At 43.3% G+C, this 137,832-nt stretch overlaps 1 protein-coding gene across 2 annotated transcripts; it reads right to left on the bottom strand.

Annotated features, from left to right (window-relative positions):
* Positions 1-16,662: 16,662 nt before the first annotated feature.
* On the bottom strand, positions 16,663-130,625 carry POLK (DNA polymerase kappa). 2 transcript variants are annotated; one of them, XM_075838451.1, is made up of 15 exons: positions 130,530-130,625; positions 71,627-71,793; positions 70,260-70,379; positions 67,102-67,254; positions 66,236-66,367; positions 64,217-64,382; positions 63,155-63,397; positions 49,564-49,688; positions 47,100-47,266; positions 44,631-44,663; positions 40,360-40,456; positions 37,393-37,564; positions 26,137-27,048; positions 22,231-22,282; positions 16,663-18,071 (listed from the first exon to the last, which is right to left on the bottom strand). In XM_075838451.1, exons 2-15 carry the CDS (start codon positions 71,762-71,764, stop codon positions 17,987-17,989), a joined length of 2,595 nt encoding a protein of 864 aa, XP_075694566.1. In that variant the 5' UTR covers positions 71,765-71,793; positions 130,530-130,625; the 3' UTR covers positions 16,663-17,986. The 2 variants fall into 2 exon arrangements, with proteins under 2 accessions (XP_075694566.1, XP_075694575.1); XM_075838460.1 differs by having other exon boundaries at positions 66,248-66,367.
* Positions 130,626-137,832: the final 7,207 nt, after the last annotated feature.

Below are 137,832 nucleotides of genomic sequence, written 5' to 3'. Positions count from 1 at the left end.
GGTGGAAGGGGGGGCAGCGGGACCAACCTGTGTCCCTATGCCCAGCCAGAGTTCCAGAGTGATTGCAGGTAGGTCCCGGTGGGGTGGAAGGGGGTCAGCGGGAGCAACTTGCATCCCCATGCCCAGCCAGAGTTCCAGGGTGATTGCAGGTAGGTCCCGGTGGGGTGGAAGGGGGGGCAGCGGGACCAACCTGTGTCCCTATGCCCAGCCAGAGTTCCAGAGTGATTGCAGGTAGGTCCCGGTGGGGTGGAAGGGGGTCAGCGGGAGCAAACCGCATCCCCATGCCCAGCCAGAGTTCCAGGGTGATTGCAGGTAGGTCCCGGTGGGGTGGAAGGGGGGGCAGCGGGACCAACCTGTGTCCCTATGCCCAGCCAGAGTTCCAGAGTGATTGCAGGTAGGTCCCGGTGGGGTGGAAGGGGGTCAGCGGGAGCAACTTGCATCCCCATGCCCAGCCAGAGTTCCAGGGTGATTGCAGGTAGGTCCCGGTGGGGTGGAAGGGGGGGGCAGCGGGACCAACCTGTGTCCCTATGCCCAGCCAGAGTTCCAGAGTGATTGCAGGTAGGTCCCGGTGGGGTGGAAGGGGGTCAGCGGGAGCAAACCGCATCCCCATGCCCAGCCAGAGTTCCAGGGTGATTGCAGGTAGGTCCCGGTGGGGTGGAAGGGGGGGCAGCGGGACCACGGGACCAACCTGTGTCCCTATGCCCAGCCAGAGTTCCAGAGTGATTGCAGGTAGGTCCCGGTGGGGTGGAAGGGGGTCAGCGGGAGCAACTTGCATCCCCATGCCCAGCCAGAGTTCCAGGGTGATTGCAGGTAGGTCCCGGTGGGGTGGAAGGGGGGGCAGCGGGACCAACCTGTGTCCCTATGCCCAGCCAGAGTTCCAGAGTGATTGCAGGTAGGTCCCGGTGGGGTGGAAGGGGGTCAGCGGGAGCAACTTGCATCCCCATGCCCAGCCAGAGTTCCAGGGTGATTGCAGGTAGGTCCCGGTGGGGTGGAAGGGGGGGGCAGCGGGACCAACCTGTGTCCCTATGCCCAGCCAGAGTTCCAGGGTGATTGCAGGTAGGTCCCGGTGGGGTGGAAGGGGGGGGCAGCGGGACCAACCTGTGTCCCTATGCCCAGCCAGAGTTCCAGAGTGATTGCAGGTAGGTCCCGGTGGGGTGGAAGGGGGTCAGCGGGAGCAACTTGCATCCCCATGCCCAGCCAGAGTTCCAGGGTGATTGCAGGTAGGTCCCGGTGGGGTGAAAGGGGGGGGCAGCGGGACCAACCTGTGTCCCTATGCCCAGCCAGAGTTCCAGAGTGATTGCAGGTAGGTCCCGGTGGGGTGGAAGGGGGTCAGCGGGAGCAAACCGCATCCCCATGCCCAGCCAGAGTTCCAGGGTGATTGCAGGTAGGTCCCGGTGGGGTGGAAGGGGGGGCAGCGGGACCAACCTGTGTCCCTATGCCCAGCCAGAGTTCCAGAGTGATTGCAGGTAGGTCCCGGTGGGGTGGAAGGGGGTCAGCGGGAGCAACTTGCATCCCCATGCCCAGCCAGAGTTCCAGGGTGATTGCAGGTAGGTCCCGGTGGGGTGGAAGGGGGTCAGCTGGAGCAAACCGCATCCCCATGCCCAGCCAGAGTTCCAGGGTGATTGCAGGTAGGTCCCGGTGGGGTGGAAGGGGGGGCAGCGGGACCAACCTGTGTCCCTATGCCCAGCCAGAGTTCCAGAGTGATTGCAGGTAGGTCCCGGTGGGGTGGAAGGGGGTCAGCGGGAGCAACTTGCATCCCCATGCCCAGCCAGAGAACCAGGGTGATTGCTGGTAGGTAAGGAGATCCATTTGGTGAACAAACAGCAGTGAAAATAAAAAGGCCCAAATGTCAAAGAATGACACTTTTAATACTGAAAGTGAAACATTTAAAATCAAGTTAAAGTGGGGTATGTTCAGAAATGTCAGAGACGGTAATGAGCAGCAGAGGCAGGCCGGGGCAGAGTTCCAGGGCCAGGGGTGTCACGGCAGGCAGCGTAGGCCGGGGCAGAGTTCCAGGGCGGTGGGGAGAGGACTAGGCCTCAAATCCAAGGAGATCCATTTGGTGACTAAACAGCAGTGACAATAAAAAGGCCCAAATGCCAAAGAATGACACTTTTAATACTGAAAGTGAAACATTTAAAATCAAGTTAAAGTGGGGTATGTTCAGAAATGTCAGAGACGGTAATGAGCAGCAGAGGCAGGCCGGGGCAGAGTTCCAGGGCCAGGGGTGTGACGGCAGGCAGCGTAGGCCGGGGCAGAGTTCCAGGGCGGTGGGGAGAGGACTAGGCCTCAATCCAAGGAGATCCATTTGGTGACCAAGCAGCAGTGAAAATAAAAAGGCCCAAATGTCAAAGAATGCCATTTCTGCTACTGAAAGTGAAACATTTGAAAGTGAAACATTTAAAATCAAGTTAAAGTGGGGTATGTTCAAAAATGTCAGAGGCGGTGGTGAACAGCAAGGGCAGGCCGGGGCAGAGTTCCAGGGCCAGCGGTGTGACGGCAGGCAGCGTAGGCCGGGGCAGAGTTCCAGGGCGGTGGGGAGAGGACTAGGCCTCAATCCAAGGAGATCCATTTGGTGACCAAGCAGCAGTGAAAATGAAAAGGCCCAAATGTCAAAGAATGCCATTTCTGCAACTGAAAGTGAAACATTTGAAAGTGACACATTTAAAATCAAGTTAATGTGGGGTATGTTCAAAAATGTCAGAGGCGGTAGTGAACAGCAGAGGTAGGCCGGGGCAGAGTTCCAGGGCCAGGGGTGTGACGGCAGGCAGCGTAGGCCTGCGCAGAGTTCCAGGGCGGTGGGGAGAGGACTAGGCCTCAATCCAAGGAGATCCATTTGGTGACCAAGCAGCAGTGAAAATGAAAAAGGCCCAAATGTCAAAGAATGACATTTCTGCTACTGAAAGTGAAACATTTGAAAGTGAAACATTTAAAATCAAGTTAATGTGGGGTATGTTCAAAAATGTCAGAGGCGGTAGTGAACAGCAGAGGTAGGCCGGGGCAGAGTTCCAGGGCCAGGGGTGTGACGGCAGGCAGCGTAGGCCTGCGCAGAGTTCCAGGGCGGTGGGGAGAGGACTAGGCCTCAATCCAAGGAGATCCATTTGGTGACCAAGCAGCAGTGAAAATGAAAAGGCCCAAATGTCAAAGAATGCCATTTCTGCAACTGAAAGTGAAACATTTGAAAGTGACACATTTAAAATCAAGTTAAAGTGGGGTATGTTAAAAAATGTCAGAGGCGGTAGTGAACAGCAGAGGTAGGCCGGGGCAGAGTTCCAGGGCCAGGGGTGTGACGGCAGGCAGCGTAGGCCTGCGCAGAGTTCCAGGGCGGTGGGGAGAGGACTAGGCCTCAATCCAAGGAGATCCATTTGGTGACCAAGCAGCAGTGAAAATGAAAAGGCCCAAATGTCAAAGAATGACATTTCTGCTACTGAAAGTGAAACATTTGAAAGTGAAACATTTAAAATCAAGTTAATGTGGGGTATGTTCAAAAATGTCAGAGGCGGTAGTGAACAGCAGAGGTAGGCCGGGGCAGAGTTCCAGGGCCAGGGGTGTGACGGCAGGCAGCGTAGGCCTGCGCAGAGTTCCAGGGCGGTGGGGAGAGGACTAGGCCTCAATCCAAGGAGATCCATTTGGTGACCAAGCAGCAGTGAAAATGAAAAGGCCCAAATGTCAAAGAATGCCATTTCTGCAACTGAAAGTGAAACATTTGAAAGTGACACATTTAAAATCAAGTTAAAGTGGGGTATGTTAAAAAATGTCAGAGGCGGTAGTGAACAGCAGAGGTAGGCCGGGGCAGAGTTCCAGGGCCAGGGGTGTGACGGCAGGCAGCGTAGGCCGGGGCAGAGTTCCAGGGCGGTGGGGAGAGGACTAGGCCTCAATCCAAGGAGATCCATTTGGTGACCAAGCAGCAGTGAAAATGAAAAGGCCCAAATGTCAAAGAATGACATTTCTGCTACTGAAAGTGAAACATTTGAAAGTGAAACATTTAAAATCAAGTTAATGTGGGGTATGTTCAAAAATGTCAGAGGCGGTAGTGAACAGCAGAGGTAGGCCGGGGCAGAGTTCCAGGGCCAGGGGTGTGACGGCAGGCAGCGTAGGCCTGCGCAGAGTTCCAGGGCGGTGGGGAGAGGACTAGGCCTCAATCCAAGGAGATCCATTTGGTGACCAAGCAGCAGTGAAAATAAAAAGGCCCAAATGTCAAAGAATGCCATTTCTGCTACTGAAAGTGAAACATTTGAAAGTGAAACATTTAAAATCAAGTTAAAGTGGGGTATGTTCAAAAATGTCAGAGGCGGTGGTGAACAGCAAGGGCAGGCCGGGGCAGAGTTCCAGGGCCAGCGGTGTGACGGCAGGCAGCGTAGGCCGGGGCAGAGTTCCAGGGCGGTGGGGAGAGGACTAGGCCTCAATCCAAGGAGATCCATTTGGTGACCAAGCAGCAGTGAAAATGAAAAGGCCCAAATGTCAAAGAATGCCATTTCTGCAACTGAAAGTGAAACATTTGAAAGTGACACATTTAAAATCAAGTTAATGTGGGGTATGTTCAAAAATGTCAGAGGCGGTAGTGAACAGCAGAGGTAGGCCGGGGCAGAGTTCCAGGGCCAGGGGTGTGACGGCAGGCAGCGTAGGCCTGCGCAGAGTTCCAGGGCGGTGGGGAGAGGACTAGGCCTCAATCCAAGGAGATCCATTTGGTGACCAAGCAGCAGTGAAAATGAAAAAGGCCCAAATGTCAAAGAATGACATTTCTGCTACTGAAAGTGAAACATTTGAAAGTGAAACATTTAAAATCAAGTTAATGTGGGGTATGTTCAAAAATGTCAGAGGCGGTAGTGAACAGCAGAGGTAGGCCGGGGCAGAGTTCCAGGGCCAGGGGTGTGACGGCAGGCAGCGTAGGCCTGCGCAGAGTTCCAGGGCGGTGGGGAGAGGACTAGGCCTCAATCCAAGGAGATCCATTTGGTGACCAAGCAGCAGTGAAAATGAAAAGGCCCAAATGTCAAAGAATGCCATTTCTGCAACTGAAAGTGAAACATTTGAAAGTGACACATTTAAAATCAAGTTAAAGTGGGGTATGTTAAAAAATGTCAGAGGCGGTAGTGAACAGCAGAGGTAGGCCGGGGCAGAGTTCCAGGGCCAGGGGTGTGACGGCAGGCAGCGTAGGCCTGCGCAGAGTTCCAGGGCGGTGGGGAGAGGACTAGGCCTCAATCCAAGGAGATCCATTTGGTGACCAAGCAGCAGTGAAAATGAAAAGGCCCAAATGTCAAAGAATGACATTTCTGCTACTGAAAGTGAAACATTTGAAAGTGAAACATTTAAAATCAAGTTAATGTGGGGTATGTTCAAAAATGTCAGAGGCGGTAGTGAACAGCAGAGGTAGGCCGGGGCAGAGTTCCAGGGCCAGGGGTGTGACGGCAGGCAGCGTAGGCCTGCGCAGAGTTCCAGGGCGGTGGGGAGAGGACTAGGCCTCAATCCAAGGAGATCCATTTGGTGACCAAGCAGCAGTGAAAATGAAAAGGCCCAAATGTCAAAGAATGCCATTTCTGCAACTGAAAGTGAAACATTTGAAAGTGACACATTTAAAATCAAGTTAAAGTGGGGTATGTTAAAAAATGTCAGAGGCGGTAGTGAACAGCAGAGGTAGGCCGGGGCAGAGTTCCAGGGCCAGGGGTGTGACGGCAGGCAGCGTAGGCCGGGGCAGAGTTCCAGGGCGGTGGGGAGAGGACTAGGCCTCAATCCAAGGAGATCCATTTGGTGACCAAGCAGCAGTGAAAATGAAAAGGCCCAAATGTCAAAGAATGACATTTCTGCTACTGAAAGTGAAACATTTGAAAGTGAAACATTTAAAATCAAGTTAATGTGGGGTATGTTCAAAAATGTCAGAGGCGGTAGTGAACAGCAGAGGTAGGCCGGGGCAGAGTTCCAGGGCCAGGGGTGTGACGGCAGGCAGCGTAGGCCTGCGCAGAGTTCCAGGGCGGTGGGGAGAGGACTAGGCCTCAATCCAAGGAGATCCATTTGGTGACCAAGCAGCAGTGAAAATAAAAAGGCCCAAATGTCAAAGAATGCCATTTCTGCTACTGAAAGTGAAACATTTGAAAGTGAAACATTTAAAATCAAGTTAAAGTGGGGTATGTTCACAAATGTCAGAGGCGGTGGTGAGCAGCAGAGGCAGGCCGGGGCAGAGTTCCAGGGCCAGGGGGTGACGGCAGGCAGCGTAGGCCGGGGCAGAGTTCCAGGGCGGTGGGGAGAGGACTAGGCCTCAATCCAAGGAGATCCATTTGGTGACCAAGCAGCAGTGAAACTGAAAAGGCCCAAATGTCAAAGAATTGCATTTCTGCTACTGAAAGTGAAACATTTGAAAGTGAAACATTTAAAATCAAGTTAAAGTGGGGTATGTTCACAAATGTCAGAGGCGGTGGTGAGCAGCAGAGGCAGGCCGGGGCAGAGTTCCAGGGCCAGGGGTGTGACGGCAGGCAGCGTAGGCCGGGGCAGAGTTCCAGGGCGGTGGGGAGAGGACTAGGCCTCAATCCAAGGAGATCCATTTGGTGACCAAGCAGCAGTGAAAATAAAAAGGCCCAAATGTCAAAGAATGCCATTTCTGCTACTGAAAGTGAAACATTTGAAAGTGAAACATTTAAAATCAAGTTAAAGTGGGGTATGTTCACAAATGTCAGAGGCGGTAGTGAACAGCAGAGGCAGACCGTGGCACAGTTCCAGGGCCAGAGTGTGACACTGTCCGCCGATAGATAACCCTTTGCACATTATCGTCATCATCATTATCAGCAGCAGTTGCTGTCAGCCAGCTCCAGAGTGTATGAGCGGGGTGTGCTGCCCATTGCAGCCCGGGGCAGAGGAGCCGTATGCAAGCTGTGCATGCCCGGTGGCAACAGTGTATGAGCTCCACAGCGCCAGCGGGGGGGGGGTCCCACTATGTCCCAAGCCGCCTGACATGTACTTCCGGTCGGCTAGGAGGTGGCATGTCACCTGGGCTGTCAGCCAGCCCCAGAGTGTATGAGCGGCGTGTGCCTGCACCCGTGGGGGGGATACAGGAGCCATGGGGAAGCTGTGCAAGACCGGGGGCAGCCGTGTAGGTGCTCTGCAGTGCCCGCTGTGGACTTCCAGGGCAAGAGCGGTAGGAGCGGCCAACTCATGCCGACCTCCTGGAACTCCCCGTCGGCTTCGCTCGCGGGTCGGTCCCGCTGATTTTTCTACCTTCATAATAAAAAAATCTTTTTTTTTTTATGGCATTTTCGGAAGCCTCAAGCCCACCTGGAGTTGCACGAGCAAGGCCACGTCGGCGTCTCCTTCCGAAAGCGGCCGGGAGCCAGTTCCGAGTATGAGCGGCGTGTGCCTGCCTTTTGCACCCGTGGGGGGATAGAGGGGCCCCTGGGGAGCTTGTACATGCCGGCAGCTTCCTTGTGGGAGCTCCACAGCGCCCGCGGCGAGTCCCGTTGTGTCCAGCCGGCTGACAAGCACTTCCGGTCCGCGAAGGATGCATGTCAGCGGCGGTGTGCCCGCTCCGGGTGTGAGCGGCGTGTGCCTGCCTATGGCATCCTGGGGGGGATAGAGGAGCCATGGGGAAGCCGTGCCAGCCCGGTTGCAGCCGTGTACGAGCTCCTCAGCGCCAGCGTCGGAGTTTGAGGGCAAGAGCGGTAGGAGCGGCCAACTCATGCCGACCTCCTGGAACTCCCCGTCGGCTTCGCTCGCGGGTCGGTCCCGCTGATTTTTCTACCTTCATAATAAAAAAATCTTTTTTTTTTTATGGCATTTTCGGAAGCCTCAAGCCCACCTGGAGTTGCACGAGCAAGGCCACGTCGGCGTCTCCTTCCGAAAGCGGCCGGGAGCCAGCTCCGAGTATGAGCGGTGTGTGCCTGCCTTTTGCACCCGTGGGGGAATAGAGGAGCCATGGGGAAGCTGTGCATGCCCAAGCTTCAAACTGTCACCATGTCAACAGACATGGTGACAGCGTCCCGATCGCAAAGCAGGATTCAAACAGGACCAATCAGAGTGGTCCCTGTGCCGGAAACGAGCTGTGATTGGTCAGTACTGACAGGCCAATCATAGCGCAGGAGCAGTGTTGCCTGCCTATTGCACCCGTGGGGGGAATAGAGGAGCCATGGGGAAGCTGTGCATGCCCAAGCTTCAAACTGTCACCATGTCAACAGACATGGTGACAGTGTCCCGATCGCAAAGCAGGATTCAAACAGGACCAATCAGAGTGGTCCCTGTGCCGGAAACGAGCTGTGATTGGTCAGTACTGACAGGCCAATCACAGCGCAGTAGCAGTGGTGCCTGCCTATTGCACCCATGGGGGGGATAGAGGAGCCATGGGGAAGCTGTGCATGCCCAAGCTTCAAACTGTCACCATGTCAACAGACATGGTGACAGCGTCCCGATCACAAAGCAGGATTCAAACAGGACCAATCAGAGTGGTCCCTGTGCCGGAAACGAGCTGTGATTGGTCAGTACTGACAGGCCAATCACAGCGCAGGAGCAGTGGTTTGCCGGCATCTCCGTCTCTGACAAGCTCTTTCCTGTCAGAGAGCTTGTGAGAGACGGAGACAGGAATAAATACAGTGCGTAAGTTCAAAAAAACCAGCGATCTGCCGCTTTTCTGCCCTTTTGTGCCCACTAACCTGTTTTTAGTTAGTTAGGTAGCACAAGTTTTTCAGTATGGCCAAAAGAGTCTTTTCAGCCGAGGAAGCATCTGCAATGCTGTGTTCCGACACGGACAGCGCAAGTGAAGGTGAGGAGCAGTTCGTGCTTCCATCTTCCTCTGCATCTAGTGACTCTGAATCTGCACCCCCCAGTCGGCGTAGAAGAGCCGTAGTTCCTGATCTGCCTGAGCTGACCTGGGAAGCTGCAGAGAATTATACCCCCCAGGTGCCTGAGTTTACAGCCCGCTCAGGCATTCAAATTGAAATGACGGGTTTCAGCCCCATTGATTATTTTAACCTTTTTTTTTCAGACTCCCTTTTAGCGTTAATGGTCCAGCAGACCAACATCTATGCGGAACAATTTATCGCCCAGAACCCTGACTCTTATTATGGGAGAAGCCAAAATTGGACCCCCACAAACCTAGTGGAATTGCGGAAGTTTTGGGGCATATTTTTAAGTTTTGGCCTAATAAAAAAGCCTAGGATTAGAGACTATTGGTCCCTTGATATTTTATATAACACCCCCATTTACCGCACAGTAATGCCAAGGAAGCGCTTCGAAGCCATCCTGAAATTCCTTCATTATAATGATAATAGCCAGTGCCCACCCCCACAGGCCCCAAATTTTGATAGGCTATATAAAATACGACCATTGATTGCCCACTACTCCCAAATTTTTTCCCACGTTTATACCCCCCAGCAAAATATTTCGGTAGATGAATCCCTAGTCAGCTTCAAGGGTAGACTGCACTTTAGGCAGTATCTACCCAATAAAAGAGCCCGGTACGGCATAAAGCTCTACAAGCTGTGCGAAAGTGCCACCGGTTACACCTACTCCTTTAGGGTCTATGAGGGAAAAGACTCTCATATAGATCCCCCAGAATGCCCCCCTTTCCTTGGAATTAGTGGAAATATCGTATGGGATCTTATCCATCCTTTACTTGGGAAAGGCTATCATCTTTATCTGGACAACTTTTATAACAGTGTCCCCTTAGTAAAAGTTCTCTTGTCCAGATCCACCTTGGCATGCGGAACAATCCGCAAAAATAAGAAGGGCCTCCCCAAAACATTGCTGGGTCAGATCCTAAAATTAGGAGAGAGCAAAGCTTTCTGCTGCGACAATCTGCTCCTCCTAAAGTATAAGGATAAAAGGGACGTCCTTATACTGACCAGCATACACGACAGCAGATGCAGCCTAGTCCCTGTACGTGGATCCACTTCCCAAGTCCCAAAACCATATTGTGTACAGGAGTACAACAAGTATATGGGTGGCGTTGACCTGTCCGACCAGGTTATAAAACCATACAACGCCATGCACAAGACCAGAGTATGGTATAAGAAGCTGTCTGTGCATCTTACACAGATGGCTTTATACAACGCCTTTGTCCTCTATAGATATGCCAGCAGTGGAGGTACGTTCCTGCAATTTCAGGAAAAGGTCATAAAGTCCCTGATGTTTGGTAACCAGGAAGGAGAGGGCAGTTCATCTGGCTCTTCCGTCAGTAGGATAATTCCCGGCCAGCATTTCCCCACAGAAATCCCCCCCACTGAAAAAAAAAAGAAGCCCCAAAAAAAATGCCGTGTGTGTGCCAAGCGAGGCATTCGTAAGGACACCACATACCATTGTGAGACATGTCCCACAAATCCCGGCCTGTGCATGAAACAATGTTTCAAAATTTATCATACCTCCTTGGATTTTTAATTTATTTATTCATTATTCACCTTTTCTGTCTCCCATACTGGCCATGACCAATTATTAATTTTTCTACTGACCAGCCCCATTTAAAATTTGATCATTTAAAAATTGTAAAAAAAACACCTAAAACAAAACTAAAAATTCTCACTATACCCCTAGATAATTTCCTCAATGGGTGTAGTTTCCGAAATGGGGTCACTTGTGGGGGGTTTTCACTGTTTTGTCCCCTCAGGGGCTTTGTAAATGTGACAAGGCCTCTCAAACCATTCCTGCTAAATGTGATCTCCCAAAGCCAAATGGCACTCCATCCCTTCTAAGCCCTGCCCTGTGTTCAAATATCCGTTTATTACCACATGTGGGGTATTGTTTTACTCGGGAGAAATTGCTTTACAAATTTTACGGTGCTTTTTCTCCTTCAGTCCTTGTGGAAATGAGAAAAAAATGGCTAAACCTAAATTTTCTTTGAATAAATGTTGATTTTAATTTTCACGGCCTACTTCCAATAAATTCTGTAAAAAACCTGTGCGGTCAAAATGCTCACCATACCCCTAGATAATTTCCTTGAGGTGTCTAGTTTCCCAGATGGGGTCACTTGTGGGGGGTTTCCACTGTTTTGTCCCCTCAGGGGCTTTGTAAATGTGACAAGGCCTCTCAAACCATTCCTGCTAAATGTGATCTCCCAAAGCCAAATGGCACTCCATCCCTTCTAAGCCCTGCCCTGTGTTCAAATATCCGTTTATTACCACATGTGGGGTATTGTTTTACTCGGGAGAAATTGCTTTACAAATTTTACGGTGCTTTTTCTCCTTCAGTCCTTGTGGAAATGAGAAAAAAATGGCTAAACCTAAATTTTCTTTGAATAAATGTTGATTTTAATTTTCACGGCCTACTTCCAATAAATTCTGTAAAAAACCTGTGCGGTCAAAATGCTCACCATACCCCTAGATAATTTCCTTGAGGTGTCTAGTTTCCCAGATGGGGTCACTTGTGGGGGGTTTCCACTGTTTTGTCCCCTCAGGGGCTTTGTAAATGTGACAAGGCCTCTCAAACCATTCCTGCTAAATGTGATCTCCCAAAGCCAAATGGCACTCCATCCCTTCTAAGCCCTGCCCTGTGTTCAAATATCCGTTTATTACCACATGTGGGGTATTGTTTTACTCGGGAGAAATTGCTTTACAAATTTTACGGTGCTTTTTCTCCTTCAGTCCTTGTGGAAATGAGAAAAAAATGGCTAAACCTAAATTTTCTTTGAATAAATGTTGATTTTAATTTTCACGGCCTACTTCCAATAAATTCTGTAAAAAACCTGTGCGGTCAAAATGCTCACCATACCCCTAGATAATTTCCTTGAGGTGTCTAGTTTCCCAGATGGGGTCACTTTTGGGTGATTTGTACTGTTTTGTCACTGCAAGAGCCCTTCTAACAAAATAAGGCCCCAAAATCCACTAGGTGTTCCTTTGCTTCTGAGGCCTGTGCTTCATTCCAGTAGCACGCTACGACCACATGTGGGATATTTCCTAAAACTGCAGAAACTGGGCAACAAATATTGAGTTGAATTTCTCTGCTAAAACCTTCTGTGTAATAAAAAAATAGTATTAAAAATTTATTTCTGCCAATAAATATGAAATTTGTAAATTCCACCTCTACTTTGCTTTAATTCCTGTGAAATGTGTAAAGGGTTAAGACATTTTCTAAATGCTGTTTTGAATACTTTGAGGGGTGAAGTTTTTAAAATGGGGTGACTTTTTGGGGGTTTCTAATATATAAGGCCCTCAAAGCCACTTCACAACTGAACTGGCCCCTGTAAAAATGGCCTTTTGGCATTTTCTTGAAAATGTGAGAAATTGCTGCTAAAGTTGTAAGCCTTGTGATGTCATAGAAAAATAAAAGGATGTTCAAAAAATGATGCCAATCTAAAGTAGACATATGGGTGATGTTAATTAGCAACCATTTTGTGTGGTATAACTGCCTGTCTTACAAGCAGATACATTTAAATTGAGAAAAATGCTAATTTTTGCAATTTTTCTCTAATTTTCGGTGTTTTTCACAATTAAATATAGAACATATCGAGCAAATTTTGCTAGTAACTTAAAGTGCAATGTGTCACGAGAAAACAATCTCAGAATCGCTTGGATAGGTGAAAGCATTCCAGAGTTATTACCACATAAAGTGAACATGTCAGATTTGAAAAATGAGGCTCTGTCAGGAAGGTCAAAAGTGGCTAGGGCGGGAAGGGGTTAAAGGGTTAAGAAACCTTCTAAATGCTGTTTCGAATACTACCAGGGGTGCAGTTTTTAAAATGGCGTGATTTATAGGGGTTTCTAATACATATAGACCCCTTAAAATCACTTCAGAACTAAACTTGTCGCTAAAAAAAGGCTTTTGAAATTTTCTTGAAAATGTGAGATTGCTGCGAAAGTTCTAAGCCTTGTAACGTTCCAGAAAAATAAAAGGATGTTCAAAAAACGATGCGAACATAAAAGTAAGCATATGGGATATGTAAACTAGTAACTATGGTGTGTGGTATAACGGTCTTACAAGAATATACATTTAGATTTAGAAAACGGCAAATATTTCCAAATTTTCTGTAAATTTTGCTATTTTTCAAAAACACATTGTAAATCGACCAAATTTTACCACTAACAAAGTAGAATGTGCCACAAGAAAACGGTCTCAGAATCGCTTTGATTAATAAAGGCATTCCAAAGTTATTACCACATAAGTGACACATCAGATTTGAAAAATGGGCTCTGAGCCTTAAGGCCCAAACTAGGCAGCATCATTAAGAGGTTAATTATAACCCTCAATGTCATTTGTAAGTAAATAATCTAGCCTTTTTTTAAATGAGGACATATCTGCCATTACTACCTCTTAGTAGGGCATCCCATAGTTTGACTACTCTAACTGTAAAGAACCCTTTCCTATGTTGAGGTCTGAAACATCTTTCTTTCACACGCAATAAATGTCCCCTGGTCCTTTGTAGAGTCCTTGGAAAGACAGATTATGTGCCAGTTCTTTGTATTGACCACTCATATTGACCATTTAACGTCTTCAAGCTCTTTCACCTGTTCAGTGTGAACCTGCTCTCATCTGAAGAGAACGAGGTTCCTATGGCAGACCTGTCAATTCTGGTGATCTTTGGCGATAACCAATTGAACCGCACAGTGCTGGCCTGTGAACACAGGTCCCACTGCAGGAAGTCGGGCCCTCATGGAGTTTGATCAGAAACATGCACACCAGTAGCCTGCTGGAGGTAATTTTCTAGGGCTCTGGCAGTGCTCCTCCAGGTCCTACTTACACAAAAGAGCAGATACCGGCCCAGTCCATCTCCCCTCGAGTAGCAGCACGTGTCCTGATATCTGCTGCATACTCTTGAGACTGTGCTGGGAGACCTGGTAAACCTTCTTGCGACAGCTTGTATGGATGTGCCATCCTGGAAGGGCTGGACTACCTGTGCAACTAGCAAAACCAGTTAGGAAGGATAAGAAGAAAGGAATGGTCTGTGGCCAGCACCGGCAAAATAATTTCCTTCGTGAGGGTAGTCTTGCTGATGCCTGTTATCAATTTAATTTGCCCCAAAGCAGGTAATATTGATTTACAATCGCTTATGCTTCCTAACTGGACAGATTGATATCCCTGAAGTTTAATTGACTTGGGGTTATATGGTGATTCTTAAGGCTAGGGCTACACAGTGACTTTGGCCATGACACAAGCCGCTCGGCAAAAGATTGCTATGTCGCCCTACCTGCATCGCAATGTGTCAATGAGGCTGTGATGTAACCAGTAAGTTTCTGCGACCACGGCAGCCACAAGAAAATCGGTCGTATCAAGGTCACAGCAACCTGCAGGTCGCAACGTGGCCACATTGACTTTCATTAAACGTTCGTGTATTATATTAAGGAATATTATTAATTCCTTAATATATTTTAAAATTATACAAACTGAAGCTTCATTTTTATGTAAAAATGTTCAATATTTCAGAAGTCTTCAACCCTCCACTTAGATCATAATGTTATTCTTTCTTTGAACAGTCCAATAAGGGAGTAATCACACTTCGTGATGCTTTCCAATGCTAATATTTATCACTATAAATAATGTTTATAATCCTCCTGCTGACTTGGCATTTCCTGATGCTGAAAGTCACGTACACGCTCAGTATTACATTTTAATAATATTTTTTTTATTTCTTTGAGCCAACACCAGCAAAGAATTAGACTTCTATAAGGCTGGGTTCTCACGTAGTGTAAACGCTGCAGAATTTTCGCAACAGAATTCTGTGTGGAAATTCCGCAGCATTTATAGTAGCAGCAAAGATAATGAGATTTAGAAAACCTCATGCCCACGGGGGAAAAAAAAAAGGCAAATGGGAAAAAACGTTCATAAATTGACCTGCAGTATGGATTTTAAATCTGCAGCATGTAAACTTTTGCTGCGTTTTCGTTGCTTTTCTGTTGCAGGTATTCCACATTAAATTCAATAGAGATGTAAAACCCGCAACAAATAGCCAAGTGTTGCGACTTTTGTAGCGGAAAAAAATTCTGACGCAAAAATCGCCAAAGACTCTTTCTTCTGTTCTTCTTCCAGTCCGGACTCCTGGGATGACATTTCATCTCATGTGACTCCTGCAGCGTTCACATGGGCTGCAGTGTCATCCCAGGAGCCCAGACAACAAAAGGACGTTTCGCCATGACTATGGCCCAGGTTCTTTTTTCAAGCGCTGCTTTCCGCAACGGAAATTCTGCTCAGAAAACTGCACCACCATGTGCTGCGGTTTTTCGGATGGAATTTGCTGCAGGTTATAGGTCTGACCCGTGGAAACCCGACCTAATAAGCACTGAGAAATCGATGATAAAATAGTAAGAGCAGATTCCGAGGACTTAGGCTGTGGAACTGTATCTCTTCCCGTGGTCCGGAGGAACAAGCCACTGCGCATGCGCCCAAGATGGAGCGAACAACAAACTGGGTAGACTGGGCAGCATTGAATCTTAATCCACTATTAGATCCGACACAGCGATCGCTCTAATTGGATCTTCTGACTTTTTATGGCACACCTGTGCCTCACCTCCCTAATGTTAGTATTTAAACCCCACCATTTTTTACCTAATCACCACCCCCAGACGAAGGCTTGAGACAAACGCGCGTCGGGAGGGCATCAGCCAGTGAACACAGTTTTTTTACTCATGGGTACGCAACTACGGATACATGTGTCAGCCCCTCACCTATAGGAGTGTATCACCCATACATTATTGGTAGTTACTTGTCTGATACAGGTTTTTACTCTATACTGTTTTGCTCCTGGTTTTAAACTTTTGTGGACTTTGGTCCCAATATTTCATTGTATGTATATACATTTCTATGTTAGGTCATTGTAACCTGTTTGACTGGTCTGGTCTATAACCGTGTGACCAATCTTTGTTTCATGATCATTTGGTGTACATGTATTTTAACCATTGAATAATAAAAACGTATACTTTTTCATTACATTGTGTATGATGCCATATCTGCTTAAATTTAGGTTTATATACTCTTAGTCAGGGTATGTTCACACGAGGTCATTACGTTGGTAATTGACGGACGTATTTCGGCCGCAAGTACCGGACCGAACACAGTGCAGGGAGCCGAGCTCCTAGCATCACAGTTCTGTACGACGCTAGTAGTCCCTGCCTCGCTGCCGGACAACTGTCCCGTACTGTAATCATGTTTTCAGTACGGGACAGTAGTTCCACAGAGAGGCAGGGACTCCTAGCGTCGTACAGAAGTATGATGCTAGGAGCCAGCTCCCTGCACTGTGTTCGGTCCGGTACTTGCGGCCGAAATACATCCGTCAATTACGGACGTAATGACCTCGTGTGAACATACCCTAAAGGTCTATTCACCCGGGTCTGCCGCCAGCTGAGGGTCCGAGATGAATACCAACAGTACGGCTATTTTCACACTGGTGTCAGACTTGCCATAGGCAACACATGGCTCTGTGGCCGATATCCAAGGCGTATCTGCCCCCTGTAGATAGTGCCACACATTGCTCTCTGTGGAAAGTGGCAAACAGTCACAAACTTGCCTATCCCCATTCCCACGCTGTGATGCATACCTGGCTTCTTCTGGCCATGCCTGCTTCATTTTTACGGCATTCACCATGTGGTAAAAACTACATGTGAACTTTTTTTCTGTGGGTCAATAAAATGACAGAGATACCAAATTTATATAGTTTTCTTTATGTTTCACCACTTTTAGCATTATGCCTTGTAGCCTTCGCCTAATGCCAAGCAAAAAAGTCAACAAGATAATACATATAGTGCAACATTTCTATTTAATATAAAAATAATAAATCGTACCATCAAATTAAAACAATTCATTTTTAAACTTACACTTGTTTTATTTTATAAATTAGAAATATAAATACACAGCTTTAAAAGTATTACGTGAAAATAAATAAAACATTTTAAGAAGGTCTTGATTTGGTAGGGTACTCTGTAAAGTGCATTGGAAAAAACAATGATAATCCAAGTTAAATCCAATAGATGTGTAACCTTGATATGTGTGTGTATAATAAAATATACAAATGATAGCCAAGAAATTACTTATGGTGGACCTGTCGGGCTGATCACGCGAGCAGCATATGATAGTGGAGGTGCTGCAGATAAGATTCATGTGGAGCTTTTTCCAAACCATGAATGCGCTTCTAAGCCCTAGTGAAATCCTGAGTCTGACCTCTCTGCCCACAGAGAATAGATTCCCCTGTATGAGCATTTATACAGGGGAAAGCTGTCGAAAGAGACATTCTGAAAATCAGTGGTGGTCTGAGAGGACAGATTTCAGCAAAGTGCTATACCATAGATCTGTGTGTGAATATATTTTCCTCCCCTTTAACTCAATGGACATATATTAAAGGGATTCCGTTATTTGAATAGATATTTCTTGTTAAAATTACATTTCTGGGATATTTGCGCTGTCTTCAGTCCCTTGCCATTTCCCACCTTTACTTGGCACAACCAGTATAGATGTGCATTTTAAACAGGACAACTGATAGGTAATGTACTAGTTGTAGACCTCTAACCTGCCCTGGTTGGTACTAGCCATCGCATTACACAACACTGTCAATTGACAGGCTTAATTATCTTTTAACAGAGGACAAAATCATTTGGAAGCAGCTTGGTACTCAACCCATGCCATTCACCAGTTTAGATGGCCCCATACATAAAATAAGAATTCCTTTGTACACTAATCTTTCTGAAATTATGGTAAACCCAAAGCTAAAAAGAGACTCTTGGGTCATATTCTGACTGTGTACACCCAAAAAACAAATACAAGTACTATAAAATATTTAAACTGGCTCTGGGAAATATTGCCAGTGTCAAAAGGTGCACATACAAATAAAAACTTGTCCATTTTCATTATTAAATAAACAATATCACAATCACACAACCTTTTACAATTAAAATAACTTAGACATTAAATAAACCAATATTGTCAACAAAATGGTTCCCACAATCTTGGTCAGTTAACAGTGGAATAGTCTGATCCTGAGTTAGGCAAACCATTTGATCTCCTCTAAATAAATAATATTAAAATTATCCAATATTACTTAATTGTTGTGCTGCCAAATCTCCCGTTGAATAATCGGAAGAGCTTTAATCTTAAGATATTATTTAAAAAAGGCGTCAATTGTAAGACTAGAGCGGTTTGTCTTGGCTTTCTTGGAACCTGGGTTCTGCTGTGCTGTTCCTGGCCTGTTGGAAGAGCAAAAAGATAAAATAAAAAGTGAGTGAGTAAAACATATACCCAAGGACGGAGCTACATAAAGACTACAGTCTCCAACATCTGCTGTAGTAAATGTCCATAGAAATGCATTTAAAGTGAATCTCTTCTTGAGACGGCTCCCCCAATGGTCATTGAAACTCCCAGAAAATATCTGTTATTACTAGGGGAAGCTGCTGACAGATCCACATTACCCCTGTAGTAATATTTCAGGGGAAATGTAGCATAACACAGCGCCCACTGGAGTCAGTGGGTGACCACATAATATGTGGTCATGCAAAGTCCTCCACAGGAAGAGCTACTCTTTGTAATGGGGACATACCTATATGCCATCTATACACTGTAGTAATAAACAACAACCCTTTTAAAAGCGTACCTAGTGTTACCAAAAAAAAAAATCTGCAGCCACTGATATACACTCCTCAACATTGAAATTGCAACACCAAGAAGGAAAAGTCTTGTAATTGAGGAAATCACAGGATCAATAGACATGTTAATGATATGCAAATGAAAAAAAAATATTCCAAACATCTCTATTTATTCAGTATGGAGTATGATCGCCACACGCAGAAATAAACGCACTTAAGGACCTTGGCATGCCATAAATGAGGTTATTAACGGTTGTCTGAGGAATGTTATGCCACGCTGAATGCACTTGGACACGCAAATCAAGATTGGCTGCTGGCAGCTCCCTTTGCAATTGCCGACCAATGACGTCTCAGATGTTCTTGATGGGAGACAAGTCTGGAGGCGCTGCAGGACATTCTAACAACTTTAGGCCACGCAGGCTGCTTACAGTAGCACAAGCAACATGCAGCCTGGCGTTGTCCTGTTGAAAAACGGCTTCTGGGACACTTTGGAGAAATGGTCGTACCACTGGTTCCACAACCAAATCAATGTAACACCGAGCTGTTAAGTGTACCTGAAATGAAGACTAGAGGGTCCGGCTACCATACATTATGCCACCCAACACCATAATCCCAGGAGTAGGACCGGTGTGACCATTCCTTGTGAAGGCCTCTTTATGGTGTTGCCCACGTTGTCTCCAGAACAATCTTCGGCTATAATTACATCCGAGACAAAAGTGTGACTCCTTCGCTGAAGAGGATAGACCTCCATTGCCATCTTGCCGTGCACCACGATAGCCTTTGAGAGCAGTGGAGTGTGGTCAATGGGACACAAGTAGCTGGATGTTTGGCTCGTAGCACAAGGTCATGCAAACACCTTCTGATGGTTTGTGTCAACACTGGTTGCCGCCCTAGGCTTGGGATGTGACGTCCAATTTCACTTGCAGTAAAGAATGGATCACTACGTGCCATTCTTCCAATCAGACGATCCGTCCATGCAGAGGTTCGCCTCCGCGCAACTCTTGCTTTCATTCCTGTTCGTTGTTGTTCTACCAACCTCCGGGACACACAAACAGGGCCGGCTCCAGGTTTATGTGGTCCCTTGGGCGACACAGACTTAGTAGGCCCCTTTGCGGGGGATCTCACAGCGGCAGTAAAATGGCAGAAAACATCACTTTGAGCCCCCGTATAGAAGTTAGGCCCCCAGTTTGTACCCCCATAAATTTAGTGCCACACAGCTCCCCTCCTCCCAGGAAGTGCCACACAGCACCCTCCTCACAGGTAGTGCCACACAGCCCCCCCTCCAACCAGGTAGTGCCACACAGCCCCCCTCAACCAGGTAGTGCTACACAGCCCCCCTTCCTGTAGGGCTCACTCTATTGGAATCTCCAGCCAGAGCATTGCCGATGCTCTGGCTGGGGATTCCGCTTCAGGAGAAGCCCCTGACTGTCCATATATGGACAGTGTTGTCAGGGGCATCCCCCGAGCCATAGTCCTGAGCAGAACACTACTAACACTCTGCCTGGGACTCCTGCTCTGCTCCCGACATCATTGTCCATATATGGATTGTGATGTCCGGAGCAGAGCTTAAGTCCCAGGCAGAGTGCTACTAAAGGCTCTGCTCTGGTATTCCAGCTCTGGGGAAGCCCTTGACATCACTGTACATATATGGACGGTGATATCAGGAGCAGTGTCCCAGGCAGAGTGCTAGAAGCGGCTCTGCTCCGGTACTATGGCTCTGGGGAAGCCCTTGATATCACTGTGCCTATATGGATAGTGATGTCAGGGGCAACCCCAGAGCCAAAGTCCTGGGCAGAGAGCTACTAGTACTCTGCCTGAGACACTGCTCTGCTCCTGACATCACTATCCATATATGGACAGTGATGTCAAGGGCTTCCTCAGAGCCGTGGGTCCCCTCATGAGGCGGGCCCTGTGGCAGCCGCTATGGCTGCTACAGTGGTATTTACGCCGCCTGCTAGACAGTGGCTCTCTCTAGAAGAACCCCCCCCAGCAAGACTCTGGCCGGGGATTCCAGTCTTGGAGGAGCCATCACGGCAGCGCACGCAAAGTTGAACAGTGCTGACATCTTGGCCTAGGCGTGTAGCGATCTGCCGGAGTGATAAACCAAGGTCTCTCTCAGTTAAAGAATTCTGTCCCTCTCAGTTTGTGACAAGTGGTGATAACTGACACATCAACGAACAAGAGGCATTGCACAATCATCCCACACCACTTGATCCGATTTTTGAGGTTTCATGTGTCTAAAAAAAAACCTTTGCTTTGAGTCTGGCTTTTATGTCCCTCCCACATGCCACAGATTGGAGCTAGGTGCTTAAAAATTTGATAATCTGCATATTTTAGCAACACCTGCTACTTCTTCGATTTGCATAAACCTAAGACTTGTCCTTGTTTGTGTTGCAATTTTAGCATTGAGAAGTGTATATTAAATGTATTGAAGAGATAAAAAGTGTGTTTAACCTGCATATTTTGGGTCTTGCCTCTGCTGGTTTCTGTGAACAGACATTTTCAATCACCATCAAAACCACAAAAAAGGCCATACTTACTAGGTAGGTGGGTGGGTGAAAACCCGTTCCCAGCAGGACGCAGACAGATCAAAAAATGCTGCAGAAGGAGTGTGCATTAAATAGTGATAGCCACTCCCACTAGTCTTGAGGGGAGTGGCGAACTAAGTGCTCAAAGGTGTGCGATAAATGAGTATCAGTGTTAATGTAGTGCTAGGGTGTGAATGTATGGTAAAAAAGAAATGTGTATGTATGAAAGTGTCAGAACTGTGTGATAATGTAATAAAAATAAATAAATGTGATGAATAGGGGTCAGTGCTGTGAATAGTACATGGGGTGTCAGTACTATGTGTAATACGTGGAGGGATAATGTGCTGGTCGTCAGGCATAGCATATCTTGCCGAATAACAGCCTATTTGTAACGCCGCTACTGTTAGCTAAAGCGGGCTGCTCTGCATGCCAAACCGAACGCCAGCACATCATGCCCTCCCAGCATATAAGACCCGGCCGCGTCCTGAAAAAAAGTAGTATACATAGTAAAAAATATATCCATGAAACATGGGGTATTAGTTGTTATTTTGGCCAAAATACGCAAAGCTCGCAACCCAACGTCAAGGGTCCCCAGTGCCTTGCGAGTCCCTAACTAGAACTTTTCGTTCCTAATTTTCAATCACCATGCTTGCTAAGCGGGTGGGCTCTCCCTGATAGCATGTAAGAGTTGTGCCTTGTGCTCGGAGCCAAATTCGAAATCTTCCCTGTTGCTCACCTACCCCTCATGCTGTTTCACTGAAACATTGAATGAGAAACTGCAGATGCGTCCCCCTCTTCCCTGTATTCTATTAGAATTTTTTTGGGTGACCGAGGAAATTGGTTCACACTAAACAAATCTGTTGAACACATTTCTACGATTAAAAAAAAAAAATCAGTCCTATATAGCTCAATGGTGTTTGTAAAAAAACGACATGCGCATGGCAGGAACAACCCCACTCAGGGTCCTTTTAAAGATCGCTGATCTGCAACACAGCATGTCGATCGACACTTGTTTGCTCCTTTCAAACAGAGCAGTGATTGGAATGTATGTTAATGAACGATTGTTAATATGAACATTCGTCCCCATACAATTTTCATCTAGTCAGCAGTAAATCAGGGACAGGGAGATGTGCTGCTAACAAGCGACCATTTTTCTGGCCGCATAAAAGATACAAACAGCCGACAAAACTTTTTTACATTCAGAAGCAGCAAAGTTATACATACAATAAACCTACCGTTTTGTTCGTGCAGTGGATTTCTTACCAGCATTACCTCGGACTGCGTTTCCTGTTGATAAGAAATGAGAACATCAGGCAAAAGATTTAGCTCGTAACAAAATAATTACCTATAATGTTTCAGCCCCATCAATGGAGACTTTTTCAAGAGAGACCTCTGTAAGATTGTAGATGGATGAATAAAGATCCACCTTTTGATTCTTTAAATTCGAGTGCTGCCATTCTTGGATTCTTGCTTATTACGGTGGGACCTTGGATTGAAGTCCCAGAGGCTTGCACCCAATTGTGTACATGTGCTACTTTCATTATTTTTAGATATCTATCTACATCAATAGATTTTAGATAATTAGAGCAGAACTAAATGATGATGGGGTATTAAATAATTAGGCCTCAGTCACACAATGCAGATACGTGGAATTTATAAATCAAAAGCAGGAATGGATGACACACATCTTCCAGCTAAATTTACCTCATAAGATTTATGAAAAACAATTGCTGCTCTACAAGGAAAAAATATACCTTGAAATGCATCTGTCTGCAAACAAAAGAACGAGGACTAAAATTGAGTAGTTCAAACAATTATTAGCCAAAACTCAGCGCCTCCAATTTACGGGAAGATAGGGATTAATGGCGGCAACAGGTTTAAGCATAAAGGTAGTGCTTTAAATTAATTTATTTCTTCTGACTCTGAACATCTCATTCATCCCTGTGCATATTTCTCAGGGGCATTGAATAAATCCGTAGTGACACTTCTTACAATGCAGTCGTGCAATTTACAGACGCAAAACGAAAAAAAAAAAAACAACACATAATAATGGAGGTTGTTAATATTGCTGCTATAATTAAAGAGCCTTAGAAAAAGGAGAGCTGCAATGAAACTGGTTGATAAGAGCAACACTCACACATTACGTCTCTACTAGTTTTATGGATGAGGCCCTTTGTGTGCATAACTTTATACGATTATACAATTATACAATAATGTCCATTGTAACAGGGTACAAGTAGTGCTCTTAATGGCTAATGCTGGACAGAACATTCCCCGGTTCCTGGTGACCCAGTTTTCCTCCCTCCATTCGGCGGGTTGTCTGGTTTCACCCATTGCTAAACGGGAAGCTGGATTCTGCAGCATACAGTAGGTGAGTACCGAGAATGATGGGGAAGGCTTGCGGTGGCTACTGGAGAAGTTTGGGGAGCTGCTGTGACTGAAATCTGTAAAGGAAAGTGGGGGACACAACTTTACTACTCATGGGGGGAAGGGGGCACTACTGTAACTACCAACTCTATTCGGTCTATGGGGGGGATGTAAAATCTTCAAGTGATGTGTAAGGCCCAGTTCTGGGGTCTAGCGCATGTGTTAGACAGCGAACACTTTCTTAGCCTGAAATTTCCCTAACCTTGGAGGGGGGGGGGAGATCAGCTGTTATCACTGGGGGGGAGGGAGGGGGCTCCATGTAGCTGCTTATTCGCCCTGCAAGGAAATTGTAGTATTACATGGTGCCTATTCAATTTAAAGGGGTTGGCCACTTTATCTTTATTCTTCCATACGTGCTGGAAACACTATTCGTAATTTACTCATATGATCTTATTAGAAGATCAGCGCTGATGTTTTAAAGTGTATAGTGTCACACCCGTGTTTATTCCAATCTTCTTCACTGACAATACGGCAAAACAGTTCCAACATGGCCGCTGACTGAGGGACATGTGACCAGACCCATACATCAGCGGCCTCTATTGAATAACACTGCACGTGGGCTAGTTTCCCTTGCCGTGCGCAGTGTTATTTAATGGAGACCGCTGATGTACAAGTCCGGTCACATGTCCCTGGCTCAGCAGGGACCATGTTGGGACCAGAGTGACAGTCTCCTGGTAAAGAAGATTGAAACAAGTGGGTGGCACTATACACTTAAAAATATCGTCGCTGATCTTCCGACAACATTATACGAGTAATGACTTTATGTGCGGTTTCCAGCACAGTTGAAGAAAAAAAGATAATGTGGCCAACCCTTTAACCTACTCTAAGTATTAAAAATAAAAAATGCATAATAACCCTGGAATTCATGATTTGACAACCTTGCCCTTTGTTGCCAAGGAGTTTGGAAGACTGTGTTCCCTTAAGGTAATTGGTGTGTCCAGCAGAGGCACTTGCTAAAATCTTTCATAAGGACTAATGATAAACCAGCTGGGACAAGGAAATAACATTCTACATAATACACCGAAAATAACTCTGTACTACTCGTGATTGCTTATTGTAAAACTTTCTAGCGGTAAACCTCCAGCAGCCAGTAAAAGTTGTATATAAAGAGAAAAGTCCTGGCAGGATTAGTTCTTTTTCCACAGGACTTTTGTCTATGTATTCTGGGCACCGTGCCATGCTTACCGATTGTGCGCCTACTGGCTCATTCACCTAGAGCAGGAAGGTGCAGCCAAAGGTCAGTGTCAGTTCCAGAGACATTCAGGATCTGCTCAAACAACCCATTATTGCTAGGACATCTGATGGTTGGGCGAAGCAAAAACCATGAGCAAGAGATGTGTAATGTGGACTAGAGAGATTATATGGAAGATGTACATTATAAAATGTTCATGCCAGAGAAGAACATTGAAAGCAATTCAATATTTGGGCCCACGATACATTGCTGTGCAGGATCCAACTACTAGCTGGCTGGTCAACCAACTTTGTAAGAGTTGGTTGTACTCCACCTATACTAGGTGAACTAAAGTCCTCTCCACAACTATCAATTGTGAATGTGTTTAGCCTGAACATATTCTACAATGCTGTACACATATATTAACCCCAGTGTCCCACAATCTAATCTACAGACACCATAGAGGCAATTTAATAATTGACTGTAGAAACCAAAGTAGTCCTCCTGCAGGTAACATCCAATTACAGGCAACTATCATCTACCGGTAGAGAAGCCAGACAGGAAAACAACACGCACTAAACTTATGATATATTAGCTGCAATACCGAGATAAAGTACAACGTAAATCACTTATTTTATAGCATTAATGGATAAGAAATATGAAACCCTCTTACACACTACAGTACAGTCTGCAAGGCAAGAGGTTTTTTTTTTACATATAAAATACAAATAAATTTCAAAGACATACAGCAGCCTGCACACGAGCATATTACAGAGGTGTACAACATCAAGTGCCCTACTGTACCTCTGCAAATCTCTGATTTCATACGGAATCAGACACAGAATTTATTTGTGTATTGTTAAATCAGATGCCATATTATGAAGAATCTCTCTGTACATACGGTGCTGTATAACTGCTAAAGTACACACACTAGAGACTTTGGGGAAAATCTAAAGAATGATGTACACCACTTTTCCAGTGTAGTAAAGTCACAATTTTTTTGCTTCGTTTTGCGCATTTTCACTCCTCTCGACACTTTTTAAATACGGCACGAAAAGTCAGCGGCGTTAAGGAGGAGGGGCAAGGTCATTGCTGGTTAGATGAATTTACTATAATTTATGACAGAAATTGGTGTATATTAAAATGCATTTAATTTCGGTCTTTTGGACAGCCAAAGATACACCAAATTTGGTGCGCCTCCTAATAAATTTGGCACGTTTTCTTCCAAAATCTGCCCCATTAGCCTCAGCTAAAAATTACTTATATATCACTCTACTAGTATTCAACAGTAATTAAGGACGCGTCAATTTTTTATAGACACTGGGGAAGAAAAAAAAAACGGTTTGTGAATTTACAGGCAATTATCGACCCTGCCTACTAGCTTCTTTGTAAACTTACTTAATTGCGAGCTCCAAGCGTTTTTGTTTTTTTTAGTGCATTACAATTGATAATAAGAAACCTAAGGAAGCACAAAAGATCCCTTTCGCATTGCGGCCCAGAAGCTGCAAGTTACGCCTCTGCCTATAATCTATTAGGCACTCACCGCTTGGAAAATCATTTTTGATTGTAGGTCTTGGATCCAGGTTGGCAGTATGTTCTTTGAGCTCTTCTAGAATACCTCTATTGAGGCAAACGTCAACATGTCTATTAAACACTGCTAAATCTGAGGTATCTTGCTGTAAGTTGCACACTGGACAGATAAATACGTTATCCCCATGATACTCTGACGACCTCTGTGTCGATGCATCTTTACGGTCATCATCCATATTAATTTCAACATAATTTTCTATAGCGTGATTTTCCACAGGGTTCTCACAAATAATTTCATCTTTGCAGGGGTCCATCTGCACCGCTTGGTCATGTATTGCACGTATTGTGTTTTTATCAATGACAAAATCATCCATGTCATCAGATGGTGTAACCGTCACCATCCTGTTTTTAAGATTCTTTATATGGACATCTTTCCGAAGGCCATCACAGCCTTCACCACTTTTTAGGGATTTATCACTACTTGTTCCAAGAAAGTTTTCACATTTTCTTATTTCAATGTTTTCAGGAGGAGGCGATTTACCCAAACATTGGTCAATATGTTTATTAAATGCCCCCAGATCCCAATCACCCTGTTTCATCATGCAAATAGGACATGTGAAATCAGGTTCTTGGCAAATCTGGTCAACCTCCGTTATGTCCTTTTGCTGTTCGCATGGCGCAAGTGTCACATTCTGCTCAATGCTCATAACTGCGTTGCTGGTTGACCCTTGCTCCAGACCAAGTTGTCTTGCTGCACGTTTCTGATTGAAGAAACTCTCTCTCTGAGGGGCCGGAGCTGCTTGGCCAGCTTTGACTGCCATTTCGGAGCATTTCGTCTTTGTAGGTTTGCTTACGCACAGGAAACTTATGATACTTTTCTGGTGTTTTCGGTCATCTTCTGATAGAAATCCAGAAATTTTTACACCTTTGAATGATCAAATAAAATGACAGTAGTTAGAGAAATAGAGCCATAGAGGAGTTTTGAAATCATATACAAAGCAGAACAGTAACACAATCTGGGGATCCAGGGGTGTCTTCTGGCAGGCCTGCAGACATTATAGGGAGTCATTTCTGATACAGGTTACCAGAAGGCCCTGGTGGATCAATTGATGTGAGGCTTAGGTGCTAGGGTGCGCACCCTAGCACCTAACGTCCTTCTAATGATACTATTAAGTCTGCAAAATAAAATAAAAATGGACAACATTTGGGGTTAGTATGTTTTACATTATGTATTGGTACAATTTGCTAAGTAAAGGCACAGAATTCAAGAGCTAGTAAACGTACAAATACAGTATATTAACCACTTATCACATCTTAACGTAAATGTATGTCGTGGATTGCCTTGTCTAAAGGCTCAATAACATAAACTTACCTCAGGTAGATCATACAGGCACAAAAACGGCGCCTGTGCGATCAACAGCGGGAACCCAACGGTTATTGACAGCCGGGTTATTGGCTGTTACGGCCAGGATCAGAGAAACTTCTGATCCTGGCTGTTTAACGCCCCATTGACTGCGACATCTATGAAGCTTGAAAAAGGGAGAGAACTCCCTTTGTCAACTCATAGGCACCCTGAGATGCGATCCCAGTCTGCCAGTGTTATACTGACCACATTCCAACATTAAGTAGGTGGTCAAATGATCACAGCTTTAAGTTCCCTAGTGGAACGATTTCAATAACCGCCTCCCCACAAAAAAATAAAGTAAAACCCCTTTGTTCATAAAAAAATAAATCCATATATATTGCATCAATTGTAACGACCTGCGGAATAAAGATAACATTAGTTTTGCCATGAAGTTTAAATAAATAAAAAAAAAAAAAAAGAAAAACACAACAAATTTGCTTCCCCCCCAAAAAAAAATAAATCTTATAAACGTTAATCAATACAATATATGTCACGAAAAATGGATGTATATGGCTTACTTATGGTGCAACATAATACCGGGTAAACCGAGTGCACTGGTTTGAGTCCATACCCAGATAAAATCTATAACTGCGTTATAAAAAATCACCGGCCCTCTAGGCACCCATAAAGTATATAGGACAATGTTTATTACCATAAAAATCTAATATAAATGATTTTAAAAAAACAAGATATATACCCGTATGTCTTTATAGTATATAGCTAACGGTCTAAATTATATAACAAGGATACCTCAAAATACTGCACTATGTTGGCTATACTAATACTTTATATACCTAAAAACATAAATAATTTGAATATGATAAACATAAAAGTAATATATCTCTATAACCATGTATAGAAACTGTATAATAAAGTACAGTAATATGAATAGACATAAAGGGATACACTGTTAATTGTTTTCTGTAATAGTTCACTCAAACACTGTAAATGATAAACTCGGTTCACTATACAGTATATGTACCGCAAATGGTACTAATAAAAGAAAACTACAGCTCGTCCAGCAAAAAAAAACAAAAACGATGGAAAAAATAATGGGCTTTTGGAATGCAGCGACACAAAAACAACTTTTTTCCATAAAACATGCTTTTATTGTACAAAAAGTATTAACCCCTTAATGACCAGCCTATTTTAGACCTTAATGACCAAGCCATTTTTTACGTTTTTCCATCGGCTCATTCAAAGAGCTATAGTTTTTTTATTTTTGCGTCGACATAGCTGTATAAGGTCTTGTTTTTTGTGGGACAAGTTGTCATTTTTAATAGCACCATTTTGGGGTACATAGAATTTATTGATCAACTTAAGAAATGTCAAATTAAGGAAAAAAAACCTGCAATTTCGCCACTTTTTTGCGCCCTAAATTTACGCGTTTACCGTGTGGTAATAACACAATAACTTTATTCAGCGGGTTGTTACGATTGCAACGATACCAAATTTATATATATTTTGTATGTTTTACATACTTTTTTTTACATTATTTTGTTTGTTAATAATAAAGCAGTTTTTCATAAATTTTTCACTTTCTATGAAACTTTTTTTTAAACTTTTTTTTTAGTAGTCCCACTAGGGGACTTCACTATGCGATTACATTTATAATACACTGCAATACTTCTGTATCGGAGACACAGGGTGTCAGTGGGATGAGAGGGAGCTCCCTCCCTCTCTCCAAAACCATTCAGATGCGGCGCTCGCTATTCAGCGCCGCATCTGAGGGGTTAAATGGGCGAGATTGATACTAATATCGATCTCACCCGTTTGAGAAGGGATGCCCCCAGCCCTCAGCTACCTCTGGTAGCTGAGAGCAGGGAGATTTGACAGCTCCCTGCTCTGTTTACTTATTCCGATGCAGCGCCGTAAAAAGGCTATTGCATCGGAATAAATCGCGTTTGTGGCCGCCGTAAAAACACTATGGGGCGGTCACTAACGGGTTAAAACATTAAAAAAAAGGATATAAATTTGCTATTACTGTATTCCTACTGACCCGTAAAATAAAAGGTTAACATGTTACTGAACAGTAAACCATGTATGTATGTATGTATGTATGTATATATATATATATATATATATATATATATATATATAATAAAAAAAGAAAAGGGGCAAATTGCTGTTTTTTCCCATTCTTCCCACAAAAAAAATGAATAAAAGTTATACAATAAATTATATGTACCCAAAAATGGCGGCAATAAAAAATTAAACTCGTCCTGTAAAAAAGACAATCCCCATACGGCTGTGTTGACAGGAAATGTAAAAAATGTATGGCTCCATAGAACGTGACTATGAAAAAAAAGACAAATAACATCACTTGGTCCTAAAGGCCCAAAATAGGCTGGTCCTTAAGGGCTTAATGCACACAGGATTATATATAAATGTTTTTGTCGTACCATTTGTGGCTGCTAAGTTTACATCAAGAGGTTAGGGCATTATGGGCAGTAGTCCTAAAATCTAAGCTAGTCCTGGAACGTGTAGATAAAGCATAGCGGAAGGAACGTCTTTTCTACCTACAGAAAACCATCTGTGGATCAAGACATTACCAGCCAGAGATATATAATGAAGTAGTGAAATTGTTCTGGTGAGTCCAGTTCTACAGTTCTGACACGGATACAGAGTTTCTGTAATGCCAATATATTTGTGCATAATATTTTCAGCAGTTAGGGAGCCATATGCAAGTGACTAGAATTTCACTGGTTATGGAATAGAGGCATAGACACTGAACAGCATCGGACTAGCCTACCAGATGATCCAAAAGACAACTCAGTTTGGGCCAATTACTAGCCACTAGTTTCTTTCTTATGGGTTGACTTACGATTAATCTTTTTCAGCTTGAAAAAAAGATTGATTACTTACCGGTAATCGGTTTTTCAAGAACCTATGACAGCACCCCTGGAGAGACGTCCCATCCGCTGGACAGGAAACCTGAGGATATAAAAAGGACACACCTCTCCACACACACCAGTCTTTATCAAGAACTCGGGATGAGAAATAGTTTATATTGTTGTGTTTTTTTTGCACCACCCTAGTGAAATTCCCTTACACCTTTATATATACAATATTTACAAAGAATTCCTTTGAATTTAGGTTAGCGATCTACCTAATGATGGCTCATTTGCCACAAACCATAGGGAGGGTAACAGCGGGGTGCTGTCATAGGTTCTTGAAAAACCGATTACCGGTAAGTAATCAATCTTTTACCCTTTCACCTATGACAGCACCCCTGGAGATGTAAAATAGAAATCAGTATTTAGGGTGGGACCACAGCTTGTAGCACATTTCTACCAAAGGCCAAGTCAGAGGCTGTATGCAGTTCTAATCGGTAGTGCTTGAAAAAGGTGTGAGGAGAACTCCATGTGGCCGCCTTGCATATCTGGTCTAGAGATGCCTCTGCTCTCTCTGCCCACGAAGTGGACACAGCCCTGGTGGAGTGAGCTCCAAAAAACTCTGGGGGCTTGAGCTTCTGATTTATGTAAGCTAAATTGTATGGCCTGCTTAATCCACCTCGCTATAGTGGCTTTACTGGCTGCCGAACGCTTGTTATGACCCTGAAACTGGACAGACAAAAAATTTCAAATGGTGTCTTTATCATAGCCTGGAGAATGAGATTTAAGTCCCAGGGAGGAACTGGGGATCTTATCTCGGGTTTGAGTCTGCAGGCAGCGGTTAGGAATCACTTGATCCAGGGGTGTTCTGCTAATTTAGAATTAAAGAAGGAATTTAAAGCAGAAATCTGAACCTTTAACGTAGTATCCCTAAGGTTTTTATTTAACCCTGCCTGGAGGAAATCCAATATTAAAAGGGATATCTGGTTTGGTTAAAGGATTAATATCCTTGCCTGCAAAATTCAAGAATGCTTTCCAGGACCTCAGATATATTTTTGAGGTAACCGGTTTGCTACTGGCTAGTAGGGTGGAAACGACGGATTCTGAGAATCCTCTTTGCCTAAGGATTATCCTTTCAGTTTCCAGGCTGTCAGATGGATTTTCTGAATGTTGGGGTGTATTACTGGGCCCTGATATAGGAGATCTGACATGTTAGGGAGAACCCATGGTTGGTCTGAAGCCATTTTCTTCAACCACGTGAACCATTGTCTCTTTGGCCAGAAAGGGGCTATTAATATCACACTGGCCTGGTCTTCTCTGACCTTTTTTATTACTCTTGGGAGGAGGTTCAGGGGGGGGGGGTGGAGGCGTATCCTCTCTCTTGACTTCAACCCTGGAAGAATGCGTCTATTGCTGTTGTGTGGTCTAAAGGGTTTAGGGAGAAGAATCTTTGGGTCTTTGTTTTCCTTGGATGCGAATAGATCTATTGATGGGGTCCCCCATTTAAAGATAATTTTCTGAAATACTGTTGTATTCAGGCACCATTCTAATTGGCGAAGCCTTTCTCGGCTTAGGAAGTCTGCCACCTGGTTGTCTTTTCCCTTCAGATGGACAGCTGATAGGGTCAATAGGTGGCGTTCTGCCAGGAAAAAGATCTGTGAGGATAAGTCCATCAGCGAGGCCGATCTTGTATCCCCCTGCCGATTTATATAAGACACCGTGGTCGTGTTGTCGGAATATATCTTTAAGTGTCGATCTGAAATTGCAGGTATGGATCTTTTCAAGGCCTGAAGAACTGCCGCCAGTTCCCTGAAGTTGGAGGATCCTTGAATGGTCTGTTGATCCCACTGACCCTGAAGAAAAGAGGAGTCTTAATGAGCTCCCCATCCCCAACGACTCACATCTGTGGTAATGTTGAGAGTAGGGGTTAACTTCCATGGAATACCCCGCATGAGGTTCCCTCTGTTCAACCACCATCTGAGAGACAGCCTTGTAGCGGATGAGATGTGTAGGGGCTGCTCCTGTCCCACTGATTTAAAATGTCCCACTGAAGGGCCCTGGATCTGAAGTGAGCCCATAGTACAGCTGGGATGCATGATGTCATGAGGCCCAGGACAGACATAGCTTTCCTGAAAGATGTCATATGGCCTAGGTAGATCTCTGATATCCTGTCTATCAGGGGACTGATTTTGTCTTCTGGAAGGAAGGACATCTGCTTGGAGGAGTCCAGCAGAGTTTCTAGGAATACACTTCTTTTTGATGGGTTTAGATTTGATTTTTTTAAATTTATGTTCCATCCTAGTTTTGCTAGTATAGCGCAAACTATTTGTATTTGTAGGGTCAAGGTTTGAGATGTTTCCTCAACCAACAAAAAGTCGTCCAGGTATGGGATCAGGAGGATGTCGTTCGTCCTGATGTAAGAGGTCATTTCCGCTATTAGTTTTGAAAATACCCTTGGGGCTTGTGAGACGCCAAAGGGGAGGGCTCTGTATTGTAGGTGAATTAAGGACCCGTTGATTGTCACTGCTACCCTCATATCTTTGATGACGAAGACATATGGGTACGCGGTAGTAAGCGCCTCCAGGTCTATTGAAGCCATCAGGCAATCCCTGGAGAGGAGATTTATAGTTGACGCAATGCTCTCCATGCAGATTTTTTTGTAGGTCAGATAAAGATTTAATCTTTTTAGGTTTATAATGATCGTGTTTTCCTCCTGGTTTACTCACGAGGAAGAGGGGAATAAAAGCCTTGACCTGTCTCTATGCTTGGAACCTGAATTAGGACTCCTTTTTTTAGGAGTGACAGGACTTCTAATTCTAGGATTTTTTGCTGCTCTGGGTCCCTTAAAACCCTTGTGGGAAAAAAATCTGTCTGGGGGAAAAGACCTGAACTCTAGCACGTACCCCGTTTTTATGATTCCTAGAATCCAAGGATTCGCTGATATCTTCTGCCAATCCTTGAAAAACAGGGAAAGACCCCCCACCATGGATTCTATGGCGTCATTGTTGGTCCCTATTTTTAGGGTCCTTTTGGGGCCTAAAGAGAAAGGACTTATTTTTCCTCGTAAATCTTGAGGATCTCAAGTTCTGTCCCCTAGGGTTAGGTCTTTTGTTATTAGGCCCTTTGGGACAAAAGGAATCTCTTGTTGGCCTTGCTTGTGCAGGGAACCCCTTCTTGCTATCAGACGCTTTATCCAGAAGGTTGTCAAACGGGGGCCCAAAGAAATAAGCTCCCGAGCAGGGAATAGCGAACAGCTTCCTTTTGGATCCGGTGTCTCCTTTCCAGGTTTTCAGCCAGATAGCTTGTCTAGCAGAATTTGACAGGGCTGCTGATCTGGTGGAAAGGCGTACAGAGTACTGAGGCATCTGCCAAGAAATCTGCGGCCTTGAAAAGTGCTGGAAGGGAGGATAAGATTTGATCCAGAGTGGTTTTGTCTTCTAGATGAAGCTTCAATTGTGCGAGCCAGATTTTCAGAGATCTGGCCACACAGGTGGCTGCAATGCCTGGTTTAAAGGCCCCCGTAGAAGCTTCCCAGGTCTTTTTTAGATAGAAGTCGGCCTTCCTATCCATAGGGTCTGACAAGGAGCCTAGATCTTCAAAGGGAAGGGAGTGTTTCCTTGTAATCTTAGCTACTGGAGCATCAAGTCTAGGGGTGTTATCCCAGTCTTTACATGCCTCGTCCTCAAAGGGATACTTCCTTTTGAGGAATTTCGGAATACCTGCTTTCCTATCAGGATTTTTCCATTCTTTTTTAATGAAGTTAGTTATGTTCCTATGGATGGGAAAGGTTTTATTCTTCTTAGGTCCTAGGCCTTGAAACATTATGTCCTGGATAGACCGAGGTTCCTTAGGATCATCTACGTTCATAGTAGCCCTTACCGGCTTAAGGAGTAGGTCTATGTCCTCTGTTGGGAACAAATTTCTTTCTCCCTCATCCTCACCTGAGGAATCTAAGGAGCTGTACTCCCCTTCTCCTAGTTGAGGTTCCTCCTCAGCTGAGGAATCGGAAACTATCCAGCTAGAGGAGGTAGATGGTGGATCTTTTTTCCTTTTAAGGGACTTTAGGGAGTTTCTAACTCCTGCCCTTACAATATCCTTGATACTTGTGGCTAAGTTTGTGGACTCTTCTGATATAATGTTGTCTAAACATTTCTGACAGAGCCTTTTGTTATAGGATGATGCTAGTTTCTTTTTACATATAGCACATTCCTTGTTATGGGCCTTATTCTGTTTTTTTCTAAGACAATCTCTGGCCTAAACATATGTACAAAAGAAAGGGGAACAGTATTTAGTAAGGAAGAGGTTTTTTTTTTTAAATCTTACCCCATATTCCTGGCGTCCTCAAGTACCGGACTGGAGAATTTGGCATCCGAGCGGTCAGTGCGTCCTGGTGATTCTCCTGGCGTTTCCATATTGGAAGAAGAAGACTCGAGACCGAAGCTCCTGCTGTTTCAGGCCTAAATAGGCCATGGATTGGCTGGGAGGCCCTCAGCTCCGGACGCTGGAGCACCTCCTCCCCGTATGGGTCACCGGAAATCACCGACCCCTGGCGTCACCGCGCCGGAAGTGAATGGGCCTGAAGCTGCCAACGCTGGGCATCGTCCAGCCGAGGGAGCCGAACATGACCCCGGGAAACCGCCAGAGGAAGGACCACAGAGTGGACCTTAAACCACCTCCGTTTTGACAGGGCTGGAGGAGGGAGGCGATAGACCGGGAGAGGAGGGAGTACCTGTACCAGGCTCAAGGTTGCTCCCTCCAAAGGAGACTTATACCTTCCAGAGCATCCCTAGTGGAATAAGGTAAGACCTTGCTAGGGGGTCTGCAACCCCAGGAGAAGTGTTTTTCCTCAGGACAATCCTTCCATCCGGAGGACAGGAAACCTGACTGGTGTGTGTGGAGAGGTGTGTCCTTTTTATATCCTCAGGTTTCCTATCCAGCGGATTGGACGTCTCTCCAAGGGTGCGGTCATAGGTGAAAGGGTAAAACAAAGATTACGATGGAATTAAAAATATACATGTTCTGTATAGATCGAGGTTGGGTCCTTAAAACTATTGCCCCTGGTAGGCCTAAGGAACCACAGTCCGATATTGACAGGGAATTACAGCCTGTATATTGCCTATAGGATGCAAATCATGAATGTAAAAATCTGTGACCTCCAACAGCAAAGAATGAACACAAAAAGCTACAACCTGGAAAAGGCAAAATTAAGGAACTTGTTAAAATATTGAACATATCTTCAAGAGTTTGTGTGTTATCTCTATAGACAGTAGGTGAAGTACACACACATTATATATATATATATATATATATATATATATATATATATATACACACACACATACACACATATGTACATACATACACACACACACACACACACTAGTCCTTCTCGATGAATTAGAATATCATCAAAAAGTTGATTTATTTCAGTAACTCAATACAAAAAGTGAAACTCTTATTATATAGATTCATTACACACAGAGTGATCTATTTCCAGCATTTTTTTCTTTTAATGTTTATGATTATGGCTAACCGTTAATGAAAACTCAAAATTTATAGTTTCAGAAAATTAGAATATTATATAAGCCCAATTTCAAAAATTATTTTTAATACAGAAATGTTGTCCTACTGAAATGTATGTACAGTAGACACACTCAATACTTGATCGGGGCTCCGACTCTGCATGAATTACTGCATCAATGCGGCGTAGCATGGAGGCGATCAGTCTGTGGCACTGCTAAGGTTATGGAAGCCCAGGTTGCTTTAATAGCGGCCTTCAGCTCGTCTGCATTGTTGGGTCTGGTGTATCTCATCTTCCTCTTGACAATACCCCATAGATTCTCTATGGGGTTTAGGTCAGGCGAGTTTGCTGGCCAATGAAGCACAGTGATACTGTGGGTATTAAACCAGGTATTGGTACTTTTGGCAGTGTGTAATATCAAGTCCAGAGTCAACGCAGCGTCTACCAGGAAATTTTCGAGCACTTCATGCCTCCCTATACTGACCAGCTTTATGGAGATGATGATTTAATTTTCCAGCAGGACTTGGCACCTGCCCACACTGCCAACAGTACCAATACCTGGTTTAAATAACCACAGTATCATTGCGCTTGATTGGCCAGCAAACTCGCCTGACCTAAACCCCATAGAGAATCTGTGGGGTATTGTCAAGAGGAAGATGAGACACCAGACCCAACAATGCAGATGAGCTGAAGGCCGCTATCAAAGCAACCTGGGCTTCCATAACACCTCAGCAGTGCCACAGGCTGATCGCCTCCATGCCATGCCGCATTGATGCAGTAACTAATGCAAAAGAAGCCCCGACCAAGTATTGAGGGCATATACTGTACATACAACTCAGTAGACCAACATTTCGATATTAAAAATATTCTAATTTTCTGAGAGACTACATTTTTGGTTTTCATTAACGGTTAGCCATAATAATCAACATTAGAAGAAAAAAATAACGCTGGAAATAGATCAGTGTGTGCAATGAATCTGTATAATACAGGAGTTTCACTTTTTGAATTGAATTACTGAAATAAAATAAAATTTTTGATCATATTCTAATTCATTGTGAAGGACTAGTGTGTATATCACAATCACACATGTAGTTTATATATATACACATACACACATACATACATACACACACTTTATACATACACGTAAAAAAAAAAAAAAGGAATAAGCAGCACTCTATGAGGATGTGTGGCAACTGCAACCGGATCGGAGGTTACAAATACTCCAAATAAATTAAAAGAAGTTGCAGCACTCCAGCGAAAATCAAGTGAAAATTTATCAGCTCATATTAGTGCAACATTTCAGTTCCACAATTGGACTGAAAAAGGTTTCATTGTGGGACTTGTTGCACTAATATGAGCTAAAAAAAAACCTTCACTTGTTTTTCAATGGAGTGCTGCAACTTCTTTTCATTTATTTGGAGTATAATTATTTATCTATCTATCTATATATATTTTAACATCTGTTAATCCTGAAGTGAGCTTCATAGTATCCAATTTTAGATTTACCCATCAGTCTGAGTCGCAGAGGTTCTGGCAAAGCCAAGTCAATTTCTGACTTGAGAATTTCTTTGGCAACAGAAAAAATTTCCTCCTCCGTGTACACTGCATAGGACATGGTAGATGTTCTGGTCTTGACTTCAAACGTGACATTTTTCAGTTTCAAGGTAACAGTTCTGCCCTATAATAAAGGAAGCAGAAGTCCAGTTACAACCCTATAAAGGCTCCAGTGTGTTGCTTTTGGCTGCAGAGAGAAAAAGTTCACAAAGAGGTTATGAAGTTACAGCCATTATGAAAACTGCCAGTTCCACCCATTGACTGAACTCTTACTGCTCCAAGCATACGCCACAATATTATTACTTAACTTTAATAAATGCTTAGAAAACATGAACCTCAAAATGCAAAGCAGGAAATAACCGGACAAGGACATCTATTAAAGAGGAAGTGTAAAGACAAGTAAAACAAACATAATCCTGGAGGAGAACCTGGGAAATATTCTCCTAGTGTGGAAACAAAAATAACTAGGATCTCTAGTAATGTCGAATTTCAAGGTCCAGTTTACCCACAAACATTTATTCGGATCTATTTTTGGAAATTTAAAACGGATGGAGGAATGGGCCGGATGCATGAGTAAATATTTATTAATCCCGGAGACAGCGCACAAAGTGAATTCTGCTAGACGTTTACCAAGAGAATGATTTTATTTATATAGCGCCAACATATTCTACAGCGAGGTACAGAGGTTGTCATCACTCACTGTCCCCAGTGGGGCTAACAATCTAAATTCCCTCATGGTTTGCTTTTGGAGCAGGAAAAATGGAGTACCAGCTTGAATCTGTGCTCAAGCTGCTATAACCGCAGAACTCTGTTAGCAAGTTTCCTCTACAGACACGCAAAAAAGTTGTAATTACGTGTTTGGATAAGATGGGCAGGTTATATTAGCTATACAAGTTATATTATTATCGGTCTCTTACTGCTCCTGCAGCAGGATATTGTTGTGTATTAAAAGAGGCATGGACTCGCGGGACAGGGATGTAATATTACCACTTTAAAGAAGCATTAGTGAGGCCTCATCTAGAATATGCAGTTCAGTTCTGGGCTCCAGTTCATAGAAAGGATGCCCTGGAGTTGGAAAAAATACAAAGAAGAGCAACGAAGCTAATAAGGGGCATGGAGAATTTAAGTTATGAGGAAAGATTAAAAGAATTAAACCTATTTAGCCTTGAGAAAAGACGACTAAGGGGGGACATGATTAACTTATATAAATATATTAATGGCACATACAAAAAATATGGTGAAATCCTGTTCCTTGTAAAACCCCCTCAAAAAACAAGGGGGCACTCCCTCCGTCTGGAGAAAAAAAGGTTCAACCTGCAGAGGCGACAAGGCTTCTTTACTGTGAGAACTGTGAATTTATGGAATAGCCTACCACAGGAGCTGGTCACAGCAGGGACAGTAGATGGCTTTAAAAAAGGCTTAGATAATTTCCTAGAACAAAAATATGTGTAGAAATTTTTCCTTCCCTTTTCCCGTCCCTTGGTTGAACTTGATGGACATGTGTCTTTTTTCAGCCGTACTAACTATGTAACTATGTAACAGCAGTGAGGGAGTAAAGGGCTGCAGTAATTCAAGTCACGTCCTAATCTGCCCCATGTTGAAATTAATGAAGTGTGCTGCCTGCAAGCGAAAGAAGCTACCAAACCGCATAGAACACTCATTTTTAATTATAGATTATATATATTTTTTTATAGGCACTGAATATACACTATATGGCCAAAAGTATGCAGACACCTGACCATCAAGGGTTTGTTAGACACCCCAGTCCAAAATCATGGAAGTTAATATGGAGTTGGGTCCCTAATGCAGCGATTAGCCTTTACTCTTCATGGAAGACTTTCCACAAGATTTTGCGAATTTTTGCCAATTTATCCAGAAGAGCATTTGTGAGGGCAGACATGAATGTTGGATGAGAGGGCCTGGCTCACAATCTCTGTTCTAGTTCATCCCATAGGTCTTCGATGAGCTTGAGGTCAGCGCTCTGTGCGGGCCAGTGAAGTTTTTCCACACCAAACTCACCCAACCATGACTTCATGGACTTTGCTTTGTGTACTGGGGCACAGTCAAGCTAGAGCAGAAAAGGGCCTTCCCCAAATTGTTCCCACAAAGTTGAAAGCAGGAAATTGTCCACAATGTTTTTGTATGCTGTGGGATTAACATTACCCTTCAGTGGAAATAAGAGGACAAGCCTAATCCCCGAAAAACTGCTCAAGACCATTATCCCTCCTCCACCAAAATTTACACTAGGAACTATACATTCCAGAATTCGTTCTCCTGCAACTGCTAAATCAAGATTCATCCAACCGATTTTCAGATAGTGAAATGTGATTCATCCCTCTAAAGAACACATTTCCACCGCTCTAGTGTCCAGTGGCGGAATGTTTTACACCACTCCAGCCAACCATTGACATTGTTATCTTAGGCTCGTGTGCAGCTGCTCGATTATAGAAACCCATTTCAGGAAGCTCCTGACACACAGTTTTTGTGCTGGTGTCACTTCCAGATGCAGTTTGGAAATCTAGTAAGTGATGCAACAAACGATAGGCAAATTTACACGCTACATGATTCAGCATTCGGTGGCCGCGCTCTGTAAATTTACATGGTCTACCGCTTCGCGGCTGTGATGTTGTAACATCTTGATGCTTCCACTTCACAAAAATATCAATTATAGTTGACGTGGCACATCTAGAGGATCAGAAATTTCACAAACTGACTTGTGGCAAATTAACCTCATTGGGCGAACATAGGAAGATATTCAGCAAGGCTTCCAACACGTGTCACATCCTTAACCCAGCATATACAATGTTCTCAATGTATGGCTATAATGGTTCACTGTAGAAAAGGATTTGATACATCTGTAACAATTCTTCAAGTCATCATATCAGAGAACCAAGGTTTCAGGGAAAAAACTTCACAAACCTTAAGTCCTTCCTTATTGAGGTCTTCTGCAAGGTCCTTGCAAAGCTCCCGACACAGCTCATACTGTTCCTCAGGGGAACTCATTTCACTAAAGGTCCTGAAAGAGGTAATAGTCTTATTCTGTATTAACTATAAAATTAACAAACGCAATCACAATATATATGTGTATTTTCTTCACTTGGTTTCTGTAAATGCACATTTTTACTCTCCATGCCTGATGTGTGCAACCTCTTTTTGTAACAGCTGTGCAATGTCTCCCCTTGCTGCTCTCCGACCCCTCTCACAGCTATTTTTTTATGCTTTATAATGTATCGTAAAAATAATATTAGTTTGATGCTACGAGTCATTACTAGTACGGGAATACCAAATATATAGATTTTTTATGTTTCACTACTTTTGCACAATGAAAGCTCTTTATATGAGCACAAATTAATTTTGTGTCATTGCATTCCTAGAGTCATAATTTTTTTTTTATTTTAGACGTATAAGGGGTTGTTTGCGAGAGGAGTTGTAGTTTTCATTGGTACCATTCTGGGGTTCATATAATTTTTTTAAACTTTTATTTGAAAAAACATTTTTGCAGTACATTCACCCCTTTTTTTTCTTTAAAGCTAAGCGAAGTACAGTATAAGGGTATGTACACAGAATTTTTTGGCACTGGTTTTGATGCATTTTCCCATGTCGCGGAAAACAGGTAAGATTTTTTTTTTTCAGCATGTAGAAAAACAAAGAAGAAGCATCCTGCTATAACTTAGGGTTGATTCTGCTCTTGACCGCCCATTAAAATCTATTGGAGGCAGAAAAACATCAACGCCACGCGGCTTGACGTGGTGTTTGAAGCTTTTGTCGTACACAAAAACCACGCTAGCGGATTTTAGAGAGTTATACGTTTCCCAACCAAAAAATGCCTTTAGGAAATATGGAGGCATATTTTTTCTGATGTGCATAAAACTCCATGGTCACCCTGCAGTGACCCTTAACCTGCACATCCCCAGGTACACAGAAACCCATTCCCCTTGTTCCTCCGTATCCCGTATTAACCCTTAGTGTATAGGGAAAGTTATTTTAGGAGGGAGTGGGACAGAGATAGTGAGCGTGTGAGAATTACAAGTAACTTATGTGTATTGTGTTGTAACGTTACTTCTGTGTATGTTTAGGTAACTGGGTGGCGGTATAATTAGGATTTTGATACCGTGTTTATACTGTACGGTGATTAGTTACTGTATTTTATGAGAGTGATTACTGTATGTTAATAAATATTACCTTTATTTACGATACGGTCTTATTCACTTGAGCAGCAGCGAAAGCAATTAGATAGACGTTAGTATAAGGAAAAGGTAGGGGGAACTAGGCATAACCTTAGTGACCCTGATTATAAAGGCGGTAGTAATAGTGGGTGTCACTAACCAGTGAATCCCGCTATTACCCCACACCCTTTAACAAAGGTCATGAAAATTTTACTTTTACCTCTATATAGAAAAATGTAGTAAAAATTAAAGCTCACACTTGCAATCCCCTTCTGCCGTGGGTACAGGGTTCCCGGCCAGTGCCTATTTACTTTGGTTGGATCCGTGACATGCCATAGTGACTGCTCCAATGGCCACTTGCTGTACTTACTGGGATCCCAACAGCGGCCCGTGTTTGGCTGGAGCATTTCATGTGTCAGAGCAGCATGTCACTGCTCCAGCCAATTTAAACTGAGACAGGCGGGGATCGTAGACTGGCACTGGAGTGGCAGGGGATTTAAAGGCGATAAGGAGAGTATGAGCTTTTTTTTTTACTACATTAAATGGTTGTCTAGTTTAGAAAACGTATGGCGCTCCATGCAAAATGATCTTTCGGCGCCCCACCCCATCATAAAAAAATGCCCCATATAAAAGTATATTGCCTCCTACAGTAAAATGCCCTATATGGTGCCCACACACAGTATACTGCCCCTTTATTGCCCCCCATAGAGTATAATATTTAATAGAATATATTCTAACCCCTTCAAAGATACAGTATTTTGTCCTCTAATTGTGCCCCCACAGTATTATGCTCCCTAAGCGCCACACACTATATTGCCCCCTGTAGTGCCCCTACACAATATAATGTCCGCTTAGTGGCCTCCAGACAGTATAATGCCCCCACCCCTGGCTGCCACACACAACCAACCCTTGTAGATAGTGCCTCCCTGTAGGCAGTGCCACACAGCCTCCCACCTCCCCCTTGCCGGCAGTGCCACGCGGGCCCCCCCCCCCTTGCCGGCAGTGCCACGCGGGCCCCCCCCCTTGCCGGCAGTGCCACGCGGGCCCCCCCCTTGCCGGCAGTGCCACGCGGGCCCCCCCCCTTGCCGGCAGTGCCACGCGGGCCCCCCCCCTTGCCGGCAGTGCCACGCGGGCCCCCCCCCTTGCCGGCAGTGCCACGCGGGCCCCCCCTTGCCGGCAGTGCCACGCGGCCCCCCCTTGCCGGCAGTGCCACGCGGCCCCCCCTTGCCGGCAGTGCCACGCGGCCCCCTTGTAGGGAGCACTCACCTTCCTGTACATAGTGCCACTGTAGCTTCCTGAAGGAGCGGAATCCCCCTGTGGCCGGACCGCTTGATGTCTCTGTTCATATATGGACAGTAGTGACATCAGGGGCAACTGATGTACATGGGCTGTACATGTGCTTAGGAGAAATTTTAGAAGCAGCAGCAGCTATACAGGTCAGCCGTGCAGACACAGTGAAGAAGCAGGGTGCTGCGGACCTGTACAGCTGCTGGGCAGTGAACTAGATCCAGAGCAGGACGCTGGGTAGGGGCTTCACACATCAGCAGTACAAGCTGAAGTAACAGCAGCCCAGCGTCCTGCTCTGCATATATTCTCCTGCTCCACCTGTCAGGTCCCAGCCAAGCTGCTCTCTGCTGTACTCCTTTCCCCCCTACTTTCTGGGTGACAGGAGGGCACTGCTATTAGTACACACCATATATAGTGCGCAGAGCCTGGGAAGGCTCACAAGGTACTTCATGAGGTCATCATGCAGCCTGCGTGTGACCCGGCTCATAATTCTCCTTCCTCTGATCAACGCACCTTGCACAGCACTTTGGACAAAAAGAAAAAAGGAACTACGGACACCTTTCTATTTATTCCGGACACAACAGACCGTTGCTAAAAGTCCTCTAATTTCACAGACTGACGTGAATTAACGGACGGTTAGCAACCCTGTTCTGAAACACAAGCAGGGGAGGGGAGCCAGCGCAGCACCCCCTTCCACCTGCTGGAGTGATGCGCTCCGTGCAATGGCACAGGTCGCACACTCCTAAGGCCGAGCCTGTTCTCATATACCCTGTTATGGAATGCACGGTTAAGAAATAGGGGTTCCCCAGATAAACCAGAGCGTGTCTCCCTCTAGAGGACCCAATACATACATTATTTCAATGAACACTGCGTAATCCTTTATTTCCATGTGGTGGCACTGCAGAGGAATTGAACACTACGGATTATGGCCGATCGCCAGTTTTCCAATCAGTTGGACTCCGTGTGATCAGTTTATTGTTGAATGACCCTTCTAACAAAAGGGAATTGACCAAAGCGGAAAACCCTTAATCATGTTGGCCCTCAAAGCAAAACACCCACATTCACAGCCCATAGGTTTGAGGAGTATAGGAAAATGTACCACTTTAAAAAGGTATTTTTCGGGCATTTTTAAAATAAATTTACTATTACCAGCAAATAGTTTAACCCGTTAAAGAGGTTAACCACAGACCAAAAATTGCTCGGGATTTATATTTTTATGTGAAAAAAGTCACTTACTAATGTACTTTCATTTTTAATTCTGTACTGAATTGTGCAGTTCAAACCTGGCGAATTGGTGCTGGAAGTCCTGTCGTTTTCCTAATATTGATGACGCGCTGACACAGCCCCACGTGACTGAGGGCTTGCTTCCTGTGCGGTTCGTCTCGGCATGTTATCAAGCGCATGACCGCAAGGGGCTGGAACATTGCCTATTGCTGGAGTCCCCAGCGCTCTGCAGAACTGCTCCCGATGTCTCAATCCATATATGTACAGTAACGTCAGGAGATCCCTTATCCCTGGAGTTCCCGAGCAGAACAACTGATGCTCTGCCCTGGACTCAAGCACCGATCCAGACGTCCCTTCCATATATGGACAGTGACGTCAGGAGTTTCCTATTGCTGGAGTCCCCGAGCAGAGCATCAGCTGATGCTCTGTTCGGGGACTCCAGCGATAGCCAATAAGCCAGCCCCTTGCGGTCATGCACTTGATAACACGGCGCAGTTTATACAGGAAACATACCTTTCTGTGCTCTTGCTTTTTCTTTCACCATCTCTGGGAAAAAAAACAAAAAACAACACACTTTAATGAATATTAATAATACAATCCGTTTTTTAAAGGGTTATTCCCATCTAAGACATTTATGGCATATCCAGAATCGGGCTCAGCCGACCCCTGTCCCACCTGGTGAGGTGGCCACAGAGAAGTGTGTCTCTCTCCAATGATTCCTATGGTAGTTACGGAAACAGCTGAGCGAGCAAGCTTGATTCTTTGCCTGGATGCTGTGGCCGGCGGATGCTTCACCAGGCAGGACGGAGATCAAGTGACCCCCGATCTGTGAGATAGGTGCTGAGAAATGGTACCTGCAAATCTCAGACACTTATGGTATATCCCATGGCTATGCCATAAATGTCTGATGGGAATACTACTTTAAGTACATATATGATTTTTCTTTTAGTTGAAGCTTAAAGGCTATGAAAACCGCGGCAGCCATTTTTTTATATTAAATGTATGTAATTGGTGATCATTTTTCTAATTTAAATGCAGTACAAATTTCCTACAGTTTTTGAGATGCAACATCTATGTATCCTCTATACATTAACTCTCGGCTGAGAGTGCTTGATACAGTTTCTATGTATAGAGCAAACATAGAAGCTGCATCTCAAAAACAATGTTTAATAAATATAAATTAGAAAACGTTTATAATCACCAATTACATACATTTAATAAAAAAACGGCTGCAAAGGTTTTCATAGCCTTCAAAGCGAACCTCTGTCTTTTATCATATTATCGTGTTCAGTTCCAAATAGCAGTCGGACCTCTGTTTCTCAGATACAGAGCTACAAATCCCCATGAATAAATTTAAAACATAACATTCTGTCTGCCTGCCGCCACCACTAGAGGGGGCATTATATTTTATGCATACGGTCTTACTATTGAGTTCAATGTATTAAAGAATGCATTAAGCTCTTGAGCTCCCTCTGGCGAGGGCTGCAAGTAGTCGGAAGGTTATCTTTTAAATCTAAGTCTATGCACTAAATGTGTAGCTCAGTATTGGTGAAAAATGGAGCTCCAACCACAATTAAGATGTATTAAGAAGTTAATCTACAGAGATGTTTAAGCCTATTTAGATATTTAAAAAAAAAAAAAAAAGAACGCCAAACAGAACTAAATGGTGTTCCAGGGCGGACGTTCATTTTCACCATGGTGAAAAATACATATGGCAAGAATGAAATACAGCAATGCCAATAAAAGTTAAAGTGACAAAAATACAAAAATCACCAGGGGAGGAAGGGGGCGTAGAGATGTGGCACAGAAAAATGCCTCAAACGCCTTGAGGCGTTTCAGTGCCACATATCTCTACGCCCCCTTCCTCCATCATGTCTCTAGGTACGGTATGTCTTTTTTTTTCTTTTTTATCTATATTTCTGGTGATTTTTGTATTTTTGCCACTTTTTTTATTGGAATTGCTGTATTTCGTTCCTGCCATATGTATTTTTCACCAGTCAGAATCTACTTCACGTACCTAGTAGCCCTACATTTGCTTGTCTTTTGGCTACTGCCATATTGCTATATATCTTTTGTATATATGGTGTGATAAGGAAAGGGATGTTAGTTTTGAGATGGGTTGTTTCGGTTTACCTCATGGTATATCTACATCTATACCTTACTGATGCTGCTCTCCGTGTAAGAGCTGCTCTATTTAGTTTATTTATATATATTTTTGGGATACCATGTATTGTTGTTTATTAATAAATACTTCTATTTTTTACGATACGTGGTAGTTCTATATTTATGCAAACTCTGTGCAGCCACGTGCCTGTAGACTTTCAATGACCTGTAGACACAAGTTTTTGGAAAATCGCCCGTGTCTACTGATGGGTCTGCAGGGATGCCATGATGAAATTCCATGTACCCATACATATTATTTGATTGCTATAGCTGCTAAATGGAAATGCTTTCAATAAGAACATATTAGAGAAATAATGGAACAAAATGGAGCTCCACTTTGAACTGAAGAGTTAAAGAGGTCCTGTCAGCCCTCCTGACGTGTGTTTTAATAAAATATTTGTATTCCCCATGAAATGTCATTTCTGGAGCCTCTTTTCTTAGAGCTCTACGTTGCCCAGTTCCTCTGTTACTCCTCCTAGAAATGTATGAATAAATGGACAACTGGGCATTATCAGTTGGGGGTGTATCCCTACACAGACTGGCAATGTCCAATCAGTGCTGACAGAGTGAGACTGTGTAGGGACACCCATCTTTCACAAGGGGAATGGTGACAACCAGTTGTCAATTTATTCACAGAGGAATGGCACCAAGCAGAGCTCTAAGAAAATACGTTCTAGAATAGTTAATTCATGAGAGATCAGAGTATTTACCAAAATAGACATGTCAGGAAAGTTGACAGGTCTTTTTTAAAGGACACTTCCAGCTTATGTGAGACACAAGGGTAATGCAGGAAATCTATGCACACAAATATTCACTCACCTTTCTATGCGTGTTGATCCCAGGCCCAGTGAAATATGTAGAAAATTATGCCAGGATAGATCTGAAAACAATAGTGAGAGCAGCACCCTCTGCTGGTACAGGTCAGTACAAGTTGTAATTCCAAGTGCTCGTAACATTTTCTCCGTGACTTTCCCTATGCCTGGAACCTGCAGTAGTAAACACATCCATCAGTAACTCTTTACAGAGAGCTGGCCGCATTACATAGGGTGTAGGAAACAGTTACTGCTGACAAGCACAATATCTTCCAAGAGTCGCTTGAAATCCTGCTGTGTTTTCTTACCAAGGATGATAAATTCTTTAGGTTTTACTATTACTATGCATGCCAAGAACCCACAATGAGCTGTGGTCTGAAAAAATATGTCCGTGTTGAACGGGAGGTATCTTATAGTAAATTCTAAACACTAGGGGAAAATATTAAAAGGTTTACGCTTGTTTTCTGGTGTAAAAAAGTTGCAAATTTAGGCAAATTTTTACTCTTTTGCCACTTTCTGAATGTGGCAAGGAGACGGACGTGGTTCAGTGGGAGGGGCGGGGCCTCTAACAGAAAGACTAATTTACCATAACTTCCGTCACAATTAGCCTTAATTATGGTGATAGCAGATGTAGATTTAAATTTCTGTTTCACGGACAGCCAAAACCGTACAAAATTTATTTAGAGGTGCACATCTTAATAAATTTGACGCATTTCCCACCGACGTAAATTAGCTTACAAATAGCTTGTGAAACGTCAGTCTTAAAAGTAAGTTCACATAGCGCAGATACGTGCGTAAAGGTACACAGCGTATCTACCCTGGCGGCCGCAGGGAATGATATATCTGAACCCAACCTTCGGTATTACAATGTTCATCTATATTATCTTACTTTTCTTGAGGTCAGCCTACAGAGGGCATCAGTATGGATATTTAATGGATGGCAGATAAAGGGTAGAAAAGCGCATATGAAATGAAAGTACATAGCCATAAATTAGGATACAGGAGAAGCTTTATTTCTTTTTAAATTATTGATTTATCCACTTCTGTCGCAGATCCAGCAGAAAATGATTGAGTCTGCCAACATCAATCTAATCAGAGCTCAGCAATTCTACCGAGTGAACTTACAACGACCACTTACGGAACATGCGGCATCGTCCACACTGAAACATGTGTTTTTGCACAATTCAGTTCACATCTAGCGTTTAACAAGAACACGGTTTTTGGGCTACAATTCAGTTCTTAACACCGGTCACATGCTTGGTCTGAGTTATTTTGAGGTGAAAACATCAGCATAAATAACACATGTAAATTTTATGCAATGTAAAATGCTGAAGACCTGCAATTAAACACATGTACAAATTTATTATAAACTTTTCGGTTATATATGTGGTTAGTATCAAAGGTCTTAAAAAAGGCCTGTCACCTCTCTTGAAATGACAGTTTTAGTAAAAACTTGTATTCCCTATAAGACAAATTATTCTGGAGCCTCGAGAGCTCCGTGTTGTACCATTCCTCGGTTATTCTGTCAGGGATCATTAGCCTGTATATTGTTTGCAAAAACATTATTGCTTTATATCAGTATATTCCACAAAGATTTGTAAATGAAACAAGATGGAGGCTGTATGAGGGACGCGCCTATGGAGACACCGCCCCTGGAATGCAAGAGGAGTGTACAGATGAACTTACAGCTGAATAGAGCCAATGGGGCTTAAGCACGTCCCACATCTCTAGGGAGGAAACTTTTGTGTTTCTTTGTTCAATAAAAATTTAGTCTTCACTTCCTACTTCACTGAGGGAGGATCTGTACCAACTTGTCTCCTGATATATTTCTTCCACGCATGCCCTCAGATTCCAACTTACGGAGGTGGTTATTCGGTGTGAAATAACAGGGAAAAGGATGTTAGCCCTGACAATTCCTCCTACAAAATTATAAAGAAAATTGACAACTGGGTGTTACCAGTTGGGGGAGTGTCCGACACAGTCCAATCCATCCGACACGGTCCAATCAGTGGTTACAGTCTCAGACTGCGTAGGGACACGCCCTTTTGACAAGGGGAAAGGTAACACCCAGTTATCAATTTATTCATACATTTCTAGGAGGAATGAAAGGATTGCCACAATGCAGAGTTCTAAAAGAAAAAGCTCCAGATTGTCATTTTTTGGGAAATACAAGTATTCAGACGACATGTCAGGAGAGGCGACAGGTCCTCTGTACGGCCACTCTTCTCCGTGGGTTGTGTCTGGTATTGCAACTTTTCCCTATTAAAGTTCAAGATGCTGAGTTGCAATACCAGACAAAGCCCATGGACAAGAGTGGCGCTGTTCCTGGATGAAAATAAAAGAGCTGACCCTTTTTTCTAATCGTGAACATCCCCTTTAACTCCGTCAACATATCCGCCATGTGTGACCGTGGTCTTATACCTACTAGTATTATTAACATCTTACAAGGTGAATAATAAACTGGTTCCTACCTTCCTAATAGGCAAATCTTTAATGAAGTCCAATACCGCCTGTCTGTCATGTGGAATTATATACTGTCCATTAGGTTTGTTCTTGTCACTGCAAACTTTGGCCAACATCATGTTTGGAGCAATGCCTGCAAACACAAAATAATTAGGAATGACCTTTATATTCTACTAGTCCAGTAGAGGCTTAAAAATGATTGACTCAGGGGTGGTTTTTAAGCCTCAGTACTCAGTAATAGTTTAACAATTGTAATGTTTAAAGCCCTCGGGTAGTTTTGTAGAATCTTCCAGTTTATCTTAAAGCTCTTGTACAGGGTTATAAAAACATGGCTACTTTCTTTGAGAAACAGCGGCACATATGTCCATGGGTTGCATCTAGTATTTCAGATCAGCATAATTAAGTGAATAGTGATGAGCTGCAATACCACACACAACCTATGGACAGGTGTGGTGCTGTTTTTGGAAGAAAACAGCCATGTTTTCCTGAGGGTATGTTCACACGTCTTAACAAATTACGTCTGAAATTATGGAGCTGTTTTCAGGCAAAAACAGCTCCTGAATTTCAGACGTTTTTGCAAGTAGTCGCATTTTTTGCGGCGTCAATTACGGACGTAATTGGAGCTGTTTTTCAATGGAGTCAATGAAAAACGGCTCCAAAAACGTCCCAAGAAGTGTCCTGCACCACTTTGACGCGGGCGTAATTTTACGCGCTGTCTTTTGACAGCGACGCATAAAATTACACCTCGTCTGCACAAAACATTGTAAACCCCATTGCAGGCAATGGGAAGATGTTTGCAGACGTATTAGAGCCGTCTTTTCAGGCATAATTCGAGACGTAAAACGCCTGAATTACGTCTGAAAATAGGTTGTGTGCACATACCCTAATACTTCACAACCCCATAAATGAGTATTTCCAACTAATTGGTAGATATATGATCTCATATGTGATCCAATCATTTAACAATAAGCAACAATCTAAGGCCCCATGCACACTAATGTATTTTTGCGGCTGCAATTCACCTGCAAATCCGCTGGTGAATTGCGGCCCCATTCATTTCTATGGGCCCATGCACACGACTGTGGTTTCCACGGTCCGTGCATGGCCCAGGAGCCTGGACCGCAAAAAGAAAGGACATGTCTTATTACGGCCGTGTTTTGCGGTCCAGGCTCATAGAAATTAATGCACGCGGCTATTTGCGGGCGGCCCTCGGGTGACACTCCACTGCAGCTACCCGTAAAATACAGCACCAGGTAAGACAATAGCCAGGTAAAATATTTGAGGGTTTTCTAAGAGATGCTATTCTCGAGTATCTCTATATAAATAAACGGTTAACACAGCATCAGCATGGGTTTATGAGGGATCGCCTCCTGTCTATGAAGAGGTAAGATCTAGTTTGGACCTGGTTAAGGCTGTCTCTAGACTTTTCAAAGGTTTGATACTGTGCCGAAAAGATTTGTATATAAAATTAAAATCCTGGGACTGGAGGAAATGTGTAATTGGGTCAACAACTAGCTCAGTAACAGAAAACAGAGGCTAGTTATTAATGGTACATCCTCAGAGTGTATCATCGTTACCAGCGGGGTTCCACAATGGTCTGTATTGGGCCCTCTTCTTTTTAGGGCTAGTTCCCACAGAGGTTTTTGGCGCGGTTTTTGACACTGAAACCACGTCGGAATACACCTCTCATTGATTTTCTACTTGCAAAATAAAAGTGTGAACATGGCCTTAAATGACCTTTTATAGGGTTTACAGAGTATAATTTCAGCGTTTGCAGAGGATACGGAGCGCTGTAAAAGTAAACAACCCAGAGGAGCATAACGTAATAATACAGAGGGGGTTTGGAGAAACTGGAGCGTGGTACAGCTTGAGGAAGGTTCTTTGACGGACCGAAACGTCGCTGCTCACTTGAGGTGAATAAATCAACAGTTTTTCATCAATCCTTAAGTTCTGGTGCCGTTACTTCTTCCTATGGTTTTTGTATATTTCAAGTTGGCGAAATGATTCATCCTCTTGGGATCGTGCACATGGCCTAATTTGGCTTCTTCTTCTTCTTACGGTATATATATATATATATATATATATATATATATATATATAAACACACACATACATATACAAAAAACATAGGAAGAAGTAACGGGACTAGGACTTCAGGATTGAGGAAAATTATATATACACACAATTGCCACGGTGAATAGCAACCGTGGCATTTGAATAACTAGAAACAGGGGGAGTAACTTTCCAATGGCCCCCCAGCGACACGATTTCAGGGTGCCGTTGGTTCGCATGGCATCCTGGGGGCCTGATAAAGGCCCCCAGGTCCACCATCTTTGTACTCTTAAGAAGCCCTTGAGGCAGGGCATCATAGGAGACTGTAAGTATCCCGATATACTGCAATACATTAGTATTGCAGTATGTCGTGCATGCGATCTAACGATCGCTGGTTCAAGTCTCCTAGGGGGACAAGTAAAAAAAAAAAGTTAAGAAAAAACAAACATTTTCCCCTCAGGCACAATTTTTTTTTAAAAATAAAAAAATGTATATAACTGGTATCGACGCGTCCGTAAAAGTCTGTACTATTACAATATATCATTTTGAAGACCGCACGGTGAACGCCGTAAAAATCAAAACGCCAGAACAGCTGTTTTTTGGTAACTTCTCCCACAAAAAATGGGATAAAAACCGATCAAAAAGTCTCCTGTACCCCAAAATTGTACCAATAGAAGCAACATCTCACCACGCAAAAAATAAGCCCTCACCGCTCAATTGACGAAAAAAAAAAAGTTATGCCTGACAGAACGTGACAACAAAACTCATTCTATTTTTAACAATCAGTTTTTTCCTTGTAAAAGTAGTAAAACATGAACAGAAACGTTATAAATTTGGTATCGCTGTAATAGTCCCGCAGAATAAAGTTAATGCAATGTTTTTACTGCACAGTGAACGCCGTAAAAACAAAAACCACCCAAAATGTTGAGGAATTGCTGTTTTTTTTTCCTATTTTACCATGAAAATATTTTTATTACAGTTTTCCACTACATTATGGTACAATAAATGGTGCTGTGAAAATCTACAACTCGTCCCACAAAAAAACAAGCCCTCATACGGCAATATTGATGGTAAAATAAATAAGTTGCTGGGGAGAAATTGTAGCAAGAGATTCTGCGACTGGATTGGCTGAGCTGATTTGCTCGTGAACGAGTTAAAAGTCAGGCATCCTGGGATATAAGGGCACAAGCTCTAGCTTCAATTCGCTTAGCTGAAGTCACAATCAGGAAAGTGCCTGCCCATTTCAATATGCAGCAAGACAAGATTTTACATTTACTGTCAGACATGTATTATGGCTGGATCTCGGGCGAAGAAGTAGCCATCTGCATAATATAGGTATCGTTGGAATTGTAGTGAAAGGCTCTATTCAGCTGTGCAAAAAAAATATTTTTAGGCAACGTCATTGGAGGCACGCTTTAAGGCCCAAACTGGGCTGCGTCATTAAGGGGTTAAGGTCTAAAACACTTCCGGTCATGAAAAAGGGTTAAATAAAATGGCTGCCTACTGTTACACCTTGAGGCTTCTCCATATGTAGTTCACACATAATGGATATATTGCGGAAATATTCCGCAGCAAATCTGCAGCGAAAGATCTGAAGTAAATCGTGCAGATTTTGATTGAATCGCATGCATTGCATTTTAAATGAGGAAATTCTGCAATAAATACGTAAACATTGCGCAGCAGAAATGGACATGCTGCAAATTAAAGAAAACGCAACGCAGGTAAATTTTTTAAGACGGAAAATTTCTGCAGCATGGGGATGAGGCTTGTACAAATCTCATCCACTTTGCAGAATTTCGTCCACAATTCCAGATGAAAAATCTGAAGCTATTCTGCACAGTGAACTGGCCTAAGTTTACTGCAAACTATTTATACATTTAATTCAATTAAAGACAGCATACAGTAAGCTCCCCCTAGTGGTCGCTATGGGCAGACAGAATTTTATCATTTAAAAGGGAACCTGTCAAGCAATGTATGCGGTCCAATGTATAGGCAGCTTGCTATAGAGCAGTAGGAACGGAGAAGATTGACAGAGTTTTGTGAGAAAAGTTTCAGGATAACCTGTATCTTAACCCCTGAAGGACTGAGCCATTTATAATTCTTTCGTTTTGGTTTTCACTCCCCGCGTTCCAAGAGCCATAACTTTTTATTTTTCCATCAATAGAGTGATGTGAGGGCTTATTATTTGCGGGAGGAGTTGTAGTTTCTAATGGCACAATTTAAAAGTACCATATAATGTACTGGGAAATTGGAAAAAACTGATTCCTACATTGTCTTTTTGGTTTTCGTTTCCACGGCTTTCACCGTGCGGTAAAAATGACAACTGAACTTTATTCTGCGGGCCAATACAATAACGGTGATACTAAATATATGTACACACACACACACTTAAAAAGAAAAAACCTCTTTGTTAAAAAAGAAAAGTTGTTTTGTTTCACCACATTCTGAGAGCCAAAACGTTTTTATTTTTCCATGCATTGAGCGGTGTGAGGACCAATTTTTTGCGGGACGAGCTGTAGTTTTTATTGGTACTATGTTTTGGTATGTAAAACTTTTTGATCACTTATTAAAACATTTTTGCGAGCTAAAGTGACCAATAAAAGCGATTTTGGCGGTTTAAATAATGGTATATTGTAATAGTTCAGACTTTTACGGATGCAGCGATACCAAGTTTATTTTTTACATCCCTTTAGAAGAAAAATGGGACTTAACCCCTTAAGGACGCAGCCTTGTTTTGGCCTTAAGGCTCAGAGTCCATTTTTCAAATCTGACATATTTCACTTTATGTGGTAATAACGTCGGAATGCTTAAACCTACCCAAGCGATTCTGAGTTTGTTTTCTCGAGAGACATATGGCTTTATGTTAGTGGTGAAATTTAGTCGATATATTCAGTGTTTATTGGTGAAAAATTGCACAATTTAGAGAAAATTTATAAAAAATAGCATTTTTCAGAATTTAAATGCACCTGCTTGTAAAACAGATGGTTATACCACCCAAAATAGTTACTAGTTCACATTTCCCATATATCTACTTTAGATTGGCACCGTTTTTTGAACATTCTTTTATTTTTCTTGGACGTTACAAGGCTTAGAACATAAACAGCAATTTCTCATTTTTAAGAAAATTTCAAAAGCCTTTTTTTTAAGGTACCTGTTCAGTTCTGAAGTGGCTTTGAGGGGCCTATGTATTAGAAACCCCCATAAAAACACCCCATTTTGAAAACTAGACCCCTCAAAGAATTCAAAACAGCATTTACAAAGTTTATTTAACCCTTTAGGCATTTCACAGGAATTAAAGCAAAGTGGAGATGAAATTTGCAAATTTCATTTTTCTTGCTGAATTTCAATTGTATTAATTTTTTTTCTGTAATACAGAAGATTTTACCAGAGAAACACTACTAAATATGTATTGTCCAGATTCTGCAGTTTTTAGAAATGTCCCACATGTGTCTCTAGTGCGCTTGTGGACTAAAACACAAGCCCCAAAAGCAAAGAAGCACCTAGTGGATTTTGAGGCCTCTTTTTTTATTAGAATATATTTTAGGCAGCATGCCAGGTTTGAAGAGGTGTTGAGGTGCCAAAACAGTAGGTATCCCCCAAAAGGGACCCCATTTCGCAAACTACACCCCTCAAGGAATTCATTTAGGGTTGTTGTTACCATTTTGACCCCACAGTTTTTACACGGCACGTATTTGAATTGGGCTGTGAAATTTAAAAAAAGATGTCATTTTTCCCAATAAGATGTAATTTCTGATCAAACTTTCTTATTTTCAAAGGGAACAAAATACCCCATTTTGTCCTGAGTGCAGCAATACCCCATTTGTGGTGATAAACTTCCGTTTGGGCCCATGGGGGGGCCCAGAAGGAAAGGACCACCATTTGGCCTACTGGGGATTTTCTGGTGCAAAGTCACGTATGCAGAAGCCCTTGAGGTACCAGTACAGTTGAAACCCCCGAGAAGTGACCCCATTTTAAAACTACACCCCTTAAGGCATTCATCTAGAGGTGTAGTTAGCATTTTGACTGGAGACATACACCCCATAAACTGTAATGTGGGTTCTCATGGGTACGGCAATACCCTCAATGTGGCTGTTATCAGCTGCCTGGGCATGCAGCAGGGCTCAGAAGGGAAAGACGAGAGGGATAAGCTGTGCGGAGTGCATCAGGGTAAGTAAAACTGACGTAGATTAAAAATCAAGGGATGTAGGATACATTTTAAAACACTTTCATACAGAGCCTTAGTTTTTCGGGACACGGGTCACATTGGTATATTGTGTCCTTCCTTATCCCCCTTTTAGAACAGACTTTGCACCTCTTGACTTTTTCCCTTCTTGCCAGTTTGGGGAACTTCTCCTGGAAAGTGTTGCCCTGGTACGATGCGTGTGGCCTCGCTTCCAGAAGTACTGGGAGCCCCCCCCTTCCTGGTCCCTAAAAATTAGTTTCTTGATAACCACCTCTAGAAATTCGAGGAAAGTTCCCCTCTGGCCTGTACATCGACGTAGCACGTACGCATTGTATAATGCCATCTGTATGATGTGCACAGCCAGCTTCTTATACCACACGGCATGGTGCTGTAGGGCTTCAGGGCTTGATCTGACAAGTCCACCCCTCTCATGTACCTATTGTAGTCCAGGATGCAGTCTGGTTTGGGGGTCTCTGTACTGGTACCTCGTACAGGTACATGGGTACTGGTGTGACATCTCTCTTGTCCTTGACACACAATATGTTGCTGCTGGATTGTGCCCTGCTCTCACCCCTTCTGAGTGTTTGCCCAAGCAGAGTCTTAGGGAGGCCTCTCATGTTTCTTCTAGCAGTGCCGCATGCCGCAGGACTTCTGGAAGCGAGGCACTTGAAGAGTGGGAAGCTGGTATAAAAATTATCCAGGTAGAGGTGGTAACCCTGGTCCAGCAGTGGGTGCACCAAATCCCACACAATTTTTGCATTAACTCCCAGTAAGGGGCGGGGGGGCATTCTGGGGGCTGAATACCGGTGTCCTTTCCTTCATATATCCTAAATTTGTAGGTATACCCTGATGCACTCTCGCACAGCTTATACATCTTCACGCCATAACTTGCCTTCTTACCCGGCAGGTACTGGCGGAATTGAAGACTCCCTTTAAAATGTACCAAAGACACATCAGTAGAAATACAATTCTCGGGGGTGAATGCTTGGGAAAACCGGGCACTGAAACGGTCTAATAGGGGTCTCCGTTTATACAAACGGTCAAAACTGGGGTCATCTCAGGGTGGGCACGGCTCATTATCAGTATAATGTAAGAAACGAAGTATTGCCTCATTTTTATTTTTTTTTAGGTTCCAGTTCAGTTCTGAACTTGCTTTGAGGGGCCCATATATTATAAACCCCTATGAAACACCCCATTTTAGAAACTAGACCCCTCAAAGTATTCACAACAGCATTTAGAACGTTTATGAACCCTTTAGGTGTTTCACAGGAATTTAGAGCAAAGTAAATTCACTTTTATAACACAAAAAAAAGGTTTTACCAGAGAAACGCAACTCAATATTTATTGCCCAGTTTCTGCAGTTTTGAGAAATATCCCACATGTGGCCCTCGGGCGGTAATGGACTGAAGCACCGGCCTCCGAAGCAAAGGAGCACCTAGTGGATTTTGAGGCCTCCTTTTTATTAGGCACCATGTCCGGTTTGAAGAGGTCTTGTGGTGCCAAAACAGTGGAAACCCCCCAAAAGTGACCCCATTTTGGAAACTAGACCCCTTCGGGAATTCATTGTAGTTTACATGGGGTGCATGCGACTTTTTGATCCGTTTTTATTCTATTTTTAAGTGGCGTGGTGACTAAAAAAAACGCAATTCTATTATTGTTTTTTTATTCTATTTTTTTTACAGCGTTCACCGTGCGCTATAAATGACATTCACTTTATTCTGTGTGGTGATACGATTACGGCGATACCAGATGTTTATAGTTTTTTTATGTCTTATGGCATTATGCACGATAAAATACTTAATGGAAAAAATCATTCACTTTTTGTGTTACCTTATTTTAAGAGCCAGAACTTTTTTTATTTTTCCATCAATAAATCCGTGCGAGGACTTATTTTTTGCGTAACGAACTGTAGTTTCGATTATTACCATTTTTAGATACATTAGACTTTTTGATCTCTTTTTATTCAATTTTTTGGGAGGTGAAGTGACCAAACAATTGTAATTCTGGTACGGTTTATTATTATTTTCTTTTATGGCGTTCACCGCGCGGGATAAATAACAAAATAATTTTGTAGTTCAGGCCGTTATGGACTCGGCGATACTAATTATGTATAGTTTGTTTGTTTATTATTAATAAAAACATATAAAGGACTGATTAGGGAAAAAGGGGGATTTTTACTTTTAAAACTTTTTTTTTACTGTATTACTTTGTCCCACTAGGGGACTTGAGGGCAGGAGGCCCTGATCGCTATTCTAATACACTGCACTACATGCGTAGTGCAGTTTATTAGAACTGTCAGCTACTCACTGACAGCAAGCACAGTGGGTCCTGACTTTGTCAGGACCCACTAGGCTTCCGTCGATGGCATAGCCGGACGCCATTGTTAGGTGTCCGGTTGCCATAGTCACCATCGCCAGCCGCTATCATGTAGCAGGCGATTGTAGCTCAACCCCTAAAAAGCCGCGTTCGGAATTGAGATCGGTCCCCGCTGTAGGAGCAGCTGTACGAGACAGCAGCTGTCACAGCTCCTGTATGAGTCGGGAGGACGGACGAAATGGCCGTTACTCCCGCGACGTACTATTCCGTCGCTGAGCGTGAACGTATTGGTTAGCGTGACGGAATAGTACGTCGCTGAGTGCAAAGGAGTTTAACCAGCGATTATTAGACTAATGTATTGCAGTATATAGTTATTTTCACAGGCTTCTGTTAAGCCGTGCCAGAGACACAGCTTAACAGAGGCAGACAAAAGGCAGCAATGGGGGCCTTCATTAGGCCCCCAGGCTGCCATGAAAACCACTGGTGCCCCCTGATCGCGGTGTGGGGGCGCAGAATGAGCTGTCTGAGAGGACCGCCCCCCTCTCTCTAACACCTCAGATGCTGCGGTCGCGATTGACAGCAGCATTTGAAGGGGTTAAACGGCCAGGAACAGGGCGATCGCTGTTCCCCGGCCGTTAGTCTGGGCTGTCAGCTGTAAAACACAGCTGAAGCCCGCAGGGTATGGAGGGCGCTCACGGGCTGAGCGCCCTCCATACCCTGCGGGTGTCAGCTGTGTTCTATACTTCCCTATGACACTTCTCACGTGCATGTACGTGATAATGCGTCAAGGGGTTAATGATATCAATCCCTGCTCATTTTAGGCTTAGGAGTCCAGTGGGCGGTCCTACTCCTGATCGTTATTTCTGTATGCATACTCGTACAGGGAAAACTGTAAATCACTGAATAGGAACGCACACTGGACGCCTAAGCTCAAAATAAGCAGGGATTTATATCAATGAATATGTTATCCTGAATTTTTTTCTCACAAAATGTATATCATTCCTCTCACTACCTCCTGCTGTATAACAAGCTGCCCACGGATCAGACAACATATACCACGTGACAGGATCCCTCTAACGTCTATGAAAGGAATTCAGAGCTCTATATCAGAAAAAAGTACCTCCAGCTGCTATAAAGATAGTTTGAGAATTCAATCCGCATAGAATGTTGGACCTAAGAATAATATGGTGTTATAAGGTGGATAGGCACCTATGCCACTAATGTGTATAAATATTGGTAGGATCAACCAATATGATAAGTATGAACTGAGCCTGAACAAATATCCAGAGCCAGGTTCTTAGTATATTTTCTTTCTACACAGTTCTAGGACTTTGGCAGCCATTGCCGAGGAGAGAAAGGACGTGCTGCTTGGCTAGTTTTGCATGTGAGCATCTTAGCATGACGTCCAGATTTATAACAAAAGGAACATTTACAGACACAAACTCGACCTTAGGCTATGTTCACATGGAGGTTTTTTTCAGGCGGAATCTCTGCCTGAAAATTCAGTTTGGAAGTTTGAGGCAGATTTTCACAGCGTTTTTCACCCGCGGCCATTGAGCGCCGCGGGCATGCAACGCCGCGAAAATACACTTTCTCTGCCTCCCATTGATGTCAATGGGAGCTCAGAGGCGTAAACGCCCGAAGGTAGGGCATGTCACTTTTTTTTCCCGCGAGGCGGTTTTACCGCTCGTAGGAGAAAACCGCCCCCGCCTCCCATTGAAATCAATGGGAGGCATTTTAGGGCTGTTTTTGCAGAGTTTTGCGGTTTCCAGTTTCAGCGTCAAAAAACTCAGTGTGAACATAGCCTTAAAGAGGCTCTGTCACCACATTATAAGTGGCCTATCTTGTACATGATGTGATCGGCGCTGTGATGTAGATTACAGCAGTGTTTATTTATTTAGAAAAACGATCCATTTTTTGACGGAGTTATGACCTATATTAGCTTTAGGCTAGTGAGTTTCTTTTTTTTTTTTTTTTTAAACTCGTTTTATTGAAAGAATTGTACAATACAAATGTCCATAGTACATAACAGAAAATAAACACATTTATGTAGTCATACAAATTTTGAACACAGATGCATATTGGCTATGGTGGTATTTAACATGTCATAACCTAATAGATCGCATAGTTAACCCTCAGTAATAACATAATAACATCCCAGCGGGCATAATACTTTCCCAGGCCAATTTGAGTTATTCCATACAAAATATAGAAATCCTATAAGTAACCCATCATGCAACATCCGACCTTCTCAAGGTTGCAGCAACTGGTCCCTCAGGTCTGTAAATCTATTCGGAGTATACAGGGTACACGGTGAATCACACCAAATCTGCCAAATTTTATAAAATTTACCAATACACCCTCTTTTCTTATATAATACTCGCTCGTATGGAATAATGGAGTTGATCAACGATTTCCATTTCGTCACCCTAGGAGGTCTCTGATCCATCCACCGAAGTGCGATGGTTTTCCTTGCCATGAACAATACTTCTCGCAATAAAATACGTATGTGGAATGGCCACTGATCTTCAAGCAGCACCCCAAATAGACAAATCTTAGGTGAAAAGGGAATCGGCTGCTTCACCACTTCCAACACCTCCTCCCAAAAGGAGGCCACCACTGGACAATCCCAGATCATATGCCAGAAATCAGATCTGGGAAAACGGCACCTGTGGCATTCAGTGCTAGGATATCTGCCCATTCTATGCAGCCTCACCGGCGTGAGTAACTCTGATGAACTATAGCTAATTGAATCATTTTATTATTCGCCGCCGGTGATACAGACATAGGAGATGAAAGTACATCCTCCCATTCCTCCCCTGTCAGATCTGGTATCAGGCTCTCCCATTTATCTTTTACCGGTAATTTGACATTGGCCAATTTAGAATGTATAAGGGCCGTGTAGACAGCCGAGATCAGCCCCCGGGGGCCCTGTGATTTAAAAACTCCAATCAAAGGGAATCGTGAGAATTCGTGGTCTGACCTAGGGTATTGACTTGTGAGAGCATGTCGCAGCTGCAGATATCTATAAAAGCTTTTCCTAGGAATTTGGAACTCCTCTTGCATTTGCGCAAAGGATTTAATGGCATTATCCGTATACACATCCCCGATTCTAAACACCTCAAGGCCACCCCAGAAAGAGGGGGCCTGCCCCTCCATTAGATGCGGAAGAAGGGGATTATCCCATAGTGGCATGTCCACCTGTATATCTGCATATGCATGAATTTGTTTGGCCGCCGTCCATGCCTGCACTGCCACCTTGTGGATTGGGAGCATTCTTTTATAAGTTCCCGGGGAGCTTTCTAGCACTGGCCAAAGGTGCGTTAGATGCAAATATGTAGCGAGGTGCTGTTCCCTCATTGGTAACGGGTCCGACCCTGTCCAGAGCTGTAGATATCTCAACTGCCCAGCTAGATAATACATAAACAAATCCGGTAGTGCCATTCCCCCCTCCTGTTTAGGTCTCTGCAGAGTAGCCAAGCTAAGTTTGGATCTGTTGGATCCCCATATAAAAGCCGGGAATAATGCATGTAGGGATTTAAAAAATGCCTTATATACTGGTATGGCTGCGTGCTCCAGAACATACAGACACTTTGGCAGAATAACCATTTTAATTAAATTTACGCGACCCGTCACTGCCAGTGGGAGTGCCCCCCACACCCTGAATTTGAGCTTGATATAGTCTAACAGAGGCAGTATGTTGGTGATTTGATCTTGCCTATGGTCTCTGTTTATGATAATACCCAGATATTTAAAGGACGACACTACCTGCAGGCCGTGTTCAGCTTCCGCCCATCCCACTTCCTTCAAAGGCATGAAAAATGATTTGTTCCAATTAACATGTAGGCCAGAAAATCTACCGAATTGGTTCAGGATTTCAATAGCTAGCCCCAAGTTGTCTTTCGGGTATGACATATACAATATCACATCATCGGCGTACAAACTAATCCTCTCCTCTTGTCCTCCCACTACTATTCCCCGGCTAGTGAGTTTCTTAATGACCAACTGGGCGTGTTTTACTTTTTGACCAAGTGGGTGTTGTACAGAGGAGTATATGACGCTGACCAATCAGCGACATACACTTCTCTCCATTCATTTACACTGCACACAGCGATATAGCTATATCGTTATGTGCAGCCACATAAACACACTATAACGTTACTGCAGTGTCCTGACAAGAATATAGATTACCTCCAGCCAGGACGGGATGTCTATTCAGAATCCTGACCACTTCTGTATCGTCTGTGTGAGACTACAGCACAGCACAGCGAGATCTCGCTGTAAATGACAGCTTACAGTGTAATCTCGCGAGACTATGCCTGCTGTGCAGTAAATCACAGAGAAGTGTAGAGAAGTGTCAGGATTCTGAATACACATCACGTCCTGGCTGGAGGTAATGTATATTCATTGTCATGACACATGAGTAGCATTATAGTGTGTTTATGTGGCTGCACATAGCGATATAGCTATATCGCGATCTGCAGTGTAAATGAATGGAGAGAAGTGTATGACGCTGATTAGTCAGAAAAAAGGAGATTTTTGAAGCAGCACTAGTCCCGAGTATGGTGCGGTGCACGCTGTCAAGCCAGGCAAACCAACTCCAGCACGATGTATATCCAAAGAAGTAGTAGGACAACGTGTGCTGTTGTCCTACTACTTCTTCCGCTGATTAGTCAGAGTCATACACTCCTCGGTACAACGCCCACTTGTTCATATAGTAAAACACGCCTAGTTGTCCATTGAGAAACTCATTAGCATAAAGCTAATATAGGTCATAACTCCGTCAAAAACGATCGTTTTTCTAATTAAACACTGCTGTAATCTACATTACAGCGCCGATCACATCATGTACAAGATAGGCCACTTATAATGTGGTGACAGAGCCTCTTTAAGGTATAGCGACATTAAAGTGATCCAAGCAGCGAAGAATTATTGCACCTGTGACCTGCAAAGCAACATAGTTCTGGACAGGTAAAACAGAAAGAGTACAGAGTACAGTCTTGCTGCCATTTTCATCATGGGTAAACCAGCTCCTAATTAACCCTTACCTGCACTGGCAGTCAGGGTTGTTTTCTGTTCTATACGAAACCTCATTTCCCTCACAGCTTCCTCTGCTGAAGTTCCAAAGACAAACACATTTTCCAGTGGTCGTTCTTCATGCTCACAATCAGTATCTCGTCTGGATAGTCCAGGACATTGGTCTGGCAGAAAGGTAGGACTGTCATCAAACAGAACTGGCGACGTGCACAGTGTTTCTTCAGGTTCACACGTGACCGGAGTACTCTCCACAACTAAACTCACCAGTAAATAAAAAAAGATTAATAATATTTGAAGAAATGGTATATATAGTCATATAATAGAATAGTTCAACATATGCAAGGAACATTAAGGGGTTTTCTGGGACAACAACATTGACCGCCTATCGTTAGAACAAGTCATCAATGTCTGATAAATGAGTGTTTGAGCCGTGGGATCCATGCTGTGGCTCATGCAGGCCCCTTTATTGTTCTGATCAGTGGGGGTCCTGGATAGACCATCAATGTTATAGTCCTGGAGTACCCCTTAACATTAAAATAAATCTTCCATTCAGTTTACTACTTATGGTAAATGCATTGCACAGCGTTATATCCTACAAACACTAATTCCTCTACAACTTTTCACTAGCGCATACATAGATACATAAACGACACATCTTCTGAAGATCGAAAAGATACCACGGTGTCCCCATAACAGAGGAGAAAACATCAAGCACTTGAGGGCCAGATATGGGCCACCAGCCAGTCATTACTTATTTAGGATAAACACTGGCAGTGATTTATTGAAGGTCCGCAAATCAAGACAGTAAATGTGCTACGTGTAATATTATATATGTGGAAAAAAACAGCAGAACAGCAAAAAAAAAGAAGGAAGTGAATCCGATGCACGTCAATGGACCTAGGCTAGATGTCCAAGAAACGAGAATGATGAAAAAGGCAGCAATAGAGTTTTCAGCTCATTAAAGGGATTGGTTCGTAAGACATTTAAAAACTTCCCAGCCAAGATCAGATAAGCCATCCAATCGTGCCAAAATTAGACAGTATTTCACCAGATATAATTCTAGGACGCTATACCTGCTGGAGACTTTACGTTTTCAGTATTTCCAGTTCGAACAACAAATCTTCTCCGTTCATCTGCCCATGTTAGTCGTTCTTCTAAATGATCAGTGATATCCAGATAGGCCTCATCAAGGCTCAAGGGTAAAAAGTTGGGATCATACTCAGAAAATATTTCTCGAACCTAGAGGGGGATTTACATAATTTTATATGGCTTTTGGATCAATCCATTTAAAAACAGCGATCTTCAACAAGTTGCTCTCCTGCTGTTGTGAAACTACAACTCCCAGCATGCCCTGCCAGCTATAGGGCATGCTTGGAGTCTTAGTTCTCCAAAAGCTGTAGTGCCACAAGTTGGAGACCACTATTCCAGCATATCGTCTTCTATTTGATCTCTGCCTTTTTTTCACTGTGAATAAAAATAGTACATCCTGTTGTCCATTTTTTTTGTAAGACATAACACTTCACCAAAATACTATAAATATCATAATACTGAACAATATAAATAAATTATATGAAAAAACATAGGACAGAATTTGCAGAACCTGAATGTTCTCTCCATGTTCTTGTGGATTTTCTCAAGACAACCCAGATTCCTTGCCAACTCCAAAACATACTTATAATCACGTAAACCTGACTAGCAGTGGAACGGTGTTTCGGAGTTATGAAGATTCGTTTTACTCTTCATTCTGACCAGGAATCACTGGAGATAACTCCATCGAATATATTCGCTCTAGAGGAGCTCTATAGACGAGTTCTGTCCATATAAAATAATGAGTACATTTTTATGAACATGTTTTTCACATTTCCAGATCTGGCATACTGAACATAATGTTAAAAATATAAGTATATATACATATACAAGAAAAAAAAAACTGAGGCACTCCAGCAAGGTCCAGTAAAAAAAAAAATCTGTCTCTTTATCTGCCCATGTTTAGGGCCAAGCGACGTTTCCGTTGCGCTTTTTATCAAGCCTGGTGGAACTGAAAAGTCGCTTGGCTCTAAACATGGGCAAATAAAACCAAAAGATTTTTTTATTGGACCTTGCTGGAGTGCTGCAATCTTTTTTCTTGTATGGCATTTTGAGCTGTGGATTAAAGAGGCTCTGTCACCAGATTTTGCAACCCCTATCTGCTATTGCAGCAGATCGGCGCTGCAATGTAGATTACAGTAACGTTTTTATTTTTAAAAAACGAGCATTTTTGGCCAAGTTATGACCATTTTCGTATTTATGCAAATGAGGCTTGCAAAAGTACAACTGGGCGTGTTGAAAAGTAAAAGTACAACTGGGCGTGTATTAGGTGCGTACATCGGGGCGTGTTTACTACTTTTACTAGCTGTGCGTTGTGTATAGAAGTGTCATCCACTTCTCTTCACAACGCCCAGCTTCTGGCAGTGCAGATCTGTGACGTCACTCACAGGTCCTGCATCGTGTCGGCACCAGAGGCTACAGATGATTCTGCAGCAGCATCGGCGTTTGCAGGTAAGTCGATGTAGCTACTTACCTGCAAACGCTGATGCTGCTGCAGAATCAAGTGTAGCCTCTGTTGCCGATGTGGCCGACACGATGCAGGACCTGTGAGTGACGTCACAGATCTGCACTGCCAGAAGCTGGGCGTTGTGAAGAGAAGTGGATGACACTTCTATACACAACGCCCAGCTAGTAAAAGTAGTAAACACACCCCGATGTACGCACCTAATACACGCCCAGTTGTACTTTTACTTTTCAACACGCCCAGTTGTACTTTTGCAAGCCTCATTTGCATAAATAAGACAATGGTCATAACTTGGCCAAAAATGCTCGTTTTTTAAAAATAAAAACGTTACTGTAATCTACATTGCAGCGCCGATCTGCTGCAATAGCAGATAGGGGCTGCAAAATCTGGTGACAGAGCCTCTTTAAGCTCTAGTTGCTTTGGTGGCTGCTTCATTTAAATATTTTTGGTATAGAGATATATATATATACACACATACACATACATACACATATATACATACATAATATATATATTTATTTATTTCAATTGTGACTCGTACCTCTATACTTACTGCCCGGTATTTGTCAAAGTTCGGTGGGACAATATGTAAATCCGGGCACAACTTCTTTGCAATGAATCCTGGCATAGCTGCACGTACACCAAACCTTCTTGCTAAATAGTTTGATGTGGACTTGAGGAAAAAAAAACAAAACATTGAAGAGGCATAAATTAATGAGGTTGTCTATGAAAAGGGTCTGCATTTCCCCCCCCAGAATTAGCGTCATTCTTGTCAATGGGATGCAACTGGTATTGCAGCTCAAGTAAATGGGTCCCAATTGCAACACCAGAAAAAGCCCACGGACAAGGAAAAAATTAATCTCAGAAAGCCCTTTAAGAAAAAAAAAAGTTCATTTAAAGAGGTGTATTCATTTTAATACACTTCTCATTGCTCCAGCCCAGCTTCTTTCACTGCACAATCACGCTGTAACATTGGGCTGGAACAATGAGAAGTGTATGACGCTGATTGGTCACTGATTGGTCAGCCTCATACACTTCTCTCCACAACGCCCACTTGGTAAAAAGTAAAAACACGCCCAGTTGTCTATTAAGAAACTCATTAGCATAAATGTAAAATTGTTCAGAACTTGCTCAAAAATGATCGTTTTTCAAAATAAAAACCACTGTTGTTATCTACATTACAGAGGCGATCACATTATGTAGGAGATAGGCCACTTATAATCTGGTGACAGAGCCTCTTTAAATGCAATTTTCTATAGGTTTCAAATCAAGTCATAAAATAATATTTCCAAGTCATTGGTATATGATGGAACTGAAGGGACTAAATAAAAAATTTTGCCATTCCTACAGCATATGTCGAAGGCATAACCAAATATATGGCAATGGAGCTACAGCTCGCAGACTCACCAGCATGCTCATGGAACCCACAGCCATGGGTTTGTCCTTCAGTTCGGGATAATCTTTCATTTCCACTGCTGCATAAAACGCATCCATGTCAACGTGTACAATAACACGGCTAAGGTCACGACTCCTCTCAAGTTCCAGAGCCAGTTTGTCCACCTATTCAAAATTGTCAATGGAAAGAAATCAATGTTGTTGAAAAGGTATACATAAGGCCATATACATGGGCCAGTGATCAGCCGATGAACGAGCAAACGTTCTTTCGTCAGTTAATTTAATCTTTTAGGGTAGGAACACACTGGGTGTATACACTGTATACTACACTGCGGATATTCCGCAAAATATTTCCTTTCAGAACAAAGCGTAGTACAGTAGCAGCAGCGTGGGTGAGTTTGGAACAAATGTCATCCAAAGAGCAGAAAAAAATCTGCCGACAAATCGTTCATAAATTGACTTGCGGTGCAGTGTTTTAAGCCGCAGCATGTCAATTTATGCTGCGGAATCCATTCTCTTTTCTTAAGTGTTTCCCCCATTGAATTCAATAGGAGGTAAAACTCGCAACAAAGAGGTATGTGTTGCGACTTTTACGGCAGAAACGCTGCGATTTCACAAACAAAAATTGCAAGTGAGAAAACAAAATAACTTGCTTTGATGTAAGAATAATAAAAAAAAGCTTAACTTAGGCCGTAGTCCTAGCGAGACAATCCTCTATTCTGAGCGCAGACTGGCCTCCTGGGATGATGTTTCATCCCAGGTGACTGCTGCAGACAATCAATCAAAGGCAGCAGTCACATGGACTGCAGCATCATCCCTGAAGGCCGGGTTATGCTCAAAAGAGACGGACGCTTCGCCATGACAATGCATGGGCGGTAAGTATAAACTTTTTTTTTTCTATTTCTGCAGTATTTCCGCAGCGGACATGTCGCCCAAAAAACTAAAATTACAATTTGGTGCTGATTTTCGGGCGAAATTCCGTGCGGCTTCCCGGATGGATACGCTGTGTACCTTTACATAGAGTATACGTCTTGCATTTTCTTACCATTATGCTGCCCTAACAATCCTCGTTGTCGGCAGCATATCTTTTCGAGTAAACAGGGGATGGGCTGTCGACATCATGTAAAATGTGTGGGGACGGATTATGTGAAAAAAAGCTTTTGTAATTGATTTTATTTTAAAAATTTGCACCGTTTTGCATCTGCAGTTTGCATGTATTCAAGCTGCTTTTTTCAGGGTGTATCCGGACAGCCGGGCTCACTGTCAGCTCACTCTCCAACCCCTCCGGTCTTCTCCTGAAAGTTCACCTAAACTCAATTCTACCAGATTTAATTAAATTAAATATGATCAAAATTGAGCATTCAGAAGACAGGAGGGGATGTAGCGTGAGCAGACAGTGCGCCCTCCTGTCCGAATAGACACTGAACAGCATTGAGCAGCTTGCAATGTATTATAAAAGTATAAAAATGCAAATTCTACTTTTTTCAGCCAGAGACCATTTGTGGAGGGCTGAATGTTTAAGACTTGTTTTTGAGAACTTCTTCACACTGGAATTAATGATTATGTGCATTCCAGCTTTGTCTTATGATTTCTAAAACTCTTGATCCAGGCATGACCAGAACCTATGACTGGCTTACAACACACTCCTCAGACAAACAATAGGAGATCTATTTCATAGCTTGCGGTCAAGCACTGTTAAACCTTGACCTTCAAGATTTTCAGCAAGCCAGGCATAAAACAAACACAAAATAAATTGAAGTTTGAAACAAAGTACAATGCAGTCCGTGTTTTACCAAGTGTGAAAGAGTAGCATGTGTCCAGGACATTGTGGTTTTTAAGAGAACAGCTGTAAAATGTCTATTTATAAAAGTCATGACTAGTTATAAAACTACAGCGGACTATTAGACGGGTAACAAACCAGAAGTGATCACATACAGGTTATGTCCAAATGGGAGGCAATTGTACATAACATGGGATGCGGATATGCCATAAATGTCTAAGTTGGGTATACCCCTTTAAAGTGAAGCTCTACATATGGGCCATTGCTGTTGAAGGGGTTTTCCAGTCCCTAAACATTGATGGCCTATCCAGAGGATATGCCATCAATAGATGATGGGTCGGGTCCAACTCCCGGGACCCCCGATCAGCTGTTTTGTACTTGCTTTCTACTTGCTTACTGTGAATTGTCGACACAGATGTAGCGGCGATTCACAGTATTGCAGCCTTCGTATGAGCGATGCATCCCCTTCAAAACAGCTGATCGGCGGGGGGTCCTGGGAATCTGATCCCGACCCATCAGCTATTTATGACCTATCCTGAGGATAGGCCATCAATTTTTAGGGACTGGAAAACCCCTTTAAAATGTAGAGCTTAAAAAAAATGCCCAGAGGGACATAGTGTATCTGTATTACGAACAAAATGGTGCAAATTTTTTTGCTCTCCCTACTTTTTCATCTAAGGGTTAGGAAAAACAAATATCTGCATTCAGTCAACAACAACAGAAGTACTTTCTAATGTGTGCATCACTCAACAGTGACTACAAAATTCAGATGCCAGTAAGAGAATTAAGAGGTGCCATCATGGGCACCCTGAGCATTTATACAATGCAGAGCAGGTCAGTCTGGCAAATATTGTGCACAGCACCAGCTTTGAACTACAGATGTTGCAAAATTCGAAATTATCCCTTTATTTGGTGGTCAGTTTGTTTGGTTTTCTTTTAAGACTAGGTTAACATCAGCCAGTCCAAGCGGTGCCCCCACAGACACGATTGCCTTATAATGGTGCCCATCGAGGTGTCGGTCATTTTGACAGCAAGAATTGTGCTGCACACTGCACTATTTATCGCTTCGCACCGTACACCCAAGGGAGTTGCGAACGTAAGTGTGTATAGAGCCGGGGGGGGGGGGGGGTGTGTCTAAAAATGGCCGCAATGGAGATCTGCAAGCACAGGAGTAAGAACAATTTTTTAAAAAAATGCAACTTTTAAAAAGACATCTCTTTGAATAATTCAGGTCAGTGTTTCTAATCCAAGAGCCCCCAACTCGAATAAATTACAACAAAGTACCCCCAATGCTGAGATCATGCACTGCTCTGCGTATTGAGCATTAGGACAGTGCAAGTACCCCTACCACTGCTTGAGGGCCTAAAATGTAGATGAAGTATCACAGTACCTGGATTTGAGCATTCTTTTTTTGTGAACTGGTTAACAGAGATATTTGTTGTAGCATTCTCTCGATGCGCTGATTAACTTGTTTGTCTTTCTTTAGTTCATTGTCGTAAAATTTCGAGCCCTGTTATAGACAAATAAAATTGATGTTATTACACTAATAAGGTTCCTAGGTGTCCTGGATTCTTCATTATTGATGCTTTTTGATCACTGAAACGTATTAAAAGGGGTTGCTCATGCATTTTATATTGATGGTCTATTTTTAGGATAGGCCATCTATATCGGATCAATGGGGGTCCGACTCCTGGGGCCGCAGCATTCATCGCCGAGGCCTATTCATGGTTTACCAGTCACAGTGCCGTATGCTTCAATAGCGGCTGAGCCTGGGATTGCAGCTCAGTCCTACTTACTTGAATGGGACCAGAAATGCAATCCCAGACACAGCCGCTACGGCAGTGTATGGTGCGGTCACTGTAAACTGGGACAATGCTGTGGCGACACCGCAACTCCAACAATGAGCACCCACCGATCTGATATTGATGGCCTATCTTAAGGATAGGCCATCAATTTTAGATTTATGCTAATTAGTTTCTTAATAGACAACTGGGCATGTTTTTACTTTTCACCAACTGGGCGTTGTACAGAAAAGTGTATGACGCTGACCAATCAGTGACCAATCAGCGTCATGCACTTCTCATTGTTCCAGCCCAGCTTCTTTCACTGCACACTGGGCTGGAACAATGAGAAGTTTATGACGCTGGTTGGTCACCGATTGGACAGCATCATACACTTCTCTGTACAATGCCCAGTTGGTAAAAAGTAAAAACACGCCCAGTTGTCTATTAAGAAACTAATTAGAATAAATCTAAAATTGCTCATAACTTGCTCAACAATTATCGTATTTCAAAATAAAAACCACTGCTGTTATCTACATTACAGCGCAGATCAGACTATGTAGGAGATAGGCCACTTATAATCTGGTGACAGAGCCTCTAAGTAGCAAATGAGGCTAGAAATGTGATGCTGATGCCTAACTTTTCGGGTTCTTTTCTACTATGGCCTATGTACTTTTTTATAATCTGGCTAGTAAACAAGAGAGAAAAAAACAAAGTGTCTGATAACGTCCGCAGTAATTTGTGCAATTATGAACTTATGTAAAACAGGATAGCAGAGATAATGGAAGCCCTGATGATACCAGCACACTACTTTTAAAGTATCAGCAAAGAAAAAAAAAAGCAAGATTTTCCAACTCATTGAACAGAAAGAAGACAATTAAACGTTGGCATGTTTGCTGGAGACGCCCATGTGCAACCAACTCCAGCATGCCGTTACGTGGCGATACACATTTGTTCTCTAGGATAATTCACTCACTTTTGTGGCTTCCATTATGATCTTATTGATCTTCTCCTTATCCAGACCTTCCATCCCAGCCTTGTTGTCATTAAGGCCCATTCTGAACTGAAAGCCCTCATTGCTGGGAGCAATCTCTTTATCTTCTTGGAGATCCATTGTCTAAACTTCAGTTCGTGGGTCACCACCTGTGACAAAAGTAGGTAAAAATAAAGAATTGATAGCAAGTTCCTCACACCACTTTATTTTTAATGTTACAAGAGCAAATTGTTCAAGTAGAAAACAAAAAGAAAGGTAGAGATTATGGTAGTGGCAAATGCCGTAACACAAAAACAAGGCATTACGTGGTCTATTATCGCACTCAAAAAGTCAGTCACTGCACATTAAAATGTTACATTATAATAAAAAAATAATTTTTTTTCTTCTTCTACCATGAAATTACGGTTTCAAAAAGGTAACAAAATCAAGTGACATAATGCTTAACTAGGAATCCCCAGCAACTTCTTAAAAGGAGTGCCACCTTCCCGTCAACACAGTGCCATTTAAAGCTGCAGCAGTATTCAGTATGAATTCTTTGTCTAGCAAAAAAAAACTTGTGGAAATATATGAAGGAATGATCAAAAAATAAAAGATACAGAAGCTAAAAAAAAAATAAAAAAAAAAAAAGCAGTAATAAAACTGAATTACCTATCAGAGACCAATAAATAATGCTCAAGCAAAAGTATCAAACCAAATTTTGTGTGTGGGATACTCCGCGTGCCAACCGTATGGTACCTTTGTACAACACTGTGTAACGTAATACCTCACAGCTTTCGATGTGGCAGCTTCATACGGAATCTAACAGGAATGTGGTTCCATTGGGCTTCTATGGGTACCGTGTTATGAATACCATACAAATTGAAGTTTGTAAAACTCCCGTCTGAATGAGGCCAGTGTCAATGAATGTGGTCATAATATGTACACCAGTTCAATTCGTACTATTCCTTTATTTCCAAAATGAAAACATACACAATATGGCTAAAAGCGTGTGGATACCCCTCCTAATTATTGAGTTCAGGTGTTTCAGCCACACCTATTGCAAACAGGTGCATAAAATCAAGCTCACAGCCATGCAACCTCTATAGACAAACATTGGCAGCAGTACGGGTCATACTGAAAAGCTCAGTGATGTTAAACATGGAAGTTTCCTAGAATGCCACCTTTGCCACAAGTCCGTACATTAAATTTATGTTCTGCCTTAGTCAACTCTAAGTGCTGTTATTGTGAAGAGGAAGCGTCAAGGAGTAACAACATCTCACCCATGAAGCACTAGACCACGCAAAATCACAGAGCGGGGCAGCCGATTGTTGAAGCGTGTGTTACGTAAAAATTGCCTATGTTCTGTTGCATCGATCAATAGAGTCTCAAACTGCCTCTGGAAGTGACATCAGCAAAACAACGGTGTATCGGGAGCTCCATGAAAAGGGTTTCCATGGTCGAGCAGCAGTACACAAGACACTGATCATGCAATGTCAAGCGTCGGCTGGAGTGGTGTAATCACGCTTCACTATCTGGCAGTCTGATGGATGAATCTGGGTTTGGCGGATGCTAGAGAACACCACCTACCAGAATAAATTGCACCTACTGTGAAATTTGGTGGAGGAGGGATAATGGTCTGTTTGTTTTTTTCATGATTTGGGGCCCTTATTTCTAGTGTAAGGTAACGTTAATAATCTTTCCATACAAAGACAATTATATGCTTCCAACTTTGTGGGAAGAACCTTTATGGACTCTGCTTTGTGTAATGGGGCACAGTCACGCTGGAACCGAAAATACATAGTGTGACGAGTTTGGTGTGGATGAACTCGAGTGGCCTGCACAGAGCCCTGACCTCAACCACATCCATGGAATGAATCCGGACGCTAATTGCCTTCTCATCCAACATCAGTGTCTAACCTCAAATGTGCTTTTGGTTGAATGGGCACAAGTTCTCATAGACCCATTTTCCAGAGGAAGAAAGTCTGAAATAGCCGCAAAAGTAGGGCCAAACTCCATATTATGGATTTAGAATGGGATGTCCAACCATCTAATAAAAAGGTGTGATGCTCAGGTGCCCACTGTAATGTCCGTGGCTACGGGCCGTCAGCTCCAATCCACTCACCTCAGCCGGATCCCGTAGGGTACACGCCCATGCCGCTCTTAAAGGGGCAGCGCATTTTCCCTGACTTTTGATGAACTTTGACCCGTGAGTACCCTGGACTATAAGAGGGGTCCAGCCCCCTGCTTCTATGCCTGAGCGTCGTTGATGTTTCCTAAGTTTGTCTATGTGATGGCCTCCTAGTGTGTTCCTGTTCCTGTACCTGTTCCTTGCATTCCATACTATTCTGGTTGAGCACTGAGTGGTGCCAAAGTCATGTCGTGCTGTATCCCACGTCTGACCTGCTTCACCTCGCCTGACGTCTACCTGCTGCCTAGTCCAAGCCGAGCCTGCCCTGCTGCTGTCCGAGCTGCCACAGGTACATGTACAAACCATAGACATTGACTTGCGCCCTGTTGGCCAGCTGCCTTACCGCCAAGGCAGTACGGCCCAGTGGGTCCACAGACCCTTCCTGACACCCACATACTTTTGGCCATACAGTGTAATTGTCCTGAAAAACTATTGCCATATCAACAGCATAATCCAGTATATAGTATAATAGTTTATCACTGCACTTTACAGCCGCAAAGCAATGAACTTCCTTAGTAATACTGCAGAATTAGTCCAAGTACTTCAGGTTTTATGGCCTTTGCTTGTCGATTGCTATCACAAAATTAAATTCGGTTTAATATTTTAGCCATATCAATTACATCTAAACATTTAAAATAAATTCATATCTTCATTTCATTTTACTGCACAAGTCCACATTTAGGTAGTGGAATTTTAGAGAAAGAATACATTTAGTATATTTTTTTCTTTCTATTTAGAAGCATGTTTGCGACTCTTTGATCAATTTTTATTTCATATTATTTGGGAGGTAATGTGACCAAAAAACAGCAATTCTGCCATATTTCATTTTTTAAACGTTATATTATAATAGTTCAGACTTTTACGGATCTGGCCTTACAATTTATAGTTTTTTTTATGCTACTTTAACGGCAAACGTTGGAAAAGTTATTTTTTTTAACTTAACAATTTTTGGTATATAAAAGAAAATACTTTTTTTGGCATCACGCACACTATTTTTTCTGTTTAGCGTATTGCAAAATACGTATCCTAGTGGCTTCTGGGTCCTGTTTTTTTGCGGATGCATACACTAGAGTGTGGTGAGATGGACCGCAAACACAGCCAAGAATAGGACATGCTCTATAATAAAATTGGATGTGTGCATGGCCCATAGAAGTGAACAAAGGAAATGACGGTCGTGTGTATAAACCCTAACTGTTTTTTTACTTTGCTTAAGTCCCCTAGGGGGACTTTAAAAATCATTTGATAAATTGTACAACTGTAATACCTATGTATTGCAGTGTACAATGCTTTTTAGCGGCGGCTATTAGGCCCTGTCGCTGGGCCTCAGGGCTTAATGGGAGCACAAAGATGGCAGACCAAGACAACAATAGACACCCCGTGATCGCGTTGTGAAGGGGTTAGAGCGATGAGTCATCGGAGGGGGGTTTCCCCCTCTAAGGACTTAAAATGCCGTAATCACTATTGACTGCAGGATCTAAATGGTTTACTGGTCGGGATCGGAGTTATCTCCTATCCCGGCCGTTGCAGTAAAGTGTTGGCTGCAACATACAGCTGACACCAGGTGAGTTTAGAGTGGCCTCAGCCCGTGAGCTCTCTGTATACTCCCCCTCAGAACAGGGACATACAGTTACATCACGTGTCGCTAAGGGTTTAAACAACAAAGTTATCGGCCATAAATTACTTAACGTGTGCGCCCAAGATTTACACCTTCATTTGGGATTTTTCAAAGGAAAATTCTAGATTAATTCTAGGCAGTTCTTGTCAGTTACTTGTAGTTATGCAGAACAGACTATACTCCTAAATTTAAGCATTCCTAAAAATTGAGTGTTTTATCTCTAGGGGGTATCCATGTGTCTATCAGAAAAAAAATCCTTAAGCACGAGTCAATCTGATTTCTCTTAGTAGGAGGAAAGAGATTTGTTTGAAGCGTGTCTAGGCACTGCAGGGAACCAAATCTTAGCAGCGGCGTTACATGTCAAGAACAATTTAGACACCCTTCATCTTCCACACAACATGCACATTTCAAGAGCAGAGTGTCAGTAAACCAAAATATCCAGTCTTAGCAATCAAATCTGATCGCAGTCAAAATGATTTTACATATAAATCTAACTTCTTATAATATTTTATATTGCAATATTTTAGTCTACAATATTTGTGCATATGGAAATATTACAGAAAACGGTAGAGGTTAAAGTGTGTAGTTAAATATTGAGGTCGGAGTTACACATTCGCAATACAGTTTAATATTCGTGTCTGTGTTATGGCCATAACACCCAGTCCCTGCAGTTCTATGGAACCACATAATCCATGCTGGACCTCTACCTTGCGTCTATACTGATGATGTTGAAGTGCTACATCGTATATAAGGCCCTCGGCGTCAAAACCTTGTATGAGCCGTGCTGGAGTGATAAAGGAACCCAGAGGGGGAGAAGAGGAGCAGTAAGGTATGTGTTTTTATTTTATGTTATGGGTAATTTGGTGGGGGAATGGATGGCGCATGGCTGCAGTTGTTGCGCCACAATTGTGCCGCACAGCCGGGCTGAAGGAGACAACACTCCTATTGAAAGACTTCTACCTCTTAATAAATGTGTTGCACTTTACTTAAATTTTTCGTTCTGTTAAGATTAGCGTATGAAATGCCAGTCTTAATAAATTGCCCCCTGTGTCTATTGTAGACAACATAAATCATTAACAATGGTCATCTTGCTTCTGTTGAAAATACTTAAAATTCATTTTTAGAATACTTTTATACATAAGCTGAAATATTTCATATGATATCTTTCAGTATTCGACTGGACCACAGACTCCCTCTCAGGAAAAAAATTAAAATGATTCTCGTAGCGCTGGAAGGTAATCTAGGATTGTGAAGCCGATAAACAATTTATTTCCTGTTGTCACAATTGCTTTAGTGATAAAGGAAACTCTGATTGGCAACAATGAAACCAAGAAAAAAAAAAAAAAAAAAAGACGCCAATAAATAGTGTCAACTGTTTACAAACAGAAAATAGGCCTGCATTCCTGTAAAGCCCATTTTAAATGTAATGGAGGAGGGAGAGAGAGAGAGATAGAAGTTGGAAAAAAAAGGGGGTGGAGAAGCCGGACACTCAGGCCTTTAGAAGTACAGGAACCAAAACTGTTCATAAGAGTTGAAACCAATCTAATTGGACAGAAATAACCAATCATAATGAAATAATGGACTCAATTATCCATTACGATAAAACATTTCCAGTAAGACCAAAACGTAAATGTGTTAGTTGGGTAAACTAGCATGGAGATCCTCCATAAGGAGACTTTATGGACATGGACTTTAGCTAACAAACGTAGTAGATGAGATTTGTACTGCCGGCACAGTGCCGGAATGCAAGCCCAAGGGGCATTGATGAGTTACCGGACAACAGAGTGGCGTTCTGTCTTCAGCGGAATTTCAGTATGGTGGAGCAGGAAGAGAACAGGAGAATAAGTCGGTGAATTTAGAGCAGTTCCATCAGGGTCTTCCCAAAAGCGGAGTCCCGGGCAGAACAATAGTATAGGCTCTGCTCCGGGACTCTGTGGAATTCCCTGACATCGCTGTCCATTTATGGACAGCGATGTCTGGGGCTTCCCCAGAGCCGGAGTCCCGGGCAGAGCGCTAGTATAGGCTCTGCTCTGGGACTCTGGGGAAGCCTCTGACATCATTGTCCTTACATCGACAGTGATGTCCGGGGCTTCCCCAAAGCAGGAGTCCCAGTGATGTCATGAGCACAGCTGGAGTCCCAGGAAGAGCCTACTAGCGCTCTGCCCGGGACTCCAGCTCTGGGGTTGCCCCTGACATCCATCTCCATATATGGACAGTGATGTCAGGAGCAGAACTGGAATCCCAGTCAGAGTGCTAGAAGCGGCTCTGCTCCGGGAAAGCCCCTGACATCACTGTCCATATATGGACACTGATGTTAATGGCTTCCCCAGAGTTCCGGCGCAGAGCCTATACTAGTGCTCTGCTCCGGGACTCCAGCTCTGAGGTTGCCCCTGATATCACATTCCGGTCCAGGAGGATCCCCTGACGTCACTGTGTATGGACAATGACGTCAGGGGCTCCAAAAGTAGAGGAATCCCCAGCCAAAGCGTCGGCAACGCTCTGGCTGGGGATTCCACTCCTAGAGGGAGCCCTAATGAAGCTATCTACTTGGGATGTGTGTGTGGCAGCATCGGCGGAGGGCACTGTGGCAGCATCTACAGAGGGCTCTGTGGCACTATCTAAAAAGGGGCTGCCCAATCTTGACATGTGCGTCTGCCAAACACTGCCAACTGAGCGGCCAGACTGCATTTAGCAACACTTAAACTGGAAAACTGGATTGTTGAAATAAGCACGTGGAGAATCTTCTCAAATTTGAAACCTAGCGGTATTATTATAGTAATCTAGTATTATTATTATTATAGTATAGTGTTATAGTAGATCAAATAACTAATTGATTAACAATAATTTTGTATTGTATCAAATTTGAAAGTAATGCGGCCCGTCAACTTCCCATTTTTTCTATATGTGGCCCACTTACCCGGCCGAGTTTGAGACCCCTGCTCTAAGGAAAGGATAAAATCAAGCTTCTATTGAGGACGCAAGTAGTAGACTGGTCCTGGGTAAAGCCTTATTCACACGAACGTGTTTAACGTCCGTGATACGCGCGTGAAAATCACGAGCGACGCACGGACCTATGTTAGTCAATGGGGCCGTTCAGACAGTCCGTGATTTTCACGCAGCGTGTGTCCGCTGCGTAAAACTCACAACATGTCCTATACTTGGCCGTTTTCACGCATCACGCACCCATTGAAGTCAATGGGTGCGCGAAAATAGCGCACGGCACACGGACGCACTTCCGTGTGTCGCGCATGATTCGCGCAACAGTAGATAAAGAAATTAAGGAAAAAATACAAGCATTTCTTTTTCTAAACATCAAAACCGCGTGTCAGAAGGATGGCATATGCGTGAAAATCACGCAGCCACGCACCATTCACTGATACACGGAACTGCAACGCGCGCAAAACGGGGGGAAAATATGTGTTTTCTATCACTGAGCCAGTTGTTGACCCAATTACAGAGGGTGGTTATTAATGCTACATCCTTAGAGTAAATTGCAGTTACCAGTGGTCACTATTCGGCCCTCGTCTTTTTAACCCTCTGGGTATGTGCACACGAGAAGTGGCTTTTACGTCTGAAAAGACAGACTGTTTTCAGGAGAAAACAGCTGCGTCGTTTCAGACGTAAAAGCTCCTCTTCGCATTATGCGAGGCGTCTTTGACGCTCGTAAATCTTGAGCTGCTCTTCATTGACTTCAATGAACGGCTCAAATTACGTTTCAAAGAAGTGCCCTGCACTTCTTTGACGAGGCAGTCATTTGACGCGTCGTCGTTTGTCAGCTGTCAAACGACGACGCATAAATGACAGGTCGTCTGCACAGTACGTCGACAAACCCATTCAAATGAATGGGCAGATGTTTGCCGACGTATTGTAGCCCTATTTTCAGACGTAAAACGAGGCATAATACGCCTCGTTTACGTCTGAAAATAGGTCGTGTGAACCCAGCCTTTCAGGACGCAGCCATTTTTTAGACTCATTTTTTCCTCACCACCTTCCAAAAGCCATAATTTTTTTTTGCCGATAAAACCATATATGAGGGCTTGTTTTTTTTCCCAGACAAGTTGTAGTTTTTCACGGCAACATTTATTGTACCATATAATGTATTGGGAAACTGGGTAAAAAATTATTTGTGGGGTGGAATAGGAAAAAAAAATAAAAAATTGCGATTCCTTAATACTTTGAGGGGTTTTTGTTTTTACGGTTTTCACCTTTACGGTAAAAACAGCATGTCAACTTTATTCTACCGATCAATACAATTACGGCGATACCAAGTTGATATCGTTTTTTTTATGTTTTACAAGGAAGAAACTAAATTGTTAATAATATAACAATCTTATATTTTTCCATCGCTTGAGGGCTTATTTTTTTGCGGGACGAGCAGTAGTTTCACATTTTATTGGGAAATGAAGTGAAAAAAAAAAAAAAAAGTGATTCTGCCGTTTTAATTTTTTGCAGGTTAAATAATGGTATATTGTAATAGTTCGGACTTTTACGAATGCGGCGATACCAATTTTATTTTTTACATTACTTTAGAGGGAGAATTGGAAAAGTGTTTTTTTTTTTACTTTTAATATATATATATTTATTTTTTATACACTACTAGAAACTAACTTGAACCAGCGATCGTTAATACAGTACACTTCAATACTAATGTATTGCAGTATATTGTCATTTTTACAGGCTCTTGCTAAGCCCAGAGGCAGGGCTTAACAGGAGATGAGGGAAGGCAGTCCAGAGACCTTCATTAGGCCCTGGGCTGCCATGACATCCATCGGCACTGCACTCCCCCACCCCCGATCGAGTTTCCTGGCTGTTAGTCCCGGGCGTCAGCTGTAATACACAGCTGACACCTGCTGCGTACACAGAACGGGCTCAGCGGATGAGCCAGCTCCAAACATCACCCACCCCCACCACAATGTGCTATTACGTCGTGGTGCGTGTAGTGGTTAATATGTTTATGAATTACCATTTAGAGGGTTTACAGAGTAGAATTTCAGTATTTGCAGATGATATGGAGCGCTGTAAAGCAATCAACACAGACGAAGATAACGTAATACTACAGAGGGATTTAGGGAAGCTGGAGGTTTAGGCAGAGAAATGGCAAATGAGGTTTAACCCCTTCCCTCCTCGACCATTATTTAGATTTTCACTTTTGTTTTTTCCTCCCGACCTTCCAAAAGATATAGTTTTTTTATTTTTCCGTCAATATAGCCATGTGAGGGCTTGTTTTTTGCAGGAGAAGTTGTAGTTTTTCATTGCACCATTTATTGTATCACATAATGTACTGGAAAGCTGGAAAAAAAAAAATTTGTGGTGTGATATGGGCAATAATGAGGCCATTATTTTGGGGGTTTTGTTTTTACGGCGTCCATCAGGCGGTAAAAACCTACATGTTCACCATATTCTACAGGTTGATACGAATACGGCGATACCAAACTTAAAAGGTTTTATTTTGTTTTACTACTTTTTTTTAAAAAATGTTTTAATTTTTTTACGGCATTCACCAAGCCGTTTAAACAACGCTATATTGTGATAGTTCGGACGCATCGATACCTGTTAACTTTTATTTTACATTATTTTAGGGGGAAAAAAAATGGGAAAAGATTTTGTTTTGTTTTTTAAAACTTTTAATAAGTTTTTTTGTTTTTTTAACATAAAAAAAAAATAAAAATCACCAAACTTTAACTGTTATTACTTTTTTTTTTATTAGTCCCCCAAGGAGACTTGAAGCAGCGTTCGCTTGCTAATATATCGAAGTAGATCGCGATTCTGAAAGTCTACTTTGAAGCCCTGCCGGAGGCAGAGCTTCAAAGGAGTACAAAGATGGCGGACCTGGGGGCCTTTAACAGCTGTTATAACCGGCTGATCGTGCCGCGGGGTGCGCGATGGCTTGTTTGAGGGGGCACCCCCCTGATACTAAGGGTATGTTCACACGGCCCATTTTCGGGCGGTAAACGCCCGAAAAGACGGAAGCAGAACTCCTCCAAACATCTGCCCATTGATTTTAATGGCAAAAACGGCTTACTGTTCTGATGGGCCGCGAAAAAGAAGTGCAGGTCACTTTTTGGGAGCTGTTTTTCATTGACTCTATAGAAAAGTTTAAAAAACGGGTGTGAAAAATGCCGAGAAAATCGAGAGTGGCTTAAAAAACTTCAGAAAATCAGGAGCAGTTTTCCCTTCAAAACGGCTCGGTATTTTCAGACGTTTTTGGTTAAGCCTGTTTACATACCTTAACACTTTAAATGCCGCGGCATTAAACGGGTGGAGTCAAAGTGATCTTTGACTCAGCCCGTTGCAGTGAGGTGTCGGCTGTATTACACAGCCGTCACCCGCTGTGTATGGAGCGTGCTCAGCCCGTAAGCGCGCTCCATACTTTCCCTTAACCCTTATCACGTACAGTTAAGTGATAATGCGTTAAGGGGTTAATGTGGATAAATTTAAGGTTATGCACTTGGGCTGAGGAAACAGATTTTAGAATTATGCATTAAATAGTAAAACACTGGGTAAAACGGCTATTGAAAAAGATTTTGGGAGATTGGCGGGCAGTACATTTACCTTTGGCAACCAGTGCCAGGCAGCAGCTGCCAAGGCAAATAAAATTATGGGATGCAACAAAAAAGTAATAGATGCTAGTGAGAAGAACATCGTTTTGCCTCTATACAAATCACTTGTCAGACCACATATGGAATAGTGTGTACATTTTTGGGCACCTGTGTATTAGAAGGATATGGCTGAACTAGAACAGATGCAAAGAAGTACAACCAAGGTAATTAAGGGAATGGGTGCATTGCAGTACCAGGAAAGGTTATCAAACTTGGGGCTATTCAGTTTAGAAAAAAAGACTGCTTAGGGGCGATCTAATTACAATGTATAAATATATAACTGGACAGTAGAGATCCTTCTAATGCCATTTTTACACCTAGGCCCGTAACAAGGACAAGGGGGCACCCTCTACGTCTAGAGGAGAAAAGGTTTCACCATCGCCACAGATGCAGACTCTTTACTGTAACAGCAGTAAGACTATGGAACTCTCTGCCTCAGGATATTGTGATGCTTAATTCTTTGAGCACGTTCAAGAAGAGCATTGATGCCTTTCTTGAAAAATATAATATTACAGGTTATGTGTACTAGATTCTGGAGATGGGACGTTGATCCTGGGATTTATTCTGGTTGCAATATTTGGAGTCAGGGAGGAACTTTTTCCCTAAGGCCCTGTTCACATGGAGTTTTTTTTACAGGCGGAAAAAATCTGCATCAAAATTCCTTCAGGAATTTTTCAGGCAGATTTTGACCTGCCTGCACTCTTTGCCACGTTTTTCAGCTGTGGCCATTGAGCGCCGCGGGCAGAAACAAAGTTCCGAAATCCGCTTTCTCTGCCTCCCATTCAGGTCAGAGACAGAAAAGCTTGATGAAAAGGCATGAAATCAATGGGAGGCGTTTTCGGACATTTTTTGGCATGGTTTCCGAGTCAAAAAACGTGCCAAAAAAAGTGTGTGTGAACAGGGCCCAATAAGACAAAACACCACAAACATATGGGTATGTAAATGGCAAGAAGACTAAATAGTCATTCCAAATTGACCAAAAATAAGTTTATTTAGAAACAAGCACACTACATAAACGTGTTTAAAAACATTTAAAACAGCACATCACGCTGGACCAAATACAAAGGGGGTTGCCACCCAGATAAGCGACCAATAGAGAATACCCCCAAAACCACCTAAATCCCTCAGCATATATAACTAATACAAAAGGCATAAGAAATGTTGCATCAAACCGTAAGCATGGTTGTGACATGGATACTAAATAAACAAAAAAACGGGATGAAGGGATCTGAATGCCCCCGCATATCGTCACGATGTGGCTTCCCAAGGGGTGATTGTTTGTAATGAAGTGCACCTTATTTTTATAGGGGCAGCAAATTGATAATTGCATTTAGGTGTGTGCAAACAGGCACACCCCCCCCCCCCATCTCCTCCCGATGAGCACCATGCTGCCACCGTCACCAGCGTCCACGCAAGCGCCGAAACCGTTGCCGAGACCACGCTCCCGTCGACTACATGCGCGCATGCGCAGTGATACAGAGGGCGGTGCCCGTCTGTAAGCAGTGCGGCAGGGCCTCGCAAGTCAAAGCGTGACGAGGCTCCCCACGCATGCGCAGTGCGACAGGAACAAAGGATGCCGACAACAGGTATCCCATAGTAAAGATGTAGTGTGTCAAAATGTATCAACAGATAAATGTCTATCCAGGCCATCAATTAACCCTATTATACCTACAAATAATTCAGATAACAGGGCCCAATAAGGCAATTGGCATCAACATCATGGGGGTTTTGCCTTCATCTGAATTAACACGGTAGGATTATAAGTTGGACTTGACGGATCTGCGTGTTTTTCAACCTTATCAACTTTGTAACTATGTAAGAGGGAATGTGGGCAACCCGTTCTGGTGTTAGAGATATGAAAAGTAGCTGAAACGGTACCATCGAATTTGACAACTGCATAAGTCCTGGAGTATAAGTTTCCTATCCAATGGTGCACAGCTGGACTCCGACCAATGTGAGATAATGTGAGGGATATGAAATCCAAATTCACCCTTTACATTTAAAGGAACAGTGTTACCACAATTTTTTTTTTAATATGTTAAAGATATTAGTGCTTTATTAAAAACGTTTGGATTAATTTGTGTGTTTGTGTGTTACTTTTTCTTATTTTTACACTTTTTCTTCCCTATGGGGGCTGCCATTTTTTTTTCCATTTCTGTATGTGTCGATTAACGACACATACAGACATGGAATACGGCAGCTCCAGTCCCATAGAGACTGCGAACGGGGCCCGTTCCATCCACTTCAATGTACGCCATCTGTGTGGGAACGGCGCATGCGCCGCTCCCACACAGTCCAATTTGAAATGCGCGCCGTCCAGCGCCATTTTCTTGTGGACCGGAAGTCGCGGCCGGACAGTAAGATTACTACTTCCGGTCGCGGTTTCCGGACTTGTGCACTTGGACCAGCGGCAGCAGACGGAGCGGACGGGTCGGAGGGAGCCGCGGCGGCAGGAGCAGGTAAGAGGTATGTTCGTGTTTGTGTGTGTTTACTACTGTATGTAAACCTACTACACTGTGTGTTAGCTCAAAAAATGGCGACACACACAGTGTAGGAGGTTAGACTGTTCAATCCCCTCGTTTATCCCGGCACTAGCCAGGATAAAGGAGGGGGGGATGCTGAGAGCTCACTAGAGCGAGGGCTTTTTACCCAATTTTGCAGCATAAAGCAATGTGGTTGCTTTACCACATGCAAAGCTGCAATTTTGGGAATGGCTCCATCTAGTGACCAGCAATGGGAAATATTATAAATTAGAATCCAATTGAATCCAATTTATAATATTTCCTGACTCGTGAAAAAAAAAAAAAAAAAATTAGAACAATGTTTAATCACCTATACACTAATTGTTTAACAAAACAAAAAAAAAAATCATCTTTTGCTGGCAACACATTACATTTATCTACATTAAAGGGAAAGTTATGCATCTGGGTACCAACAATCTGCATGCAGCATATGTCCTAGAGGAGCTATACTGGGGGAGTCACTTGTTGAGAAGGATCTGGGTGTACTTGTAAATCATTAACTAAATAACAGCATGCAATGTCAATCAGCTGCTTCAAAGGCCAGCAAGATATTGTCGTGTATTAAAAGAGGCATGGACTCGCGGGACAGGGATATAATATTACCACTTTACAAAGCATTAGTGACGCCTCATCTAGAATGTGCAGTCCAGTTCTGGGCTCCAGTTCATAGAAAGGATGCCTTCGAGTTGGAAAAAATACAAAGAAGAGCAACGAAGCTAATAAGGGGCATGGAGGATATAAGTTATGAGGAAAGATGAAAAGAATTGAACCTATTTAGCCTTGAAAAAAAGACGACGAAGGGGATGACATGATTAACTTATATAAATATATTAATGGCCCATACATGAAATATAGTGAAAACCTGTTCCATGTAAAACCCCCTAAAAAATGTACACGAGAACGCCAAATACGGCTGAAATTACGGAGATGTTTTCAGGAGAAAGCCGCTCTTGAATTTCAGACGTTTTTACAAGTACACGAGTTTTTCGTGGCGTCTTTTTCGGACGTAATTGGAGCTGGTTTTCATTGGAGTCAATGAAAAATGGCTCCAATTACGTCCCTAGAAGTGTCCTGCACTTCTTTGACGCGGCCGCAATTTTACGCGCTGTCTTTTGACCGCGACGCGTAAAATGACAGCTTGTCTGTACAGAACATTGTAAGACCCATTGCAAGCAATGGGCAGATGTTTGCCGACGTAGTGGAGCCGTCTTTTCAGGCGTAATTCGAGGCGTAAAACGCCTCTATTAGGTCTGAAAAGAGGTCTTTATGGAATAGTCTACCGCAGGTGCTGGTCACAGATGGGACAGTAGATGGCTTTAAAAAAGGCTTAGATGATTTCCTAGAATGAAAAAAATGTTAGCTCCTATGTGTAGAAATTTTTCCCCTTCCCTTTTCCCATCCATTGGTTGAACTTGATGGACATGTGTCTTTTTTCAACCGTACTAACTAACCCTGGCGAATGTGTTTTCAGCATCAGTCAAGACTAACATGAATGGTGTGTTGTACGATTTGGCAAGGTGGATTAGGCTCAGTGCCTTGGTGGTGTGGTCTCACATGAGGGCATGAACCGCACCTGGTCGTTTTTGATAATTGATTCGAGGTATGGGGTGAGTCGTGAGGCAAGGATCTTGGCAAATAGTTTTAAAACAGTTGCAGGAGGGGAAAATTGGATAATTACTTGGGCACAGCATTATCCAATGAATCCACAGGAAAGGAGTAACCCTGAGATAACAAGGTTCATGCCGCAAGAAGGGGATCTGTAACCGTCTGGGAGAAGCTCTTGTAAGGTAAAGTAAGGCCACTGGAACCCGGGGCCTTGCAACATTGCATGGATTTGAGAGCAAACTACAATCTATGTTCTGTAATTGGGGATTCTACAACATTCGAGAAGAGATGAGGGAGTCCAGAGGAAGTCCCATATTGACCTAGGTGATCAAAAAATGCAGGGGAATGCGTTCCGGGGTTCCGTCGGGTGAACCCCGCAACGGAAAGTGAAACTGACAGCACAGCTTCCGTTTCAGTCATCATTGATCTCAATGGTGACTGAAACATCGCTAATGCTTTCCGCTCGTCACTATTCCGGCTAGTTTCCGGTTTTCCGACGGAATCAATAGCGGAACCCCGGAACGGAAATGAACGGTGATGTGAACGGGCCCTAAGACAGTTTTTGTGAATCTTCGAAAGCAAAAATAAAAAATATAGCGTAACATACAGCTACATACGCAATAGCTATACAGATGTACACATTTGCATAGGGGCCCATCCATAGTTTATTATTCGTCAAAACAAGACAGGCTAAAAAAAGGAGACACTAGCAATTTTTTTGACCCATTAAAGAGAACCTTTCACCTGCCCATTCGTGTGCAGTATGTAATAGGCAGGGCTTCACAATCACTGCCTCACTTGAAATAACGGTCAATGGGGCTTTTCTATCTAACTAAATGGCAAGGGGGCGTGATGTCTTCGCTCTGACACTGTCCAATCAGCTACGGACAAAGTCAGGGCAGCTAGCGCTGTGTTCCCTCCCGCGAGAACACACAGACAGAGAGCGCTCTCTGCAGAACCACCAGCCTGTGTGTGTTCCTGGAATTTGTCCAGTCCTGTTGATATGATATATAAAAGATACTGTGGATAAATAGATTATAATATCAATAACATGGAAAGGCCTTTCCCGAGGCTCATGCCATCAAGCTCATTATTGTTTCAATAGCTCATTACAGTAATAGGTTATTTCTCAGAACTCCATTAACCCCAAACAAAAAAGACAACTCATTTCACACCATTGTAATTATGTTATTCAAGCATTTCCAGATAAAATCTTCCTGAGTGCTCAGTTCCAGTAGAGGACTAGCAGGTTTAAATACAACATATATCATATGGAGAAAAGTATTGGGACACCTATACATTACACCTACAGGAGCTTTTAGAACATCCCATTCCGGGGAGGGGGCATATTGCCGGAGCAGCTGATTCGGCTGCACAGGGGCCCGGAGGGGGTGGGGGCCAGCTCAGCAGCCCTAAATGCTGTGCACATAGATTGGCACGGCCCTGCAGCAGACTGAGACTTTGATGCTATCAATAACGAATGTGAAGGAAGGGGGCCCAATCTGTGAGTTGCCAAAAGTGCGCAAGGTGGGAGGGGGTTCCCTCCGCCTGCTATGCCGATTACTTAGAAAACGTATTTGGAGGGGAGGGGCCTGGCGAGGCTTGCTCTGTCTGGTGGTCTTCGTCACCTAGTACCCAGCGTCGCCGTCAGATGCAGTGCAACATCTGAAAGTGACGCTCACTAGATGAGAAAGACCACCAGATAGAGCGCGCTGCACCTAGCAAGCAGCATCGCTATCTTCGGACCAGTTATTGATCCGGGACAGCAGCGCTGCTGAAATTAAGCCGAATACTGGTTGGATGAGCCTCTCAGCCAATCAGTGTTAGGGTTCTTCTTGCTCTGCTCCCTGAGCCTGCCGGTGCTTTTACGGTGTGGTGTGTGCTGAGCGTTGTGAAGGGGACGGACTGAAAAGAAAAAGAACTAGGAGGTAGTGGTTGCTGCCCTGTCTGTAGAAAATGTTTGGAGTGGAGCTCAATGGACATTCACTTCTATGGGTGTTACGGAAACATTGTAGCTCAGCGAGCTTTGCGGTTTTCATAACTCCCAACCATCTAATCAGTAAGTGGCCGGAAAGCAACGGGCACCAAGAAAGGCAGGGTTTAGGGGGCCCCGTTCTAGAGATAGGTGCGGGTCCCAGATGTGGGACCCACATATATCGGACGTTTATGGCATATCCTGTGGATATGCCATTAATGTCCAAGATGGGCAAACTACTTTAAAAAGTTTTCACTCACTGTGTGCTCACCACACTGTGGTGGCCTCTTCAAGCACTGTATGGGGTGCCACCCCCACAAATACACTTATTCAGGGTATTGTCCATTTCACCAATAAGAGTGCTTTGTGTTATACTCAGTTAAATATGGAATTTATTTGTATTATTTAGGTTTGTTACTTGTGTTCTAAACTAGTAATAAAACTACTTTGTCTCATTCTAAAGCCATAGGGATTAATATGGAATTGGTCTGCTTTCCCCCCATTGCAGCTAAAAATATTGATTGTTCTAGTTCATCCCAAAGGTGTTCAATGGGGTTAAAGGTCAGGGATCTGTGGGGGCCAGTCAAGTTCTTCCACACTAAACTTACCCAACCATGTCTGTATGGACCTTGCTTTGTGCACTGGGGCACAGTGTTGCTGGAACAGAAAAAAAAGAGCCTTCCCCCAAACCGTTCCCGCGAAGTTGGAAGCATACAAAAGTCCAAAACATCTTAGTAAACTGAAGCATTAAGATTTCCCTTCACTGGAACGAAGGGGTCTAGGCCCACTTGGTCTAAAGCAAAAACACGCCCAGTTGGGCATTAAGAAACTAATTAGCATGAAGCTAAAAATCGCTAATAAAGTGGTTTAAAATAGATAGTTTTTCTAAATAAAAAGCATTACTGTCACCTACATTATAGCGCCGATCTCCTTATGTAGGAGATAGGGCACTTATAATGTGGTGACAGAGACTCTAAGTTATGGTATGTGTGTTTTGTATGTTGGGTGGCGCTTGTGTTACCATGACCTCAACATCGTTGTCTATTATTTCTCCTTCCAAATTTCTCGCAGTTGTTGTACAGAGGTATTTTACTTGCATATACGGCAAAAAATGTGACGGCAGGATTCCAAATTTCCCTACTAATTGGTCTAGAGTAGGGGTCTCAAACTCGGCCGGGTAAGTGGGCCGCATATAGAAAAAATGGGAAGTTGACGGGCCGCATTACTTTCAAATTTGATACAATACAAAATTATTGTTAATCAATTAGTTATTTGAACTACTAGAACACGACATTACTATAATACCGCTAGGTTTAAAATTTGAGATATTTCTCCACGTGCTTATTTCAACAATCCAGCTTTCCAGTTTAAGTGTCGCTAAATGCAGTCCGGCGGCTCAGTTAGCACACATGTCAAGATTGGGCAGCCCCTCTTTAGATAGTGCCGCAGTGCCCTCTGTGGATGCTGCCGCAGTGCCCTCTGTGGATAATGCAACACACCCGTAGATGAGGCCACAGTGCCCTCTGTAGATGAGGCCACAGTGCCCTCTGTAGATGAGGCCACAGTGCCCTCTGTAGATGAGGCCACAGTGCCCTCTGTAGATGAGGCCACAGTGCCCTCTGTAGATGAGGCCACAGTGCCCTCTGTAGATGAGGCCACAGTGCCCTCTGTAGATGAGGCCACAGTGCCCTCTGTAGATGAGGCCACAGTGCCCTCTGTAGATGAGGCCACAGTGCCCTCTGTAGATGAGGCCACAGTGCCCTCTGTAGATGAGGCCACAGTGCCCTCTGTAGATGAGGCCACAGTGCCCTCTGTAGATGAGGCCACAGTGCCCTCTGTAGATGAGGCCACAGTGCCCTCTGTAGATAATGCAACACACCCCTAGATAATGCCAGTGTTCTCTTCAGAGGCTGCCACAGTGCCCTCTGTAGAGGCTGCCACAGTGCCCTCTGTAGAGGCTGCCACAGTGCCCTCTGTAGAGGCTGCCACAGTGCCCTCTGTAGAGGCTGCCACAGTGCCCTCTGTAGAGGCTGCCACAGTGCCCTCTGTAGAGGCTGCCACAGTGCCCTCTGTAGAGGCTGCCACAGTGCCCTCTGTAGAGGCTGCCACAGTGCCCTCTGTAGAGGCTGCCACAGTGCCCTCTGCAGAGGCTGCCACAGTGCCCTCTGCAGATGCTGCCACAGTGATGTCAGGGGCTTGCCCAGAGCTGGAGTCCCGGAGCAGAGCCGCTTCTGGCACTCTGCCTGGGATTCCAGCTCTGCTCCTGACATCACTGTCCATATATGGACAGAGATGTCAGGGGCAATCCCAAAGCTGGAGTCCCAGGCAGAGCGCTAGTAGGCTCTTCCTGGGACTCCAGCTGTGCTCCTGACATCACTGGGACTCCTGCTCTGGGGAAGCCCCTGACATCATTGTCGATGTATGGACAGCGATGTCAGAGGCTTCCCCAGAGTCCCGGAGCAGAGCCGATAATAGCGCTCTGCCCGGGACTCCGGCTCTGGGGAAGCCCCAGACATCGCTGTTCATATGTGGACAGCGATGTCAGGGAATTCCACAGAGTCCAGGAGCAGATCCGACACCAGCGCTCTGCTCCGCTCTGGGCAAGACCCTGACACTGTCCATATATGGGCAGCGATGTCAGGGAATTCCACAGAGTCCCGGAGCAGAGCCTGTACTAGCGCTCTGCTCGGGACTCCGCCTCTGGGGAAGCCCCAGACATCGCTGTTCATATGTGGACAGCGATGTCAGGGAATTCCAGAGTCTCGGAGCAGAGACGATACTAGCGGCTCTGTGTCCCGCGGGCCGCAGATGACAGCCCCAGGGGCCGCATGCGGCCCGCAGGCCGCGTGCTTGAGACCCCTGGTCTAGAGTATTCATTCGTGGGTCTGAAAAATGCAATACGTGTCCCACTATCATACCTCAAGTCTTCCATGCATTGAAAAGACAGATTGATTTTTCCGCTTGGCATTCAAGGAGACCAAAGCGGCAAAGATTTTGACATTCGAAATAACCCATATTTTTTCCTCACTTCCTTCCAACACATTGTTGTATCTCGTAATAGACTAGATCTCTTAACATGCTCCAGAAGGGATGCCAGTTTGGTGTGCAATAAAGCCGTGAGATCACAATCTTTTGCCAGTGCAGCTTCCAATCTATAATTGGTGTAAAAATTAGATTGGTGTATCCAGTCCATGACATGCCTAAAAAGGCTAGCTACATTATATCTTCTCAAATGTGGTAGGTTAACCCCTCCCTGACAGCGATGCCTTTGGAATTTAGTCATTGAATACCATTGAAGGACCCCAGGGCTGTCTTACCATATTTCCTGTTAGGACATACCTAAGTATTCCCTAACAACTGCCTGTGTACTATCTGTACACAGGCTAATGTACTGGTATATAGATATATGCCAGTACATTAAAGTTAAAAAATAAAGTAAAAACAAAGTAATATTATATTTTAAAAAAATACACATACACCTTTTTTACAATAAACATTAAAATAAGTCTCAATACATAAAATATAAATTTTCGGTATTGGCGCAGCCGTAATAACCTGCACAACAATTTTTTTGCGTCATTTATGATGTGTACGCTGTAAAAAAATAAAAACTGCTCTCTCTCAGTAAGGCCTTATTCACACGAATGTGTAATACGTCCGTGCTATGCGCGTGATTTTCACGCGCGTCGCACGGACCTATGTAAGTGAATGGGGCCGTTCAGACTGTCAGTGATTGTCATGCAGCGAATGTGCGCTGCGTAAAACTCACGACATGTTCTATACTTGCCCGTGTTTCGCGCAGCTACAGTAGTAAAAAGATTGAATGAAACCAGAAAAAGCACCTCGTGCTTTTCTCTTTGTAAACATAAAAACAAAGTGTCATAATGATGCCGGCTGCGCGAAAATCACGCAGCCACGCACCATATATGCGGATGCCACACAGACATCCGTGTGAATAAGGCCTTATTGTGAGGCACGAGATGTGATTGAATTCAACCTCCATGTGCCTCACATTAATAGTAATTAACACACTGTACCTTACACATTAACCCATTATGACTGAGAAACATGATGGGGTTAATTACTATTAGTGAGGCACATTCAAAATTCTATTTTTTTTTTATTACTGTTGGCAAAGTATCGTTTTGGGATCGAAAACGCAATACTATACAAAGTATCGGTATCGAAGTCCAAATTCTGGTATCGTGACATTTAAAAATACTATAAAAAGTGGCAAGTTCATTAAATTAAAGTAATGTTAAGGACTCACACCACACATAGAAGTCTTTGAGCCCATGATTCACCACTATATATGCAAAATTTCATACGTAGGCATATGGAGGTTTTTTTTCTGTAATTTATTTTAAAATAACTGTGCCATGCTCCATCGGATGCCGTATTACGGAGTTAGTCTCTTCTAGTAGCATTGCTTCTAGGGTAGAATATCTTCAAAATACGTTACCGAATGGAAGCACATGCCGTAGAAACTAAGAGTCCTTTTACATGTGAAGATAAATTAGAAAAATGAGCGCCGATTAACCATTGAAGCGTTAACGACCCGCTCTAACAATAATCTTATTTTTTGCAGTTTCAATAGCCTTTTAGATCACTTGTCTTTCCTCCTTCTGTCTCGTCTACTATCAACTAGCAGATGCCTGTTTACACGAGGAGACATAACGCCGACAATTTTTAGCCTATCATAAAATCAAACAACGAGCGAGCAATTTCTCGCTGGTCAGGCAATCACTGAAAATCTTTATACTAGCCAACGATTGCGAACTTTTACCTTGATCTCTCGGAATGCCATGTGTTAATATATACTGTTTTGTGGCCTCGGACAGCCTTTGGGAATAAGAACCAAGGAACTTCTTGTTTTTCCAGCTATTGCCAGTAAATTATATTTCAATGATATTACATTTCTTTATTTCACTGCCTTAATAATACCATTTAATCTGATCTCCAGCTACATAATGACAGCATAGAAAGATAATAAAACTGTAGTGATAAGAATCCTAGCTGTGCCATCCAGTGACAGACTAATATAAAGCTTTAATGAATAGAGGGTATTGTGAGCTATAGTATATTCACTATGGCATTGTGAATCCATGGAGATTGACATTATTTACATTTTCAATATTAAACCAAAAGCACATTAAAAAAAAAAATTAAAAAAAAAAGAGAAATAAAAGAACAGTAAAAAAAAATAAAAATTCCTCAAGTAAGGATTATATTTTCTATAGGTCAGGCTCTTGGCATTTCACATATTACCCTGCCAACTCCCCTTCAATAAAAAAAGAATATTTCCAGGAAATCACTGGCTCAATACTTGATACTCGCCACCATATTCCTAAGCCTTGAAATAAGAACAGGAAGGGCAGATTGTGCGAATGAGTAAGTGCCACCTGCTAGTCATATCTTGTGTTACTAAGCCACATCTTGAAAATAGGTGCTTGAATGACTTCAAAATGAAGAATTACAATGGAAACTCCTATTTTTACATGTGTTTCCCTTTAAGTTCGAAGTGGACCCTGTTGAGAACACAAGATCAGCAATGGAACATTGCAGGTACCTACAAAAGTAGCTTACAAGTGGACAAGAGACATGTAAAGGAAAACACACAAAAGGTTCCGCACTAAACAGATGGGAACTAAAGACAAATGACTAAAATAGGGTTCCTGTAATAGTACACAAAAACAAAGCCATAAAATATCTAGTTGAAGAAAAGCCAACCTGCGCAGGACGTTTAAACAAACCTTCCGTGGTAAGTGCTGCCCTACGCGTTTAAGTAAACAGACATATCCTATGTTTCAATGCCAGGAAAGTTACTATACTCCTACAGCAGTTGTGCCTGACTATGAACTCTGGCCTTGGAGCCTTTTGTGGAACACGAGATGAAATATTAAAAATATAAACATGACAAAGTTTATAAAAAAAATTCAAACAGAAGTATTGAAACCATGAACGTAATAAAAAACTCTCAAGCTAAATAAACATGATACTTGTATAACAACCTTTGATAAATAAATCACACCAAGACAAACATTGACGGACAGACAGGGGATTGGAAGGTGTCATGACAAAAATTTTATTTAATAGTGTTCTCATTTTTTACTTTTTAATGTATTTTTACTTCTCTATGGGGGCTGCCATTTTTTTTTTTTATCTCTGTATGTGTCGATTAACGACACATACAGAGATGGAATACGGCACATACATCCCCCTAGAGTATGCGAACGAGAGCCGTTCCATTCACAGAAACGTACGCAGTCTGTGTGGGAACGGCGCATGTGCCGCTCCCACACAGACCAAAACGAAGTTCGTTCGTAGAGCGAAATTCAGCGCCATTTTCATGTGGACCGGAAGCCGCTGCCGGACAGTGAAATGACGACTTCCAGCCGCGGCTTCCGAATATGTTCAACGAAGCGAAGGCGCAAGGAACAGCGGAGGCGGCGGCAGGAGCAGGTAATTTATGTTCGTGTATGTTCATGTGATACTGTCGACTGAGCCCTGTATCTAATCCTCCTACACTGTGCAGTTGCTCAGAAAATGGCGGCACACAGTGTAGAAGGTTTGAAGATTCAAACCCTTCCTTCTCCTGGCATAGCCAGAAGAAGGGAGGGGGGGATTGTGTGAGGACAGCAGAGGAGTGTGTGTCCACCCCAAATTTGCAGCATAAATCAATGAGGTTGCTTTACCACAGTGACCATGCTGCCATTTTGGGAACTGCTCCCTCTAGTGGCCAGCACATGGAAATGTTATAAATTAGAATCCAATTTATAATATTTCCTGACATGAAAAAATTAAAACAATGTGTAATCACTTAAATACTAATTGTTTAAATGAAAAAAAAATAATTCTAGCGACACATTCCCTTTAAAAGAGTTGTACACTTAAAATTTAGGCCCACAAACCACCTTTAAAGAGACTCTGTCACCACATTATAAGTGCCCTTTATCCTACATAAGGAGATCGGCGCTATAATGTAGGTGACAGTAATGCTTTTTATTTAAAAAACCGATCTTTTTTCACAACGTTAGGAGCGATTTTAGTTTATGCTAATGAGCTTTCTTAATGCCCAAGTGGGCGTACTTTTACTTTCGACCAAGTGGGCGTTGTACAGAGGAGTGCATGACGCTGACCAATCGGCATCATGCACTCCTCTCCATTCATTTACACTGCACTAGCGATATAGTTATATCACTATGTGCAGCCTCATACACAAGCCCTAACATTACTACAGTGTCCTGATAATGAATACACATGACCATCCAGCCTGGACGTCATGTGTACTCAGAATCCTGACACTTCTGAATCTTTTCTGTGAGATTCCAGCAACGGATACGAAATCTCGCGAGATTACGAGGTAAACGAGATTTCGTATCCGTTGCTGTAAATCTCACAGAAAAGAGTCAGAAGTGTCAGGATTCTGAGTACACATAACGTGCCACGGTCAGCGAGACTTGAAAATCAAGCCATAAAGTGGACCTGCCAGCTTGACTTTTGGGCATCATTTAGACGAGCGTAATATACGCGCGTGCGACGCGCGTGCCTTTCACGCGTGTCGTACGCACCTATATTAGGCTATGGAGCAGTGCAGACAGTCCGTGAGTTTTGCGCAGCGTGAGTCCGCTGCGTAAAACTCACGACATGTTCTATATTTCTGCGTTTTTTGCGCATCACGCACCCATATAAGTCAATGGGTGCGTGAAAACCACGCAGGTCGCACGGAAGCACATCCGTGCGAACTGCGTGGTTCGCGCAACAGCTGTCATTCTCTGAATGTAAACAGAAAAGCACCACGTGCTTTTCTGTTTACAAACATCCAAACGGAGTGTCAAAATGACGGCGGCTGCGAGAAAATCTCGCAGCCGCGCATCATACACTGATGACACACGGAGCTGTTAAGTGCCTTTTGCGCACACAAAACGCCACATTTTTTGCGTGCGCAAAACGCACACGCTCGTGTAAATCAGGCCTTACAGAGGGGTGGCACCACCCCCATGAATCTTTACAGGTCATTTGCACATAGCGTGATGTTTTCAAAGTTCTTTTACACCATTATTCTGCATGAGTCAGATTATACAAGGGCATAATTGTCAGACTATTACCTTCCTAGATAACGGGTTGGAGGCAGCCTGGGGCCTAAATCCTCCTGACAGGTTCCCTTTAAAGTGCGTGTCCGCTTTTGACAATCCCTACATGTTAAAGGTTCCCTTGACAATAAGCGGATCACAAAGTGTCCCCCTGCTGGGACAATAAGAGATTGGCTGTTAACTATGTGGAAAACTGGCAGTAAAGCCTCTATTACACCGACCGATTTTGGCCGGTGCAGATCAACGAGACATCGTTGATCGACGCTCGTTTGCTACTGTCACAAGGAGATTTGGCTGGGGACGAGCGCTCGTTACTCCGATCGCTCGTCCCCATACATTATTATTATGTCGGCAGCGTGTCTCCCTTTTTAAACAGGGAGATACGCTGCTGACAACGATAATATTTTACCTTTTTAAAATGCTACGATGAACGAGCGTTCTATGAACACTGGTCTACCGATAATCGCCCAGTGTAAAACCCCCTTAAGGGCCCTTTTATACTGGCCAATTATCAGTCAAACAAGCGTTCACAGAACGCTCATTCCCGATAATTGCCCTGCGTAAACTGGGCAACGATCAGCCTATGAACGAGCAGACACTGATTGTATCATTTTAAATGCCAAAAATATTATCGTTGCCGACATGATAGAAATGTATGGGGATGAGCGCTCGTCCCCATACTAGCCCCTTGTGAAAGGAGCAAACAAGCGCTGATCAACGAGCCGTATAAAAGTACACTAAGGCCTTATTCACACAAACGTGTTTTACGTCCGTGATACGCACGTGAAAGACACCGTTCAGGGAGCCGGACTCCTAGCACCATAGTCATCCATGAATCTGTGAGTCCCTGCCTCCCTGCAGGACTACTGTTCCATACTGTAATCATGTTTTCAGTACGGGACAGTAGTCCAGCAGTGACTCACAGCATCATGGATAAATATGGTGCGAGGATCCCGGCTCCCTGAACGGTGTTCAGTCTAGGCAATACAGCAGACGTATCTCACAGACCTAACACGGCCGTGTGAAGCAGACCTTAGATACGCTTTTTCCAATGACAGTTTTAATACACGTCTGGCTTTTTTTTTTTTTCCCAGCAAGATGTATTGCTCGGTGCAAGAACATTAATTGATTATTTAAAAGTAGAGAAGGTCTTTTTTTGTCAAGGAAAAATTTTTGGGGGTGAAATATCTTATATTAAAATTACCTCCAATACCTAGCTGTTAGTGACCTTGGAAACACACAGTTGATATTTTTGTACAGCAACCACACTCACTGCACTGTTTATTTTGGGTATATGGAGGTAATAGAGGGGATCTATTGGTTGGGACTCCCCTTGAAAAGCGAGCCAATGCAAAAAGATCCTAGCATCCGCGCATTACACAGATACATTTATGTTAAATTGGCGCCGGGCAATGCTGCTGCTTTAACACTGGCGGAGCACGGGTCAGAGGTCAGACCGGAGGTCAGAGGCGTAAACGCCCAAAGATGGAGCATGTCGCTTCTTTTTCCCGCAAGGCAGTTTTAATGCTCGATTTTAATGCTTGTTACAACAAATTGCAGCATAAATCACGCACCAAACACGCTTGTTTGGTTCATGGTTTTCATGCATGCATCTACTTGAGTGTAGGTGCATGATAACGCACCAATAGAGGACATGCAGTATGTTTCACGCAGCGGACTCTCGCTGCGTGAAAACGGCCCCATTGAAATAAATGGGTCGCGTGTGCTGTGCGTGGTTTCGACGTGGTGTGAATGGGGCCTTATGCGCGATTTACACTAGCGTGAATCAAGTCTGTGTGCTGTGCTTTGAAAAAACGCACAACACGCAACCCATTTATTTCAATGGGGCAGTTGACACATGTGTGACTTTTCACGCAGCGAGAGTCCGCTGCGTGAAACATACTGCATGTCCTCTATTGGTGCGTTATCATGCACCTACACTCACATTGAAGTCAATGCATGCGTGAAAACCACAAACAGCACACACGTGTTTGGTGCGTGATTTACACAGCAATTTGTTGTAAAAAAGAAGGTAAAAATGGGCTGGCTTTGTGAGTGCGTGAATAACACATGACAATCGAAAAGCACACTGATGCATAAGGGCGGATTTACACGAGCGTGTGCATTTTGCGCACACAAATACGGTGGCGTTTTGCGTGCGCAAAATGCACTTGACAGCTCCGTGTCATGTTCATACGGATGCGCGGCTGCGGTTTTCGCGCAGCCGCCATCATTATGACACTCTGGATGTTTGTAGCACGTGGTGCTTTTCTGTTTACATTCATAGTTTATACTGCTGTTGCGCGAATCATGCTCGTCCCACGGAAGTGCTTCCATGGGATGCGCCTGATTTTCACGCACCTATTGACTTCAATGGGTGCGTGATGCTCGAAAAACGCAGAAATATAGAACATGTCGCGAGTTTACGCAGCGGACTCACGCTGCGTAAAACTCACGGACTGTCTGCACTGCCCCATAGACTTGCATAGGTCTGTGCGACCCGCGTGAATACCACGTGGGTTGCACGGACGTATAGCACGTTCGTGTTAATCCGCCCTAACGCAAACACACGGATGGGATTGACGCAAGTTTTTCACGCGCGGAAAATACACATGCTAGTGTGCATGAAGCCTTACTAATGGACGCTGTTAGACAGTGGCCATTAATAATGAACTAATAAGAAATTTTTAAATAAATGAGAAGGACACCTAATAACTAAGAAAAAAAAAAAAAAGAGGGATGCTTAGATACACTGCTCATGTGTGATACTGTTAGACCATGTATCTAAGCCTACCACAAGGTAGCCTTAGTAACATTACCCAAGCAGACAGTGTCACAAATGGGCCATGTATCTAAGAATACCACATGTTAGGCTTAGATACAGGGCCCCAAAACACTAATCTTAGGGTATGTTCACACGGCAGCGTCCATAACGGCCGAAATTACGGGGCTGTTTTCAGGAGAAAACAGCCCTGTCGTTTCAGCCGTAACGGCATGTGCAGGCGCTTGAACGCCGCGTCCATTACGGACGTAACTGTAGCTGGTTTTCCATGTAGTCCATGGAAAACGGCTCCATTTACGTCTGAAGAAGTGACATGACACTTCTTTGGCGCGGGCGTCTATTTACGCGCCGTCTTTTGACAGCGACGCGTAAATATACGCCTCGTGTGAACAGACAAACGTCTGCCCATTGCTTTCAATGGGCAGATGTTTGCCAACGATTTCAAGCCGTAATTTCGGACGTAATTCGGGGGTTAATACGCCCGAATTACGTCCGTAAATAGGCCGTGTGAACATACCCTTATACAGGAATAAAAAGAATGTCATCTGGGGTCCTGTATCTAAGCCTACATTGTGTTAGGCTTAGATACAAGCTCCATGTGTGACACTGTTTGTTAGACCCTGTATCTAAGCCTAACAATGTAGGCTTAGATACAGGACCCCAGAAGATCTTATCTAGTTCAGGACGGGGCACCGTTTAGCCATTTTTAGCACGTGTTAGTTAAATGGCTATAACTTTTTTTATTTGTTGCGCTTACGTTATTTTTGCGGCGTTTTTTCCGTAGACAATGCAGGTTTATTTTTTTATACACACCTTTTTTGCCATTTTAGAATTTTCATTCATAAAGTTTGAAAATAATAGTAAAAAAATAAGCTTTTTTACGTTTCAGCTATTTTTTTGGGTAATAACATAGTTTTACCCTAAAATAGACCTTTTATTTGTGATCATCATTGTCTACCGTAAATTTCTATATATTACATGTCTATATTAGGGTAATTGGGTCAGCGCTAGCGTTACAACAATGATTGACAGGGGGAACGGTATTTTTTTGGGGTGGGTATTTTATGTGTATTTATTATTTAATTTTTTTTTGTACTTTACAATTTTTTTATTACTATGGTCTGTCCCTCAAAGGTCAAAAAAGACCTTTGGGGAACATTATATATTTTTTTTCTTTTTTTTTTACACCATCTTTTCCCCTGTAACTGGAGCTGCACAGCAGCCCCAGTTACAGGGGAAATCAGCCCTCTCATAGTGACGATTGTCACTAATAGGGCTGTGCTGGGTCTGATTTGACCCAGCAGCAGTCTGCCACTAACGGTACCCGGTGATCATGCGACCAGTCACATGATCACCGGGAGGAATAGAGACAGCGCCGCTGCTGCTGTCTCTATTCCTATACACAGCGTTCATTGAACGCTGTGTAAAAAGACATCGGAGAAGACAGAAGCAGCGAAAGCTGCTTCTATGTTCTCCTCCGGGTCCCCGGCAGTCACTGACAGCCGGAGACCCGACATTCCCGCAGGTGCCGTCCCTCTTCACTTTTTTCACTGTGAACACGCATAGGCGCGCTCACAGTGAAAAAAAGCTGCATAGGCTGGGCGGGCACCCGCAGAAACGACACGTCTCCAGTGACGTGTCGTGTCCCATCCGAGGTCTCGCTGGGGCGAGACCATGTGATCGGGACACGACACGACAGTGGAGGAGGAAGAAAACGTGACGTCAGAAGACAGGTGATCGGAAGAAAAGAGCTGCCAGAACGGAGAACAGAAGCAAGATTGCACAGGTAAGTATATTAGGGAATATTTAATGTGTGTATTGTGTGTTTAACTTTTAAATAAAAATTTATCTCGGACAACCCCTTTAAAGTACCTCCTTGTAGGAGAATGAAATCTAAAAAAACAATACACTAAAAAAAAAAAAAAAAAAAAAAAATTCCTAAAAAGTTCTTAGCTTTCACAATATTTGCCATAGCATTTATATCAATATTAGCTGTAACTGCAACTGCTCTTTGAGTAGTACTTCTTATACACATTATTACCAATGCCATCCTGTCAATATCTCAGTTCCAGAGGATTAATGTTCTACTTAAGATTCAAGAGTTTCAGATCATCCATTTACTAAAAGACAATAAACCACTACAAACTACTCTATAAACATCTATTAGTATTTCCGTCATCTGTGAAACAGAAAAGCAGCTTCTTTGCATTAGTATAGAAACAAAAAGCACAGGGGGGGGGGGATTTATTAATACTGGTGTTAAGTACGCCAGTCTTAATCTAAAGAGCACTGGCGCAAGATGCACCTAATTTATTAAGAGGTGCATATCCGAGTGCACCAGAGAGTCAAATCTAAGCCAGCTCGAATAGGCTTGCGCTATACCTTGTGTCAATTTCTAGCGTAAATTATAATCAATAGGTCAGGGTGTGAGTGGCCCCTCCCATGCGCTCAAGTCCCACACCATTTTTATAGTGATGTGAGACGTAAATGCTGCAAAAACGCAAATTTTTTAGTGCAAATTGCAACTTTTGCTGCATTTGAACTTCCAGAAAATTGGCATAGAACATTAAATAAAAACTCATACAGTAGATTCATACTAGACTAGGGATGCATGATGCATCGAAACTTCGATACTGTTTGGATACCGTGCACCCTCAAACGGTTCAATACCGTTAGTTCATGCATTTCGATACGAAGCTGTGCGGCCGCCCAGCTAAGTATAGTAATACATGAATGTTGTGATATCGGGGCTGCGGCTGTGTGATACAGCCATTGCCCCACTCCTGACATGTGCGCGCGGTCAGCTTGTGACATGTGCGGCAGCACTGTAGACAGAACATGGTGGGCGCACTGCAAAACAGCCCCCATGTTCTGTCTTCAGTGCCTGCCCCTATGCTCATTAGTGCAGCACCGGCCGCTTCACCTCATGCTGACTGCGCGGGCACTTCTTGTTCGGAGTGGGGCAATGGCTGTTTCCCATCGCATAGGATAGCATTTGTATTTTACCTGATGAAGAGGCCGGTCCGACCTTGAAACGCGTAGTAATTAAAACAATATCAGATCTTACATTTGCTTGTTTTAAATCCTCATGACTCAAGAAGGGATTTACCAGTTGTTAGCAGCGCCAGGGAAAATCAGTTTTTTCCTCAAACTTCTCAAATTACCATTTACCACTGGACCCTTTGGATCCGGATGGGAACCCAGGCTGCAGCAATATTTTAAAACACACTTTCGAAGGATATTGTGCTCCTAGAACAACCAATCAGATCAGCAGAACTGATCACCTATCTGTGGCTTTTTTACTATATCATTTGATGCACTATGTGCGCTTTGTGTTGTTTTTTCCCCCCCTAATATTTCCTGTTAGGGCATACTTAGGTGTGTCCTAACAACTGCCTGTGTACGATCAGTACACGTTTTGTACTATCAGTACACAAGCTAATGTACTGGCATATAGATATATGCCAGTACATTAAAGCTTAAAAATAAAAACGTAATAGAATAAAGTAATGTTAAAAAAAAAAACACACACACACACACACATTAAAAGAAGTCTCAATAGATAAAATATACACATTTAGTATAGTCGCGACCGTAATAACATATAAATAGCGTCATTTAGGTTTACGCAGTTATAAAATAAAAAACTGCTTTCTTTCGACTTATTAATGTGGGGCACGAGGTATTATGAATTTTGAAACTCCATGTGCCTCACATTAATAGTAATTAACCCCACCATGTACCTCACACGTTAACCCAAAGTTGTCCATTATGACTGAGGAACATGATGGGGTTAATTACTATTAATGTGAGGCACATGGAGGTTCAAAATTCATCACACCACGCCTCACATCAGAAAATGGAAGATCTTTTTTTTTTTACTATACTGAATCCAATTTGTGTTTGTTAAGAAGCTTGAAAACGGACTGAAAAAACTTTGTGTCTCTGATTCGGAGCATAAACGATAACAAGGTATATGTAACCTTATTAATTTCACAGATTAACCAGACGTAGCGCCCATACGTATCAATATGAGACGATCTTAAAGAGGCTCTGTCACCAGATTTTGCAACCCCTATCTGCTATTGCAGCAGATCGGCGCTGCAATGTAGATAAGAGGAACGTTTTTATTTAAAAAAAACGAGCATTTTTGGCCAAGTTATGACCGTTTTTGTATTTATGCAAATGAGGCTTGCAAAAGTACAACTGGGCGTGTTTAAAGTAAAAGTCCAACTGGGCGTGTATTATGTGCGTACATCTGGGCGTGTTTACTTCTTTTACTAGCTGGGCGTTAGGAATGGGAGTGTATGATGCTGACGAATCAGCATCATCCACTTCTGTTCGTTAACACCCAGCTTCTGGCAGTGCAGAGACAGTGTGTTCTCGAGAGATCACGCTGTGACGTCACTCACTTCCTGCCCCAGGTCCTGCATCGTGTCGGCCACATCGGCACCAGAGGCTACAGTTGATTCTGCAGCAGCATCAGCGTTTGCAGGTAAGTAGCTACATCAACTTACCTGCAAACGCCGATGCTGCTGCAGAATCAACTGTAGCCTCTGGTGCCGATGTGTCCTCGCTCGTCCGACACGATGCAGGACCTGGGGCAGGAAGTGAGTGACGTCACAGCGTGATCTCTCGAGAACACGCCGTGTCTGCACTGCCAGAAGCTGGGCGTTGTGAAGAGAAGTGGATGATACTTCTCATCAGAATGCCCAGCTAGTAAAAGAAGTAAACACGCCCAGATGTAACACATAATACACGCCCAGTTGGACTTTTGCAAGCCTCATTTGCATAAATACAAAAATGGTCATAACTTGGCCAAAAATGCTCGTTTTTTAAAAATAAAAACGTTACTCTTATCTACATTGCAGCGCCGATCTGCTGCAATAGCAGATAGGGGTTGCAAAATCTGGTGACAGAGCCTCTTTAAGGGGTTAAACGGATCCGTTGTTACGTTCCGTCAAAAGTAGAGCATGTCCTACTTTGGTCAGTGATTCAGTGACCGTGTGGCCCATAGAAGTCAATGGGTCAGTCAAAAAAACGGATGGCACACGGAAGGCTCCCGTGTGCTGTCCGTTTTGACGGATCCGTTGCCATAGCAACTGCTGGGTGAGCCAAAGTTCACAGACTCACAGACTACAGTACACATTCATTCCTGAAGATGGATGTGGGGAAACTCATGGCATTGGTGCATGATCACCCAGAACTGTGGGATACGCGGGCAGAATGCTACCACGACTTCTATAAAAAGGACGCCGCGTGGGAGGAACTTGCCAAGAAGCTTTTGACGCACAGATGGCTGCAGGGAACTAGTGCCCAGCGTCACAAAATAAAGTTAGTAAATGCACACATTTCACTTCACAAATCCCAAAAAAAAACAAAGCAAGCCAAGCAGAGTCATCTCAAACTGTTCTCTATGCTCTGAAAACTACAGAAAATAGCACCAAAAAACTTCTTGTAACCTTTCTATGGGTGTTTCCTGGGACACGTAACAAGTTCAAATGAAGTTTACCTTCCGTTTTTTAAAACGGAAAAACGTTAGTCAAACGGAAGCACAACGTCCGTGTAAATCAGAAACACGGAACGGAAACGGAGTGCACACGGAAACAAAAACGGACACACGGATCCGTCAAGAACGGCAGATAAAACGGCGATGGAAGTGTGCATGAGGCCTAAAGTGGCATTGGATAGGCCCTCTGAGCTCTTTATCCTCACTCATAAGAAGGCTCTAGTGGATGTTTGGAGGTTACAACATCCTGTTGATCGGGATTATACTTTTTTTTTCCCATTCACATAAGAATTATTCCCGTATAGATATGGTTTTTACTGATGTTTTGTTATTCCAACGTGTTCTGTCCTCTGGTATCAGAACCATAGATAGGAGCATGATCTGACCAACATATGTGTCTATAGCGGAACAGTAGAAAGCTCCTCCAGTGCCATTATGGCGCCTCAAAATATGGGGAGACTCTGGAGAATTTATTGACTGTATTTTACTCAGAGAATCATACTGTAGATGTCTCCTATGATACGCTTTGGTGCGCACATAAATCGTACATGAGGGGTCACTTCATTAAGATTGCATCTAGGGATAAGAGGCAGAGGGGAGAGTTACGTTTCACTTATCTTCTACCATTACTCAACTTAGTGTGGATAAAAAAAGTTTTTTTTTGTCCCATGCGGGCAGATATGCTTAGATAAGCAAGATACTATGGTTATAACAATAAAGCTAGTGTTCTTTTAGCGTCGCACCTTAAACTAAAGTCTTCCCAATCAAGGATCCCCTTTTTGTACAGTAATAACAATGACAGAGTTTTTAATCCTCAAGATATAGCGGATGTCATGGCTGCATATTATGCCGACTTGTATAATCTTAAAGACAATCTGGGTACTGCGCAGCCCACAGTTCCGGATATCTCTTCCTTCTTAGGGCCTGTTCACATCACCGTTCGCTTTCCGTTCCGGGGTTCCGTCGGAGGTTTCCATCGTGTGAACCCCGCAACGTAAAGTGAAACCACAGCTTCCGTTTCAGTCACCATTGATATCAATGGTGACGGAAACATCGCTAATGGTTTCCGTTCGTCACCATTCCGGCAGGTTTCCGGTTTTCCGACGGAATCAATAGCGTAGTGGTTTCACTTTCACTTTCCGTTGCGGGGTTCACCCGACGGAAACCTCCGATGGAACCCCGGAACGGAAAGCGAACGGTGATGTGAACAGGCCCTTAGACAGTGTGCGCTTACCCAGTGTCTCTCCCCAACAGTTGGTGGATTCATCTAACTATTTCTGAATCTGATGTATTACAAGCCATTAAGGCCTTGAAACCCAATAAGGCTCCGGGACCAGATGGTTTCACATCTGATTATTATAAGAAATTTAGCTCTATTATAGTCCCCTATCTATCTGTTGGAGGTATTCAATTCAGTTCAAAGGGGAGGTGCATTTCCTAAAGAAATGTTAGGCTGGATTCACACAAGCACATTACGTCCGTAATGGACGGAACGTATTTCGGCCGCTAATCCCGGACCGAACACACTGCAGAGAGCCGGGCTCCTAGCATCATAGTTATGTACGATGCTAGGAGTCCCTGCCTCTCCGTGGAACTACTGTCCCGTACTGAAAACCTGATTACAGTACGGGACAGTTGTCCGGCAGCGAGGCAGGGACTCCTAGCGTCGTACATAACTATGATGCTAGGAGCCCGGCTCCCTGCAGTGTGTTCGGTCCGGGACTTCCGGCCGAAATACGTCCGTCCATTACGGACGTAATGTGCTCGTGTGAATCCAGCCTTAGAAGCTACTGTAGTGATTCTGCCAAACCAGGGAAGTCTCCGGATAGACCAGGTAATTTCAGGCCTATATCGCTCTTAAAGAGGCTCTGTCACCACATTATAAGTGTCCATATATGTAGAAGAATGATCGAGGCACTCACCGAAGCTGGCAAAAAATTCGTTCTTTATTACAAAAGAGGATCTAGGTCAGGATGTGGAAATGCCTACGGCCGTTTCACGTGCTGGTACACGCTTTCTCAAGGCCCTAGCGTCACTTCCTTCACCTGCCTTTTTATACACAAATTAGTGCACATTGTTACATAACAAAAAATTAAAAAAGACAGGGAAATGCACAGTATACTTAGATGGTTCATACAATTAGTACATTCTAGTCTTAGAATATCAAAATTACAATACAAAAATTCTCTAAAAAATCTTGAAAATAAGGTCATGTTTCTGTCCGAAAAAGAAGTCAAGTTGTTTTGGACTGTTAACTCCTTACAATCTTACAAGGACTGCAATAGATCACCTAGAGGCTTGCGTATATATAAAGAAATTTCGCAATATCATGATGATATGGAATTTGCTGCACAGTGGAAACAGCTGCATGTACAACATTCACTCAATTTAACTGAGTTAATACTGACCCGAACTGAAAAAGAATATACATCTATAAAGGAACAACTTGGTAAAGCCAAAGTGGAATTAAAAACGAGATTAACCGAAACACAATTCCAAATGTTTATTAAGAAAGTTGACAAGAAGGTTATTCCTATCCAGTCGGAAATAAAAGAAAGGAAAAAAGATAAATTCATCCGAGATAAAGGTGATTTTGATACTGGTCATATCTTCAGTTGGGGTAATCGGAGGATACGAAAATTTAGACGTCAAAGGATCCAGCACAAATCAACTGATTACTGGACTACTGATTCGGGATCGGATTCTAGCTATGGAGAAGAAGTGACCAGGCATGGTCCGTTGATGGACATTTCCACCAGTTCTGTAATTGAGGGGAATAATAACCCTTTAGGAGGAGCATCAGAAGGGGTCGTCAAAGGCAGAAGAGGCAATTATACAGGAGTCAAGCGAAAGCAGGTCTCTTGGAGACAGTAAGAGACTGTTCTTCTTATAATGCAGTGTCTATATCTGATTTGGATGTACCTGTTTCTACCAATGTAACAACTGTGATTAATCTGTCCGATCTTATTTTGACTCCAGATTGTTTGTCTCTGCTTTCAAAGGGCTTTAACTATTGTATTAATTCCGAATTTGATTATACTAAATTTGAAATAGATCTTTATAAATCAATACGTAAGATGAATTTGCATCGGGTTTTTTCTGGTCATGTTTCTGAAAAGGTGCCTCCTATTGGAGAAAGGAAAGTTACTGTAGGTAATCTTGGCTTTAGTTTAAATGATAATTTTTCTGCTGAAGATAGAAAAATGTTACATATTTTAATGGATGTCCCTATTGAAGAAGTGGATTGTGAATCACAATCGTACAATATTGAGAAGTTTCAGGGTGGGAGACCATCCACCTTTAACCCTCCTTTACCTGCCGGTTCACAATTAGATTTATTTCAAAAAGAGGTTTTACGTGATGTAAAATGCCTCATTTATCCTTCAGCCATTCCTAATCTATCAGTAGAGGAAAGGAAGGCATTGAAATGGTTAAGTTCTAATAATAATATTATTTTAAAACCGGCAGATAAAGGAGGGAATATAGTATTACTGTCCAAAGAATATTATATTCAGGAGGCCCATCGTCAGTTAGATGACAATTCGGTCTATGAAATCCTCAAACAGGAACCAACTTCATTATACCTAAGGTTATTGAGATCACTATTGAGAAAGGGGGTTGAGGGTGGTTTCTTTTCTGAAAAATTCGGAGAGAAATTAATTATACCATTTCCCAATAGACCATACTGGTATTTCATCCCAAAGGTACATAAATCTATGGAATTTCCTTCGGGCCGCCCCATTATAGCGGGAATTGGATCAGTTACTGAGCCACTTTCACGCTATTTGGATTGGGTTATGCGCCCATTATTAAAGAATATTCCTTCCTATTTACAGGATACACAAGATTTCTTGTCAATAATTATGGACTTTGGTTGGCAAAAAGGATTTAAATTGGCTAGTATTGACGTCGAAAGCCTATACACCCGTATCCCTCAGGATGCCGGTGTACAGGCCGTTAGACGTCAATTGCAGTATACTAAAAGTGATCATGCGTTTATTGACTTCATATGTGAGGCATTACAGTATGTGTTGAGTCACAATTCCTTTCAATTTGATGACATCTGGTATCGACAAAAGTCAGGAACGGCGATGGGTACTCCCGTAGCTCCGACTTTTGCGAATTTATTTTTAGCGGATTTTGAAGAACAAATGATATACAATCTTTCGAATCCCTATGCCAAATACCTACAGTTATACCTACGTTATATAGACGACATTTTTGTAGTGTGGTCTGGTACCCAGCAGGAGTTTCTAGACTTTGTAAAATACCTCAATGCAAATTCGTCAAATATGAGCTTTACACATAAATTTGGTAATCAAGAAATTGAGTTTTTGGATGTATATGTAACAATAGAGGAGGGAGTAATTCAGACTAAAGGTTATCGAAAACCAACAGCCACTAATACATTGTTGCGGTACGATAGTTATCACCCTAGACATATAACTAAATCTTTACCTTATGCTCAATTTTTGCGTCTAAGACGAATTAATAGTAGTGATTTGACATTTTATAAACAGGCAGATGATATGAGTCAAAAGTTGGAAGCAAGAGGTTATCCGGTACAATTGGTAAAAGATGCTCTAAATAGAGCTAGTGTAATTAAACAAACATCGTTATTCCATCATAAAAAACATAGTCGAAAAACTCCTATGAAAAAAGATCAGAGATTTGTTCTATCCTTCGGTTATAGCCCAATGAGTGATGTTATTCGAACAAGTATTCGAAACAATTGGCACCTAATTGAGAATGATCCATTACTTATGGAAGTCGCAATTAGGAAACCAATTGTATCCTTTCGTAGATGTAAAAATTTAAAAGATATTTTAGTCAGGGGACGTTTTTCCCAAAAAGAGAAGTGCAAAGAAAATTGGCTGACAGCTAATAGTCCAAAGGGTAACCACAGATGTGGTCAATGCAATTATTGCAATTCCATAATACGTACAAGGAACCTGAATTTAGGGGGCATTACGTTTGAAATTAATGGATTAATAACCTGTAGGACTCAATATGTTGTTTATGCAGTAATTTGCGATTGTGGCAGATTTTATATAGGAAAAACTATACGACCTATGTATGTAAGATTTCGTGAACATATAAGATCATTAAATACATGTGAGGGATGCCCTAGGTTGATACAACATATGCAGGAGAAACATGAAAATAACGCTCGATGTATGCGATTTGTGGGTATTGTTCACATTCAGCCATTGGTGTTAGGAGGAGACAGACACAAATCTCTGCTGCAGAGAGAGGCAGAGATTATTTCTCTGACAGGTGCACTAGGACCGCTCGGTCTCAATGATCGGAATGATCTGAGTTCGTTTTTAACATGAACCTTATTTGTTTTTAGAGAATTTTTGTATTGTAATTTTGATATTCTAAGACTAGAATGTACTAATTGTATGAACCATCTAAGTATACTGTGCATTTCCCTGTCTTTTTTAATTTTTTGTTATGTAACAATGTGCACTAATTTGTGTATAAAAAGGCAGGTGAAGGAAGTGACGCTAGGGCCTTGAGAAAGCGTGTACCAGCACGTGAAACGGCCGTAGGCATTTCCACATCCTGACCTAGATCCTCTTTTGTAATAAAGAACGAATTTTTTGCCAGCTTCGGTGAGTGCCTCGATCATTCTTCTACATATATATCCAGCTTTTTGTGCTATTCTTTCGAAGAGCAACTCCGTGGCAATTTACCTGCAATTATCCAACAGTAAGCAAGCCATATTTCAACTCCTATTCCGACTGTGCGGTTTTGGTAGTGCCAGCCTCTTTCCTTCTTCCCATTGACATTATAAGTGTCCTATCTCCTACATAAGGAGATGGGCGCTGTAATGTAGGTGACAATAATGCTTTTTATTTAAAAAAACGATCTATTTTCCAAACGTTATGAGCGATTTTGGTTTATGCTAAGGAGTTGCTTAATGCCCAAGTGGGCGTATTTTTACTTTCGACCAAGTGGGCGTTGTACAGAGGAGTGTATGACGCTGACCAATCGGCATCATGCACTCCTCTCCATTCATTTAGACAGCAGAATCGCGTTCTTACTAGAACATGATCTGCAGCCACATACACAGCGATTCTGCTTGATTAACGTTAATCCAGTGTCCTGATAATGAATACACATGACCATCCAGCCTGGACGTCATGTGTATTCAGAATCCTGATACTTCTGAATCTTTTCTGTGAGATTCCAGCAACGGATACGAAATCTCGCGAGGTTACGGAGATAAACGAGATTTCGTTTCCCTTGCTGTAAATCTCACAGAAAAGATTCAGGATTCTGAATACACATAACGTCCTGGCTGGATGGTCATGTGTATTCATTATCAGGACACTGGATTAACGTTAATCAAGCAGAATCGCTGTGTATGTGGCTGCAGATCATGTTCTAGTAAGAACGCGATTCTGCTGTCTAAATGAATGGAGAGGAGTGCATGATGCCGATTGGTCCGCGTCATACACTCCTCTGTACAACGCCCACTTGGTCGAAAGTAAAAATACGCCCACTTGGGCATTAAGCAACTCATTAGCATAAACCAAAATCGCTCCTAACGTTGTGAAAATAGATCGTTTTTTTAAAATAAAAAGCACTGATGTCACCTTCATTACAGCACCGATCTCCTTATGTAGGAGATAGGGCACTTATAATGTGGTGACAGAGCCTCTTTAAATATAGACCTTAAATTATACTCTAAAATTATTGCGGAACGATTAGCTAAGGTACTGCCTGATCTGATACATCAGGATGAAGTGGGGTTTGTGAGGGGGAGGCTTTCTTCGGATGGGACCCGGAGGTTTGTGAATTTATTGGGTTTGGTTGAGAGGGATCGGGTGCCTTCTTTGCTTCTTTCCCTTGACGTGGAGAAGGCCTTTGATCGGGTTCATTGGGGCTATTTGGTGGAAATTTTGACCAAATTTGGTATTAATGGGGTGGCTCACCATAGTATTATGGCTCTCTATACTTCTCCGTCTGCACGGATATATGCATCGGGATATTCTTCCAAAAAAATTGGGATTACCAATGGGACAAGGCAGGGTTGGCCTTTATCCCCGCTTATTTTGACTTTGGTGATGGAACCCGTGGCAGCTTTAATTCGTTCAAATCCTGAAATTAGCGGTATTAAAGTAGGTGCAACAGATCATAAAATTGGTTAATTAGCAGACTGTAATTATTGCAATGTCTAAACCTGAGGTGTCTTTGTCAGCAGTTACTAGGATTTTAGAACAGTTTAGTTCATTTTTAAACTATAAGTTGAATGTGAGTAAGTCAGTAATATTGGGTATGAATCTACCAGATGTTCTTCGGATATCTTTGCAAACCAACTATGGGCAGTAGATTCCATACCATATTTAGGTATAAAATTGGCTTATCCCACTTCCCTTTTTCATCAATATAATTATCTTCCGTTTTCAAAACAAGTTGAGCAAGACCTGGCTACTTATTTAAAATATGAAGCATCATGGGTGGGACGTATTTCCGCTATTAAAATAATGGTGTTGCCGAAAATGTTGTACATGTTTAGGAATCTACCTATTTTCTTGTCTAAAGCCTTTCCAAATCAACTTCAAGGTATAGTGAATAGGTATGTATGGAAGCATTCACGTCCCATAGTCTCAGCAGAGGTCTTATATAGGCCTATTGGCAAGGGAGGTTTGGGTCTTCCGCAGATGTCTCATTACTATTATGCGGTGATTTTAGATCAAAAGCAGGTTTTGGTCTACCCAGTATCCTACGAAACATTGGATATCTATGGAAAAGGAGTTCCATGACAATAGTCCAGTTGATGCTCAATTGTGGATGTTAGCTAGGCGTGACAAACTTCCCAAGTCTAAATTTCTAACATTAGACGCAGGATTCAGAGTTTGGAAAAAGTTCTGTGTAGATGCTCCTATTTTTCCGATGAGGTGTCTTGATCTGCCTCTTCGACTTATTCCTTTTCTAACTCCTGATATAGTATTGCAAAATTGGATTGATGCAGGGATTGAAGTAGTCTCTGGTATTATGGACCAGGCTCAGCTTTCTAACGTTTGCTGATATATGCCATAAATTCAGAATTCCTAGAACTGATGTCTATAAATAGAGGTACAATACTTCATATTTTTGGGGAATTTCAATTACGTTATCACCGGCCCTGGCATTCTTACATGTTGGTTTGGTTGACTTTGCTCATAATGATAGACTAATATGGTTTCATATGAGGTTATCGGCCAAAATTTTGATTGCAAAATATTGGAAATCCGTTACCATACCTAATATTTCTGAACTTGTACATTATGTGAGTAATAATTGTATTATGGAATGTTCGCTGGCCTCGATTCAAGGGGTGTATAGGAAGACTTCCTATGGGGACAAATGGAAGGACTCAAGATATAGTAATGTGGTGTGATATAGATGGACACGGATATTGTATACTACTTTAAATAGACCATGTTTTATGTAATGTTGTTCTTTTCTGTAAATTTATGAACCAAAGATTTGATGTACTTGAATAATATGTAGCGAATCTTGTGGATTCATATGTTGTGATGCATATTGGTTCAATAAAAAAAAACGTATTATTAAAAAAAAAAAGAAATATTATCAGTCAGTGGATAACACCCCTTTAAATAAGGACTCCACGGCCACAGTCACCCCGAGTTACTGTAACCAAGGCAACTTGTGCACAACTTTAATGTCTCCCTATGATAAACATGGTTGGATTTTTGTGATCCCAGCAAAGTTTCTATTTTTAAATGTCTGGTAAAGTAAATTTAAACATTCTACCACAGCTAAAATAAGTCAATGATTCTCGGTTTCTACTTTTAAACATGAATAGAACACTGCCAATAACTTCTTTTTAAGTTTGTTAAACTCTTGATGGTAAATCTATATTTTTTGAAGTCTGCACTAAGCCTTTACTGGAAAAGCTCTATCAACGAGTCTTCAATCCAATAAGATTAATAATAGACTAAAACTGTCAATACAACTCAAAGTCAAGCAATAAAAATCAATGACTTAGTAATAATGGAAGATCACAACATGATCTATAACCATAAATGGTGTATAGCAAAAGTGGTCAACCTGCAACATTATAGAGACCCTTGTCTCCATAAGAGGGACGTACATTACTTGTATCATCTTGTGTAACATGTTTGCAGCGGAGAGGTGCCCGGAGTGTGCAGTCCCTCTTCACAAAGTGTTTTTTGTATAATCCATAGATTTTCTATCACATTATGTAATCTCAACTTAAAGGGATTGTACATGCTAAAAACATTGCTTCTTATAATGGAAAATGGGCGTCCATGAGAAGCCATCTATCTGCTGCAAGTGGTTGACTGGCAGATCTGTTCTAGGAATCGGTGGGGATTCTACCAATAAAAAAAGTTATCCTATTGATGTGCCGTGAACCTGTAAAGTGAGAATACACCGTTAATAATGATGATGCCCACAATAGCAATTAAAAAACCGGGCAGAACTTGGAGTCCTCCTGAGGATTTGGAGAGGATATATTAGGGCTCATTCAGACGAGCGTGATTCTCGTTGAAACAACGCACAGCACACAGACCTATTGATTTCAATGGAGCTATTCACACATGCCTGAGTTTTCACACAGCGAGCGTCCGTTGCGTAAAACTTACTGCATATCCTATATTGCTGCGTTTTCATGCACCTAGTTACCTATTGAAGTCAATGGGTGCGTGAAAACCACAGACTGAACATGCACACACATCCATGTGCTGTCCTTGTTACACGCATCAGTTATATTGAAAAAAGAAGCGTTTGCAAGTGTGTGAAAAACACCTGCCACACGCAAAGCACGATGATGCAAAGACGCAACCCACACGGACAAATTTACGCGCGTTTTTGACGTGCGTAAATCTGTCACGCTCATGTGTAGCCTTTTAGTAGTTTTGTGTATAAACTCTGCTGCCCAGCGTACACATGCAGCCCAGTTACCCACCACTAATGTAAAGCATTATTGTCAGTACTATAATTTAATTCTCCATGGGCTGTATAATCCTTTAGGGTACAAAAATTATCTAGCAGGCAAAATAGACCTTATGCTATAAACATATGGTTCTACAAATCTATAATTTGGACTGCTGCCCCGCCCAAACAGCTATAAACAGTTCATGGTTCTTCTCGGATGTTCCTTCTATGCACGTTTGATCAGAACTATTAGGCCGGATTCACACGAGCGTGTGAGTTTTGTGCAGGCAAAAAACGCCGCGTTTAGAGCGCGCAAAAGCTCCGTGTGTCAGCAGCATATGATGCGTGGCTGCATGATTTTCACGCAGCCGGCATCATTATGACACTGTTTTTAGGTTTGTAAACAGAAAAGCATGTGGTGCTTTTCTGTTTTCATTCATAGTTTTGACTACTGTAGCGCGCATCACACAGAAGTGCGTCCGTGTGCGGTTTTCACGCAGACTTCAATGGGTAAGTGATGCGCGAAAAATGGGCAAATATAGGACGTCGTGAGTTTTACGCAGCGGACATACGCTGCGTGAAAAATCACTGACAATCTGAACGGCCCCATTGACTAACATAGGTCCGTGCAAGGCGCGTGAAAATCACGCGCGTAGCACGGACGTATTATACGTTCGTCTGAATAAGCCCTTACTATAAGTAAAGCGTACCTCCACATTCAGTGAAAAACTATTATAGTGCAGAAGTAGGGCTGGGCAATCAAATTAATTCGATTAATTCGCCCTCAAGGACTCTCACGATTCTGTTTAACAGAATTGCAGAATCGATTTTTGTAGTGGCGCCGTGCTGCAGGAGGAAGCTCCGCCCCGCCATTGCAAGATCTGACCCCCCATGGAAATGGAACTCCTGTACTGAACAAAATGATATAGCATGGAACAGAAGTTCCGCGGAGGAAGCAGGGACTCCCCGTATATAGCAATACCCCCCCCCTGTTGCAGATCAAACCACCAGTCCGCCTTGTAGATCACACCGCTGTAGATAACACCCCCGTGCAGATCGCACCACCACCCCGCTTGTAACCTGTAGACCACACCCCCCCCCCCCTTGTACCTTGCAGACAGCACCACCCCCCCTCCCCCCATCTACCTTGAATATCGCACCACAACCCCCCCCCCCCCTATAGATCGCGCCGCTGTAGCTCCCACTAGGAACTGAATCCCTGGCCAAAGCGTCAGCAACCTCTGGCCGGGAATTCAGCTCCTAGTGGCAGCTACAGCGGTGCGATCTACTAGGGAGGTGGTGCGATCTACAAGGTAGGCGGGTGGTGCTTTGATCTGCAAGGGAGGGGGGGTGCTATCTACAAGGGAGAGGGGTTGTGCTGCGATCTACGAGGTGAGGTATGATCAACGTTGGGGTGCTAATGTCAGGGATCATTACTATGTATATTGTTTGAAAAATATTATCCTCACACATATGTATCTACATTTCAGTTCTGTGTGTAATATACTGACATATATAAACAAGTTCTTTGTTCATGTCGGACACACCTATGGAAGACACCGCCCCCTGGAAGGCAAGAAGAGTGAGTCTGAGAAGTTACAGCTGAGAAACCGGTGGGGGCTTGGGCACTCCCACATCTCTGGGGAGGAGGCATGTGTCTTTCTTTTTCTGTGTTTCTTTGTTCTGAATAAAAGTTTTCAGTTCTCTCCTTGTCTGATCAAGGGAAGCTGTGTACCAAACATCTTTGGCTGGTATACTTCTTTCCAGGCATGCCTTCAGCTTTAAATTTACAGAGGTGGTTATTCGGTGTGAAATACGGACCTGACATTTGGCGCCCGAACGTGGGGCCTCACTCGAGGAAATATCAAAATCCGGACAAATCGACAATCACAGGGTGAAACAGAGGACTCAAAGTTGCCCACTGAAGGAATTTGATCACCTCCGCAACACGGTAAGAGAGTTGATTTTATGAATCTTCGACTTATCTGTGTTAGTGGACAGTCTTGTAGCGATCTGTAGAACCCTTTTGTTGATTTCCTGGATTATCTCAGGCGACAGAGGTGATATTTTCCGCTGTGAGGTCGAAAACCTGTGAGACCTTAGTCGCGCCCGACTAACCATCCTCTGGGTAATTAGGGACTAGATAGAAAATACGCGGACACAATATACATGTGTGATAAGTCGTGGATAGTATTATAACCTGTCCTATACGCGGTTATGCGGGGTGCAATGCACTGATAAGACGTGTAATAGATTTGTAGGTAATATAGTGGCCAGACCAGAAAGTTGTAGACCGAAGATTGTTATATAAATTACATGTATAATATAGACTGTTAGAATGGATGGTTTACGGTCCATATTCAAATCATCAGGATCACCCGATCCTATTCATGATTTGGTGAAGTGAATGGAAGTTAGGAATAAGAAAGGCATTGTATGTTATATGTATTAGAAAACACAGGACCAGCCGACGCCCGGTAATGGTGTCCGTACCTCATGTTGAGTGTGTCCTCATTGTGGGCGGGAAACCCCACCCCCTTCACAGCTGCGCAATGTGTTTCCAATGGGAGAGGCTGCCCTCCACCACCCACCCCTGATGTGGCCACGCCCGGCCCAACCAAATCAGTATGAAATAATCGCCTTGTTAATTTTGTCATTTGTAGTGTCTTTTCTATTTTTAGATTCAATTCTAGTGTGCAGGACGCTGTTCACTGATGAAGCAATACGTCATCATAATATAGAGATGGTGGCCGACAGATTGGACTGTTACAGATTATGTGTTTGATGTTTTGAACGTAGATAATTCCTATACAATGGTGTGATGAATGATTGCAGATACGTACGTTGTTTTGCCGGCATTGAAAGTGTTAAGATTGTGAGACTAGAAGCTGTGAGAAATGAGTGTGTGACCGCCCTCCCTCCCCAGTGTAGTTTGCTGTGTTTGGGAGGAGGAGGGGGGGCGACTGGGTGCAGTCTGAAGACAAGGATTCCAATATAGATTAGATAGATAGATAGATTAATTAGATAGATTAGATAGATAGATTGGATATATCAGTAATGTCTACATGCGCTGTTGTTTATAAAAGTTACGATATTTATGTGTTATGATGTGATCAGATTTAATGTGTTATGATGTTAATTCAGATGTATTAAACTACAGATACTGTGAGACACGGGTTTTGAAAATGTATGTGCCCCCCACCGTTCCCTATTTTTATGTATAATTTATTGGTTTGCAGTAATTAATGTTATCAGATATAATATTTTCTGTTTTATTGAATAACTAACTACAATTGTTTTGTTTTTGATTTCACACATGAGTTATGTCATTGTAAAGATAAAATTTATTTTCGTCAGGAAAAAAGTATTTTTGTTCCAGGCTGTTGTGTATTACAGGGGTTAAACTAGTGCCAAACAGATAGAGTGCCCGACTTTGTTATGTTGAGATGTAGTTTTGAACTCTGCTACATTACTTTTGCAGAGTCCACAAAGGGTGGAATGGTGAAGGAACTGATCAGGTAAAATTTTGGTTTGTTTTGAGTTAATTAATTTGGTTTCAGGACATCTAAAAATGTGTAAGAGATCCCAATGAGTAATCCAGATTAAATGTGTATGAGAGTTACCTACATTTTGAGGTTTTTCTGTGTAGATGGTTCCAGATCTTTCCAGAACAGTGAATATGGCACTGGGTAAGCTGTGCTGTAGTCTCCACCCAATATGAGGTATTGTGTTAGAGACCATCCCCCTCCAGCAAATTTACACAGGAGGTGGGACGTCACCCACACGAGTCTTTATGGATTTAGATGGGGGAGAAGGCAAAACCAAAAATTGTCTGGACATTGTTAATTTGATGTCAAGTTTTTAGGAATTTTTTATTTTTTTTATTTGTTTTTGTATTAATCAAGTATTTGCAGAACCTGATAAAAGTGAGATTCTCAAAGTATTCTGGATTATCAGATGAGTGTGGAGAAGTGTATAACATTTGGTTTTATTTTAGAGGATGAAGACGCCACCCCTTTGAGATGTTATATATATATATATATATATATATGTGACATGGGTTTCTAATGTAAATTTGTAATAAAGAGATATTTTATTATACAGTATGTACAAGACAGGACACGAGGCACCAGGTAAATTACCCAGAAACCACTCTCACCTTCTTGTTCATCTCAAGGAGCGGAGCTGGAGGTGCTCGCTGAGGCTGTAACCTGGCAGAAGGTAAGACGGCCGACATTTACACGGACTCTAGGTACGCTTTTGGCATCGCCCACAATTATGGGCCCATTGGTAGTAGGAACATTATTGGATCATCGGGTAAGCCAATTGAGAGAGCGAGAGAAGACAGAACTGACAACAAGAGTATGTGCGGCCAGGTGTCAGTAAATTGGCTTGTCCCTGGATACAATAATGCCACCACTAGGTGTGTAGCAGCCTGCATGATGTGCGCACGGCGTGACATAGGTAAAACAGCAAAGGTACCTGTGAAAAGAGCAGCCCGGCCAGATTCCCCGTCACAGCGAAGGCAGAACATACAACTACCCGAGGTAGAAGTGTATGACAATGTGCTCGTGTGTGTAGACCTGTTCTCAGGGTGGTTTGAAGCCCAGCCGGTATCTTCCCCACTGCAGAACTTGTGTGTAGTGACAGGGGAACAGTGTTATCCCAAGTATTGAACTGGTGTTTGTACAATGATAAGATGTCAGCAGTTCTCTAGACATTGTCCCAAGGTTAGTTTGTTTATTAACTGTATTTAAGAAGGGTTGTGGTAATATTAAATACTGAGGTTGTTTTGTGTAAAGTTCTAGACCAGCCTCAGCATTGGACTATTGGATGTGTCAGATAAAAAAGGTACAGAAGAGGAATATTCCCATTCGAAAACATTTTTATTTGTTTCTTTTTGTTATTATTGTGAAAGGGAAATTTTAGAGCAGAGAATTCTGTGCAGTGTATATATAGATATATATATATAAAGAAAAGAGGAATCAGTTTGTAGGTATCAGTTTTAGTTACTGACCAGTGTGAACGTTTAACATAAATCTGCCATTGTTAATGTTTTTCTTCAAGTTAATTATCTGATTAAGATCAATTACTGATTAGGCTATGAAAAGCTTGTTCTTCACAGGAAGCGTCCAACTGGGAGCGGAAGGCGTGAGAACCAGATTCTAACAGAATGTGAACGGATAAAGGAAGGTAAACCGGTAGTGCCCAATGCATTCTTGATAGCACTTGTATTGATGGTGTATGACCTCACATATGCCCCAAGACTGCAAGGATCGATGTGGTAAGATCTAATTGGTATGTCCCAGGCTTTACAGCTGTTGCTGCTAAATTCTGTTAGAGCGGTTTGATTTGCCTACAGAACAGTCCTGGCAGACCGGTACCAACCTTATCATACCCGCCTCCCACAAAGAGAACAGACCTTGAGAGGCCTTCCCAGGTAGAACGAAAAAGATTAGAGTAAGAAAAAATTGGGTTGAGACACTTGTCAGATAAACATGTGGAATCTGTGTATATTTCTGTGAGGTGGAATGTTCTAGGCAATCAGCTGAGATCAAGGTACAAATCCTGCTGAAAGAGTATCACCAAGTGCAAATGAAATGTACCCAGTAATCACACATCTTCTAGGTGCCCTGTCCATTGTAACAGAGAAGTTTTTCCTTATATAAAGGTGTTTGATGTCATTTAAGGGCCTGACATTATTGTATGTACTTAGAACAACGTTTATAATGTATGCGGATGATGTTATCACCAGATTAGTATTTATTTTAACAATTGACAAGAGTTGGGGGTCCCCAGCAAGTGCCAGTAAATATGAACTAGAAGACTTTTATATGATGAACTCCATCACTGAGATGCGGCAGGCGCAGCCTGAGCCAGTACAACGCGTTTGTCATGAACTGACGGCAGTGTCACAATTCTAAGCAGCCGCCCAGACAAGTAACTTGCCAGAGGAAGAGTACAGATGCGGAGGGTTTGTGATAGTCACAATACAACTCCACTAATCCGCCTACGTGGGATCTCACCCCAGGCTCACAGTATGAGGTGCTGTGTACAGCCCGGTAACGTAAACTAAAGGAGACCGTGTCGGACAGATGAGAAGGACCAAACCAAGTCCTGATGACATCGGCAAAAATCAAAGTAAAGACCAAAGACCTGAGTGAATCCGTCAGCAGGATCAAGTGTTTTGATAAGTAAGTGGCTAGGAGGGGGTAATAATAACTCCCCCACTGGACACCAACGTAGTCTGACTCCACAATTGTGTGGGTTACCCTGAGGGTGACAGTCAGTGAAGAGCAGAAGAAGGGGAAGATGGTGTACAGGACTGGCAATGAACTGATGGGACCCGAAACCTGAGGGTGATAGCATGAGATTGGTGATAGCATTATGATTATTAGTTGAGGCCCTATTGTTTAGAATGTCTGAGGTTTATAATTATAATGTGTGTAAATATGCCACGGTGCTGCAAATTACAATCTGAGGAGTTTTATGTGAAGGTGTGAGGTGAAGGTCACTGTGCTGCCCATGACCTGTCATATCTGCAGGGGTAAAGTCCCATTAGGACAGTAAGTGACAGTGCGACAATTGTTACCATTAATAAAATGTAGACCGGATTAATTATATATATAACAACCAGCAGCGGTTTGTAGATTATATCAAGACAACCATCCTGTATCCAGAGGAGAATAGGGAAAGTTAGGACCACTCCGACACCTTGGAAGTCCAGGTACAAAGGGGAGTCACTCATCAGGAGCAGCTCGTCTCAAGCTGGTGAAGAAATCCAAAACCCCTACCCGCCTGGTTCGAGTGGTCAGTGGTAGGTTGCTAGGCAAGACTCAGGGATAGAGTAATAATATTTTTAGGGGGGACTGTCAGGGATCATTACTATGTATATTGTTTGAAAAATATTATCCTCACACACATGTATATACATTTCAGTTCTTGGTGTAATATACTGATATATATAACAAGTTCTTTGCTCATGTCGGACACATCTATGGAAGACACCGCCCCCTGGAATGCAAGAAGAGTGAGTCTGAGAAGTTACAGCTGAGAAACCGGTGGGGGCTTGGGCACTCCCACATCTCTGGGGAGGAGGCATGTGTCTTTCTTTTTCTGTGTTTCTTTGTTCTGAATAAAAGTTTTCAGTTCTCTCCTTGTCTGATCAAGGGAAGCTGTGTACCAAACATCTTTGGCTGGTTTACTTCTTTCCAGGCATGCCTTCAGCTTTCAATTTACAGAGGTGGTTATTCGGTGTGAAATACGGACCTGACACTAACTGCAAGGGGTTGTGGCACTGTCGACATGGGCAATGTGGCACTATATTGGGGGGTGGCACTATGTGGGCACTGTCACTAGAACTACATGGCACTGTAGCGCTACACGTGGGAACTACATAAAGGCACTGCATGGGGGCACTACATGGGGCACTGTGGCACTACATGGGGGCACTGTCATTCACTATATGTGGGCACTATCTACCCTGACAAATGAAATCCATCCTTTTTTTTTTTTTTTACGGCCATGAAAGGACGGCCTGGAAATGGATGAGAGTTTGGAGACACTGATGCAAAACGGACAAGAAAAACTGACAATTGAACAGTTTTTAATGGCCAGTTTTTTTCCACGGTCGTGTGACGGTAGCCTAAATGACTGATGCCAGGAGTCCCGTTCACATATACCGTGATCGGTCTGGGAAATCCAATTGTATTTACAATAAAATAAATTACTTGGAGAGGTTAAAAGTTGTGAAGCTACATACAATAATTATAGCAATATATGTTAAAAAGTTATTTATATAAAGAAAATGTATTAAATTATCTCTTGGTATTACTGTTAAAGAGGCTTTGTCACCAGATTTTGCAACCCCTATCTGCTATTGCAGCAGATCGGCGCTGCAATGTAGATTACAGTAACGTTTTTATTTTTAAAAAACGAGCATTTTTGGCCAAGTTATGACCATTTTCGTATTTATGCAAATGAGGCTTGCAAAAGTACAACTGGGCGTGTTGAAAAGTAAAAGTACAACTGGGCGTGTATTATGTGCGTACATCGGGGCGTGTTTACTACTTTTACTAGCTGGGCGTTCTGATGAGAAGTATCATCCACTTCTCTTCAGAACGCCCAGCTTCTGGCAGTGCAGATCTGTGACGTCACTCACAGGTCCTGCATCGTGTCGGCACCAGAGGCTACAGTTGATTCTGCAGCAGCATCAGCATTTGCAGGTAAGTAGCTACATCGACTTACCTGCAAACGCCGATGCTGCTGCAGAATCATCTGTAGCCTCTGGTGCCGATGCGTCCTCGCTCGTCTGACACGATGCAGGACCTGGGGAAGTGACGTCACAGCGTGCTCTCTCTCGAACACGGCTGTGTCTGCACTGCCAGAAGCTGGGCGTTCTGAAGAGAAGTGGATGATACTTCTCGTCAGAACGCCCAGCTAGTAAAAGTAGTAAACACGCCCCGATGTACGCACATAATACACGCTCAGTTGTACTTTTGCAAGCCTCATTTGCATAAATACGAAAATGGTCATAACTTGGCCAAAAATACTCGTTTTTTAAAAATAAAAACGTTACTGTAATCTACATTGCAGAGCCTATCTGCTGCAATAGCAGATAGGGGTTGCAAAATCTGGTGACAGAGCCTCTTTAAATAAACAGAAAAAAAATAAGAAAAATCGAGATTCAAATCGAAAATTGCCCAAAGTACTGAAAAAAAAAATCTAGATTTGGCAAAACCGCCCAGCCCTATGCAGAAGTGTGCACTAAAATTGTTTTTCTAGATACCTTGTATTACCAATTTTGTTTTTAACAGCAGCTGTGTAAAGTCTGTGCTGCTGGTTGCTCGTAATTCTGCAGATAGAGACAGAGCATCCGGCTCGTCTTCATGGCTGCCCCATCAAGGACAGCTGTTAGGGCGAAGGGCTTAATAGGAGCACACGGATGGCAGACATGGGGGCATTCATTATGCCCTCATGCTGCCACGACAACCATCAGCAACCCAGCGATCACGCTGCGGGAGGCAATGCAACGTCACGGGGGACCACCCCCGTTTCGAATGGTTTAGATGCCACGGTTGACCACAGCATTTAAGGGGTTAAATTAGCAGAATCCCGCTTGGTACATTAAAGTGTCGGCTGTTTCAAACAGCTGACACGCTGAACTTGTGGAGCAGGCTCAGTCCTTGTATAAATAGGGCGGATGGTGGAAAGGAGTTAAAAGTGGTTAAATAAGAGCCTATAAGATACCCATATAGGGTTAAAAGAGCAGGTGCAGAGTACCTACTGTAAGGTACGTGTTTCCGACCGGATTTTGTGTGCGGAAATTCCGGTCTTTTCGCACATGTGAAAATTACACGCTACAGATTGAAATTCCGGGTTCCATTTCTGCTGATTTTTTCTGCAGAGTGTTGATGAGATTTATTCAAATCTCATCCACTTTGCTGCTAATATGCTTCAAAACTGGCACACAGAATATTACAATGTTTACGCTCCTGCTGTTAGTCTAAACACGCAGGTGGCACTTCAGGAGGTTCTTTCCCAATCGGTGTTGCCAAGCGATCTTGCATCTCCTGGAACGCTGCATGTATATACTTTTCTGATGGACCGCGAAATGGCACACAGCGCCATCAAATTCCCGTTTGGGGGCTACACAGCAGGCACAATTATTTTAAACGAAAAGCTGCATTGTGAGCACATGGTCTCCGGTTATCTTCCATAATTATACTAGATTCTCCTATTAAAGCACAACCTGGTTGCAATTATGGTGGTTTAACAATTAACTTCCCCTGTGCTTAGCCTCCCGACCGGGAGTTATTCTCACAAATTTCATCACACCCTTTTCTAGGAAAACCGGTGCTGGCAGTGTTAGGGTATGTTCACACGCAAACTCAAAAAATGTCTGAAAATACAGAGCGGTATTCAAGGGAAAACAGCTCCTGATTTTCAGACGTTTTTTTAAGCCACTCGCGATTTTCGCTGCGTTTTTCACGGCCGTTTTTGGAGCTGTTTACAATAGAGTCAATGAAAAACGGCTCCAAAAACGTTTTGTTTACAGACCGGCCACGTAAATAAAAGGCCCGTCGGTACAGAACACCATTTTTCCCATTGAAATCAATGGGCAGATGATTGGAGGCGGTCTGCTTACGATTTTTCAGCCGTTTTTCGGGAGTTTACGGCCCGAAAATAGGCCGTATGAACATACCCTTAGGGCAAACATACAGCAGTAAAATACGGAGCTTTTCAAGAGAAAACAGCCCCTTTTTTTAAGCATCAAGCGTTTTTTACGTACGTTTTTAGACATGTTTTTCAATTGAGACAACGAAAAAAAGCTCCAAAAACGGCTAGGGAAGTGCCATGCACTTTTTTATGGGCCGTTTTTTTTACGCGCCCTTTTTCCAAACGTCGCGTAAAAAACTGCCCCGTGGGAACGAAACACTGTTTTTCCCATTTAAATCAATGGGCAGATGTTTGGAGGCTTTCAGCCGCTGTGTTTTCACCCGTTTTTTTGGCCGATTTACAGCCCGAAATATGGCTGAAAATAGGCCGTGTAAACACACCCTTAGGGTAGGAACACATGTAAAAGTACACAGCGTATGTGTCCCGGAAACCAGAGAATTCCACCCTGAAAATCGCACTAAACTCTGGTGCAGTTTTTCGGCAGAATGTCCACTTTGGAAATAAGAAAGCTTATACTTTACACCCGGGTGTTATCATGGTGACACATCCCTCTGCTGAGTACAGGCCGGCCTCCTGGGATGAAGCCATAGCCCATGTGATTGCTGCAGCCGTCACGTGGGATGAAACATCATCCCAGGAAGCTGAGCTGTGCTCAGAACAGAGGGATGCGTCGCCATGACTACGACCGTATAATTTTTTTAATGTCAATTTATGCTGCGTATTTTGTTGATTTTCTGTTGCGTGTTTTCCCCATTAAATTCAACAGGGATGCATATCCCGCAACAAAAAGCCAAGTGATGCGACTTTTGTGGTGTAATCGCAGCGATTACGCCACAACAAACGCAACTCCAGAAAAAAAATAAAAAATAAACTTACTTACCCAGAACACCTTCCCTCTTCCTGCAGTCCGGCCTAAGACAGAGTTTACACGGGTCAAATACACTGCGTTAAAAAAAAAAACAACCACGCATCGTGTCTAACCTGGAACCCACAGTACATTCCATCCGAAGAAAAAAAAAAAAGGGAAAAAATAAATACAATTTTAAAAAAAACAAAAAAAAACACATTGTGGTGTGGTTTTTCTAACAGAATTTCCGCTGCGGAAGAAAGTGATCATACTTACCCGCTCCGTCTTCTCTGCACGTAGTTTGGCCTCCTACGATGACGTTGCAGGCCCTGTGATGCTGCAGCCTGTGATTGGTCTTAGGCCGGACTGCAGGAAGGAGGGGGGCGTTCTGGGTAAGGCCTCATGCACACGACCGTATTTTTGTCCACCCGTAAATACGGGTCCTTGGTCACACGTATTCGAACCGTATTGCACCAGTATTTACGGACCCGTGCCCATAAATACGGGTCCGGTGTAACCCGTATTCCACCCGTATTTACGGGCACGTTTTTGGCTGCAAAATTGCACTGCACTAATCGGCAGGCCTTCTCTCTATCAGTGCAGGATAGAGAGAAGGGACAGCCCTTTCCGTAATAAAAGTAAAAGAAATTCATACTTACCCGGCCGTTGTCTTGGTGACGCGTCCCTGTCTTGACATCCAGTCCGAACTCCCTGGATGACGCGGCAATCCATGTGACCGCTGCAGCCGGTGATTGGCCTGTGATTGGCTGCAGCGGTCACATGGGCTGTAACGTCATCCCAGGAGGCCGGACTGGAGGAAGAAGCAGGGAATTCTGGGTAAGTATGAACGCCTTTTTTTTTTTTTACAGCTTTATCTATATTTTGATCGGTAGCCACTGTCCAGGGTGCTGAAACAGGTACTGCCGATCGTTTAACTCTTTCAGCACCCTGGACAGTGACTATTTACGGACGTCGCCTAGCAACGCCCCCGTAATTACGGGGCACACACGTAGTCACCCGTAATTACGGGAGCCCCATAGACTTCTATGGGCTGCCCGTGCCGTAATTACGGCCTGAAATAGGACATGTTCTATCTTTTTCAACGGCCCGGGCACCTTCCTGTAAGCATACGGGGAGCTACCCGTGGCCAATAGAAGTCTATGGGCCCGTAATTACGGGAGTTTTTACGGTCGTGTGCATGGGGCCTAAGTATGATTTTTGTCTTCCGGAGTTGTGTATTTTTACGGCGTACTCTCTTCGATTACGCCGCATAAGTCACAACACTTGGCTTTCTGTTGCGGGTTTTGCATCCCCATTGAATTCAGGGGAGAAAATCTGGAACAGAAAATCAACAAAAAAGCAGCATATATTGACATGCTGCAGAATTAAGTTCCGCACCGCAGGTCAATTTATTAACGTTTACGCAGCGTTTTTATTCTGCAGCGTGGACATAGGATTTTCTAAATCTCATCCACTTTGCGGCTACTGTAAATGCTGCCGAATTCCCACACACAATTCCCTTGCAGAAACACCGCAGTGTTTAGGTGGGAACCCAGCTTTAGGCCTTATTCACATGGAAGTGTCCGTTTTGCGCGCTCAAGAAAATGCTGCGTTTTGCGCGCGCAAAAGGTCCGTGTCTCATCAGCATATGGTGCGCGGCTGCGTGATTTTCACGCAGCCAGCATCATGATGACACTCTGGTTTTGTGTTTATGAGCAGAAAAGCACGTGGTGCTTTTCTGTTTTCATTCATTTTTACTGCTGTTACGCAAATCACGCACGGCACCCGGAAGTGCTTCCGTGTGCCGAGTGCGATTTGCACGCACCCATTGACTTCAATGGGTGCATACAGCACGAAACACGGCCAAATAAAGGACATGTAGTGCGTTTCACGCAGCGGACATACGCTGCGTGAAATTCAGACAGTCGGAACGGTCCCATTCAGTAACATAGGTCCGTGCGACGCGCGTGATTTCCACACGTGTAGAATGGACATATTATACGTTTGTGTGAATAAGGCCTTAGGGTGCAGTCACACATGGCAGGTTATTTTGCAGAAATCCATACACCTGCTGCAGAAACAACCCCATTCTGATGAATGGAATGGATTTTCAGTCAAAGAGAACTTCTGCTACAAAATCTGTTGCGTGTGACTTCATCATTAGGTGTGAAGGATTTAGCCAAACGTCTGAGCTTTTCATGTTAACTGTATTAGGAATGTTTTGGGAATGTAGGAAAAAAGCATTAAAGGGGTTGTCTTATCACAGACACCCATTTAATCGGAGAACCATGGGTGGGATAATAGGATGATATTACAAATGTAATAAATACATGGGCAACTCGAGGTCACCAGAACTGGAGCCAATGCTGGCCAGCACCTCTCCCCTCTGGTTCAGAGGGAGTCCCGAGACATACCTCTATGACATCCATACACCCTAATGGGGCATACGGAGAAGGGTTGTCCTGAGGAATAGAAAAACTTCTAAATATTATTCTGCAATGTTAGTGGCACAGTTGCTGCAATATGTATATTGCCGGCCATAGATTTGAAGATAATCCGGTGATCTAAACCACAATTAGGCTCTGTTCATATCTGTGTCGGAGGCTCCGTTAGTGGCCTCCGTCACAGATCCGGCAGTGTTCACAGGAGACAATAGCGCAGAATGCTGCGCTATTGTGTCCGGTAAAAATTACGGACACCCTGACTGAGCCTATTAAAGTCAAAAGATTCCGTCGGCAACCGGCGGGTCCCGTTATGCAACAAAACCGTTGGTTCCGTTATTCCCTTGTTCTGCTTCTCTGACGGAGCAGAACAACTGAATGGTTCAACACAGGTATGAACCTATTTAATGGGGTTTCCCCAAATTAATGGTTCAGAACATCTGCATGGGAAAAAAAAACACAAACACTTTTCTCCTGAGAACAGTGCAGGCCTTGACAATGTATTGAAGGAGGGCACTCATGTTTGGCAGGTTCTATGAATCCCATTAATTTCAGCGGTGAGTGACCGCTCATGCGTGGACTCCTTTTCTTAGACACTAACAGGATATGGGACCTCTTGAACGCTAGAAAGCAGATAGAGGAGATGTATTGAAGACAGTGCAAGGTAAAAGTCAAACTATTGCCTATGGCAACCATTCAGGTTGCTGCTTTTATTTTTCAAAGGGCCTCTGAAAAATGAAAGTTGTAATCTGATTGGATGCCATAGGCAACGCCTTCACTTTTGACATATCTCCCCAGAGAGATTGGGGATGAAGTTACCAAAACGCGTTTCCTGTTTTATTAAGTAAAACATTTGAAGACATCAAATCTCCCCGTTTTACCAGGAGTCACCCCATTTTAAGACTCCCTCATCCGGTGATATACAGCTAAAAACAGGACACAGCAAAAAGCAATTAGCCTGTATACTTACCGTCCTTGCTCCTAAATATATTTAGGGTGTCCCGTCTCAGGTCCGAATATATTTAGGGCGTCCCGTCTCGGGTCTGATAATATAGGGGGGGGTCTGAAAAATATTTAGCCACACCCTCAAAAAAGGCCACTCCCATTTTTGCCGCAACCCGCTGCTCATGCATTACCCTGTGAAAGGCTCTCCCAGGTTGACATCTCTGCATTTGTAAGGGCGCAGTGCCTCTGGCAGTTATAGGGACAGTGGCTATTGCTTATATTACAAATAAGTTATATGGCACCCATAAAAATCTATGAGCCCATACTGAGTTAGTTTCTCCCCAAAAATTGTCATTTTTTTTAGAAAGAAACTGCATGAAGGACCATATGGAGCACCTATGGCTCAATAATATGAAACGATACAGACGCTGGAGTGCTCCACCATTTACATGAGGCCTTATGGGAACTCTTTGGCTTTCACATAGATGGCAATAACTACCTCGTAGGCTCGGTCACTAAAACGTAATGCCTTCCAACTATAACCAAGCCATGACAGATCAGTTTGCGGACTTATCTTGACCGACCCCATTGCCCTATAATGTGGTCCATCAAGTTTACGCCGGTCTCCAGGTATTTTAAACAGCAAATAAAGCAATGCATACAGCAACAAGAATGCTGAACGTCCAGATGGACAGGAACTAGAGTGTGAACAAAGCCATAGGCCTTGTTCAAACAGAGAAAACAAAATCATGCGAAATCCGAAGCGTTTTGCTTGTTGCAGTTCACGCAGATTCAGCTAGTAAAACGCTTCACATTGTTTTCAATGGGAAATCGCCCCGGTGATCAGAAGGGGTGGAATTTTCAGCACACAGAATTGAAAATCACGACCCTCAAGAGAAAAATAAAAAAGAGAGGACTCGTCACTTCTTGACGTGGCTCCGTGTATTCGATTTGAAACAGCGCTGGGTAACTTCACAAAAATAAACCCCATTGAATGGAGATAATCTGCGTGAAGAACCAGCGGCAGGGTCCTCGAAAAAAATACTACTGTGTGAACATGGCCTTATTGTGGCACTCAAAAAAAAAAAAAAGAAGATATGAAAAACCTGCTGTAGCGTACAGGTCACTTGCATTTCTAATTGTTGGACGTGGGCTTTGCGCGAATACTGGAAAAAGATGCTAATTCCCATTCTCTAGCATAGCACATCTGGGCACTGCAGAAAAATACCGTGGCAACAAAATCACTAGCCAAACGCTGTGTGGGCATCAAACCGTGCAGAATGGTCACTTTAAAAAGTGCAAAGATCCAAGAGTATAATAACCCTGCGACGGTCCACAGCTTCACCTTAGTCCCTTTCATACACAGCAGAAGAGCAGAAAAAGGACATGTTATGACATGACACTGTTGTGAAACTACAGGTCCCTAGCACGCACTGGCATCAGCAACCCATCACGGCATGCTGGGAGTTGTAGTTTTTTGACGGCTAGATAGCCCCTGCTTGCAAACCACTGGAATAAAGCATCTGACATAAGCTGCTATTTAGCACTGACAACACAGGTGCAGGGACGAGACTATGTCATCATCTCCGCTGGTGGCAGCACTGGATACAGCCTAGAAACTCTTGTCATGCAATCACATAATGATTCCCCCCACTACATGGTAGCGCCTCACCATTTATTATATGACTTACCCGAGTCTGGATCATATAAATTGCGGCTCCACTTTTATTTTTCCCTCCATTTACACACAACTCTGAGCTTCCTCCTCTACACAGCTCTCTGCTCCTTCTCTTCCCGGAAGCATGGAGCCACTCCCACAGATGAAGCTATGGCCGCCATATTTGATAAGGGAATTCGACAGATTTGTCAATTATTATTATATTTGGGGGATATTTGCTGTAAAGTTTTGCTATCCGGGGAATAGTTTTCTTCCTTTATATAGAGGACCGTTTTGTAAACGGAAGGCTATGATTTCAATTTGGAGTTACACAGTGAATAAATACTATTGTAGTGTTAGCATCCAGGTCGTTGTCTGGTGCTCTATCATCACTATATATATTTTTTTTTTCTTCATTTTTTTGTTATCTTTTGCATGGACATAAAGAGAACAGTCACTTTTGGGAGTACTTTGAAGATTATATCAGAGAATTTCTTAAATAGCAATTACATAAAGGAGTTTACCAAACATAGGCACGTATAGTATAATATCATTAGTATATTCCATAGATGTCTGATCAGAAGGAATCTGAAAACAGTCGTGCTTTGTCCACATGTGCACCGTGACTTTTCATTAAAGTCTATGGTGCTTTTCTGCACCTCCCATTCATTGTAGAGTGATTGTGCAAACATAGCCATCTTTCTGACAGGGACAAGGGACCAGACACCCCTGTTCTTGTGATTGGTGGTGTCACATACAATTGGTGTTCCATTTCATCCCAAAGGTATTTGATGGGGTGAAGGTCAGGGATCTGTGCGGGCCAGTCACGTTTTTCCACACTAAACATACCCAACCATGCCTTTATAAATCTTGCTTTGTGCACAGGGGCACAGTCATGCTGGAACAGAAGAGGTCCGAACCCCAAACTGTTCCAACAAAGCTGGAAGCTACAATTGTCCAAATTGTCTTGGTATGCTGAAGCATTTAGGCTGGGTTCACACGACCTATTTTCAGGCGTAAACGAGGCGTATTATGCCTCGTTTTACGTCTGAAAATAGGGCTACAATACGTCGGCAAACATCTGCCCATTCATTTGAATGGGTTTACCGACGTACTGTGCAGACAACCTGTCATTTACGCGTCGTCGTTTGACAGCTGTCAAACGACGACGCGTAAGAATACAGCCTCATCAAAAGAAGTGCAGGACACTTCTTTCAGATGTAATTTGAGCCGTTCTTCATTGAACTCAATGAAGAGCAGCTCAAAATTTACGCCTGTCAGAGAAGCCTCGCAAAATGCGAGGAGGAGCATTTACGTCTGAAACGAGGCAGCTGTTTTCTCCTGAAAACAGTCTGTCTTTTCAGACGTAAAAGCCACTGCTGGTGTGCACATACCCTTAGGTTTCCCTTCACTGGAACTAAGGGGCCTAGATCAACCCTGAAAAAGCACCCCATAGCCTTATCCCTCCTCCACCAAACTTTACAGTTGGCACAATGCAGTCAGGCAGGTAACGTTCTCCTGGCATTCGCCAAACCCAGACTCGTCCATCAGACTGCCAGATAGAGAAGTATGATCACCCCACAGTACCCTTTTCTACTGGTCCAGAGTCTTATCAGCAGTGTGCTTTACACTATTTCTGTAACATAAGGTGCTCTTACACCGATATGGGCCGTGTAAACAAGCGCTGCCAACAAGACAGCTCGTAGATCGGCGCTCGTAGATCTGTCACAAGGAGCTATGTTTGGGGACGAGCGATCATTACTACAATCGCTCGTCCTCATACATTTCTATCATGTCGACAGCACATATACCTGTTTACACATGATGTGCTGCCGACAACGATAGTATTTCTTGCAGAATAAACGATACAATCAGCCGATGAACCAACGTTTGCTCGTTCATAGGCTGATCATTGCCCTTATTACACATGGCAATGATCGGAAACAAACGTTCTGCGAACGCTCGCTTGCCCGATATTTGGCCATGTAAAAGGGCCTTTAGAACCGATACAAGTGAAAAGATAAGTGACCATACAAATAAAATGTATTTGCAAAAAGTCTCAACTTTTTATGAAGATTCGTTCTATATGTAAAATTGTGTCCAAAAGTGAAAAATACTCTTCAACCCCTTAAAGAGGCTCTGTCACCAGATTTTGCAACCCCTATCTGCTATTGCAGCAGATCGGCGCTGCAATGTAGATAAGAGTAACGTTTTTATTTTTAAAAAACGAGCATTTTTGGCCAAGTTATGACCATTTATGTATTTATGCAAATGAGGCTTGCAAAAGTACAACTGGGCGTGTATTATGTGCGTACATCGGGGCGTTTTTACTACTTTTACTAGCTGGGCGTTGTGACGAGAAGTATCATCCACTTCTCTTCAGAACGCCCAGCTTCTGGCAGTGCAGACAGCGCGTTCTCGAGAGATCACGCTGTGACGTCACTCACAGGTCCTGCATCGTGTCGGACGAGCGAGGACACATCGGCACCAGAGGCTTCAGTTGATGCTGCAGCAGCATCAGCGTTTGCAGGTAAGTCGATGTAGCTACTTACCTGCAAACGCTGATGCTGCTGCAGAATCAACTCTAGCCTCTGGTGCCGATGTGTCCTTGCTCGTCTGACACGATGCAGGACCTGTGAGTGACGTCACAGCGTGATCTCTCGAGAACACGCTGTGTCTGCACTGCCAGAAGCTGGGCGTTCTGAAGAGAAGTGGATGATACTTCTCGTCACAACGCCCAGCTAGTAAAAGTAGTAAAAACGCCCCGATGTACGCACATAATACACGCCCACTTGGACTTTTACTTTAAACACGCCCACTTGGACTTTTGCAAGCCTCATTTGCATAAATACAAAAATGGTCATAACTTGGCCAAAAATGCTCGTTTTTTAAAAATAAAAACGTTACTGTAATCTACATTGCAGCGCCGATCTGCTGCAATAGCAGATAGGGGTTGCAAAATCTGGTGACAGAGCCTCTTTAAGAACAGCCAATTTTGGCCTCCAAGACACAAATAATTGTTTCATGCTTGCTTGCTGAATTGCAGCTGCCATACCTTTTTTAGGCCTTTTTTATGTAATTTTTTTACATGCGTATTTGTGTAGGGTTGCACGATGCATCGAAACTTCAATACTGTTTCGATACCGTGCACCCTCAAAAGCTTCAATACCGTTATTTCATGTATTTCGATTCTGAGCTGTGCGGTCGTACAGCTAAGTATAGTAATACATGAATGTATGAGAGCGGGGCTGCGGCTGTGTAATACAGCCATTGCCCCGTTCCTGAGTACTGACAAGTGCGCGTGGTCACCATGAGGTGATGCGGCCGGCGCTGCACTAATGAGCGGCGGCACTGAAGACCGAACATGGCGGGCGCACTGCAAAATACCCCCATGTTCTGTCTTCAGTCTCATTAGTACAGCGCCGGCCGCATCACCTCATGCTGACCGCGCGCACGCACTTATTGTCAGGAGCAGTGCAATGGCTGTATTACACAGCCCCCTCCAACTGCGGAGATCAGGGAAACCCCTCATCTCCGCCGCTATTCCCCTGAATCCTGCAATCAAAGCTGACCGCAGCATTCAAGGGGTAAATTTGAAGGGGGATGCCCTTTGGATCGCGTCGCAGGGAATTCAGTACTGTATGACCAACCCCCAACCCCAGGTCTGTCTGACCATATTTCCTGTTAGGCCAAACTTAGGTGTGTCCTAACAACTGCCTGTGTACTATCAGTACACAGGCTAATATACTGGTATATAGATATATGCCAGTACATTAAAGTAAAAAAAAAAAAAAGTTATGTTAAATAATAAAAACAAACACATTTTTTATAATAAACTTTAAAATAAGTCTCAATACATAAACTATACACATATTCGGTATCGTCGTGACTGTAATAACAAATCTATATAATTTATGATGTTTACGCTGTTATAAAATAAAAACTTCTCTCTTTCACTTTCTAATGTAAGGCACGTGGTATTATGAATTATGAACATCCATGTGCCTCACATTAATAGTAATTAACCCCATCATGTACCTAAAACATTAACCCAATGTTGTCCATTATGACTCAGGAACATGATGGGGTTAATTACATGGAGGTTCAAAATTCATTACACCACGTGCCCCACATCAGAAAATGGAAGAACTTTTTTTTTAATTATTATTGTTGGCAAAGTATCGTTTTGGTATCGAGTATCGCAATACTACACGAGGTATCGGTATCGAAGTCCAAATTCTGGTATCGTGACACCATTATATTTGGTGGGTTTTTTCATTTAGTGTCATATTGTACATGCACTTTTCCCATGGGTTGCTCTATAACACCGGAAAAACACTATACTCAAAGCATGCTCTCATTTGAAAAAAAAAGTCAGAGTCCAAAAATTGCACCAAAACGTCACAACCGAAAACGCTGTGTATAAGAATTTATCAATAGTTCACAATTTTTTTTACTTAAAAAAAAAATGCTGTCACGTGTGCCCACAAAAGTGTCATGAATAACTCATCTAGATTTAGGCACCATTTTGGGGTACATATACATTAGTGTTTAATGTTATATTCAAATTCATGGGGGGGGGGGGATTTTTGCCTAAATAACATGTTCAATTATTGTCTGGGTTAATACAGTCGTGGCCATACCAAATAGGTATGTTTTTAGGCTGTTGTGTGACAGAAACACAATAAAAATTTTTTAATAAACTTTATTATTTTTTTTATTTAATTAATGGATGTCACGATCTGTGGGTATGTGGACCCACTAGGCTGCACCGCCGTAGAGAGGTAGCAGCTGGCCAAACAACAGTGTACCAATATAAAGTCCAAGCACCAGGGTACCTGTAAAAGTCCAGACAGTGGCAGCGGCTTAGGCACAGATGGGATCTTGACGACAGGTGATGCAAAACGTGGTAAATGACACCAGACGTGATGTAACACAGCAGACGTGGTAGACGGCACAACTCGACTCCAACACTAGAGAGGGCACCGAAAAAATACAGCACAGGATACAGGTAGCAGGGCACGGGAACAGGATATGACTAAGGGACCATTTGCAAGACTAACAGAGCAATACAAACAACGCTCAGGCAAGGAGTTTATGGGCAGGCGCCCTTTTATAGTCCAGGGTAATTAGGGCTAATTTAGAACCATCATTTCATGTGCACGCGCTGGCCCTTTAAGGCCGGGCACAAGCGTGTGTGCGCACACCATACAAGACACTGCAGAGCGGAGATGAGTGCTGGCGTCTCCTGGGGAGGAGATGCGAGGAAAGCACTCACACGTTCATGGCTGCAGCCGTCGAGGGGCATTTTTGAACTTGAGTATCTTATCTACATGATCTTAATTTGCTTAGCGATTGTTATTAATTACACAGTTGAGTCACATTATTATGACCACCATCTTATATCCAGAGTAACCGCTGTTTGCAGCACGGACAGCAGCTAGACTGACGGAGTGACTCAATAAGGTGCTGGTAGGTTGTCTCAGGTATCTGGAGCCATGCTGACTGCAGTGCATCCCACATTTACTGGAGGGTGTGTGGGGGAGTATCCATAAGGAGAACAAGACGGTCAAGGTGGTCCCACAGATGATTAATTGGGTTCAAGTCTTGGTCGTGCTCTTCCAACCACTGTCAGACATTTCTAGCCATGTGACATCTTGCATTGTCTTGCTGGAAGATTCCATCTATCCCAGGGAAGACAAACAGCATGTATGGGTGGACGTGATCTGCAACGATGGATGGATTCATACCCAAATCGGTTCAGAGTGCCTTCCACATGGATGAGTGGACCCAGAGAATGCCATGAAAAAATTCCTCAGACCATAACGTTGCTGCCACCAGCATGTGTTCTTCCAGCAGTGGTTGCAGGGAGTCACGAAGGGGAGTCCCCACAGAATATTATTGTCACAAAGGGTCTGTGGACCCACTGGGCCGTACCGCCTTGGCGGTAAGGCAGCTGGCCAACAGGGCGCAGGTAAATGTCTATAGTTCGTATAGGTACCTGTGGCAGCTCAGACAGCAGCAGGGCAGGCGGACGTCAGGCGAGGTGAAGCAGATCAGACGTGGATGTAGCGCAGCACAACTTAGGCACCGCTCTGTGCTAGACCAGGAAGGTATGGATTGCTAGGAACAGGAACTGGAAACAAGTATAGAGACAGGGACTGGAACAGGAAACACACTAGGAGGCCATCACATAGACAAACTATAGGGAACACAACAACGCTCAGGCATAGAACTAGGGGGCTGGACCCCTCTTAAAGTCCATTGTACTCACGGGTCAAAGTTCGTCCATGAGGTCCGGTGCGCGTGCTGCCCCTTTAAGAGCAGGCACGAGCTTGCGCACGCACCCTACGGGATCCGGCAGAGGTGAGTGGATTAGAGCGCTGGTGTCTCCTGAGGAGGAGGCTGGGGCCAGCGCTTGCCGACTCGTGGCTGCGGCTGTCAGGGGGAGGTTGGAGCTGACAGCTGGCAACCACGGACATTACAGGATCCCCCCTCTTACGCCCCCTCTTCTTGGGACCAGAGCGAGAGAGAAACTTCTTCAGGAGAGTAGGGGCATTGAGGTTCTCCTCTGGCTCCCAGGACCTATCTTCAGGACCAAACCCCCTCCAATCCACCAAATAAAAAGTCTTTCTGTTAAGGATCTGCCAGGCACAGCTTCTGTATCCACGCCCATAGGTAATCAGTCTGCACCTGCTTCTATGTCTGTGAGACTGACTCCATCTTCCACCACTCAGGATGGCAGGCTTAGGAGTGGGAGAGCCTATCACAGCCTGGCCAGACGGAGCTAGCTCCCGCCCTCTGTGTATTTATACCTGCCTTTCCTGTTCCTCCTTGCTTGTGATTCGTCTCGTTTTGTTTCCTGGCCCTGCTGCAGCTTCTTGAACCATTTGACCCTGCTTCATATTGACCCTTGCTTACTGACTACTCTCCTGCTCTGCGTTTGGTACCTCGTACACCCCTGTTTTGACTCGGCTTGTTCACTACTCTTCTGCTCTGCGTTTGGTACCTCGTACACTCCTGGTTTGACTCGACTCGTTCACCACTCTTGTTGCTCACGGTGTTGCCGTGGGCAACTGCCCCTTTTCCCTTGCTTCTGTGTACCCTTGTCTGTTTGTCTGTCGTGCACTTATTGAGCGTAGGGACCGTCGCCCAGTTGTACCCCGTCGCCTAGGGCGAGTCGTTGCAAGTAGGCAGGGACTGAGTGGCGGGTAGATTAGGGCTCACTTGTCTGTTTCCTTACCCCCATCATTACATAATCACAAGCCCATATACCTACTCTAACCTGGTCCCTCACACTACTATGGACCCCCTTGAGACCCTGGTTCAGCAAATGC

The sequence above is a fragment of the Rhinoderma darwinii genome, chromosome 1 (genome assembly GCF_050947455.1).
Source record: "Rhinoderma darwinii isolate aRhiDar2 chromosome 1, aRhiDar2.hap1, whole genome shotgun sequence".
NCBI lineage: Eukaryota > Metazoa > Chordata > Amphibia > Anura > Rhinodermatidae > Rhinoderma > Rhinoderma darwinii.
This window is presented reverse-complemented; position numbering and strand designations above follow the sequence as displayed.

Bases quoted from the DNA above. Each gene is read 5' to 3' on its own strand.
- POLK (XM_075838451.1), bottom strand. From the start codon at position 71,764: ATGGATCTCCAAGAAGATAAAGAGATTGCTCCCAGCAATGAGGGCTTT. The intron at 70,380-71,626 runs GTGAGTGAATTA...TGTCTATAACAG, and splicing joins TCATAATGGAAGCCACAAAA to GGCTCGAAATTTTACGACAA. The intron at 44,664-47,099 runs GTGAGTGAATAT...TTTTTTTCCCAG, and splicing joins GGATCAACACGCATAGAAAG to AGATGGTGAAAGAAAAAGCA.